The sequence below is a fragment of the Bos indicus genome, chromosome 11 (genome assembly GCF_029378745.1).
Source record: "Bos indicus isolate NIAB-ARS_2022 breed Sahiwal x Tharparkar chromosome 11, NIAB-ARS_B.indTharparkar_mat_pri_1.0, whole genome shotgun sequence".
Taxonomy (NCBI): Eukaryota; Metazoa; Chordata; class Mammalia; order Artiodactyla; family Bovidae; genus Bos; species Bos indicus.
In genome coordinates, this window is record NC_091770.1 from 29,513,903 (window position 1) to 29,620,687 (window position 106,785).

A 106,785-nucleotide genomic window follows, 5' to 3' on the forward strand; every position below is an offset into this window, starting at 1 on the left:
CCCGTCTCTTTCAGAATTTTCCACAGTTTATTGTGACCCACACAGTCAAAGGCTTTGGCATAGTCAATAAAGCAGAAATAGATGCTTTTCTGGAACTCTCTTGCTTTTTCCATGATCCAGCGGATGTTGGCAATTTGATCTCTGGTTCTTCTGCCTTTTCTAAAACCAGCTTGAAAACAGGAAGTTCACGGTTCACATATTGCTGAAGCCTGGCTTGGAGAATTTTGAGCATTACTTTACTAGCATGTGAGATGAGTATAAAGGCTTTTAAAAAAAACATAAAATATTTACAAAGCTATTTCATTTAATCCTGACATCACCCTTGGTGTTATTATTATCGTGTTGCCTTCCTCTGCACTCACTATTTATAATGTGTATGGGGAAAGGGGAGAGATGGATGGCACTTAGGCTAAGGTTATCAAAAAGGAGTGGTTGTTGTGATACACAGTTCATTCATTTACAGACATTTCCTGTGTTCCTCATATGTGCCAGGCTCTCTGGCACACAGATAGTTAAACTTACAGAATCTGGAGCCTGAACTCTAGTTCAATCACTTACTATTAGTTCTGGATTTTGGGGTAAGCTACCTCACATTTCCTAGTTTCAGTTTCCTCATTGTAAAATAAGAATAACAATAGTTCTTAATGCTTAGAGTTGCAAAAATTAAAACGTAAAAATAAAAGTTAATAAAATGCTGATAACATTGGCCTTTATCATTAAATAAATATAATACTCACCTGTGTTCTTTCCAAGTGTTTGGTAAGAGAAACAGATATTTCTAAAACAATGTAGCAAATATAATATGGGTATGAATATGAGTAAGGGAAAGATTGAAGGCAGGAGGAGAGGGGACGACAGATGAGATGGTTGGATGGCATCACCAACTGGATGGACATGAGTTTGAGCAACCTCTGGGAGTTGGTGATGGACAGGGAAGCCTGGTGTGCTGCAGTCCATTGGGTCGCAGAGTCAGACACGACTGAGGGACTGAACTGAACTGATGAATAAGATGGTACTTCAGAAGATAACTCAACTAATTACACCTGGAGGGAATGGGCTTCTTTCAGGTCTGGGCACTGAAGAATGACCAGTAGTTTGCTACACAAAGGGCAGGGAAGGACCATTCCAGAGCAGAGGGACAAGTTTGTGTTAGGTATTGAAAGGTAAGGGGAAATTTATTACTGCAGCTGGAAGAGCTGGTGTGAAAGGAGGGAACACTAGTAGGAGATGTAGTCAGCAGTCTGATAGCTCAAACTTTCTCTACTTCTGAAACTATTTGAATTTTAACATTTAGGTCAGTGGTTTCTAAACCGAGCTGACTCAAGAATTTCCAGGGAGCTTTCTTAAAAGAGCCCAATAACCCACCTTCAGAAATTCCAACCCATTAGGTGGGGGTGGGGCCCAGGAACAACTTCGAAAAGCCCCTGGGGGTAATTATGCACCTTTGAAACAGGGTTTGGGACAGATTTCATGGGGGGAAGGGTGATCAAACAGGAGAGTGCAATACCTTGTGTTAGGCAGGTAACTGTGCAGGATGTATCCTGACCTCCTTCCTTCAAGTCTTTGCTCAATAGTAAAAAAAAAAAAAAAAAAAATTCCAACCCTCCCCACCCTGTCCTTTATACCTAAACACTTACTTCTAACAGTTTATTTACTATAAGTTTGCTGCTGTTTTAGTTGCTAAATCGTGTGCAACTCTTTTACGACCCCATGGATCCTCTGTCACTGGATTTCCCAAGCAAGAATATCGGAGTGGGTTTCCATTTCCTTGTCCAAGAGATCTTCCCCACCCACGGATCGAACCAACGTCTCCTACATCACCAGGCGGATTCTTTTACCACTGGGCAGCCAGGGAAACCCTACTATGTTTACTTAGTATATTATCTGAATACATTCATTAGAATATAAGCTCAACAAAGACTGTGATTTTTCTCTTATCTTTACTAATCCTCAGATCCTATGTCTGGAGCATAGCAAGTTTTCTGTTTTTGAATGAATCAATCAATCAGGGAGTGAAGTCTTGGCTAGGATGGAGTTTGCTTAAAAAAGAAAACGGAGGCAGCTGGAAGGAGAGGGGCATAGGTTAAAAAAAATACTGTGATAGGAAGGCTAGTTTTTCCTTGCCTTCAAGTTTCTTTTTGATTTCACTCTTGTGCTTACGGGTACATAATAAACTCAAAACCAGCCGGAACCTCCCATCTGACCTCTTAATCTAGCTATTCCTCCACCTGGTGCCCACGCCTGTGCAGCCCAGAAAACCCGGAGACCTAACCCTTTCAACGATGGGCGTCTGCCAGGGTCGGCGCGCGACCTAGGCTCACGCATGCGCATTATACAGAGTCGCCAGCGTGCGCGGGAAGCTGGGCCGCGTCCGATTATGATTGGCTGTCGGGGCGCACTCCCACCCACAGAGTCGCAGTGCTGGATGTTGATTGGGTATCTCCGCAGAGGCCGGACGCGCTTGGGGGGCGAGGGAGGGGAGGCGGGAAACATCTTGGTGGGTGCGGGGTCGTGCAGTTCTCTCGGGCGGCTGGTGAAGAGGTTTCGAAATGGCGGTGCAGCCGAAGGACACCCTGCAGCTGGATAGCGCGGCCGAGGTCGGCTTTGTGCGCTTCTTCCAAGGCATGCCGGAGAAGCCGACCACCACAGTGCGCCTTTTTGACCGGGGTGACTTCTACACCGCGCACCGGGAGGACGCACTGCTGGCCGCCCGCGAAGTGTTCAAGACCCAGGGGGTGGTCAAGTATATGGGGCCGGCAGGTGAGGGCTGGGATGGCGCGGGCTCGGGTCGGGGGGAACCCCGCAGAGTGGCTCCTCTCAGGAAGTGGTAGGGTGTCGGGCCGAGAGGCCCGGGGGCGGGGACGCTGGTGTTTCGTGGGGGCACTGCGCGTGCTCCGGTCCCTGCCTGGCCCAGAGGGGCGCCACCCGCCCCCTGCCCTGCCTCCGCCCTAAGTCTGCCCCTCGGCAGTTGCCCCGGATCAGAACTAATAGCGATCGCTGTGTGCCTGGCTTCATGCGAGGCGTTTGAACACATTGTTCTATTTTTTTTTTTTTTTTGCAGTCTGCGTGGGTGTCTGCTTCTCAGCCCCCGCCTTGGCGCTGTGGATCTCATCACAAACGCTGCCAATCCTCGTTATCACAAATGCCAGTCCAGGATTGAAATTTAGAATAGAAAGGATTTAGGGAGACCGTTTTATGTCACCAACGTGTTTTTACCTGTTGGCCGAACGTGATTTATATCGCTGTTCAGCGCAGGGACTTATAGTGTCTACAGTTGCTAGGCAGTATTGGTGGTCGGGACCTTGAACTCTGGAGCCAGATTGCCTGGATTCAAGTCTTAGCCCCTCCTTTTACCAGCTGTGTGTCCTTGAGTTAGTCTTGGATGTCTGTGACTCCGCTCGGAATTCAGCGCCCTCAGTAACCCACCCCCATTTCTCTAGCATTAGCTCTCCCTGGAAAGCTACTACAAACTTCTCACCCCCTTGTGAGTTAGATGTTCTAAACATCTTGTTTTATTTTAATCTTTTATCCCTGACTCTTTTGTGAATGAACATTCTAGGAGGAGTAAGGAGTTGCAGGCTTTAGACCTGCCTTTGCCATATGCAGATGGGATGTTACTGACGAAAGATGTTTAATTCAGCAGATAGACATTTATTGAATGCTACCTTGTCAGGCAGGGTTCTGGACACTGGGAGTACATAGATCAAGAGGCAGTATCTCCACCTTCACAGAGCTCCCTCTAGTGGATGTTTGTGTGCTTAGTCTCTGGATGTGCTAGGCTTTGTCGCTCAGTCCTGTTGAGGACTCTGCGACCCCATGGACTGAAGCCCGCCAATCTCCTCTGTCCATGGGGATTGTCCAGGCAAGAGTACTGGAGTGGGTTGCCATGCCCTCCCAGGGGATCTTCCCAATCCAGAGATCGAACCCGGGTCTTCCACATTGCAGGCGGATTCCTCTGAGCTCCCAGGGAAGCCCCCTTTAGTGGAGAGCAAGGCAGAAATCTCATTCCAGTTGAAGACCTGTAGAAGATGCTGCAGAACACGTTACAGACGAGGCGGAGACAGGGTTGCCAAAGACTGTACCCGGCAGAAGAGGCATTACAAGAGAGGCTAAATTTCACTTGAGTCTTGAGAAACCCTGTACCTGTCAGCAGGAACTTTCCCTCTCCCCACAGTCCTCCGAAACACTGGCAGCCACAAATCTGCTTTCTCTCTCTCTAGAAACACTGGTATTGAGTGACTTCTCTCACTTAACATTTTCAAGTTTCATCTGTGTTATCAATCCTTCATTACTTTTTATTGCCAAATATTCCAGTTGTATGGATGTACCATACTTCATTTAATCCATTTGTTGATCCATATTTGGATTATTTTTTGAACCTATATTTTTAATGTCATCTGTATCCATTCTCTCCTTCCCTGTTGTGCCAGTGAAGAGAGGAGCCTTTTGCTGTGGTCTGGATCGCATCTCCTCTTCTCACAGATGGCATTCTGTTGATCATTTCTTCTCTTTGGTTCATTCTATTGGCATTTAGTCTTCATATCCTTTTGGCTCCTTTTCTCTGACTCTAAAACAATTAGTGATACATTATTATAATAAAGACCTGCTAGTTGGGTTAGTACCTAGTTTCAATTTATTGATGAGAAATCTGAGTCCTTAGAAAACAAAGTTCCTTATCCTTTGTCTCTTTTGCTGTCAGAACTCAGCTTAGAAGGCATCTCCTCCTGGAAACCTTTCTTGACTCCCATCTTAAGGCTGCCTGGTTAGCTGCCCCTCTTAGGTGTTCCCTGCCTTAGGACCAGTCTCCTTACCAGTCCCTGCCTCTGAATCCCAGTCCCTGGTACAGTGCCCACACGTGAGTGAAAGTTGCTTAGTCATGTCCGACTCTTTGCGACCCCATGGACTGTATAGTCCATGGAATTCTCCAAGCCAGAATACTGGATTGGGTAGCCTTTCCCTTCTCCAGGGGATCTTCCCAACCCAGGGATTGAACCCAGGTCTCCCGCATTGCAGGCCGTAGCAGACACGTCATCAGCTGAATGAAGATGGGGCTTCCAAGTTATTCTTGAGGCAGAGAATCTTGTACCAAGCTGAGGTTTTTCTTCTGTCCCAGATGGAGGCTGGGTAGCTTTCTCTTCCAGCTCCCCTTCAGTTTTTCTTCCTGGTTTTCAGACTTAAAGCATACAGCCAAACTCTTCACCAGAAACATAGAGTAACCATACATCTGGTGCTTATCTGTAAATAAGACTTAAAATGCATTGCCACATCAGTGTGTCACTTGTTTGAGAGAAGTAGTATCTTTGGAGGATAACAGTATCTTTGGAGATGGTTTGACAACCTATCTGGAGATTAGTAGTGGAGGAAGTGTGAGAGGCCTTGGGGGGAGGGGAATCACCTCATTTGCCTCTTGACCCACCACTTTTAAGAAATCTCTGGGGACTTTCCTGGTGGTCCAGTGGTTAGAACTCTGTGCTTCCACTGCAGAGGACACAGGTTTGACCCCTGGTCAGGGAACTAAGATCCCTCATGCTGCTTGATAGACAGCCAAAATAAGGCAGTGCTGTTGTGAATGTGTTTTCCTGTTGAGTGTGTCTATAGAAAGACAGGATTGCTCTGCCTCTGCCCTTGGCCAGGCAGATAACTTTGATGTGCAAATAGATGTAATAATAGAGAGTGTTGGGGCTTGTGGATCTGAGAGTGCTTGTTCATGTGTGCTAAGCATTCAAATTCCGAATCAGTGCTGGCCAGACAAGCGTGCTGGCACATCCTACTAGGCTGATTTAAAAATTGTTTCGGAATTATGTGCCAGACCAGTGTTTTTTTCCCTCTCTCCCCAGAATTGTTTTTGCTGAGTTGGACTTTATGTTTTGCCTTCTAAATTAAAGGATGATATAACATTGTTTTGAAGCTCATTGCTCTATTTATTGAAAGTTGTTGACCGATAATTACAGTGGCGTTTATAAACATCTCTGGGAGAAATTCCTTTCTAATTTTGTATTGACTGTGGTTCAGTGCTTTCCAAGAGCAAATTTTATGATAATATTTCATCATATGAATAATATTCAGTGTAGTGTTAGTTGCTCAGTCATATCCCACTCTTTGCCACCCATGGACTGTAACCCACCAGGCTCCTCTGTCCATGGAATTCTTCAGGCAGGAATACTGGAGTGGTTACCCATTCCCTTCTCCAGGGGAATCTTCCTGACCCAGGCATCAAACCCATGTGTCCGGCTTTGCAGGCAGATTCTTTATCATCTGAGCCACCAGGGAAGTCCATAAATAATGTTTCTTATGTATTCAACTGGATGAGCCAATAGGTTGTCCAATAGTTCTGGTTTGCATTGGGACTAAGAGGGCTCCTGGGGTGCTGGGCTTTCAGTGCTGAAAGTTGGAGAGTCTTGGGCAAAGTGGGATGGGTGGGATAGGTGACTACCTAGTCACCCTATGTGCTAGGCAAAAACAGGAAATAGTTTAAATGGGGCCTACCATTCCACTGAAGTTCTGGTCCTGAGTGAGTCTTAATTGGGAGAAGTGAGACTTGCAGCCTGGGTAGACCTTATATCTCTCATATGCCTCTTGAGAATGTGAGTATAGGCTTTGCTGAAGGAGTAACATTCAGAGTAGATGTAATTTTCATGCAGCTTGCTTTCTACATGCAAGGTAAAGAAAGGTAGTCTATTCAAGTCTGTAAAAATGTGGCTGTGTTTTACTTGCTGAGTCGAAAACTGGCAACCTAAATAATGTTTTCTTAAAAGTTTGAATTAATTGCCTATATTGTAGAAATTGGGTGGTTTCATGAAAACATTCAGATTTTGAGCTTCTTTTGAAAATTCTGTGTAGTTGGAAACTGGGCAGGTTAGCAGTGGCTTGAGTCCAGTGGCTGCTCCCTCTGACCTAGTGAGTCCAGCTTTTCCTTTTACCTTGTGCTTTCCTCATTTTGTCACAGTTCCCACATTTGAAGTCATTTGTCATCTGTCCGTTGTGTTCTTCCTTTGGCTTTCTCTGCTCATTTGGTAGCCACCTGGTCCCTGTACCTGGTCCTGGATGAGATCATAAGAAATGTTCTAGGGAATAACTTTAGAGAAGCAAGATTTGAGCCCGTTTTCAGGGTGTCTGTGACAGCGGGGGTGCTTGTCCACTGCTTATGTAACTAGTAAAATGATATTGAAAGTATCAGCTGTGTCCTGCTGTACAAAATAATTGTATTCTGTCATTTAATTAATTTGTATTTGTATTTAATATTTGTGCTTGATACAATGTATTGTTAAATTTAGATTAAGTCTCTCATAAGATCCAGACTTGTCAGAATAATCTGCATGTATATTCTGTAGTTTTATTTTTGAAATTTATTTGACTGCACTGGGTTTTAATGGTGATTTTTATTGTAGCATGTGGGATCTAATCACCTGACCAGGGAGTGAACCTGGGCCCCCTGCATTGGAAACATGGAGTTTTAGCCACTGGACCACCAGGGAAGTCCCTACAAGTATATTCTGAATTACCTTTAAGTGAATAATTGGTATTAACTGTTTTATTTGAAAATTGAGTTATAATTCCATTTGATAGTGCGGGTGATTTTATTTATTTTGTAAAGACATTGTTATTTATGAATCAAAACTAAAATGAGACCCTGTAGTCTAAGACTATACATCTAAGACTATTAGGTAATATGTGGCTCAGCTGGTAAAGAATCCTCCGGCAATGTGGGAGACCTGGGTTCGATCCCTGGGTTGGCAGTATCCCCTGGAGAAGGGAACGGCTATCCACTCCAGTATTCTGGCCTGGAGAATTCCATGGACATACAGTCCACGGGGTCGCAAAGAGTCAGATAGGACTGAGCGATTTGCACTTTCACTTCACTTTGGCACTGTTGATATTTTTGACCAAAGAGTTAATCTGTTGCTGTGAGGGGCTAGCCTGTGCATGGTTAACAGCATCCCCTCCTCTCCCTACTAGATTCCATTATTACTCCCTTGTCCCAGTTGTGACAACTTAGATGCCCCCAGACAGAGATAGTGTCCACTAGGGGAGCAAGATCTTCCCCAGTTGAGAACGGGTGATGTGAGATGAAGACCAGTAAGTTTTAAAACTCTGTTGACTGGATAGTGAAAATAAATGGCATTAATACTTTACAGATGGTGGCGTTAATTGGTACAGCCAACCAAGGGGGATAGTCTGGCAATATTTATAAAAATCGCACATATCATCCTTTGAAAAAAATCCAGTTTTAGGACTTTATCTCACAGTTACACTCTAATGTTTAGAGAATGAAACACATGCAAGATTATTCATGTAACCTGTTGTAATAACAAAAATTGGGAAAACCTATATGTCCATCACTAAGAGATTAATTATAGAACTTCCTGAGGGTCACTGAAACGTTGCAGCTGTAACAGAAAGAATCTGATTATGTACTGGTGGAACAATCTTTTAGACTACCATATCAAAGTTAAAAAAAAAGAGAACAGTATGTATAGTGTGGAGTTATAGAAAAGAAAAAAAAGCAGTGCTTTATATTTGCCTGTGTGTGCGTGCGTTTGGAAATACATTCTATGAACTGGTAACACTGGGGTGGTAAACGGAATGTGTAGGGGACAGTGGTGAATTGATGTACCTTTTGAACCTTCAATTTTTGAACTACGTTACCAGAACATTTTATCATAATTAGTAATTTATTTTATGGACCTTCTGAAAAAATTATATAAATACTATTGTATTATTATTATATATATAACTATTGTAATAGTTGTTATATAAGACTTTTATCCAAACTTGTTAAAAACAGATGATGAAAAAAGTAGCATCAGCTGTATATATATTTATTCATTTTTTTAATCTTAATTTCTTATTTTGATATGTTAGTTAGTTCAGTCGCTCAGTCGTGTCTGACTCTGCGACCCCATGAATCTCAGCATGCCAGGCATCCCTGTCCATCACCAACTCCCGGAGTTCACTCAGACTCACGTGCATCGAGTCAGTGATGCCATCCAGCCATCTGGCTGTATTTATCCACTGTATTATACCGTTCATCTACTAGAATCCCTGGGACATGAAATAGGTTTATTGAGTGAATGAATTACTGGGAAAACAACATAGCTTGGAGGGAGGCATTGTGTTAGGTCTTGAACGCTTATGACTTTAAATCGTGAAATCTGTAACCTGTATTTTTAATATTTTTCTTTAGGAGCAAAGACTCTGGAGAGTGTTGTGCTTAGTAAAATGAATTTTGAGTCTTTTGTAAAAGATCTTCTTCTAGTTCGTCAGTACAGAGTTGAAGTTTATAAGAACAGAGCTGGAAATAAGGCCTCCAAGGAGAATGATTGGTATTTGGCATTTAAGGTAATTATCTTCCTTTTAAATTTAGTTGTGTTTTTAAGAATAGAAAAAAATTAAATTGAATTCTCTGTTGCTTTAATATTTTAGCCAGGTTGTGATAGTAAAATCCTTTGAGAGACTTTAATATTCTTTAGCATGTGGTTTTTAAAATCACAGTTTAATAGCAATTCAGAAATTCAGTAAATCTTTATGAGTATGAGTACTCTGAGCTTTGTCACTGTCACTGAAACCCAAGTAATTAATAGCTTTTACGTAAAGTTGAATGCCAGCATTAAAGGAAATTTGATTTTTACTGTTTTTGAAGTAATATCACACAATTAGCATGTTCTGGGAAACTCATTTATATACATTTGTAATGTATTTGCTCTTTGTGTATTCCTTTCTCTTTCATTTGACTGTAATTTTTAAAAGTCTGGACCTTTGTTTAATGCTGATCACATTCCTAGGTGTGTCTAGAAGGGCTTGTTGATGTGCTTCTAATGCCTTCATGGAGATGATTGTGCTAGCTTGTTTTACTTGAAGACTGTATTTTTAGTCTGTAAAGTCATGTTTTTGTTCACACACAGTACATTCTCTTGTAGCTCAGTCAGTAAAGGATCTGCCTGCAATGCAGGAGACCCTGGTTCAGTTCCTGGGTCAGGAAGATCCCTGAAGAAGGAAATGGCAACCCACTCCAGTATTCTTGCCTGGAGAATTCCATGGACAGAGGAGGCGTTCGGGCTACAGTCCATGAGGTTGCAAGAGTAGGACACAACTTAGTGACTAAACCAATACATGCACATAAATACGGGATAAAGGTTAAAATGTTGGGGAGTTGAGATTTATCCTTGCAAAGGAATAAACGTGGTAAGCGAGGGACAATGCTCTGGGCTTGTAGTTGGTGCATCTCATTTCTTTTCTCCTCTGGGTGATCTTGGCAGATTTCCCAGCCTTCTCCAGTATCTGTTTCTTTATAAACATAAAATGAGAAGGTTTTCAAGATGTTTTCTGACCTGAAAGGCCTATGAAAGTTTTTGTGTGTGCAATATTTAAACATGTGATGTTGGTGCTGCCCCAAGAATAATACTCTTCAATATCCCTTCCATGTTGCCTCCCACCACCACACCCCCCCACCTTTGAAAATGTAGACATTTCCTGAAGATTACATCTGAGAGAATTTAGCATCCTGTGTTACGGAGTTTCCTCAGAATTTTCAGTGATACTTTACTGAGAAAAGTGGAACTGAGAGTATTATCCTCAATGGCTCAGCAGTAAAGAATCTGCTGCCAATGCGGGAGAATCGGGTTTGATCCCTGGGTCAGGAAGGTCCCCTGGAGGAGGAAATTGCAACCTAGTCCAGTATTCTTGCCTGGAAAATCCCATGGATGAGGAGCCTGGTGGGCTAGAGTCCATAGTGTCACCAAGAGTTGAGCATGACTGAGCATGGGTGTGCACACACACACATGTTATGATGGAGTTTCCTTAGAATTTTCATTGCTGCTTTACTGAGAAAAGTGGGACTTAAAAGTATTATCCTACATCTTGAAAGATTTTAATAGAAAATTGAGGGTACCAAAACATGATGTTTTTCTATCTCACTCTACACAGAGCTCAGTTAGTAACAACACCAAAATGTGGAATCATGAATTTAGGTGATTAACTGTTTTATCAGCTCCTCACACCTCACTCCTTTGTGTCATCAGAATCCTTTTAGATGAATTGTTTTAACTCCTAGCTTTTAGATCGGGGGGGAAAAACATTAAGTGTGTATCTTGATCAGGTTAAAATGTAGTATCTTCATTCTGACATTTTAAGAAGTTCAGATTTACAAGCTGCTAAAGTTGATATATCTTAATTTTTAGCTTACTGATTCTGTTGTAAAGTATTAGTGATATTTAGGGTAGTTGACTTCTATGACTTTTTTTTTTTTTTTGACTTTTGGACACACCAAGTGGCATGTGGGACCTTATTTCCCTGCCTAGGGATCAGACCGGTGTCATCCACAGTGGAAGCTTGGAGTCTTAACCACTGGATCATCAGGGAAGTTCCTGTGAATGACTTTTTTTCCCGTGTCCTCAGTAGTATGTTCAGAGCAGGAAGGGACCTTAGTACCATCTAGTTCAGGGATTACCAGTCTTACCATTTTCAAGGACTGTCAAAAACTCAACTTTATTAGCTATTGATTCACTTTTGAAGGTTTTTTTAAAGATATGCATCATAACCTGTGTGTAAATCTGAAGTATGTATGTGAAAATATGGTGTTTACGATTGTGCTTTTAAACGTAAATCAGTGCTTTTTAATTTGAGTATCAGATAACAGTTTTCCATAACATTTTCTTTTTGGGGGCTGAGCTGTGAGACATTCCCCACTCCAGTATTCTTGCCTGGAAAACCCCATGGATGGAGGAGCCTGGCAGGCTGCAGTCCATGGGGTCCCTAAGAGTCGGACACAACCGAGCAACTTCACTTTCACTTTTTCACTTTCATGCATTGGAGAGGGAAATGGCAACCCACTCCAGTGTTCTTGCTTGGAGAATCCCAGGGATGGTGGAGCCTGGTGGGCTGACGTCTATGGGGTCACACAGAGTCGGATACGACTGAAGTGACTTAGCAGCAGCAGTAGCAGTGAGACATTCAGGATCCCTAGCTAGGGATTGAACCCAAGCCCTCTGTGGTGGAAGCTCAGAGTCTTAACCACTGGACTACTGGGGAAGTCCCTCCATTTCATTTTTGATCCAGATTTTAATCGATTCATACAGAGTTACAGTATATTCAGAACCATATTGTGAAAAGATACTGTTATGATGCTAAAGACATCCAAGAACTATTGATGCCTATGGGTTGCCTAAGTTTGGCTGTCACTGCTCATTTGTACTATTTCTAACTATGTCAGTTTTCATACTGTGGTCCGTCAGTTGCCCCAGAAATGCCTCATGTTAACAGGCAGCTGTCAGCTTCTGATCATGTTGAACTGCTGTAACCCACCGAATTGACACAAGTAGAGCCAAAAGCAAAGAAAAAAGCCCTTTAGTTGCCTTGTATATTCTTAAAGAGATTTCTCATCTTTTTGAAATATTGAAAATAGGTCAAAGACCCTTTATTTGGAAATCATTGATCTAGAACAATATGCGTTTTACAAATATATTGATATAGAGACATGAGTATCCAAGGTTAATATTTAAGCTAATAATGCGATATGTGATATAACTACTCAGTGAAAATTCTAATACGTGTAACCAATAGGTAGTTTGGCAGACTGTAGAAATGTAAGCATACCATTGAGAGGGTTATCCCTTTGGGTTCCTTGATGAATGAGTGAGTGTAAACCTAGCTGCCACATTTCAAACTGAAAAGCACTTTTTTTGTTTTTGAAAATCACTTTTGATACTGCTGTTTTGAGATTTGCCCAAGTGTTCTTATGGAAAATTAGGGGGGATACTTTATAGAAAGTATGGTAATATTAATTGGAATACATGGTTATAAGTATTTTTTTGTTTGGTAAGAAAATGTTAATAAAATTCATCTAGGTTGGGTAATTTTTGTTTGCTGCTGCTGCTAAATCACTTCAGTCATGTCCGACTCTGTGCGACCCCATAGACGACAGCCCACCAGGCTCCCCCGTCCCTGGGATTCTCCAGGCAAAAACACTGGAGTGGGTTGCCATTTTCCTTCTCCAGTGCATGAAAGTGAAAGTGAAGTTGCTCAGTCGTGTCCGACTCTTAGCGACCCCATGGACTGCAGCCCACCAGGCTCCTCCATCCATGGGATTTTACAGGCAAGAGTACTGGAGTGGGGAGCTAGTGAAATATTAAAGTACATTGAACAGTTTCTTAAAATTTCTCTTTATTTTTGCTTAGGCCTCTCCAGGTAATCTTTCTCAGTTTGAAGATATTCTCTTTGGTAACAACGATATGTCTGCTTCCATTGGTGTTGTGGGTGTTAAAATGTCTACAGTCGATGGTCAAAGACAGGTCGGAGTTGGGTATGTTGACTCCACACAGAGGAAGCTGGGACTGTGTGAGTTCCCTGATAATGATCAGTTCTCCAATCTGGAGGCTCTCCTGATTCAGATTGGACCAAAGGAGTGTGTTATGCCAGGAGGGGAGACTGCTGGAGACATGGGAAAACTGAGGCAGGTAAGGGAATGGAGTCTATGATAGAGAATCCAAGGCTGGGAATGCCTCTAAAGTAACATGATACTGTTTTATTTAAGAAAAATTTAAAAGTCAGAACCCTTTCAACATATTTTGACAGAAACTTTGTATCTTATTAGGACTTTCCAGCTTTTCCTTAAGACTTGTTCTCCCTCAGATCATTTCCCCCTCCCCCCTTCCTCTCTTTCCTTCTGAACTGAATGTCATCTTAAAGGGATCACAGTTAATAAAAGAAGTGCTTTCACAGTTGAGGGATGCAGGGTCGGGAAGAGGTGATGTAGGGCCTTTAAAAATAAAAAACTATGCCCATATTTAGCATGGATGTAACAAATAAGATCCAGTTCTTCAGGATTATTTATTTCTTAATAGTTTGAGTAGAACTTTAGCCTCTTTTATTTTTCTGATTCTTCTATTTTAGCAAAGTTCTGATTTTGTTGTTTGTATACGTATCTGGTTTATTATTTTAGATTTTTAAGGATTCTTTTCTTCTTGTGAGCCTCAAATACGATAAGAACTACTTGAGAGTTAGCAAATCTGTGATGGGCATTTTTAGCATAAATAGTATCTAGGCAACTTTCCCCGAGTATCATTCTGTTGATAGTTTTTACTACTGAGACTATTTTTTGAAAGCTTCATGTAAGCCTAATTTTGGATTTCCACGAACATTTTATTTATATATTTTTAAAATACATGTTACCAACATTTTCTTCATGTATTGTTGTGTAACAATATAATGTGGGTTAATAAGCTGTTTGTTAAACTGTTGTTACTTTATATTTGTCAGTGGCACAACTTTCTGTATTGCTGTTCTCCTAGTAATTTAAAATATTTCCTGTAAAACAGGTTATTCAGAGAGGAGGAATTTTGATCACAGAAAGAAAAAGAGCTGACTTTTCCACAAAAGATATTTATCAAGACCTCAACCGGTTGCTGAAAGGCAAGAAGGGAGAACAGGTGAATAGTGCTGTGTTGCCAGAAATGGAGAACCAGGTACGTGGGTTACAAATGTGAATTTACCCCTGAATAGTGATGTTTACAAGGCTGCTTCTGTCATCTATATTTCAAAGACTAAAATGGATCACTGATTTTTAAGCTTAGTTTAATCTGTGGTGAAGTTTGTGAAAATGACTAGAAAAATTCAAACATAATCTTAAATATAACTTCATTATATTTACACAACATATATCCTTGGGGTGAGGAAGAGATTATTGTTTTACTGGTTTCACCAGAAAGAGCCTGATTACTGTCAGCTAAGCAGGTGAGATAGTCACGTAGGTAGGTTGGTGAGATAGTTGGTACTATTAAAGTTTTATAATATAGGATCTGTGAGGTTTTTAATAAATTACTTCAGCTTCATTATGTCTTAAAGGATTGTTGCGGAGATTAGAAAGTAATAAGGATGGAAATATTCACAGTGCATAGTAATTGCAAAATAAATGTTACATTTAAACAGTTTGGCTCAAAAATTGGCACTGCTTGTGTTCAGTGTTAGATATGAACATGCACACAATGGTTGAAGTTTATTTTCAATTTTTCAAATCTTTGAAGAAAGTATGGTTTGGGAGTTATATTTTTATGTAAAATATTAGAAACCTTTTTGAATGGTTATTTCAAATGGTTATGTCAGTGGATCACTGACAAGTAAAATAGAAATTTGTATATTTAAATAAGAGCAAGTTATAGCTGCTTATAATTTTCAAAATTGACTTCAAACCAGAATAAACTGAGACTATTATTATATCATGATTTTACAGTGATTACTTATCACATAATAGTTTGATCCTTATAAACTAAGTTTATCTGTTTTACTTTCTTTGTGTGACAGAATGAAAAGCCATTGTGTATGAGTAATAATCCCAGTACAGACATTCCCTGACTTATGGTTCAACTGTCGATTTTTTTTTTTAACTTTACAATGCTGCAAAAGTTATATTTATTCAGTAGAAACCATAGTTTGAATTTAGGCTTTTTCCTGGGCTAGCAATATTTGGTGCAGCTTTCTTGTGTTGGTGGGCAGAGAGCAGCAGCTCTGTCAGCTGTGGGATTACAGGGTTTAATAGCTGATACACTTACAACCATGCTGTACCCATAGAACCATTCTATTTTTTGCTTTCAGTACAGTGTTCAATAAATTTTGAGTTATTAAACTATATTATAAAGTAGGCTTTGTGTTAGGTGATTTTGCCCAACTATAGGCTAATGTCGGAGAAGGCAATGGCACCCCACTCCAGTACTCTTGCTTGGAAAATCCCATGGACGGAGGAGCCTGGTAGGCTGCAGTCCATGGGGTCGCTAAGAGTCGGACACGACTGAGCGACTTCACTTTCACTTTTCACTTTCATGCATTGGAGAAGGAAATGGCAACCCACTCCAGTGTTCTTGCTTGGAGAATCCCAAGGACGGGGGAGCCTGGTGGGCTGCTGTCTATGGGGTTGCACAGAGTCAGACACGACTGAAGTGACTTAGCATAGGCTAATGTGTTCTGAGCACATTTAAGGCAGATGAGGCTAAGCTATGATGTTCGGTAGGTTAACGATATTAAATGCATTTTCTATTTATGATAGGCTTATTGGCATGTAACCTCGTAAGTCAAGGAAAAGCTGTATTAGAGAAAATTACTGTAGTGTTGAAAATTGGAAGATGCTACTGAGGGCTTCCCAGGTGGCTCACTGGTAAAGAATCCACTTGCTAATGCAGGAGACTCAGGTTTGATCCCTGGGTGGGAAGAGCCCCTGGAGGAGGACTCGGGCAACCCACTCCAGTATTCTTGCCAGGATATTTCCATGGCCAGAGGAGCCTGGTGGGCTACAGTCTGTGGGGTTGCAAAGAGTCAGACATGACTAAGCAACTGACCATGCACACAAGCATCTTAGAGCTACTAAAAATTGTTACCATCTGTCCCTGACGGTGACGTAACAGGAGATTCTTATATATTTGGCAGAGGCAGATAGATGACTGTGTTATCAATTATGAAACATACGCACCTTCACAATGAATTTGGTACCAAATATAAGTAGAATTTTCATTGGGCTATCAGTTTAATGTCCTTAGCTTCTTTATGTTATTATGTTATAGTAGCAATATAGACAGTTATTTCTTATTTAAATATATATACAAGGAAGTATATGTATCATAAGTGTATAACTAAATTTTTATGAATTATAAATACCCACATAACCAGCACCCATGAAACAGAATAGTACCGGGATCATAAGACCCTCTTTATGTTTTCTTCCGCTTGTTAACCTCCATTAGTACCTCTGACAGTATGAATTAGTTTGGTCTATTTTTGTAGTTAATATGAATGGACTCATAAAGATCGTGTCTTGTGATTTCCTTTATTCAGTGCCATGTTTGTGAGGTAATCTGTACTGTGACCTGTTGTAGTGGATTGTTTGTGCTTATATCTATTGTTGGATGTCGTTGTTGTTGTAGTATTCCGCAGTGTGAACATGCCAGGCTTTACCCTTTTTTCTCTTGGACAATAGCATAATTTCTCCTTTTGGCTATTATAAATAGTGTTGCTATTACAGTAAGTTTTCACTTCCTGAAAATCGTTTTCTAGTCTAAGGTTTATTTAAACTTTGTCTGATTTTCTTGGTTTGAATTGGGAAAAAAATACCAGGAAAAATGATGTTTGAAATTTATTTTCATATTACCATTTGTTTTTTTAAAAAAATCTCTAGAATTCTAGTGATAGCCATCTTTTCTTTTAAATTCTTAATCTTAGGTTGCAGTTTCTTCCTTGTCTGCAGTAATCAAATTTTTAGAACTCTTATCAGATGACTCAAACTTTGGACAGTTTGAACTGACTACTTTTGACTTCAGCCAGTACATGAAATTGGATATTGCAGCAGTGAGAGCCCTTAACCTTTTCCAGGTAAAAAAAAAATACATCAGTTAAAAATATTTGCTTTTGTATATAGAATATAAGACTTTTATTCTTTATTTTATTTTATTTTTTTTGAATATAAGACTTTTAATAAGGAGCTTAAATATTTTGAAATATTATACTTAAGTAGTTTTGAATTACTGTATTTTTCTAATTGCAAACTATATAAATATAATTTGTCCTGACTTTATCAGTAAATTGTGTATTAACAGCAGTTTTTAAAAATTATATTTTAAGAAGTTTTATGTCTAAAACTGCAGTAATTATAAAGTGTTGTTGTTTTGGGGAAAAATATACAGCAAAAAATCAGATTAAAATTAAAAAATCAGATTATGTTAAAAGTCTGATTTTCAGATAAGGAGCTTCTGTGTACATTTCAGTTTAATATTTGAAGAACGTTAAGTTTTGTGTTGTTGTAACAAGTTTGGGGAGTGAAGGGTTTTTTTTTTTTTTTCCCATGAGGCTTGTGGGATTTTAATTCCCCAAGCAAGGATTGAACCCAGGCCTTTGGCACTGAGAGCTTAGACTCGTAATCACTGGACTACCAGGGAGTACCCAATGTTAAGTGTTCTTGTTCTAAAATTAAGTAATCCTTTTTCATGGCATAGTAAGGTCACTAATGAGCCTGCCACTTTCCTATTTTATTTTTGTTTACTAGGGTTCTGTTGAAGATACTTCTGGTTCTCAGTCTCTGGCTGCATTGCTCAATAAATGCAAAACTCCTCAAGGACAAAGACTGGTTAACCAGTGGATTAAGCAGCCTCTTATGGACAAGAACAGAATAGAAGAGAGGTATATTAAAAAAAAAAAAAGTGTACACTTTTGTAAACTAACTTCCAGTCACCCCATATGCTTATACCACTTATTACAACATGCAATTTTGTACCCATATTTTAGCATCTAACTGCACAGAAAGTTAATAAAGTAGTAGAGTAGTGGTGATTTAGATTGATTAACTTATTTTCTTGATTATGTTTTTACCCTTCACTATGAAAAGGTAAACTTCTATTAGAGAGGTGGTGTAGGTATAATGTCCCAGAGCACTGGAGCTTTGGAGCCAGTTTACCTTGGTTCGTACTGAGCTCTTCCACTTAGATGCTGTGTTATACTGGGTATTATTGAACCTCAGGGTGGCAGTTTCTTCCCTTTTAAAATGACGGTGATAACACACCTCCTCCTTAGGGTTGCTATGAGGATTAGATGATTTCATGTATTTAAAGTACTTTGAACAAGGTCTGGCACAAAGGAAGCACTTACTCTTTATTATTCTAGAAAAAATTTAAGGCAGCCTAAACATATTTCAGAAAATCTTTAAAATTGAGGGAATAAAAAACGATATAATACTCCTGCATATAATGTGAGTAGCATTGGAGTATGTTTTATTTTTATCTTTTGTTTTAGATACAAGTTTTAACACTTAAATGAAGTGTAATACACATAAAAGCGCAAATCCTAAAGGTGCAATTTGATGGGTTTTCACAAAGTGAATACCTTGGTAACAACACATAAGTCAGGAAACAACATAACTGGTATCCCCAAAACCCTTCTCAGTTATCCTTACAGTTACTGCCTCTCCTCACTTCAAGGGTAATAACTGTCTTTCTAGCCTCATAGATTAATTAGTTGTACCTGTTTTTGAACTGCATATAAGTAAAATAATTTTATATAGTTCACTCTTAATGTTTGATAGTTTTTAAAAACACAGTTGTAATCCTAATATAGTTTTGTGTCCTAGTTTTTTTCCCACTTGCGCTTCTATTACATAAGCATTTTTTAGTGTTGCTGTTTTATGTTCATATTCAGCATTTTTTATAAATTCATAATATTTTATTGATTGGATATACTTTACCTTTTTCAATAATTAGGTTATTTCAATGACCTTATTGTAGACCTAACATTTTCAGTTTGGTAAATTAGATATATTGTCGGAATAGATAAAAGAGAGTCAGTAATTTTATAGATTTGATGTTGTCAGATTGTTCAAGAATTTGTTGTCTACCTACTGAATTCTGATGGTATCCAAAAAGTGTGATGATCCCTTGACTATTTGGGACTATATATATATATGCCAGGCAAACATAAAATAGTTGATCAGTATCATAAGACACTCTGCAGATAATTACCAAGCTAAGCATTGATCCTGTGGATTCTAAAGGGTCTTACAATAAAAATAACTCATGAAGTCAGCAAATTGTGGGTATGTTGATATATCATTGAAAATATGGAAGTTTAGAAATGCTAAGATAACTTCCTGAAGCCAGGCTTGCTGGAGAAGAAGAGTGGGATTTAGTAACAAAATAAGAAATAGGAAGGATTGGATATTTGCAAGTAATTAAGGCAGTTTACAGGTTTTTATTTTAATTATTTGTGACTAACTACGTTTACATAAGTCAAATGTCGAACGGAACAGAAGGATATACAGTGCTGAGTTTCTTGCTCCTATCTCCCGGTTTCCTAGGACTCCCTTCCTCAGGGCCTCTGCACAGCAGCAGGGACACATTTCTTACTGTACTCTGTGTGAATTGCCAACACTTGCCCTGGGAGCAACTGGTCTTAATCAGATTCTTGAGTATCCTTCCATGGAAAGTCTGTGCCTGCACAAGTAGAAGTTTATATCCATTCTCCCTCATCTTTTTGTTGTTTCTGAAGTGATAGGTAGTTTAAGTCCCATGCTCTGGGTCATTGGTTGCATTTTAACTTTGGGCTTGTAGGGACAGAGCGCGTGTCAGTGGTCTTCTTCTGGTTTAACAGCTAGAGTGTGCTTGTATTTGGACCCTTCAAAAACCTGAGACATCACTTACTGTTACGAGAGTAACAAGCTATTTAGAAGGCAAGATACCCAAATTAATTTTTTGGCTATAATTAAAGGTTATTTTCATAGGACATAGCAATAATTTCCAAAATCTGATACCCTTACAAGACTGACTAATTAGGAATACGATTTGCGAGAATGGCTTTCTGACTCAGATCATGATCTGCTTTTCTGCACCTGTAGGATGAGGAAATACTTTCTCCTTTTTACCTTGGGGAGATTCTTTTTTTTTTTTTACCAGCAATTAGGAAGGTCTGTGGTTTTCAAGGCCCAATGCTGAAATTCCACAGAGCAGGAAGACAAAGTTATACTCCTTAAGGCAGACTTCTGTTGGGACAGTCTCCTTTTTGTTAAATAGCCTTTCTCAGTTCCACCTGCTGTGATACCTCATGCTTCTAGTTTATGCCTTGCTGGGGTTCTCATTGCCTCCCTCTGTAAGCATTTAAGATTAAGATGGGTTTTTCTTCAGAGCTGCATATCAAATCAAGCTTTTGTTCTTACTGTCACTGTTTTGCAGTGATTTTCTAGCAGAGAGGTGGTGGAAATCTCTACTCCACCCTTTTAAAACTAAGTGAGGAGTTAAAGTGTGTGGCTGTGCAGGGAATTCTGTTAAGGAAAGCAAAGATTTCTGTTTTCTATTTTTACTAGAGCAGACAGAGGAACAGTCGTGACTAGATCTTTGAGTTTGATGGATACATCTATTCCAGAGCTGTAGCCCAGTGATAGGTTCAGAAATAACAATGAAAATAGGATTGCTTTTAAGTCGTTGTCAGGCTCTTAGGAGGAAGAGAAGACTGGTTGCCTGGCACTTTGCTAAGTATCTCACGTTCATTAGCTGAGAGGTGGTGGAGACTGGCTCCTGTCTGGCCTGACTCCAGAGCCCAAGCCTTTCATCGCTGTACTGTATTTCTTGCTTCTATCAATTGTGTTTAATTTGATCCAAGTTGAATTTTAACATCAGAAATGAAATGTACTATTTTGGCTTTTAAGTTAAACCTGTGGAATCGTTTTATGTGTGGTAATGCTCATTTTTCCATTCATTAAAACCTATTTGCACTGGCAATACTTTATAGCTAGCTAATGGCTTAAGTCGGAGAAGGCAATGGCACCCCACTCCAGTACTTTTGCCTAGAAAATCCCGTGGACGGAGGAGCCTGGTGGGCTGCAGTCCATGGGGTCACTAGGAGTCAGACACGACTGAGCGACTTCCCTTTCACTTTTCACTTTCATGCATTGGAGAAGGAAATGGCAACCCACTCCAGTGTTCTTGCCTGGAGAATCCCAGGGACGGGAGAGCCTGGTGGGCTGCCATCTATGGGGTCGCACAGAGTCGGACACGACTGAAGCGACTTAGCAGCAGCAGCAGCAGCAATGGCTTAAGTACTTTAATCTCCAGTGAGAATTGGTATGTTACTACCTTTAAGAAGTGAGTTTCTGGGTATTTCTTCCTAATAGTCAAATTAGGAATTATAGCAAGAATACTGTCTGTGTTACTATTAAGAGTCCTCAGGTTTTCACGTGGCACTAGGACTGTTACCATTAGTTTTAATTTTTTAGGACTTTTTTTGCTTTTTGCCTTTCCATAGATTTATGTGAAGCCTTAATGAGTTATCCTTTTTTTTTTGTTGTTGTTAGACTTCTTTAAAGAACATCGAATATATGTTAGCATATGACATAGTTCACTCATGAAGTTGCTGATGATACCACTTGCACATGTTGAATCTGGTATTCTTATTGCCTTCTAGCTTAATATTATTTTTATATGACATTTAATAGCAGTTTTATTTGAAATATGTCTCCAAGTAAAAGTAGTTCCTGTAAATGTAGAAATGGTGGTGGTGCTTATGTGATAGTATATCTTGCTTCTTGAGGCAGTGTACTTCCGGGGTTGTATTCAGACTTAGACCTACATTTCTTTCCAGGTTATGTTAAGTATCCTTTTGTGCAAGGATGTCTTCAGTTAGTAGTGAGTGTTGTGTGGAAACAGGTCTGGAGGTCATACGGTGAGTGCAGTTTCTTTGAAGCAGCAGAGCTTTGCTCTGGCCTCAGGACAAACAGGAGGGCTGTCACTCCACTGCCTTCCCACCACTGTTTTCTCTGCTTCCAGATCAGGTTTAGTGAAACCCCTTATTCTGGTTTTTCTGGACTGATCTGCTAGTCCCTTTGAATTTTATTTGCCTTCCTATCCAGCCTGTACCACAAAGGCAACCCTTTTTCCAGTGCTTTCATGGGGGACATAGAATTCTTGCCCCATTGGCCCTTTGTCACACTGGCCCCTCTTTCTCTATTAAAAGCTGCTGGAGAGGTCACACAATGCAAATTGAATCCACTGTCCTTTTCAAGCTATCTAGCTTTCACTGCTACCTGGTGTCACTTTTGTTACATGACTTATTACAGTGACCAGCGCAGCATTTTGTATTCTCCTACACTTAAACAGATGATCTCCTCCCTGATTCTTACAGTCTCAAAATGTATCTATATTTTCAGTTTTCTATTCCCTGGTTCTGTCTCACAAGAGGAAATAGTACTCTTTCCTTTCCAAAGGCAACATTTTCATTTTGCTTCTGGTTACAGTTTGTTTTTTTTTTTTTTTCTATTCTCTCCTTCAGTTTTCTTCTATTGTGTCCTGTATTCTTCTCCCACCAAGTCTCTGCTGTTGCTGCTCCACCATTCCTTCCCAAGTATTTTCCTCAAAATCCTATCTCTTTAAATCCTGACTCTTCAGAATATTGGAAAAGACCCTGATGCTGGGAAAGATTTAAGGCAAAAGGAGAAGGGGGCGGCAGAGGATGAGATAAGACAGCTTCACTACCTCAATGGACATGAATTTGAGCAACTCTGGGAGATAGTGGAGATCAAAATGTGGTTCCCAAGCTCCAATGGGAGTTCTCTGCTTTCTTGTATCACATTTTGTTGCATTTTACATCTCATTTGTTATTCAGCACTAACTGTAAGAACAGACATGTCCTTCTTCACTAGATTCAATGTTCTTTGAAAGCATATTCCTCTCTTATATGTTTGGCCTTTTTTTTTTCTTTTTTAATTTTCTCAACCCTACGTCGCAGATTGAGTGGTGCTGTCTGTATTAAACCATGTAAAGAACAGATAAAGAAGAGACACAATCTTGTAGTTCTTTAGGTACCAAATTTATTCTCAGCTATATAAATATACTGTTGTGAAATTCCAGCCAATTATTCTTACAGTGAGATCAGAAATGGTGGTTTTAAAGGATGGAAAGAATGGTGAATTTAAAATATCAAAAATTTCACGACTAATTTTATAATTCTTTTGAAATTTTAGAGATGAACTGACCCCCAAAATGATCTTATATTCTAGTCAGTTTGAAAATTAATGTATCAGATTGTGACAGCTAAGTAATTTTGAGTAGGATTGACAAGTATACCTTGTTTTGCCAACAGTAACTTTGGTACTTCTGAAATTGTGATTTGAAAATGGCATTGTCATGGAAACAGTAGAGCAGTCTTTTTTAAAAAAACCTGTTAGCCAGAACATAAACTAATACTATAATTATTTCTGAAATGGCTTATTGAATAGACTTGTGAAACTAGCAATTTATTAGACTTTTAATGAGACCCAGACCAAAGACTGAGGGGACTGTGTATCTTGCCTTGTCCTATGTGTTGTAGAAGCTTTTTCATTCTCTCGCTGTTTTACTTCTTAATACTCTTACTGGAACTTTATGTTCCTTTTTTTTTATTGCAGTTGATTTATGATGTGTTCATTTCTACTGTACAGCAAGGTGATTCAGTTTTATATTTCTTTATATTCTTTTCCATTATGGTTTATTATCAGATAGGGAATACAGTTCCCTTTGCTATACAGTAGGACCTTGTTTTATATGTAATAGCTTACATCTGCTAACACCTCTTCCCCTTGGCCACCACAAGTCAGTTCTCTATGTCCATGAGTCTGTTTATGTTTGGTAGATAGGTTCGTTTGTGTCATATTTTAGACTCTACATGTAAGTGATATCATATGGTATTTGTCTTTCTCTTTCTGACTGACTTAGTATGTTAATTTCTGGTTGCATCCATGTTGCTGCACATGGCATTATTTTGTTCTTTTTTAATGCCTGAGTAGTATTCCATTGTGTGTGTGTGTGTGTGTGTGTGTGTGTGTGTGTGTGTGTGTGTACATACACACGTACGTACACGCCACCTCTTTATCCATTCATCTGTGGATGGACCTTTAGGTCCATGTCTTGGCTATTGAGAACAGTGCTGCTGTGCACATAAGGGTGCGTGGGGCCTTTTGAATTATTTAATTCTGTCTGGGTATATGCCCAGGAATGCGATTGCTGAATCATATGGTAATTCTATTTTTTGTTTTCTGGGGAACCTCCATACTGTTTTCCAAGTGGCTGCACCAACTTGTATCCCCACCAATGGTGTAGAAGGTTCCCTTTTCTCTCCAGCATTTGTTTGTAGACTTTTTAGTGATGCACATTCTGACCAGTGTGTGAGGTAGTACCTCACTGTAGTTTTGATTTGCATTTCTCTAATAATTGGTGATGTTGAGCATCTTTTCATGTCCCTGTTGGCCATCTGTCTGTATGTCTTCTTTAGAGGAATGTCTACTTAGGTCTTCTGCTCATTTTTCGATTGGGTTGTTTGGTTTTTTGTTATTTAGTTGTATATGAGCTGTTTGTAAATTTTGAAAAATAAGCACTTGTTGGTCACATTGTTTGCAAAGTTTTTACCCAGTCTGTCTGTGGTTGTCTTTTCATTTTGTTTATGGTTTCCTTTGCCACGCAAAAGGTTATAAGATTGATTAGGTTCCATTTGTTAATTTTTATTTTTGCTGCCTTGGGAGACTGACCTAAGAAACATTGGTAGGATTTATGTTAGAGAATGTTATTGTTTACAGTCTCCTGGAGGAGTTTAATGGTTCATGTCATATATTTGAGTCTTTAAGCTATTTTGAGTTTATTTCTGTGTGTGATGTGACCGTGTGTTCTAGTTTCATTGATTTACATGCAGCTGTCCAACTTGCCCAGCACCACTTGCTTAGGAGACTTTCTTTTTCCCATTGTGTATTCTTGCTTCTTTGTTGAAGATTAATTGACCGCAGGTGTGTGGGTTTATTTCTGGGCTCTCTGTTCTATGGGGTTTTATGCTCTTGAGCAGTGTTGGTTACTGAAGATTCTGTGATCAGGTTTAGAGGAAACAGTGATAAGATATTTCATAGAACAGTAAAGAATCATAGGGAGAGTCTTGATCAGAAATATCTTCTCTATATAGGACTTCCCTGGTAATCTAGGGGTTAAAACTCCATGCTTCCACTTCAGGGGGTGTGGATTGGGGACCCCTGGTTGGGGAAGTAAGATCCCACATGCTGTGTGGTGTGGCAAAAAAAGTTAAATAAAAAAAAAAAAAAAGAAAGGAAATATCTTCTCCAAGAGTATTCTTACCATTTACGGAGAGTAGCCTAAGGATACACGAGTTTTAGAAAGAGAAGAAAAAAAGAAACATGAGGTAGGTCATCCAGCATCAGGTTACTTTCATCCTTTTCCTGACCCCCTTAAACTTCTCTTCCTGCTTTATCATGAGAACTCAGAAATTTCTTGTGACATTTAGGACTCAGACTTTTTTTCAAACAGTTGCCTGCAGAAGAATCACCTGAGAAACTCATTCATTGCAGTGTCACAGGTGGGTCCCACCTTGGACCCACCTCCAAGTGATTTTGATGTGTGTGATCTTGGACCAAACTCAGAGAAGCCCAGCTAGAGCCAGAGAACTAGCTGCGAAGGCCCAAGTTTGCCTTATTGGACCGTGTGATCTGGTTGCATCCCTTAACTCAGTTTTATTTGTTAAAATCTAGAGTACAAACAAGCCAGAGAAGTCTTTTCTGGAGCAGTAAGTGCCCGAATTATTCTGTTTGTACATACAGGCTGTGACTGGTTCACAATACAAGTTTGGCAGCAATCATGTTCCCACTAATTTGGCATTTGCCACAGTGAATATATCTACTACCAACTCCCTCGCAACTATCTTGACATTCTATAGAGTTTGTTGTTTTTCTCTTTATTTTCATCTTTTAAAAGCTGATTTTTTATTTTTTTTACTTCAAAATCTTTTAATCCTGTGACTCTTAGCTAGGGGCTATCCCCCTCCCCCGCCCTGCCTCCTCTGGGACATTTAGCAGTGTCTGGAGACGTCTTTGAATTGCTAGTCTGGGAAGAGGGTAGTGGGTAAAATTCAGGGATGCTGTTAAACTGCACAGAATAACAATACCTCGCAACAGAGGGGTTCAGTTCAGTTTAGTTCAGTCGCTCAGTCATGTCCGACTCTTTGCGACCCCATGAATTGCAGCACGCCAGGCCTCCCTATCCATCACCAACTCCTGGAGTTTACTCAAACCCACTGTTCATCGAGTACAGAGGGGTTATCCAGCTTAAATGTCAACATCACCAAGGTTGTGAAGTCTTGCTTTAATATCCTTTGTCATTATATGGCTACTCCAGAAGCAGTGTATTTTTTCCTTTATATGACATGCTAGATGAACATGATGATGATGCAGGAATTGTAAATGTTGATGGAGAGATCAGAAAAAAAGAAATTTAGAAAACTCATTTGATTCCTTTCCCTGTTTCTTTGTAATTTGAGGATTAAAGGAAAATGGTTATTCATCTGATAGTGTTCTAAACCTAGGATCATTGGCTGTGCCCACGGCCTACCTTTTGAAGTTTACCTTTCAGCTGTTATTAATACTTCAATACTATCTACAATATAGTTTTTCAAACTGCATATTGTGAGCCACTGGTAGGTTGTGAAATTAGTGTAGCCAGGTGATAAACAGCATTTTTGAAAAGTTAAATACAAAATAAAAGAGTGCACCACATCTAGTAAGAGTTTTGTCTTGTGAAACCTATTTTAATTATATGTTGTCAGGGAGGAAAATTCCTTTTTCCTAATTCTTCCTAAATAATTATTCTCTTTCCTAATTTCCTACTCTCCTAATTCTTCAGCTGTGACCCTATGAATTAGACTGACAAAAGACAGATTAATAAGAAAACAAACAGAAGTTTATGCTTGGGAGCACTCCAGGATGAGTAACTCTAGGGTTAGCTAGAACTTGGGCTTATATAGCACCTTAGCAAAGGAACAATACATTTTCAAAGAAGTGACAAGGCAAAGGAGAAGGACTTTGGGTTTCTAGGCTACATACTGGGAAGGTAAATGTATGGGAGGCTAACGGTCGATAAAAGATAGTTGGTAGGGTTACATAGGTTCCTCTGGTGCCATCGCCAGGGTGACAAGGGTCTAAATTTGAGTTTAATTGTTGTCCTTCCTGGTAAAGAAGAAGTGTGGGGGAGGGGCACCTGTGTAAATCCATGTCCTGCTTTTGGTTGTATAAGGACAGGCAAAGAGCTTTCTTTGTTTTTGCTTCCTTTCAGTTGTTCTTAACTTAAAATAGTCCTTACGGACCAAAGTAGTCCTTACAGACACTAGCATGGCATGTTTTGAGGTAGCGTGTTTTGCCCACTACAGCATCTGTGCATGGGTGTTCTGGGTCATGGTGTAAAAGTATATTTCTTGCAGTGGATTACAGGGAAAAAAATGGAAAGCCACTAACTCCAATTAATTATAAAAGCAATATTAGCTGCATGTTTTATAGTTCTGGAAACTAAGATTTAATTTATTGATTTTGGGAAGCAGTAAACTTAGTTCAGTTTTTAATTAGAAAATTTTGGCTTTGTACTGTCATATGGTAATTTTAGACTGCATTTTGAATTTATAAGATTTTCTGATAAATACTGGGTTTGGCAGCATTCTTGAATTGTAATTTTGTTTCATTAAAGATCATTGTTTACATGTGCAGTAATGTGTCAATATCAATGGAGTCCCAATAATGAGATTTGGATATTAACTGATTAGATACTGCTTATATCACAGTGTTATGGAACTTTTCCATTGTCTACAAAAAGCTAACATTTCAAAATAAATTCAAACTTCTTACATAGAGTTTTTGAGTTGAGACACGCACCTAGTTGACAAATTTTAATTTCATATTAAAGATTAATCCTGAAGGTTAAAATATTAAAGATTAATTCAAATGTAATTTATTAGAATTAAATAAAATGTTAAAGATTAAGTAATATACAACTAAACCAAAATATTAAAAGATTAATTCTAATATTTATTTTAGATTAAATTTGGTAGAAGCTTTTGTAGAAGATGCAGAATTGAGGCAGAATTTACAAGAAGATTTACTTCGTCGATTTCCAGATCTTAACCGACTTGCCAAGAAATTTCAAAGACAAGCGGCAAATTTACAAGATTGTTACCGACTCTATCAGGGTATAAATCAACTCCCTAATGTTATTCAGGCTTTGGAAAAATATGAAGGTAAAAAATTATTTTGTTTTTGTTTTCCTTCACTCCAGATATACTTAGCAAATGTGCTGTCCTTTTTAAAGTTGGTTCTGGTAACTCATCTTTAAGTTTTCCTAATAATAGGTTGGTATTGCCCTCTGGCTACATTGCAGAAGCCAAAAGTTGTGAGACAGTTTAGAATTTTTGTTTTTTAGAAATGAATATTAGGATTACGAGGTTTATTAATAGGTCTCTTGCACTAACAGGGATGGCTAATCAGGATTTGATTGATGAAGAAGATTAACAAGACCCAAAATGATAGTGCTTATGAATGTTTGGTTTGTTACAGGGAAAGGATGCAGTCTGGCAGCCACACTAGAGTAATGATAATGTGTCAGAGCCAAAAGCTGTCAGAGCAGTGGGGCCAGGGAGCTTAGGTTCTGGTACCTATGGAAAGGTCCTTGATGAGGTGCACCTTCTCAGATCAGGGACCACTAATGTAAGGAGAACACCCTGGAACCAGGGAGCTTTAAACAGTTTTGTTGGACTTTTTAATATTTTGCTGGTCTTGTGGAAGGTTTCCTGTTCTGATTCCACAGCAGAGCCCTCTTGGGGCCTCACTAAGACCAGGTACAAATCATCAATCACAATGCTACTAAGCTGAATGAACCACCTTGAATCTCCTTGGACTGCTGCTGCTGCTGCTGCTAAGTCGATTCAGTCGTGTCCGACTCTGTGCGACCCCATATACGGCAGCCCACCAGGCTCCCCCGTCCCTGGGGTTCTCCAGGCAAGAACATTGGAGTGGGTTGCCATTTCCTTCTCCAATGCATGAAAGTGAAAAGTCAAAGTGAAGTTGCTCAGTCGTGTCCGACTCTTCATGACCCCATGGACTGCAGACTCCTCCGTCCATGGGACTTTCCAGGCAAGAGTACTGGAGTGGCCATGTCTTGGCTGCTGTAAATAATGCTGCAGTGCACGTGGGAGTGCAGATATTTCTTAAAGATAATGATTTAGTTTTCTTTAAATATATACCTAGAACTGAAATTGCTGAATCCTTCTATTTTTTGCCTTCCCCTTAAGTGTAACCACCCCTGAACCCAGTTCTATTTTTGACCCTCTTTTCACTCAGTACCTGAAACTTTAAAGCTGGGATTCTTGAATGCATTCTTGAAAGTATCCTGATATTTCATGCGAAACTTTGTGTATATGTATTTTGAGGGGGAGTATCTGTAATTTTCATCAAATATTCAAAAGCATATGTAACCCCCCCCTCAAAAAAATGTCAGAACTACTGATTTGCACATTATTTGGGGACTCTTTCTCGTTCCTTGGTATGTGCACAGAAGTTAGAAATTTGACTTGAAAGTGGCACTCTTTAACAGCCTTCCTGCATATGTGTAGCTTAATGCGACTGAACAACAATAAAATGTACTTGAGGGTTTTCAACAAGTCAGTTATGAGATCATAACATTATGAAAATTTAATGCTTCATATTGTCAGTTTGTTAACTGATGTCCAGTTAAAATATTTGAAATCACCCAGCATAGAAAGTATTAGAGGAGGAAGACGGTTCCAAGTTTTGTGATGCTAAGAGCTATGCTTTTCTCTTTCTATAATATGGATTGTTGGAGAATTAAGGCGTATCCTAGTCACTGAGAGACTAACTGACCTATCTGGAGTTTATTTTAATTGAAGTATAGTTGATTGACAATATTATGTTAGTTTCAGATGTACAACATAGTGATTCAATATTTTTATAGATTATACTCCATTTAAGTTTATTGTAGAATATTGGCTATATTCCTCTGCTGTACAAATTATCCTTATAGCTTACTTATTTTACCCATTGTAGTTTGTGCCTCTTAATTTCCTATCCTTCAGTTGCCTCTCCTCATTCTCCCTGCTGGTTGAGCGACTGAACAACAGCATATAGAGAACAGTGTTCTCTGTATCTGAGTCTGTTTCTGTTTTGTTATATTCGTTCTATTTTTTAGATTCTACATATGAGTAATAACATTTAGTAGTTGGCTTTCTCTGACTTCTGTTTTTTTGTTGTTAAATATGTTTATTTGGCTGCATCAGGTCTTGGTTGGCAGCATACGGGATCTTTGTTGTGTCAAGAGGATCTTTTGATGCTCAGTGGCATGTGGGTTTAGTTCTCTGATCATAGTATTTTTCACAGTGGCTATACCAGTTTACATTCCCACAGTACAAGGGTTCCCTTTTCTCTACAGCCTTGCCAACATTTTCTGATTTGTGGTCTTTTTGATGATAGCCATTCTGACAGGTGTGAGGTGATGTCTCATTGTGGTTTTGATTTGCATTTTTCTGATGATTAGCAGTGTTGAGCATCCTTTCATGTGCCTCTCTTGAGTTTTTTAAAAAACACAGTAGAATGGCTTTTTGCATAGATAGCTTGTTAGCCTACTGATTTCATGGAGAAAGCCAAAACAGGGTAATTTATGAGGAAAAATCAAATGTGCTGTCTTTAAAAGTAAAATCATTAAAAGTTTTAAAAAGATATATTTGTATCTTACTAGATATTGAGTATGTTCTGCCATCGTGTGATGTTTTAGTTTTGACTAACTCTAGGTTTAATGTTATTTTAATGTTATTCCTGGAAAAAATGAAAATAAACTCAGAGACAGCAGAGGGCAGCAACAGTTTAGAAAGTAGATTTGCATTGAGTGATGAAAGCTCTACTCTAAATTATCTTTCTCCTCTTTAAAAAAGAAAAGGCTATTTTAAAAGTATACTTGGCCTCCGTTATTCCTCGTATCTTTTAAAATTAAAAAGTTGAGGCACACATTTACGACATAGATGGATCCAGAGATTATCATACTAAATAAAGTCAGAAGAGAAAGACAAATACCTTATGATATGATTTATATATGGCATCTAAAGTATGACACAAATGATCATAGCTGGGAAACAGAAGCAGGCTCATAGACAACAGACCTGGGGTTGCCAGGAGGGGGAGGGGGAGGGAAGGATCGGGCATTTGGGGATAGCAGATGCAAAGTGTATATGGAACAGATAAGAAACAAGATCCTACTGTACAGTACAGGGAAGTATATTCAGTATCTTGTGGTAAACCAGAATGCAAAGGAATGTGAAAAAATATGTATAACTGAGCCATTTGGTTGTACAACAGAAATTAGCACAATACTCTAAATCAACTAAACTTGAATAAAATGTTTTTTTAAAGCTGAGGCACAACCTAAAACAATGGTATTCTGCATTTGGAGCAAATTTCTGACAGTGCTTAAAACAACTGTAAGTATCAGGAGTACTTTGTTGATGAACTTTATTGTAACAGCTATCATACTGAGGTATGTAACCCTTTCCCCCTGTCCATGTCCAAATTAAAAACCTTACATGTGCTATTTTCCTTCCCCTGGTCTGTACGTCCTCCTCAGTGAACCCGTAGTAATCTTTTCTTAGCCTGTCTGATCATGTCATTTCTTCCCTTTTGGTTCTGGACACGTTACTTTGCTCCCTGTAGCCTTCCAGAAGCAGCCCCATGCCTGCGCCTGACCTGGCTGCTGTTGCTCAGTCAGGCTCCCTCATTCTCCCTGACATCACCACTCTGCTCAGTGGATTGTTTCTCCAGACTGCTCTGGTGATACATGCTTTTCTGCACGTTTTTACTTTGTCTTTATTGCACTTTACTACCTTGTCTATGTGATGGACGCCACTGATATTTAAGATTGAGCTCAAGCCTCACTGTTTCTATGAAGCCTCCTCTGCCCTCCTCATTTTTCTGGTTTCCATTGCACCTTCTGCTTATCTCCATTGCTTTTTAACCCTAAATGACATAGTTCAGTTCAGTTGTTCATTTGTGTCCGATTCTAGGCGACCCCATGGACTGCAGCACGCCAGGCCTCCCTGTCCATCACCAACTCCCGGAGTTTACTCAAACTCATGTCCATTGAGTCAGTGATGCCACCCAACCATCTCATCCTCTGTCATCCCCTTCTCCCGCCTTCAATCTTTCCCAGCATCAGTTCTTCGCATCAGGTGGCCAAAGTATTGAAATTTCAGCTTCAGCATCAGTCCTTCCAATGAATATTCAGGACTGATCTCTTTGCTGTCCACGGAACTCTCAAGAATCTTCTCCAACACCACAGCTCAAAAGCATTAATTCTTCATGCTCAGCTTTCTTTATAGTCCAACTCTCACATCCATACATGACTACTGGACAAACCATAACTTTGACTAGATGGACCTTTGTTGGCAAAGTACTGTCTCTGCTTTTTAATATGCTGTCTAGGTTGGTCATGGCTTTTCTTCCAAGGAGCAAGTGTCTTTAATTTCATGGCTGTAGTTACCATCGGCAGTGATTTTGGAGCCCAAGAAAATAAAGTCTCACTGTTTCTATTTTTTCCCCATCTATTTGTGATGAAGTGATGGGACCAGATTCCATGATCTTAGTTTTCTGAATGTTGAGTTTTAAGCCAGCTTTTTCACTTTCCTCTTTCACCTTCATCAAGAGGCTCTTTAGTTCCTCCTCACTTTCTGGCACAAAGGTGGTGTCATCTGTGTATCTGAGGTTATTGATATTTCTCCCAGAAATCTTGATTCCAGCTTATGGTTCATCCAGCCCAGCATTCCTCATGGTGTACTCTGCATATAAGTTAAATAAGCAGGGTGACGATACACAGCCTTGACATAATCCTTTCCCAGTTTGGAACCAGTCTATTGTTCCATGTCCAGTTCGAACTGTTGTTTCTTGACCTGCATACAGATTTCTCAGGAGGCATATTAAGTTAGTTTAATAATAATCCCTCCTTTTAACCTGATTGCTTAGCTTCCTTCTAAATGGGAGATAAGAATATGAAAGGAATTTATTTGGCATTTCTGAAAAGGAATCTGGTTTACTAATGTAGCACTTTTTAAACCTTAGGCTTATATAAAGCTATAGTTTAAAATCTGGCTGGTTTTTGTGTTTTGGAGATATTTTCTTTAAATTTGGTTTTTATCAGTTTTTAAAAGCAAGGTAAACTCTGTAGTAATGATTCTACCATCCAGAGGTAAAAATTATTAATATTTTGGTATATGTTGTTTCATTTTTTAAACAAAATTATAGAAGGTTAGTTCTGTTTAACACGTGCTTTGATAGTGAAGACTTGTTCTAATGTAGTTCATGTATTAGGGAATAATGGAGCATAATGTCAGTTTTATGTTGCTTATATACATTTTTGTCTATGGGAAACACTAGGTGAATGCAAAAAATTGCACCCAGCTGAACTGAGCAGTGTAGGAATACACAGAACGTACACTCAAACATACTTGCACCCTCAGATGTCTGTGACCTCAGTTCCCCGCGTGTGTCGTAGCCGCACTTGCTCGTGTCTGGTGTTACAACTGGTGCTCCAGTTTAGATGCCTCACCATTCACAGAACTCATGAGCTGCAGCCTTTTGGAGTCCATCTCAAGAAGCAGACTTTGTCTTCTGTGAGGTGAAATGCATTATTTATTGTAGTATTTATATAGTTCCTATCAAAACTGTACAATTGTTCCTATCATTAAGAAAAAAATTTTTTTATGAATTTTTTCTTTATTTCTTTATGGAAGTATAGTTGACTTACCCAGTTAGTGTCAGAGAAAATCACTTGGTATGGTGGGAACCTCCACACAGTTGGTGACCAGAGATGAACTAGTGTGTGTAAAGGAGACAGAGGAGGAAGACTCACAGATGGGAAGGAAAACGGGGAAAACTGAGTTTTCCTTTACAGTCGTAACCCCTTAAGATTATTTTTTCCTTCCTCTCACACATTGATTTCTATAGCAATTTTCTCATCTCATCTTTTATTAGAGGATAATTTAAATGTCTTCTTTCTTGTCTTCCCATTGCTGCTTAGATCACTACCTTGACTATCTTCAGTCTTATCTTCAATGATAAAAGCTTTCACATTCTTGAGTCAATATTCATATTATCTCTGCATTTCTATTCTTTCAATCACCAAAATACACTACCTGATCACCATAATTAAAAGCAAACAACGTTGGTGAGGATGCAGAGAAATTTTCTTGTAGAACTTGTGACTAAAACTATAAATCAGTAAAGCCTTCCTGGAAAAATAACTTGTCAAGGTATAATTACTTGCCATTCAAATGCAGACAAGAGGGCAAAAGTCTAGAGGGATAAAAATAATTAACAGAGGTTTTTCTTCTAGAGTTAGATTGGAAGTTGACATTTTTACATTATTACTTTTATTATTAAAAAAAAATGCAGAGCCTAGTGCAAAAATAGTTTCAGGAATTTACTAATAGAAAAACAAAACACCAGAGGTGGGGTGGGGGGAGTACCAGAGAGGTACTCAAACCTTTAAGTTTATGCATAATAATTTCCTAGAACTTTAAAATAATAGTAGATGTTAGCTAAATATAATTTATACATTATAAAGATTTTAAAATAATAAAAATTAACTTTTAATATTTAAAATATAATATCAAACCGTAGAGGTTAACTTATAGCAACTGACAGTTGGTACTATTTTTACTATTGTAAAATTGGTACTATTTTTTTAATTAGGTGTACAGTTAGTACATTTTTATCCCACCAATATATTGTTATAATTTTTCATATAGCCAGTTTTGTTATAATGTGACATATGCATCCCTATGCAAAACTTTAATTAAAACCAGTTTACAGGATAAAAGAGGTCAAGATGCAACACTCAGAAACTTCATTAGTGACACTCTGGTCACCAAATGTGTGGAGGTTCCCCCCCCCCCCCAACCCCCTAACACCAAGTAACTTCTGTGACACTGATTGACTACAATTAACTACGATTTAACTCAATCTGACACGATCCCCTAGAGATAGCATCAGATCCCACAGGTTAAGGGCTCACTCCCACAAGACAGCCTCCAACCTTTCCACCCAGTCTAAAACCCAGGTATCACCTGTGCTTCTGACCAACTGGTCCCAGTGACCACCCCTCCCTTGGGGGTTAATTTGCTTGAGCAGCTCACAGAACTCAGGGAAACACTTGGTTATATTTACTGATAAAGGATGCAGATGAACAGCCAAATGAAGAGATATGACAAGTCTGGGAGGTTCCTAAACATAGGCGCTTGTCCTTTGAGGTGGGAGCGTGTCATTCTGATATAGATGTGTTTGCCCACCTGAAAGTTCTCTGACCCCTTCCCCCCACTATTGGGATTTGGGAGGCCTCCTCATGTAGCCACGATCAATTATTAACTCCATTTCCAGCTGCTCTCCCCTCCTTGGATGACAGGAGTTGGGGTTAGAGCTAAACATTCCAGACTCCTAATCATGGCTTGGTCCTTCTGGTGAGCAGCCCACCTCAGGTCACCTTATTAGAATATAAGATGCTCCTATTGCTCTTCTCACTAGGAAATTACAGGGGTTTTAGGAACTCTACCAGGAACCAGGGGCAGAGTCCAGCATATATTTTCTGTTACAGAGACTAGCACAGTGTAAAATGATACTCATAATTAATCAGTGAAATCAGAAGAGAAAGTCCGCATAGGAAAGAAAATTACTATTTTGTCAAAATGACAGTAGTAATAAAGGGAAACAAGGTATGTTGTCAGAGAAAGTATTACTTGCAAATAAAGGAATGGGGACAGGTGGCTGTGATTAGCAAAGGGGATGACATGACCAGAGGATCTGAAAAATAAGAGAGGGCAAGGGTGATGAGGGAGGAAAAGAGGTCAAAAATGTCTTGTGATAAACCATAATGGGAAAGAATATGAGGAAAAGTATATATATGTATGACTGAGTCACTTTGTTGTTTAGCAGAAATTAAACAAAAACTAATAGGGTGACGGTTGGCAGTGAAGGAATAACAGAGATGCCCTTGTGTTGAAGGCTGTTTCTCACAGTGATTGAATTATTTTGTTTACTGTGATTCACTGCACTTCAGCTCTTGGTTTCTTTACTAATTTGGTAATATTTTGACTCCAACCTCATATTTGTGTGAATACTGTAAACTTTAATTAGCATCTTGCCAACCTTTTTTCCACTTACATGAATTTTTAAATCCATTTCATAAATATATTTAAGGGTGAGATAAAGTTTAATTGTACTTAATAAAACTTCTAGCCTGGAATTAAAAACACGAGAAAATTATGTAAAATTAGTCATGGGAAGGTGGGCATAGAATAAATTTTTAAATCTTTGTTAGTTGAAACTCATGTCTTTTTATTCCCATATACCAAAATATTTACTGGAACAAGAATGCTAAACTAACTTTATTATTATTTTTCTTAATTTATTTAATTGTCTTTTTGGCTGATCTTCGTTTCTGTCACATGGGCTTTCTCTAGTTGCTGCGAGTGGGGGCTACTCTTCATTGCCGTGCATGGGCTTCCCGTTCAGTGGCTTCCCTTGTTGCTGAGCACAGGCTCTAGGTGTGTAGGTGTCAGTGCTTGTAGCACGTGGGCTCAGTAGTTACGGCACACGGACCTAGTCGCTCCACAGCACGTGAGATCTTCCAGGAACAGGGATTGAACCCATGTTCCCTGTGTTGGCAGGTAGATTCGTATCCACTGGACTGCCAGGGAAGTCCCTAATACTAACTTTATAATTAATTTAGACTTTAGGTTGGTTTTTCTGGTCTTAAACTATTTTGGAAAGTCTGACTGAGCAGATCTATGACCAGTGGCAGGCCTTGGACCTGAGTTAGTGTCAGGAGGACACGTGTAAAGAAGCACCTCATATGTTATTCAGAACTTCCCTATAGTTCATTTTGATTTTAGTGTTACTTACTCATTTAACTTGATTAGAACATCTTAGTGTCTTTTTCTTAATCATTTTGCCAGCCATTTCCACTTATTTCTTAGTTACATTAAATAAGATGTAAATGATTTGAGAAAGATGTTTACCAATAATTTTGGTGCAACTGCAGCCAATTTACCTAGCAGCCTCAACTTTGCCACACACTGATCTAGGAAGGTCTTCTTGTGGTGGGAAGCTGGGGGCCAGTGGTGTGGTTGGCATCTGCCTGTAGTGGATAAGACCAGGCAGGTGACAGATAAATAGTGCGGAATGGTGGGCTGATCAGCTGATGAGCTGGGGAAGTCATGGTCTGACTAAAGTGGACCACTGCTAGTCAGACCACTGATTATCACTGAATGGGAACTCTGACTGAGGATTTCCCATAAAGGCCCATGTTTCAATGTCTACTGTGAATTCTCCTCTCTAAACTCTTCTTTGGTGTTTTCTCTGTAAAATGGCCCCAGTCATCTGCCCAGTAGCCTAAGCCTTGGGAATCAGCCTTGCCTCGTGCCCCTGTCTCGTTGCATTCACTTAGTTACCAGGTCCTGTTGGTATCGCATCATATATGTTCTTCACCTCAGACACCTTTCCATCCCACTGCCAGCTGCCTAGCCCAGGCTATAATCCTTTCTTACCTGAACTACTGTCAGCCTCCTAATGCTTTTGCTGTCTTTTGCCTTAGCACTCTCTAATCCATTATCTGCTTCAGCCAGCTGTCTTTCTTAATATGTAAATATATTTATATGTAAAAATATAAATGTCATTAGCCCTTCAGGGGTTTTTCACTGCCTTTAGGATTAGAGTATGAGCTGGTTTGAAAAGCCCCTCATAGATAGGCTCTGCCTATCTCTGTCTTTCCTTTCTCTGCTAGTACTCATTGCCAGTGTTTCTTACACTTTTTGACTATGACTCAAAGTAAGATTGGAGAAGGAAATGGCAACCCACTCCAGTATTCTTGCTTGGGAAATCCCATGGACAGAGGAGCCTGGTGGGCTATAGTCCATAGGGTTGCAAAGAGTTGGACACAACTGAGCAACTAACACTTCCACTTTTCACAGTAAGATATACGTTTTCATTTGACTCAGTGCACTCCCGTGGGTGTGTCTATGCACTGTTAAGAAACAAAATTCAACTGAGTAAATTTTAAAGATCTTACTGGCTTTATTCAACAATTCAGAAACGGGGCAGGAGATAGAAAAGACCTGTATCTGACAAATTGAAAGACTTTCATAGGCAGAAGGGAGCAGAAACAAGTTAATTTTGACAAAACAGCTAGCTGGTTATGGTAAGGTCTCTTTCCTTTAGGGAGATTGTAGGGGCCTATCAATCAAGCACATTATCTAACTGGTGCTGATCAGGTGATTCCCAATTGACTGGCTTAAAATTCCGTTTCTGGGAGAGACAAAACTATAATTAAGGTAAGCCTTGATTTGATGACCTGGGACTTAGTATAAGCAACTCCATTTGGGGCCCATTGTCTTGTTTTTAACAATACATAGATACTGTATTCAGTGTCTATAAAAACAAATTATTATGTTATAAATAGTATTAACTGAAATAATATATAAAACTTGAAACAAATACAATGTACTTTGACTTTTTTTTTTCCTGTCAAAAATGCTAAGATTTTTAAATTTTATGTTGGAGAAAGGTCTGCAGTTTGAAAACACAAATTGCATTTGTTTTTTGTCTATTCATGTGAACTTGAACATCCTCTGGACCTCATATATACTGCACAATCATCAGCCTTTGTATGAGCTATTCCTTTAGATTCAGACATTTTCCCCTTCCCGTCTCACTTGGCTTTGTTCTCTTCATCTTTTTTTTTTTTTAATGTACTTTAAACCTTTTTTTAAAATATAAGTTTTTTGCTTTTGGCTGTGCTAGGTCTTTGTTGCTGTGGTGGCGTCTTTTCTCTAGTTGTGGCGATGGGGCCTACTCTTCATTTTGGTGCATGGCTTCTCTTATTGTGGAGAACGGCCTCTAGAACGAGAGGGCTTCAGTAGTTTCTGCTCCCTGGGCTCTAGAGCACAGGCTCAGTCGTTGCGGCACACAGGCTTAGTTGCTCCCTGTCATGTGGGCTCCTCCCAGATCAGGGATCGAACCTGTGTATCTCCTGCATTGGCAGGTGGATTCTTTTATCACTGAACCGCCAGGGAAGCCCTGTTCTCTTCATCTTAGATTTTCACCTTTACAGTCATTTCTTTGGCTAAGCCGACCTTGTTCCTACCTTTGGGTACACTCCTGTCCTGGTTTTATTTCCAAAACCTTCCTGTATTTCCCTGTTGTTATCCTTGCTTGTCTTCCTTTGTAATGAGTTTATCAGAAAAGTACCAACATTTTATTTTGGGGCAATGCACATGTCAAAGTAGTTTTCATTAGTGTTTTTGCCAGTAGAAAATTAACTTTTTTTTGTTTTGGCCATGCCATCTGACTTATGAGATCCTTGATCCTGGACAGGGATTGACCCAGGCCCTGGGTTCAATGAAAGCCCTGAGTCTAACCACTGAAGCCCCAGGGAAGTCCCCTGAAAATTAACTTCTCTAAAGGATTGTCTCCTTAGTATTTCTCTCAATCAGTGGCGTGAACACAGGCGAGATGGAGAAAAGTCCCAGAACTGGTGTTAATACACCAGTTAAGGTTTAGATTTAGAAGCTGGCTTGGGTGTGATTCCAGAATACATCTTAATGAACCAGTTTCTCTTCATAAACTTAGGAGCTTTCAGTCTATCCTGAAATTTGTTCTAATTTTTATCATAGTAAATGATAAAATGTTTGATAGAGATTAGATTATGCTTTGTTTGGGTTGTTACAGAAATGTAAGTATTTAGGCTTATTTAATGACCTAAACATTGCAGCAGTTTCTGAGGCACACAACCACACTCTTCTAAAATTTTTCCTTGTGATGAGAACTCTTAGGATTTCAGTTCAGTTCAGTCGCTCAAGTCATGTCTGACTCTTTGCGACCCCATGAATCGCAGCACGCCAGGCCTCCCTGTCCATCACCAACTCCCGGAGTTCACTCAGACTCACGTCCATCGAGTCAGTGATGCCATCCAGCCATCTCATCCTCTGTCGTCCCCTTCTCCTCCTGCCCCCAATCCCTCCCAGCATCAGAGTCTTTTCCAATGAGTCAACTCTTCACATGAGGTGGCCAAAGTACTGCTTAATAGTTTTCATATACATCATATAGCAGTGTTAACTGTAGTCATCATGCTGTACATTATATCCGTACTGTTTAATTATCTTGTATCTAGGAGTTTGTGCCTTTGGACCTCCTTCCTCCAGCTCTCCTCTCCTCCCAGCCACAAATCTGATCCCTTTATCTCTGCATTATTTTTATTGTTGTTGTTTTAAGATTTCACAGATAAGTGAGATCACCGTTTGTCTTTTTCTGACTCATTTCACTTAGCATAATGCCCTCAAGGTCCATTCATGTCACACATGGCAGTCTTCCTTGTTTTGTTTTTTAATGGTAGAATAGTAGTCTGTGTGTGTATCTGTATGTGTGTGTATGTAATCACATTTTCTCTAACCCTTTATCCATTGGCAGACACTTAGGTTGTTTCCATATTTTGTCTATTGTGAATAATGCTGCTACAAACATGGAGGTGCACATATCTTTTCCAATCAGTGTTTTTGTTTGCTTTGGTTGTATTCCCAGGAGTGAAATTGCTAGATCATATGGTAGTTCTTTTTTTTTTTTTGGCTGCACTGTGTCTTATTTGAGACATGTGGGATCTTATTCCCTGACCAAGGATCAAACCCAGGCCCCACTGCATTAGGAGCTCGGAGTCTTAGCCACTGGGCCATGAGGGAAGTCCCATGGTAGTTCTGTTTTTAATTTTTGAGGCTCCTCCATACTGTTTTACATAGTGGCTGCACCAGTTTACAATCTCCCCAAGAGTGCTCATGTTTCCTTTTCTCTCATCCTTACCTTTGTTCTTTGTTATCTCTTGTCTTTTTGATTATGGCCATTTTAATGAGCCTGAAGTGTTACTGTGGTTTTAATTTTCATTTCCCTAATTTTGAGCTTCTCTTCATGTATCTATTGGCCATTCATATATCTACTTTAGTGAAATGTCTATTCATGGCTTTTGCCCATTTTAAAATCGGATTAATTGGGTTTTCTTTTTGCTATTGAGTTCTGTTAGTTCTTTATCTACTTTGGATATTAACACCTTATCAGATAAATGGTTTGCAGATATTTTCTCTCCTTCCATAGGTTGCCTTTTCATTTGTTGATTGTTTCTTTTATTATGCAGAAGCTTTTTGGTTTGATGTAGTCCCTTTAGTTTATTTTTAATTTTATTACTTGTGCTTTGGGTGTTCTATCCAAAAAAATCATTGCCAAGACCCATGTCAAGGAGGTTCCCCCCCATGATTTCTTTTAGAAGTTTCATGTTTTCAGGTCTTATCCTGTTTAAGTATTTAATCCATTTTGAGTTAACTTTTGTGAGTGGAGCACTTAAGGGTCTAGTTTCATTCTTTTACGTGTGAATATCCAGTCTCCCCAGGATTGTTTACTGAAGGCTGTCTTTTCTCCATTGAATATGTAGCTGCATTCTTGAAAATGAAATCTTCAGGGAGTCATAAATGAATTTTTAGGGGCTGACAATGAATCTGGAGTTCTTAGAGATATTATTGAATTTGATTACTTAAGACATTCCACATTTTGACAAATTAAGAAGCTAGCAATTATTTCCCTGTGTGATCTTTGTTATCCTTGCTAGATGAGTATTGCGTGTATCAGAACTAATGACCAGTGACTGACTGCTTCTTTACTCCTTTGCTCCCTTCATAAAGTCATTCATTGAGGAGATGGTTGTCAGTTGCCTGCTTTGTGCTGGGCATTGTTCTGGGAAGTACAGTGGCAGATATGACAGATAAAGTCTGTCTTTATGGAGGTTCTGTAATTGTGGAAGAGTAAAGACAGACAAATAAATGAGCAAGAACTTCAAATAGTACAACAAAGAAAGCATAATATTTTCATGTGATAGAATAACTTGGCTAGGCCAGGAAGACACTAGTTATGGTGGTTGAAGATGGCCTCTCCATGGAATTGCTGTTTCAGGTAAATCTCAATGATGACAGAGAGCCGACTGTTAAGATATAGGGGAGGCTAGTGGGAGTAGCTAGAATAAGTGCCTACAGCTTAACTTGTTGAAGGAGTGAAGAGAAGCTAGGGTTGTCAACCATAGAGATGGAGAATAAGGGCACTGTTAGGAGGTGAGGTCTTTTGAGGTTTTTAACATTTTTATGCTTGGACCCTTTTGACTTCCAATAAAGCCTGTGAACCACTTCTCAGAATAATGTTTTTAAATGCATAAAATAAAACACATAGAGTTAAATAGGAAGCCATTTATATTGAAACACACTTATCAAAATATAAAATATTCTTGAGAAATATGTGCTTTTTATTAATGCATTAAAAAACGTGGTTTGGGTGAAGTTCTACTTTAACTTTGAACTAATGAGTTTAAATGTTAAAGTTATCTAGTTATCTCCAAAAACTGTGATATGAAAACGTTTGGAATTTTAGTTGATTCAGTTCAGTTGCTCAGTCGTGTCCGACTCTTTGCGACCCCATGAATTGCAGCACACCAGGCCTCCCTGTCTATCCCCAACTCCCGGAGTTCACTCAAACTCACGTCCATCAAGTCAGAGATGCCATCCAGCCATCTCATCCTCTGTTGTCCCCTTTTCCCCTTGCCCCCAATCCCTTCCAGCATCAGAGTCTTTTCCAATGAGTCAACTCTTCACATGAGGTGGCCAAAGTACTGGAGTTTGAGCTTTAGCATCATTCCTTCCAAAGAACACCCAGGGCTGATCTCCTTCAGAATGGACTGGCTGGATTTCCTTGCAGTCCAAGGGACTCTCAAGAGTCTTCTCCAACACCACAGTTCAAAAGCATCAATTCTTCAGTGCTCAGCTTTCTTCACGGTCCAACTCTCACATCCATACATGACCACTGGAAAAACCATAGCCTTGACTAGATGAACCTTTGTTGGCAAAGTAACGTCTCTGCTTTTGAATATGCTATCTAGGTTGGTCATAACTTTCCTTCCAAGGAGTAAGTGTCTTTTAATTTCATGGCTGCAGTCACCATCTGCAGTGATTTTGGAGCCCCCCAAAAATAAAGTTGATTACAAATAAAATAATACTGTGTGATTTACTACTTATATTAACATTGGAAGGTACTGATAATACTACTGTGATTTATTACTTACATTAACAGTGGAAGAAAATGCTTGGTTCCAGTTAGAGGTTACAGAAAATGAAGATGAGATTAATTTCTCTTTGTTTATGTACTACCTTGAATTCAAGGATCTGTGTACCTTTAAGACCCTAGGATAGATCATGTAGAGCTTTTCAGATTGTGGTAGCTAGTTGAAAATGGAGTATATGGAAAAACTCAACGGTGCCCATCAGTTGGTGAATGAATAAATAAAATGTGGCATATCCATACAATGGAATATTGTTCCTCAGTCAAAAGGAATGAAGTACTGATGCATGATACAACATGGATGAACCTTGAAAGCATTATGCTAAGTGAAAAAATGCAGTCACAGTGTAATATCCTTTTATATGAAAAGACCAGAAGAAGCAAATCCATAGAGTGGAGGAGTAGTGGTTGCCTAGGCTTGAAGGGGTGGCAGGGGGTTGGAGGAAAATTGTAAGTTATTGCTAATGGGTGTAGGGTTCCTTGTTTCTTTTGAGAGCAGTGACAGTTTGAAAATTGATTGTGGTTGTTATTGCCTAGATCTGTGAATATACTGAAAACCATTGAATTGTATACTTTAAAATGAAGAATTGTTTGGTATATGAATCATATCTCAATAGAGCTGTTATTTTTTAATTAAAACCATAACCAGTTGGAGGGGGGAACCAGCTGAAATTGGCACCTAGGGCTCAGTACAACTTACGAATAGGGAAAGGAATTCAAGATGCTGGGGAATTCCTTGGCAGTCCCGTGGTTAGGACTCTGAGCTTTTTACTGCTGAGGGCCCAGGTTTGATCACTGGTCAGGGAACTAATGTCTCCCTAGCCACGTGGTGCAGCCAATAGATAGAAAAACCAATAGAGAAGAAGATGTGGTACTTAGACACGGTAGAGTATTACTCAGCCGTGAAAAGGAATAAAATAATTCCATTTGCAGTGATATAGAGGGACCTAGAGATTGTCATATAGAGTGAAGTAAGTCAGAAAGAAAAGAAGAATATTGTATAATATCACTTGTATGTGAAATCTAGAGAAGTGGTACTGATGAACTTCCTTGCAGAAGTAGAGCCACAAATGCAGAAAGCAAACCAGTGGCTATCAAGGAGGAGCAGGGCAGGGCGGGACGAGTTGGTAGACTGGGACTGACATATATACACAACTATATTCAAAGTAGATAACTAACGAGAATCTATTGTATAGCACGGGGAACTCTACTTAGTGCTCTGGGATGAACTAAATGGGGAGGAAATCCAAAAAAGAGGGGATATATACGTGTGTGTAACTGATTCATTTTGCTGTACAACAGAAACTAACTTAACACTGTAAAGCAATTATACTCTGATATCAATTAATTTATTTAAAAAGATGCTAGATAAGGCTTGCAGGATAGGGAGCAAGTGAGCAGAGAAGGGACATTAACTGAGAACAGCTCCAGCAAGTGGGCCTGTGTGTGAGGGACTAGAGGAAATATTCTGAACTTTGTACAGGTGTTGCTACAGTGATACTGCTTGTGTTTTTTCAGGAAACCTTAACCTTCTTCAAAGTCATGTGGTAGAAGAGAACTTAACAGAAAAAATAGTGATAAGGTAGACCTCAAAATATATGAAAAATTTTAAATGATTGCTAACAAAAGCGTTAACAAACTTTAATGAAGCCTACTGTAAAACAACTATACTCCAATAAAAATTAATTAAAACAAAAATAGTAGCCTACATAAATCTCCATTGGATTTGTACCCAATATCAGCATCAAGTGACTTGAAGCTTTTAAGTTTGGGACTCTTTTTTTTCCCTCCTTTGAGGTGCCCTTCAGGGGCATTTACTTCAAATAAAGGTCAGTTTCAACCAAGTTAAAAATCTGTACCAGGGAATATACAGTTCAGTTAGAAAAAAAAATTTTTTTAAACACTGGCAGATGTTTTTGTACTCTTCATCTATATTCAGCCTTTCTACATATCTTATAAGAATGTAGATATACATGTCCACTTTTCATAGTGGAAAGTATAATGGTTAAGCCAGCTACCGTGAGGTCAAGTAGCTGTTGCCAAGCTTACTCTTTAATTGTGGGAAAGCTTGGCCTTGATCTCTTCAAAACTTTAGTGGTCTGGAGGAGAAATCATTTGTGAATCTGTGCTAGCACCCTGTTTTGCTGCCACCGTTCCCCTCTTAACCGATCGCATGTGAGCTAATTCAGACTAAAGAACCAGACATTGTAGCACAACAGACATTATGTGGGCAAAGTGTTGTTTACGGACTGTCCAAATAATGTTTCACACATATGTACTGTTTTCTCAATATGTGTAGAGACTGTTGTGATTAATAATAATAAATGAATTCTCATAATTGTTTGACTGCCATCGTAGCTTTTTCATCATCTTCCCAAGAGCTTCCCCTACTTCTGTAAAGGCTGGTAACTGCTGCTTTGGAGTAAAATGCAGTTTGCTAGAGATTGCTTTGGAGAAGGCAATGGCAACCCACTCCAGTACTCTTGCCTGGAGAATCCCAGGGACAGGGGAGCCTGGTGGGCTGTCGTCTATGGGGTCGCATAGAGTCGGACATGACTGAAGCGACTTAGCAGCAGCAGCAGCAGAGATCACTTGCAGAGTTCTTCTAAAGGAATTTACTGGATATTAGAAAAAAAAATTCTGTGTTACAACCAATAATAATACATGATAACCATTGCTGAGCTTCTATTAAGTCTCAAGTACTATATATACTAAGTGTTGTGTATGGTGGTCTACTCTTTCATCTTCTGGGTAGCTGTTGTTACTACTTCCATTACAATAGACAAGGAAAAGGCGGCTTCAGATCACAGAGCCAGTAAGTATGAGAGCAGGGATTGGTTCCCAGCTCTCTACTCAGGCCTTTCAAGCTGTAGATTCTGTTGCTTCACTTACTCCTCCTCACATGATTTCCCAGCATGTGCTTTTAAACAACATCAAGCAAAGTTCCAGTGTAAATACGTGACTTGATTTAGCCTCTGTTAATTGGAACACTGTATTACTAATGGAAATTAGGGGTTTATAAAGTAAGTTAGAGATACTTTATTTTAATAACGTTGACTTGGGATTGTTAAATCTGCAAGGAAACACAGTTCATTTGGTTGTAATTAATGTCACGTTTCTGTATGTAGCACTGCTTATGAAGGAGATTACAGGCTTGTGGGGGCTTCCCTTGTGGCTCAGTTGATAAAGAATCCACACCAATGCAGGAGACCTGGGTTCGATCCCTGGGTTGGGAAGATTTCCCGGAGAAGGGAAAGGCTATCCACTCTAGTATTCTGGCCTAGAGAATCCCATGGACTATATAGTCCATGGGGTCGCAAAGAGTCGAACACGACTGAGCGACTTTGACTCACTCTTTCACAGACTTGTGGGGGAGGCACTGTTTTATTAGTAGGGGGTTTTGAATGCCAGACCATTTCCCTTTGCATATAAGTCCTAAACACGTTTGAATTAAGATATCCTACTAAGTAACTGCAGAGATCTGCTGCACAGTTTGTACTTTTTGGGATCAAATGCTGCTCATTATAATTAGATTTTTATGATTTGTAGTTTTGTATTCTTAAAAATAGGACCTACTTATTTACTTTTCTTTTTCTTTCTTTTAGGAAAACATCAGGCATTGTTTCTGGCAGTTTTTGTGACTCCTCTTATTGATCTTCGTTCTGACTTCTCCAAGTTTCAGGAAATGATAGAAACAACTTTAGATATGGATCAGGTATGCAATATACTCTTTAAAACAGGCACAAAAATAATTTTGAAAAGCAAAGGCACATCAGAAAACTCCAGATTTCTCTTATTAGTGTTGAATTGTAGCACTTGTAGGGCCCTTTTGAGACAGTGTATGTAAGAATGAGTGATGAGAAAAGGTTTTTAAATTTTATTTTTTTAATAAAAATCATTTCAGTGGATAAAAATTAAGAAGGGTTAACAGAGGAAGTGAATATTGGGGATAAGTGCCCTGTTTAAAGAAAATTTCATAAATAAAAGATTTCACATTTGCAAGCTGAGTTTTAATTCTAAGAAAGAACCAAAGTTATAGTCATTGAAAAGGGACAGGGTATAGAGGTAAATATGGAAAATAAGAGATGTCAGCTTCTCTTGTTTATTTCCACGTAGGGAAGGTCTTTGGGGGAGGAGGTGAGAGTGAGTGTATCTCTAGTAGTCATTATATACTGAAAAGTTAACCATGACTCTGCATACTAATACTGTGAAATTTTTCTACACTGCATTTTCTGTTAAACGTGATCATGCAAGGAATACGTGCTTCAGTTCAGTTCAGTCGCTCAGTCGTGTCCGATTCCTTGGAACCCCATGGACGGCAGCATGCCAGGCTTCCCTTTCCATCACCAACTCCCGGAGCTTACTCAAGCTCATGTCCATCGAGTTGGTGATCGTCCCCTTCTCTTCCCGCCTTCAGTCTTTCCCAGCATCAGTGTCTTTTCAGATGAGTCAGTTCTTCTAATCAGGTGGCCAAAGTATTGGAGCTTCAGCATCAGTCCTTCCAATGAATATTCAGGCCTGATTTCCTTTAGGATTAACTGGTTCGATATCCTTGCAATCCAAGGAACTGCAAGAAGCTTGAAGAGCTCAGTTGGTAAAGAATATGTGTTTACATTATTCTTATTAAATGATAGTTAGATTCTTTGCATTCTTCTTAATAACTAGATTAATTGGAGTTAACGCATGACATATGTGATGCTGATTTAATTTTTTGTTGGATAATTAACTGAGATTCAAAATACTAAACCACATTTACTCTATGCTTTTTAGGTTTTAGAAGTGAAAGAGAAGGAGTGTGTGTTTGTATAGGTATAAATGCTTCTTTTCTGGTATTATTTTGTCAGTAATAGGGCAGTCTTTTCCATTTACTTGTAGGTTAAGCAGTTAGGAAACTTGCATCATTTTCACCCGTTGTTTAGGAAGACTTGTGTTTTAGTTCTTGTTTCCTCTGTAATATCACTTTTAGTGGAATGATTTTAGGTACATAATTTTTAGATCATTGGGAGCCTAGCAGTCTATTTTATGTTTTAACAAGCCCTCCAGGTGATTCTGATACATGCTTAAGTTTGAGACCCACATATTTTTAATGCATGGAGATAGTGGCTTCAGTTCAGTTCGGTTCAATCACTCAGTCCTGTCCGACTCTTTGTGACCCCATGAATCGCAGCACGCCAGGCCTCCCTGTCCATCACCAACTCCCGGAGTTCACGCAAACTCACGTCCATCAAGTCGGTGATGCCATCCAGTCATCTCATCCTCTGTCGTCCCCTTCTCCTCCTGCCCCCAATCCCTCCCAGCATCAGAGTCTTTTCCAATGAGTCAACTCTTTGCATGAGGTAGCCAAAGTACTGGAGTTTCAGCTTTAGCATCATTCCTTCCGAAAAACACCCAGAGCTGATCTCCTTTAGAATGGACTGGTTGGATCTCCTTGCAGTCCAAGGGACTCTCAAGAGTCTTCTCCAACACCACAGTTCAAAAGCATCAATTCTTCGGCACTCAGCTTTCTTCACAGTCCAACTTAAGGTGGCCATAAAGGGCAGAATCAATTGTAGTATTTCAGCAGAGCTTTGCCTAACCTCTGGGTTTTTTCAAATGTGGAAACATCTATAATGACATGGAAAAGCTCAATTCTTGCTTTTCCATCTCTCTGTTTTAGTCAGAGTGTTGTTGATCATCAAGATCTACACATTTATTTTCTTTCATTTTAAGGAATATTTACAAATATCCAACTCTCCCCAGTCACAGGTGAGGCCACATCCTTAGCTGTGGGGGAAAAAGGGGCATCAGTATCCAGATGTCTACAATCTTTGGATTTTAGGAGCATGTGAGTGTGTGAGACTGTGTGTGTTTGTATATGTGTCTGTGTAGGCATAAATGCTTCTTTTCTGGAATGATTTCTTAGTGACAGGGGAATCTTTTCCATTTATATGGGGGTTAGTGTTCTTGAGGATAGTTTTCCAGAAAGATATTTAAAGTACCAGGATACAAATTTGTAAAGTGCTTTTCTTTATTTGATGTTTTTCTCCTTATAAATGGAACACGTAATACTAGAACAAGAGAAACAAAATGATACAGGGAAATACAAAGGCAAAAATTACTATCTTTGATCTTTCTCCTTCCCTCTTTTCAGATGAACAGTGTAATAGCTGGTGTTCTTTCTTCGCTTCCATTATATTTTCCTTATTGTGGATTAAGGATTTTTACTTTGATCTGAAATACTTGACACATACCTGTTAAACTTGAATTTGCTGTGACTGTAAAATAGTAGTCAGTGTCAGTTCTTGAATGATGCTGCCAGAAGAGCATTTAAAGATTTTATAAATGTCTGGAAGGAGTGAGTCAGAAAGGAAAACAGTGCAATAATTGGATATAGACTGGAAAAAGAGAGGTCATTTTTCCTAATTTCATTGCTATCACTTTAGATATGACAAGTCCCAGTTTTTAGATCTGAAGATGGAATATTAAGTAGTTAACTTTGTAGGGGAAGAAAGACTTGTCTTCTTGCAGGTTCACTGTTTGTTGTTGTCATTCAGTCTCTCCGTCTTGTCTGACTCTTTGCAACAACATGGACTGCAGCATGCCAGGCTTTCCTGTCCATCACCAACTCCCGGAGCTTGCTCAAATTCATGTCCATCGAGTCGGTGATGCCATCCAGCCATCTTGTCCTCTATCTTCCCTTCTCCTCCTGCCTTTACTCTTTCCCAGCATCAGGGTGTTTTCCAATGAGTCGGCTCTTCACATCAGGTGGCTAAAGTATTGGAACTTCAGCCTCAGCATCAGTCCTTCCAATGAATATTCAGGATTGATTTCCTTTAGGATTGACTGGTTGAATCTCCTTGCAGTCCAAGGGACTAACTCCAGCACCACAGTTCAGAAATTCAAAAGCATCAATTCTTTAGCGCTCAGCCTTCTTTATGTTCCAACTCTCACATCCGTACATGACTACTGGTAAAACCATCAGATCAGATCAGATCAGTCACTCAGTCGTGTCCGACTCTTTGCGACCCCATGAATCGCAGCACGCTAGGCCTCCCTGTCCATCACCAATTCCCGGAGTTCACTCAGACTCACGTCCATCGAGTCAGAGATGCCATCCAGCCATCTCATCCTCTGTCATCCCCTTCTCCTCCTGCCCCCAATCCCTCCCAGCATCAGAGTCTTTTCCAATGACTCAACTCTTCGCATGAGGTGGCCAAAGTACTGGAGTTTCAGCTTTAGCATCATTCCTTCCAAAGAAAACCCAGGGCTGATCTCCTTCAGAATGGACTGGTTGGATCTCCTTGCAGTCCAAGGGACTCTCAAGAGTCTTCTCCAACACCACAGTTCAAAAGCATCAATTCTTCGGGGCTCAGCCTTCTTCACAGTCCAACTCTCACATCTATACATGACCACAGGAAAAACCATAGCCTCGACTAGACGAACCTTTATTGGCAAAGTAATGTCTCTGCTTTTGAATATGCTGTCTAGGTTGGTCATAACTTTCCTTCCAAGGAGTAAGTGTCTTTTAATTTCATGGTTGTAGTCGCCATCTGTAGTGATTTTGGAGCCCCCAAAATAAAGTCTGACACTGTTTCCACTGTTTCCCCATCTATTTCCCATTAAGTGATGGGACCGGATGCCATGATCTTCGTTTTCTGAATGTTGAGCTTTAAGCCAACTTTTTCACTCTCCACTTTCACTTTCATCAAGAGGCTTTTGAGTTCCTCTTCACTTTCTGCCATAAGGGGGGTGTCATCTGCATATCTGAGGTGATTGATATTTCTCCCGGCAATCTTGATTCCAGCTTGTGCTTCTTCCAGTCCAGCGTTTCTCATGATGTACTCTGCATAGAAGTTAAAGAAACAGGGTGACAATATACAGCCTTGACATACTCCTTTTCCTATTTGGAACCAGTCTGTTGTTCCATGTCCAGTTCTAACTGTTCCTTCCTGACCTGCATACAGATTTCTCAAGAGGCAGGTCAGGTGGTCTGGTATTCCCATCTCTTGAAGAATTTTCCACAGTTTATTTTGACCCACACAGTCAAAGGCTTTGGCATAGTCAATAAAGCAGAAATAGATGCTTTTCTGGAACTCTCTTGCTTTTTCTATGATCCAGCAGATGTTGGCAATTTGATCTCTGGTTCCTCTGCCTTTTCTAAAACCAGGTTGAACATCAGGAAGTTCACGGTTCACATATTGCTGAAGCCTGGCTTGGAGAATTTTGAGCATTACTTTACTAGCGTGTGAGATGAGTGCAATTGTGTGGTAGTTTGAGCATTCTTTGGCATTGCCTTTCTTTGGGATTGGAATGAAAACTGACCTTTCCAGTCCTGTGGCCACTGCTGAGTTTTCCAAATTTGCTGGCATATTGAGTGCAGCACTTTCACGGCATCATCTTTCAGGATTTGGAATAGCTCATAGCTTTGACTTTAATAGGACCTTGGCAAAATATTGTCTTTGCTTTAATACATTGTCTTGGTTTGTCATAGCTTTTCTTCCAAGGAGCGAGTGTCTTAATTTCATTGCTGCAGTCACCATCTGCAGTCATTTTGGAGCCCCTCAAAATAAAGTCTGTCCTTTTCCAGTCCTGTGGCCACTGCTGAGTTTTCCAAATTTTTGGCATATTGAATGAAGCACTGTAACAGTGTCATCTTTTATAATATAAATTATAACTTTATAATTATATAAATAGCTGGGATTTCATCACCTCCACTAGCTTTGTTTGTAGTGATGCTTCTTTCTAAGGCCCATCTGACTTCGTATTCTAGGATGTCTGGCTCGAGTGAGTGAGCGCACCATCGTGGTTATCTGGGTCATTCAGATCTTTTTTGTATGGTTCTGTGTATCTTGCCACCTCTTCTTAATATCTTCTGCTTCTAAGTCCATACCGTTTCTTTCCTTAATTGTGCCCATCTCTGCATGAAATGTTCCCTTGGTATCTCTAGTTTTCTTGAAGCGATCTCTAGTCTTTCCCATTCTATTGTTTTCCTCTATTTCTTTGCATTGATCGCTGAGGAAGGCTTTCTTAACTCTTCTTGCTATTCTTTGGAACTCTGCATTCAGATGCTTATATCTTTCCTTTTCTCCTTTGCTTTTCGCTTCTCTTCTTTTCACAGCTATTTGTAAGGCCTCCCCAGACAGCCATTTTGCTTTTTTGCATTTCTTTTTCTTTGGGATGGTTTTGATAACCATCTCCTGTACAGTATTACGAACCTCTGTCCATAATTCTTCAGGCACTCTGTCTATCGGATCTAGTCCCTTGAATCTATTTGTCATTTCCACTGTATAATCAATTGTAAAGGATGAGATTTAGGTAATACCTGAATGGTCTGGTGGTTTTCCCTACTTTCTTCAATTTAAGTCTGAATTTTGCAATAAGGAGTTCATGATCTGAGCCACAGTCAGCTCCTGGTCTTGTTTTTCCTGACTGTATGCTGCTTCTGCTGCTAAGTCGCTTCAGTCGTGTCCGACTCTGTGCGACACCATAGACGGCAGCCCACCAGGCTCCGCCATTCCTGGGATTCTCCAGGCAAGAACACTGGAGTGGGTTGCCATTGCCTTCTCCCCTGACTATATAGAGCTTCTCCATCTTTGGCTGCAAAGAATCAATCTGATTTCGGTATTGACCATTTGGTCATGTCCATGTGTAGAGTCGACTCTTGTATTGTTGGAAGAGGGTGTTCGCTATGACCAGTGTGTTCTCTTCGCAAAGCTCTGTTATCCCATGCCCTACTTCATTTTGTACTCCAAGGCCAAACTTGTCTGTTATTCCAGGTATTTCTTGACTTCCTACTTTTGCATTTCAGTCCCCTGTGATGAAAAGGACATCATTTTTTGGTATTACTTCTAGAAGGTCTTGTAGGTCTTCATAGAACTGTTCAACTTCAGCTTCTTCAGCATTAGTGGTTGGGGCATAGACTTGGATTACTGTGATATTGAATGGTGTGCCTTGGAAGCGAACCAAGATCATTCTGTCGGTTTTGAGTTTGCACCCAAAGACTGCAAAACCAGATGAGAAAGAGCACAGATTTTGAGTTCACAGAAAAATATTAATCAAGGAAGCTGTTAGAATTTGGGATGTGTATTGTATCTTAGTAGGGAAGGGGGAGAGGGAGAAAGGGCACTTACTGGAAAGCAAATGGCTTTTAAGGCAGATGAGTGAGCTCTTTGGAGAGCAGATGGAAGATATGATAGTTTTGACTTCCCTGGTTGTGAAACTCTCTGAGAGGACTTAACAATTGAGTTCTTTGGGGGTGCTCTGCTGTTACGGAAATAACGGGGCTCAGAAACAAAGTCTACTCTCATACTTTTGTCTCAGTATAATTTTTATGCCACAGTGATATATTGTGGACCCCCTTCGACATTAAGTTCTTTGCCAGTAAGATGTGAGTTGTGGATTTCCTTTTTTTTTTTTTTTTCTGAGTAGATTATTGAGGTTAAACTTAGTATCAGTTAGGACTTGTATTTTTTTGCAGGTAATCTAAACTCAGTACATCTTGGCTCAAAGGGTTGCTTTATTCAGAAGCTCTGTGAGCCCATCAGAGAACTTCATTTCTTGATCTTTTCTACTTTTTTATGATTTAAATTTTAACCTAAGGCTGGTTTCTCTTTTGGCTCTAAGATAGTTACCTACCAGTAGAAGTTCATGCCATATTCCAAGAACGATTTCTGCAGTTTGCCTTGATGGGACTATTTAAGCAGTGAGTGTGGCCAGAGAAATAGAATGTGGTTATGGGCCTAAGATAACCAAGGGTACATTACTTCTCTAGCTGGAGGCCACAAAGTAAGAGCACTACTGGGAGGGGGGAAGGAGAGGAGTCACTGTTGTGACCACCAGGAGTGTCTGCTAGGATTCTGCCCTGTAACTGTAGACTTTCATGTTTTATAGTATGATATTGTCTTTTAAATAAATCAGATTCCTAGTTAAAACCTGTCTAGAGTCTCTAGGGAGGTGACTTACTATAATATCTTTATTCTCAGTTACAAACTTTTAAACTTAGCTTGGGTTATAAGGTGATTCCAACCCTTCACTGTCATTGTGGATATTTGTGATGAGTTTAGGCATTTCAATTACATGACTCAGAACCACTTTGAGAAAACCTCAAGAGAATATCAGTCGTTTTATGTATGATTTCATATTTTCTAGCTGTGCACTTAGGAATTCATGTGATGAGGGGAGCAGTCATTTATGTGAATGGTTGGGTTACTTTTTATCTTTTCCTAGAGGCTTAGCTTTTTATATAAATGCATCGCTTGTTTTTGTGGCTGCTTTCCATAAATTTTATGGAATGATTTTCTGTTTTTGAAGTGAATGTAGAGCAGAACTACCATAAAGCAGGGTTCAAAAATAACAATGATTTTTCACAAAAAGTAAACAGTTTTAGTTTATTGGGTGATTCAGTGGGATGTATGGAATTTTTAAACCTTTCTGTACGTATTTGGACCATTTTATCTTTGAATCTTAGTTTTCACATATACTCCTTACTGATATTTCATCTTGGAAAAGTACTGACTTTAGATAAATTTTTATTGAAAATCCTGGGACAGAAAATTGAAATTGTTTTTAATAAGCCACAGTTGAATAGTTCTGATACAACTATATCATTGTAGATATATAGAAGTTTTAAAGATGCTGCATTTATATGCAGTATACTTTAAAGTTTTTATACTTGGAAATGAAAAAGAAATACAAAAAAGCAAAGTATTCCTATTCTCCCACCTAGAATTAACTGTCAGAACCTACTGGCATTTTTTCTTATAGTTCTGCTTTAAAAAACACAGGACTAGGGGTTGTCCCTCTTGGTCCAGTGGTTAAGACTCCCTGTTTCCAATGCTGGGGGCGCAGGTTTGATTCCTGGTCAGGGAACTAACATCCCTCATGCTTCATGGCCAAAAAATAAAAATAAAACACTGTTTATGTAAAACTGATACCTATATAAAGCATTCACACAATGCAGAAAGGAAGAGAGATGGAAGTTAAAATATCCCCCACATCTATCACCCAGAGATAACTGTTACTAAAATTAGTCTGTTCTCAAGTATGAGCAGGATTGAAGGTTTAGAGAAGAGACGTTGAAATTTTGCATTTTAGTCCCTTACAATAAAGTACTGTCCTATTCAATCTCCTAGTAGTGCCCCCATTGAGACATAGCTAATGGTCTTTTTATGGTTATATGCAGACAGATGCATAGATAAATTAGAGCAGGAAACTCATACTGTAGATGTAACTTTTAATTTTAAAAGGGTCTAACCTAATGGTTTTCAGTGTAATAACAACAAAAAAATTACTGGAGGGAATTGTTTAACTTCAGTTGAATGATTTTTCGCCATAAGAGAGGGAAAATAATCTAAAACATAGGTTAAAGAAACTTAAATTAGAAAAGATTGAAGTTTCTTTGACAAACGTGTTTCAGTTTTGGAGTATTAATTACCTGCTCTGAAAGTTGAGCAGTTAACTACTCACTCAAATGTGCTTCTACATAACTCCCTTTGTAACTCTTGGTTTTTAATAGTTCTGTTTTTTGCACTGGCCAGGCCTAAAATGCGCATATGTCTGTAGCCTTAATTCCAATTTCCAGACTGTTTAACGCTCATTTTTATTTGTAAATGAATTCAGTGCTCATCATGTTCTTTTACCGTGGCTTCTTCATTCCTGGGTTTTAAAATGCTTAATTCGACTTTTATTTGGCCGGATTTGTCTTTCAGGTTTTTTTTTTTAAGGTTGATGAATATTATTATAGGACTTGAATTACTTCATGCTTGATAAACATATCTGTCTTTTAGCTTTATTCTCAAACAAATATTTATTATAATTAGTGCTTTCTTAAAACTTCCAGTGTGCATCACTATCTTCTGACATTCAGTACTAATGAAATGTCTGTTACCACTTTGATTTACAACTGCCCCTTCCTCCCCACCCACTTCTCCATCCCCGCGTTTCAGGTGATCTGCTCTTCCTGCCTAGATGTCTGAAAAATTCCTCATTGCTCTTCTCTTTTCTTCACCCCTTAACTTTCCCTGCTTCCACCTTCCCCCTTTCCTTTGTCTGGCCTCCCGTGCCTCGACCCCCCCTGTTTCCTTTCTTTTCTCTTCCAACCCCTGTCCTTCCTTCCCCCTCTTTCTGTCCACATCCTTTCTCCTGTTAATTTTTCCATTCACTTTCCTCCTTTTTTTTTTTTTTTCACTTTCCTCCTTTTTGAGGTGTTTAAAAATCTTAACATTTAATTAGGAAATACTTGTCATACTAATAGTATGCTCACTACAAAGTCCTGTTTTATACATCCCTCCACAGAATTACCTGCTATCCTGGAACTGGTGTTTATTGTTATAGTTTTCATGCATTTCATTACTATAATAGGTACTATTGGTTATTTATAAACTTTATAAATAATATTGTCTTATCAATATTTTGATTGAAATTGCATTTTATTTAGTGATTAACTTAAGGGAGAATCAACATCATTACAACATTGAGTCTTTCTATCCATGAATATTATATTTTTTCCTTTTTTTTCTTTCCAATGATTACATTTTTGGAGAGTAATTTACATAAAATTTTTAAAAGCATATTATTCATTGGTATTTACTACATTTTCATTGTTGTGCAGCCACTACCACTTAGTTCTAAAATATTTTCCATTACTACAAAAAGAAAACCCAAACCCATTAGCAGCTACTCTCTTTCCCAGTTTCCTCAGTTGCTGGCAGCCACTAACCTACTTTTATCTCTACTGTCTTGCTAATTCTAGACATTTTAAATGGAATCATACAATATGTAGCCTTTGTGACTGGCTTGTCTTATGATCAGAAAGGTGCCATTGTATGGGTATACCATGCTTTGTTTTATATAGTCACTTGTAGATGGACATGTAGGTTGTTTCCACTTTTTGGCTAGCGTGAATAGTACGCCTTTGAACAGTCATGTACAACTCTTGTTCTGTTCTTTTAGATATATAGCTAGGAGTGAAATTGCTGAGTCATATGGTAATTTTATGTTTAACTTTTTGAGGAATCACTGCGCGTTCTCCCTGGTCCCTTTACCACTTAAAATTCCTACCAACAATATATGAGGATTCCAGTTTCTGCACATTCTTGCTAATACTTGTGGGTTTTTTGTTTTTTCTTCATTGTTGTAATAGCCATCCTAGTTAGTATGAAGTTACATTTCATTGTGGTTTTGATTTGCATTTCCCTAGTTTCTGAAGGTAAACATCTTTTCATATATTTGTTGACCATTTTGTATCTTTGGAGAAATGTCTATTCAGATATTTTGTTCATTTTTAAATTGGCTTATTTGTCTTTCTGTTGTTGAATTATGGATGGGACATGTTCGCTCAGTTGTGTCCAACTCTTTGCGATGCCATGGACTGTAGCCTGCCAGGCTCCTCCGTCCATGGAATTTTCCAGGCAAGAATACTGGAGTGGGTTGCCATTTCCTGCTCCACGGGATCTTCCCAACCCAGGGATTGAACCCGCGTCTCCCGCACTCTTTACCATCTGAGCCACCAGGGAAGCTCATTGAGTTATGAATTCTATTTATATTCTGAATACTGAACCCTTTTTCTAGGAAATACATGTTTCTGAGTTTTCCAGTTGCCAAAATTTGTTCATAGTGATTGCTTATTATTTTTAAAAGCACTATTGTATTTGCAGGCAGAGTTCCTGTTTATTTTTAATATAATATGTGCCTCTGATATTCCATCCTTTGCATAGCCTATTTATTTTAGAGGAGCAACTTTTGACTTTTAAATCCTCCTTGTAGCTTTGGGTTGCTTTGTTTTTCATTAATGTCCAGTCTTATGTATATATTACATCTATTTTTTATGTCTTTCAGCCTCTCTTTTTCCAGCCTTTTTTAGTAAGCAATTAAGGTTATACTTTTCTATGTGTTGTTTTAGCTGAATGCATCCCATATGTTTTGAGAGGTATTATTTCTTACTCAGTTTTGAGTCATTTATTCCCATCATCACTTGTTCTTTGATCTGTCATTTGTTTAGAAAGTTTTTAAATTTATAAGCTTCAGTTCAGTTCAGTTCAGTTCAGTCGCTCAGTTGTGTCCAACTCTTTGCGACCCCATGAATCGCAGCACACCAGGCCTCCCTGTCCATCACCAACTCCCAGAGTTCACTCAAACTCATGTCCATCAAGTCGATGATGCCATCCAGCCATCTCATCCTCTGTCGTCCCCTTCTCCTCCTGCCCCCAGTCCCTCCCAGCATCAGAGTCTTTTCCAATGAGTCAACTCTTCACATGAGGTGGCCAAAATTTATAAGCTTGGTATGTGTCAGTTTTATAAAATTGTCCATGTATTTATGGATTATAAGTGCTCCCTAATTTTGGTTGCAGAGTTCTCTATATGTCCATTAAATAAAACTTTAGTTGTTTTGTTCACATTATCTGGATACTTGCTAACTTTTAATCTGCTGAGTTACTAAGAGAAATGTGAAGAAATTTTGCTTCTTATGTTTTCAAGGCACAGGGCTGTTATTTTTTTCTGCAGTGAGTTGAATCTTTAGGGACACTTTCATAATAGTCATCCTATTATTATGTAGTGTTTTTTGCCTTAGATATATTTTGTCTGATAATAAGAAAGCAATGCCAGTCCTTATTTTTTGTTTTTTTACATAGTATATCTTTTTCAGTCCTTTGTGAGTTTTTTTGTTTTAGGTAAAGCTTATAGATGCATTTTATTTATTTCAAAGTTTAATTTGATAATCTCTTTTTTTTTAAGGGGCAGTTTGGATTTATTTCTACCAAATTATTTTGTGATTCCTATTCTTCCTGGTTCTCCTTACCCACTCTTTCTTTCTTTTATATTGATTGGATTTTAAAAATCCCCATTTGTCTCCCCTCATGCTCCTCCTCCATCCTATCAAACACGCACTGGTTTGAAGTTAGTTACAAACTTTTTTTTTTTTAATGTGTATACGTAACTCATCAAAGTGAAAAACCTGTCAACATGTTCTTACATCTCCCCTCAAATATCAGGACCTTAGAATACCTTAGATCAGATAACATTTCTTCATTATTGGCTGATCCTTTATTTCTATCTTTATGCCCCTTAGATTTCCACTGTTTATAGTCAGTGTTCAGTTTAGATTTACCTGTATGCTTATCATTTTCGTTGCTATTCATTCCTTCTTCCTGGATATTCTTTAGGTGTTCCTTTATTGGGGGGTGCTGTCAGTCAGATTTTGTTTGTTGGAACCCACTTTTGGACACAGAGTAGTGAAAGGAGCCAGTATCTGGAAACAAGGTGGGTAAACAGCGAAAAGTGCAAGCCAAAGCACAGTGCAGGAACAGGGTGAAACACAGGGCTGGGTTGTTTTAACACAGGGCTAGTAAGCTTTAACTGCGTGTACAGTTTCACACTGACGCTGCTTCTCTTCAGTGCCTGTGAAATTGTGTCTCATGGCCCTTTGGCTTGCACTATTTTGTTGTTTACCCATCTTGTTTCCAGATGTTGGCTCCTTTTACTACTCTGTGTCCAAAAGTGGGTTTCTTTTCTTTTTTCCTATTTGGATTTACTGCATTTTCTTAATCAGAAAATTATTGTCTTTTATCGGTTCTGAAAAGTTATTAGTCATTATCTCCTCAAACACTGTATTTCTTCCTTGTCTTTTTCTAATGCTAGGATTAGACATGTGTTGGCCTCTTACATTCTTTTTCTGCATGTGTCTGTGCTGCTTTCTTTGTGATTACTTCAGATAGTCTAATTTGTCAACTCTGATGTGTAGTTTAACAACCGATTTTTAAAAAATTAATCATTGTATTTTTCATTTATAAAAGTTGTTGGGTTCACTTCTAAGTCTGTCTACTCTTTTTTAAGTAATATCTTGTTCTTTGCTCACATGTTCTATTCTCATTCTTTAAATGTTGTAAATATATTTAATATTCCATCTTTAAAGTTTCTTGGATTTAAATCTGCTCATTGTCTTCTTTCTGCTGTCTTTTGTTGGTATTGTTTTGAGTCTCTTACTCATGGTGTCTTGTTTCCTGTCTGTTATGTATGTTTAGATAATACTCATTTATCTGTGTTCCTCCTGTGCAAGCTATACAGGCAAATCATATATCCCCTCAGATAAAATTTGCTTTTGCTTTATACCCTACAAATGTAATTAACCCAGGAACACTTTTAAGTTAATTTCTCAGTCTGGCGCTTTCTACATTTGTTTGGGCAAAGATTAGGCTGCTGGCAAAGACTTAGCTGGTGAAAAAGAAACCGCAAATAAATAACAATGGCTTAAATAGGATAGGTGTTTAATTTTCTATCATGACTGTATGGGCATAGCAACACAGGGTTGGCAGGGCAGGCTCACTATCTCTGTAGCCCGTCTTCTCCTTTACTTCTCCTTCAAGATCCAGGATAGCTTACTTCCTTATCTTTATTCCAGCCAATGGCAAAGGACAAAGAGGGAAGAGGAGGTCACATTCTGGAAATGGTACCCATCATTTCTGCTCCCAGTCTTTTGATCAGAATTTAATTGTATGTTCACACCAGCTGCAAGGGAAGCTGGAAAATGTAGTGTTTGTTCTTAGTAGTTAACATGTCTTCTGAAAAATTGTCAGTTCTATCACTGTAAGACGGGATAATAGAAATGGCCAAAACCAACAGCCTTTTGCATTGCTAAGATAAGTAGCAGACATTTGAAATCCCAATCCAAGTGAAGGCGTTTATTTATTTGGTTATTTTAAATTAGTTTGTATTGGAGTATAGTTGATTAACAGTGTTGTGTTAGTTTCTGCTGTGCAGCAAAGTGAATTAGTTCTACATATACTTGTATCTGGGCTTCCCTGATAGCTCAGTTGGTAAAGAATCTGCCTGCAATGCAGGAGACCCTGGTTCAATTCCTGGGTCGGAAAGATCCCCCAGAGAAAGGGATGGGCTACCCACTCCAGTATTCTTGGGCTTCCCTTGAGGCTTAGCTGATAAAGGATCCGCCTGTAGTGCGGGAGACGCAGTTCGATCCCTGGTTTGGGAAGATCCCCTGGAGAAGGGAAAGGCTACCCACTCCAGTATTTTGGCCTGGAGAATTCCATGAACTGTATGTATAGTCCATGGGTTCACAAAGAGTCAGACACCACTGAGCAACTTTCACTTCACTTCATACATGTATCCAGTCTTCGTTAGATTCTTTTCCCACGTAGGTCATTACAGAGCATTGAGTAGAGTTCCCTGTGCTGGATACACTAGATTCTTACTATTAATAGTTATTCTGAAGGAGATCAGCCCTGGGATTTCTTTGGAAGGAATGATGCTGAAGCTGAAACTCCAGTACTTTGGCCACCTCATGTGAAGAGTTGACTCATTGGAAAAGACTCTGATGCTGGGAGGGATTGGGGGCAGGAGGAGAAGGGTCCGACAGAGGATGAGATGGCTGGATGGCATCACTGACTTGATGGATGTGGGTCTGGGTGAACTCTGGGAGTTGGTGATGGACAGGGAGGCCTGGCGTGCTGCAATTTATGGGGTTGCAAAGAGTCGGAGATGACTGAGCGACTGAACTGATTGCCTGGAAAATCCCATGGATGGAAGACCTGGTAGGCTACAGTCCATGGGGTCGCAATGAGTAGGACATGACTGAGCGACTTCACTTCACTTATTCTATATATAGTAAAGGCAGGCTTTTGGTCACACGTTGTCAGAGAGGAGATTCTGCCCCCACTTTCCCTTTCCCGGGGCCCAAGCTGCTGGAGGTAGGTTTCTCTAATTGTTACCATTTCTCATGAGGTAAGATTTTTAAAATGGCCCTGTGGCCTGCTTTATGCTGGGCACTGACTCCACTTTGTAGGAGCTCAGGTATCTAGTTTTCTCTTAACTATAAACATATTTGAAAAAAATGCTTGTAATATTTTATCTAGTATTTCTAGGATAGTGGAGTTTTTGCTTTTGTTTTTGAAGATTTCTAGTATCTTCCTTATATTTTTCTTCTCCTCTCTAATTACTTTAATCTCTGTCTTGTGAAATGTCTCTGATTATATCAAGTCTTTTCTTCTATGTCAGTACAGGTAATTCTATTCAACAGTATCTCTTCGCTGTTGTATTGTATTTATTTGTTGTTAAGTCCCTAAGTCATGTCCAACTCTTTACAACTCCATGGACTGCAGCACGCCAGGCTACCATGTCCATCACTATCTCCCAGAATTTGTTCAGACTCAGGTCCATTGAGTCAGTGGTGCCATCCAACTATCTAATTCTCTGTTGCCCTCTTCTCCTGTTGCTCTCAATCTCTAGTATCAGGGTCTTTCCACTGAGTCAGCTCCTTGCATCAGGTGGCCAAAGTACTGGAACTTCAGCTTCAGCATCAGTCCTTCCTGTGAATATTCAGGGTTCATTTCCTTTAGGATTGACTGGTTTGACCTCCTTGCTATCCAAGGGATTCTCAAGAATCTTCTCCAGCACCACAATTCAAAAGCATCAATTCTTTGGCGCTCAGCCTTCTTTATGGTCCAACTCTCACATCCATACATGACTACTGGAGAAACCATAGCTTTGACTCTATGGACCTTTGTCAGCAAAGTGTTGCTTTTTAATATGCTGTCTGGGTTTGTCATAGCTTTTCTTCCAAGGAGCAAGCGTCTTTTAATTTCATGGCTGCAGTCACCATCTATAGTGATTTTGGAGCCCAAGAAAATAAAATCTGCCACTGTTTCCACTTTTTTCTCCCTTCTACTTGCCATGAAGTGATGGGACCTCATGCCGTGATCTTCATTTTTTGAATGTTGAGTTTTAAGCCAGGTTTTAAATTTTATTTGTATATTTATTTTTGTATTATTTGTATTTATTTTTACTTCAGTGATACTGCTAGGATCTGATTTTCCTTTCTTTTTTTTTAAATCTTTTTTCTTGATTTTATTATACCACTTTGCAGTTCTAAGCCTAGGTTTATTTTGTTCTATTAATATTTCCTGTTGTGTAGTCTAGGGTAGTAGCTGTGTGTGTTTATGGTGCTAAGTGGCTGATGATACGAAAACAACTCATAGAAGTCATTGTGTCATGTTTGTTGGAGTACTTCAGTTCTAAGTTAGAACACTTAGTTGGGTGGTATATTTTCTTATCCATTGTTTGGGAGGAGTACAGCATTACCAAAGGGCACTCCATTTGGGGTGTGGCCTAAGACTGTTTAGTGAGTTAGAGGTCAGTCATTACTTTCCCTTGCTTCATTTGGGTCTTCTCTCCAGATTGGGATTATTAAGTGAGCTTTTTCGGGTTTTTTTTTTTTACTCACCCGTGGATTACTGGAAGGTGGGAATGAGGATAGGAATTTAGCTTGGCTCAGCATCACTTCCCTAAGTTTGTTGGAAGAAGGCAGTTCTGTAACACTGTCAGTCCACCACTGTAGCATTGATTTTTCCCTTGGAGTCATCATAAGTCTTAGTCCTTGTTTCTAGGTCATCTTCATTGTCTATTTAAATAGCTGTATAATATTCTATTGATGTACCATTGTGCAAATATGCACAAGAAAATGCACTGGTCATAGCAAACACCCTCTTCCAACAACACAAGAGAAGACTCTACGCATGGACATCACCAGATGGTCAACACCGAAATCAGATTGATTATATTCTTTGCAGCCAAAGATGGAGAAGCTCTATACAGTCAACAGAAACAAGACCGGGAGCTGACTGTGGCTCAGATCATGAACTCCTTATTACCAAATTCAGACTTAAATTGAAGAAAGTAGGGAAAACCACTAGACCATTCAGGTATGACCTAAATCAAATCCCTTATGATTATACAGTGGAAGTGAGAAATAGATTTAAGGGCCTAGATCTGATAGATAGAGTGCCTGATGAACTATGGAATGAGGTTCATGACCTTGTACAAGAGACAGGGATCAAGACCATCCCCATGGAAAAGAAATGCAAAAAAGCAAAATGGCTGTCTGGGGAGGCCTTACAAATAGCTGTGAAAAGAAGAGAAGCAAAAAGCAAAGGAGAAAAGGAAAGATACAAGCATCTGAATGCAGAGTTCCAAAGAATAACAAGAAGAGATAAGAAAGCCTTCCTCAGCGATCAATGCAAAGAAATAGAGGAAAACAACAGAATGGGATAGACTAGAGATCTCTTCAAGAAAATTAGAGATACCAAGGGAACATTTCATGCAAAGATGGGCTCAATAAAGGACAAAAAGGGTATAGACCTAACAGAAGCAGAAGATATTAAGAAGAGGTGGCAAGAATACACAGAAGAACTGTACAAAAAAGACCTTCACGACCCAGATAATCATGATGGTGTGATCACTCATCTACAGCCAGACATCCTGGAATGTGAAGTCCAGTGGGCCTTAGAAGGCATCACTACAAACAAAGCTAGTGGAGGTGATGGGATTCCAGTTGAGCTATTCCAAATCCTGAAAGATGATGCTGTGAAAGTGCTACACTCAATATGCCAGCAAATTTGGAAAACTCAGCAGTGGCCACAGGACTGGAAAAGGTCAGTTTTCATTCCAATCCCAAAGAAAGGCAATGCCAAAGAATGCTCAAACTACCACACAATTGCACTCATCTCACACACTAGTAAAGTAATGCTCAAAATTCTCCAAGCCAGGCTGCAGCAATATGTGAACCGTGAACTTCCTGATGTTCAAGCTGGTTTTAGAAAAGGCAGAGGAACCAGAGATCAAATTGCCAACATCTGCTGGATCACTGAAAAAGGAAGAGAGTTCCAGAAAAACATCTATTTCTGCTTTATTGACTATGCCAAAGCCTTTGACTGTGTGGATCACAATAAACTGTGGAAAATTCTGAAAGAGATGGGAATACCAGACCACCTGACCTGCCTCTTGAGAAATCTGTATGCAGGTCAGGAAGCAACAGTTAGAACTGGACATGGAACAACAGACTGGTTCCAAATAGGAAAAGGAGTACGTCAAGGCTGTATATTGTCACCCTGCTCATTTAACTTAAATGCAGAGTACATCATGAGAACGCTGGGCTAGAAGAAACACAAGCTGGAATCAAGATTGCCGGGAGAAATATCAATAACCTCAGATATGCAGATGACACCCCCCTTATGGCAGAAACTGAAGAGGAACTCAAAAGCCTCTTGATGAAAGTGAAAGTGGAGAGTGAAAAAGTTGGCTTCAAGCTCAACATTCAGAAAACGAAGATCATGGCATCTGGTCCCATCACTTAATGGGAAATAGATGGCGAAACAGTGGAAACAGTGTCAGACTTTATTTTTCTGGGCTCCAAAATCACTGCAGATGGCGACTGCAGCCATGAAATTAAAAGACGCTTATTCCGTGGAAGGAAAGTTATGACCAACCTAGATAGCATATTCAAAAGCAGAGACATTTCTTTGCCAACAAAGGTCCGTCTAGTCAAGGCTGGGGTTTTTCCAGTAGTCATGTATGGATGTGAGAGTTGGACTGTGAAGAAGGCTGAGCCCTGAAGAATTGATGCTTTTGAACTGTGGTGTTGGAGAAGACTCTTGAGAGTCCCTTGGACTGCAAGGAGATCCAACCAGTCCATTCTGAAGGAGATCAGCCCTGGGATTTTTTTGGAAAGAATGATGCTAAAGCTGAAACTCCAGAACTTTGGCCACCTCATGCGAAGAGTTGACTCATTGGAAAAGACCCTGATGCTGGGAGGGATTGGGAGCAGCAGGAGAAGGGGATGACACAGGATGACATGGCTGGATGGCATCACTGACTCGATGGACGTGAGTCTGAGTGAACTCCAGGAGTTGGTGATGGACAGGGAGGCCTGGCGTGCTGCGACTCATCGGGTCGCAAAGAGTTAGACACAACTGAGTGACTGAACTGAACTGAACTGAACTGTGCAAATATTGTGATGTTCTATTATTTCCAGGCCTTATAACAGATAAATCTGAGAGATCTTATTCATCCATGTGTTGTTTGCTTCTGTTGCATTATTTCCTTAGATTGAATTTCTAGGAGTAGAATTGCTATGTCAGAGTATAACAAATATCTCTGAGTCTTGTCGCATATTGCTTTTTTTTTGTTTTTTTAAGGTTATAGCAATTTAGATTCTCACCAGAAGTGAATGAATATACTAATTTCACTGTAGCCTCATTAGTATTGGGGAATAGGTTTCTTTTTCTTTAAAAAAAAAAAAAAAAAGCTGTAGAATAATACCTTAAGGGTGCTTAAATATTCATGCCTTTTATTATTATGGAGCTTTAGCACTTTTCTGTGACTTTAGTTTACTACTTATTTTCTCATCTGTGAGTTGTATATTTTTATACTTGCCCAGTTAATGACTTGATGTTTTTCTCATACATGCAAACGAGTGCCTTTTTAAAAAAGAAAATGTCAACTTTTACATTTTTATATTTTACAAAGCTATTTTTACAAATCTTTTGCCTTTAAAAAAAGTTTTGTTTGAAATTTAAAATTTTAGTATATGATAAAATCTTTTGTTGGTTTAAATTGAGAAAGTTATTTGATAAATGTTTTATTCTCTTTTTTGATAGTTTTCTGTAATATTTTATTTCCTCATTCTTGTGTTCAATTTTGGTATGTGGAGAAGGTATGCTGTGATTAAATGGATAGTAATTAGGAATTTATATCAGTCTCACATACTGATTTTTTTTAAAAATTTCCTCATTTTAGAAAACTGACTCATTTTTGTATGAAATAAGGTCTTTTTAATATGTGTGGATAGACTTCATTCTTTTTTTTAAAAAATAAGTCTTTCAGAATTTTGTCTGTTCAAGTTTTAGTCATTTTGTTTTCTTTCAAAAAAGGATTTCAAGAGCTAACTTTCTGAAATTCCTAAGGTAGATCCTTGGTTTGGGCAAAAACCATTCTGTTACAGTCTTTAAACATTGTTTAGGGAAAAAATATAAATAAAAATAACGTATACTGTTAGTGTTAAAAGCATCATTAGCACTCAGCTGTTTGACATGAATAATTTTTGTGTATCTAGAGGTCTCAGCTCCTAATAAATAGAACTCTTTACATCTGTTAATCAGTAAAAACTCCTTTACAGTTGTGACTGAATAACTTACAGATAGTGAATCATTTAACTCAAAACATTAGTGAATTTTAAATAAGCAAAGAATTACATGACTTCCATCTTTATCCATCACTGATAAAATTTGGCTACTCTTTGTTCTGTTTATAGGTGGAAAACCATGAATTCCTTGTAAAACCTTCATTTGATCCTAACTTGAGTGAATTAAGAGAAATAATGGATGACTTAGAAAAGAAGATGCAGTCAACATTAGTAAGTGCAGCTAGAGATCTAGGTAAGAATGGGTCCTTGAAGGTTTGAATAATTCTTTTGTCTATATAGTATCCACACTGGAGCTAGAAGACACAGTTGATCATGCCACCTCCTTGTTTAAAGTGCCCGTTTTCTACTGTATAAAATTACAGTCACATAAAGTTTACATACAGGATTCTTTACATCTGGGGCCCGGCCTCCCCTTCAGATTCATCTCTTAACCAATTTCTCTAATCCCAGCATGACCACACATTCCTGCCAAACAAGTCACCCCATATTGCCCTTGCAACATCTTTTAAGTAAGACCTGTCTTAAATGACACTCTTTCTGTAAGCCTAATTCTATTAGGAATAGTTCATTGATTTGGCTTTGGGGTTCCCAAGCACTTCATTAATATCAACTTTAAAAATCACTTGTTTTAAATTCCCTAGCTTATTCCCTATTTTGTCTCAGACTGTTTTGTTCTGTCTCGCTCTGAATTTATAAACCTCTTTGTAATGAGCATGTTTGACTTCTATGTTAAATGAGTAAATCTGAGCATATTAGAAGGTCCCGCAGAGCAGTATCACTAGTATATGCCCATATGTGCTCAGTCATGTCTGACTCTCTGCGACCCCGTGGACTATAGTCCACCAGGCTCCTTAGTCCATGGAATTTTCCAGGCAGAAATAATGGAGGGGGTTGCCATTTCCTTCTCCAGAGGATCTTCCTGACCCAGGGATCAAACCTGCATCTCTTGAGTCTCCTGCGTTGGCAGGCAGATTCTTTACCACTGCGCCACCTGGGAAGCCCCCTGTTGTATATGCCCATACCAACATATATAAAATTAAAAAAAAAAATAGTTTCCATGGAGAGTTCATATATGAAGTTGATCCTAGATTTAATCTTTGACTTGAAGGATATTGAAATCCACCCTCCTCATCTTATAGATCTCTGCGTGTTCTCTTTATGTGTCTCCTCCCTGGTCAGGTGAGATCGGTCTTCAGTTGTTTGCTGTTTCTAGTACTCCATAGTCATGCTTTAGCAAATACATTTATTTATCTTAAGTTTTAAGGTACTATCTCTCCCTTCTGATTTGGGGTCTAAAGATCACATTGATGAATGAATGAGGAGAGGACAAGGGTAAAAATTAAAAAATCTTAGGTGCATAGTCTAGCTGATTCATCATTGCCTTTTTTGTGATGCTCCCTACACTTAACAGAGTACACGGACTAGTGTTTTCTAGAGCTTCGTTGTCAATCTCAGAGTCTCACATTTTTCTTCGGAAAGTATATTTGTTTTCTTTAATTATATTCTATATTAGTTCCAGGGAAAGGCTTTGGTTAACTAAAGAACCTTCAGCAGAACTCTTCAAGGGTAACAACCATACCTTACCTATCCTCGTGCCCATAGCATCTGAAACACTGAGCTACCCCACTGCTGGTGCCCTGGGACCTTGGATGGGTTTACCCAGCACGGGCTCCACATCACAGGCTAACATTAAAAGGGGGGTTTAAATATTTTGTAGATATCCTTAATTCATGTAGTTTTTTGAGTTAAGTGGGATGTGCATCTTTCCCAGTCGGATAGTATAAATAATTTCCAGTATGCTGTCATGTAAATAATAAAAGTATATTTTTCACTATTTAGATTTAAGTATTCTGAACACTTACATTTAAAAAGGCTGTACATGTCTATGACATACTCTTTCTTTTTTTTCCTGATCATGAAGGCTTAGATCCTGGCAAACAGATTAAACTGGATTCCAGCACACAGTTTGGCTATTATTTCCGAGTAACATGCAAGGAAGAAAAAGTCCTTCGTAATAATAAAAATTTCAGTACAGTAGATATCCAGAAGAATGGTGTTAAATTTACAAACAGGTTTGTAAGCCTATGTTAAGTTAAATCTTTACTAGTTCCATAAACTATTCTCTGATGAAATGTGAATGTTGCATAATAAGGAAGTTTTATTTTATTTCTTGATATAAGGCATAAAATAAGATTGAAGCTTTTTTTTTTCCTTATGAGAGGAAGGTATCCTAACGCTACTTGTTGAATAATTCAGCTTTTCCTCATTCACTGAAGTGGCACTTTGGGTTTAAGATTATTCTTTCACATATCTCTCTTATCTTTTTATCAATATGAAATAGATTATATTACATTTTTTTTGTATTTGCATATCTGTTAGAGTTAGTTCCCTTCATATCTCTAGTAGTTATTTTCATGTTTATTTTTTCTAAGAAAGTTTTGTTATTCTTCTGGTATATCAGTTGATGTGTCATTTGGTTTAGGGAGATGCTACCAACTTTAATGAGGCCGTTCATTTAGACTATAAGTTTTTTTTTTTAAATAATGTTGGAAAAAATCTTAGTAGTTTTTTACGTGTTTTCTCTTGCTTATGTTAGGAAGCTCCTGAGGCAAATTACTTATTAGTGAAAAAGAATTATTTAAAAATAAAGTAACTGGGAGAGTAAGGGCATGATCCTTTCTCTTCTGTATTATTTTAGAACTTACGGCCAGCCTTACTCCCGCCCTTCTTGGGTATTCTTTGTATTTCCAGTTAGCTTTTGTATATACGCCCCTCTTTTATCCATTTATTTAGTGTTTTTGAGTGTCTGTTACATGCAGACATTATTCTAGGTGTTCAGACAACCTAGTTATGAAAAACGGTGTGTCTGTTTAGTTTGTTTCTCATACAGCCCTCTGAGATAAACAGCACAGGTCATAGTTCTCACCTTTAGACGGAGAAACTGAAACTCCAGTTCCCCAGGACTGGACAACTAGTAATAGAGGATATCAGACCTAGATCTTCTGTTACTAGATTTATTAGTTGCTATTTCTTGATCACACTATATCCCTGATTCAAGAAATTTATACGTTATAACTGACCAGTAAGTGATTTGAAGATGATATAACCCCCCAAAAGTTCTGTCTTACCTAAGCCAAAATAGAACTACAAGAAGTTGAACTGAATGACAACAGTGGTTCCAAAAGTTGTGAAAAGTTCATTTGTTTATTCGTTCATTGATTTGTGTCAGCAAATTGAATGCTTGCCATGGGTCTGACTTTGTGATCATATAATTGTCCTTAAAAACCTCTGATGTCTGTCATCAGGAAAAATATAAAATCTGTACCATAACCTATACAGTCTGATCCCTGCCCACACCTTTCTCTCTGGCAGCTCTTCATTTCACACAGCAATCTCTCACTTTTTAGTATCTTTGCTTCTCTCTTTTTTCCTTTAATTCTTTCCACTTGCCTGTTTCACAGTAGTCTTTTAGTGCTCCTCTACTGCTCTTGAGCTGTATATGTGTGTTATGCCATTGGCCGACAGCATCATGTTCACAGTTACTGCCTTGATTGACTAATATTTTCCTCCTTCTTGTAAGTACTTCACCTCTTTCTTGAATCTGCTGTAAGCCCCTCACCTTGTTTTTTTGTGTTTTAACTTAATTCCCTTCCTTTGATATCAGTGAATATTTTTTCTCTATTCTCATTTTTCTTCTTCATTTTTTGTTTTAACCTATAATTTTTATTTTCCCTTTAAACCACTCAGTAGAATTGTTTTCAAAACATTTTCCTTACTTTGACAACTTTGAGTATGAAAAGACAGTTTCCTACGGTAATAAGAGAAACTGTGGAGTGTGTGTGTGTGTTGTTGTTTAATTGGGGTAGTTGATTATTTGTCTTTCTCTGACTTATTTCTCTAAGCATAATATTCTTTAGATCCATTCACATTTCTGCAAGTGGTTCATTATTTTTAATGGCTGAGTAATATACACACACACCACACCTTTATCCATTCATATGTTGATGGGCAGTTGATTTGCTTCCATATCTTGGGTGTTGTAAATAGTGCTGCTTGTGTGTGTATTTTAAAAGTGAAGATGGCCTCTGTCCTAATAGGGATGAAGACTACATTTAAATATTTTAGAAAAGATTACAGATCAGAATTTTACTCAAGGGAATAATTTTTATAGCAAGAATTGTGCCAGTGGGCCATTACAAACAGCATAAATGTTAATACACTGAATTCCAGTCACATCCACCCCTAATGAGTTGCCCATTTTCTACTGATGTTTCCATTTTAATTATTGTTTTGATGCTTTATAGGATAATACTCCAGATATATTTCAGAGGTAGTGCACATTACCTCCAGTGGATGTTTTAATACTTCTAATACCATTATCTTGATTTGCAGTAAACTGACTTCTCTCAATGAAGAGTACACCAAAAATAAAACTGAATATGAGGAAGCCCAGAATGCCATTGTTAAAGAAATTGTCAATATTTCTTCAGGTAAATTTAATAGCACCAATACATTAGATGTTTGGAAAATGACCTGGATTTTGGTAACAGTAGTAATATTGGGCTGTTTGAAGAGTGGGTTTTTTGTTTTTGTTTTTTAAAGCTGCTGCACACTGTGACTGTTGTGTTAAGAAGCTTCCTCTGAAGGAATGCATGCTGTGTTGCATTAGGAAAATTAACTGGAAGCTGCTCTCGTACCTAGAAAGATGAGCTAGTGCAGGCTAAGGAATGGGAATATTCTGCAATATTCTGTAAAACAAAGACAGACAGAAAAGCACAAAACTTGTAGTTGTAACAAGGAAAAGAAACACTAGGGACTATAAGGCACTAATACCTTAGATGTAGGAGCTCATGCTCTAGGTTATGGAAATAAAGCAAATAGAAATTATATAGGCAGCAAGCTTTTTTGAGTTCTGCGTGCCATTTCATAGATTTTCAGTCTGTTCTTGAGGACACCTGTTAGAAACGATTGTCTTTTTTTTTTTTTTTTTCCGGCCATGTGGTATGGCTTGTGGCATCTTAATTCCCTGAACAGGGATTGAACCAAGGCCACAGCAGTTAGAAGTACTGAATCCCATCCACTGGACTGCCAGGGAGCTCCCAAGATGATTGTCATATAATTGAAAGGACAGCCTGACTTGGCTCTATGATATTGCCCTTAGCATGGAATGAATGTATATAGCACAGGGTAGGTGGTGATGTGTTAAGCTGGAAGTCTTTGCCTATCATCATGTGTGTGTATTGAGCATAACCTTTATTGTGCCTTAAAAAAAAACACACCAAAGAATTAACCTTAGCCAAGTGATCAAGGTTGACATTGCCAATGACAAATGACATTATGTGTTTCTTGATGTGATGTCAAGGAAAAGATATGATATCACCCGTGTACAGGCATACCTCATTGTACTCACAGGTAATGTCTTATTTTGTCTTGTCTTACAAATTGAGGGTTTATGGCAACTCTGCCTTGTCAGATGATGGTTAGCATTCTTTAGCAATGTATAGTGTAAATATAACTTCTATATGCACTGTGAAACCAAAACATTTGTGTGACTCGCTTTATTGTGATATTCCTTTTATTGCAGTGGTCTGGAACTGAACCTGCAATATCTCCAGGATAGGCCTGTAGTGTTCCTGACCAAAAAAAAGTTTAACCTGAATAGTAACAAGAAGAAAAATGTTGGATAAATTTAGATCGTGGGACAAACTTTTTAAGGCCTGCACTCTTTAAAAATTTCAGTGTCAGGACTTGCCAGTGATTAAGGCTCCAAGCTTCCAGTGCAGGAGGGCAAGGTTTCTATCCCTGGTCAGGGAACTAAGTTCTCATGTGCCATGCAGCTTGGCCAAAACATAACAGACAAAAAGCATGTCGGGTTCATGGAAGCAAAGAAGAAATTGGCAGATTGTGTTCCAGATTAAAGGAGACTTAAAGTGACAGGATAGTCAAAGACATGAGGATGATCCTTGATTGAATCTGGGACTAGGGGTTGGACCTGGAGACTAGCTATAAAGGACACCATTAAGACAAATTGGCAAAGTTTAATATAAGATAATAAGGTATTGGTGTCATACTTCTTGGGTTGTATTGTGATTAAGTAGGAGGATGTCCTCCTACTTGTTCTCAGGATATGGGTACTGAATTATTTAGGACTACTAAGTCATTTAAAAAGTATAAGCCTGTATAGTTTTGTAAATTGTTTTACTGTTATGAATTTTTATAGTAAATCAGAAAGAAACCTAACACTTTTAAAGGGTTTTATTATACCTTATATTTGTGTTGAGATGAATGAGATCTGTAATTACATTTTTGTTTGGTGTTAATCAGATCACTGTAGTATGGTGATCTTCTTCTAGCTGAATTATGTTCCTTCCTAGATGACACTTGTAAGGACCCTAAAAATACACTGCGTAAATTCAAACTGGAAGTCTTCCCCCAAAATAATATTAACTAATATTCGTTAAGCACCTAGTAGGTTAAAGCTGTTAGATTTTAACATTTGAAAAGAAGGTTTTGTATTGGGAGTCACCTTGAATTGAAATGAAATCTCTTCTTGGTCTAATATACACATTGTAAACTATCTTTATTAAAAATATAATAGATCATTTTTCTAATTTTCTCTCTTATTCTTAAACCAGAAAAGGTGATACTGTTAAGAACCAGTTGATGTGAGATACCAAATACAGACTCTTGTTGATTGAGAGGCTTGTTTTCTTTTATTATAAACCTATTCATGTTAGTATGTTAGAAGTTTTGTGAGAATTATATAAGTACTCCACTGATATTTAAGTAATTCTCAAAGGTTCCTATTGCTGTATGGTAGGGTAATGAGAACTCTCCCCTTCCCCCCTGTTTTATATGTTAGATAAAACAGGAATAAATTTTAAAGTGAAACATTAAGAATTATTTGTATCTGGCCATTTATACATGAATTTTTATATTCTCACTTTTATGGGGGATAAGGCAGTCAAAGATGAATCGGATTTCCTGTATTTGATTAAGCTCATAATGTTGTATTTTCTAAAATGAGATGGTGTTCTCTGGAATGGCTCTTAAGGCTCTGGACACGTTGATACCCACGTGATAGTTCCACGTGACCCAGGGGCCTGTTACACCAACCCCTCCAACCTATTAAAATTTTAGAATCTGTTCTAAAAATTTGGCCCATTTTTATTGGCTAATCATGCTTTCTCTAGCATGTGTGAGGGACTGTTTAATGTATGTAATAACTTTTAGTTTTACTGCTGTAGCAGAGTAGAATCTTGTTGAAAGTGTTTTAAGTGACAATTATGGATCTAAGTTTATGCTAAAACTTAATTGCAAGGCAGGAAAAAACCTCAAGTAACAATCTTGACAGCCCCATTATATCTTATTACCTGGTGTTTGCAGGTTTCTTAGGATAATTGTGAAATGCCATCCTGGTTTCAGGCTCTTAAAATTTAGAACTGTGCCTCGCCCTGCTTTTCTTACTTGCAATATATCATGAAAGTGCTCCCATGAAAACTTTTTCTTATTTTTTTTTTTTAAACCTCTGCCTCAATTCTTTATATAAGCAGCCATGTGCTTTTGTATTTTAATGGATTTTGGTAAGGGGTTTTTGAAATCTGTTGATAGTAGGGAGAAGAATGTGACAAGACATTTTAACCTCTTGTTGAATTTTAGGTGTTCCTTTCACGTTTAGTTATAGCAGAAACCTCTGTTAATTTTTTTTAAGTATATAAATTAGGAAGTGGATTTTGAATTCACAAATGGAATCAGGTTGAATTTATTCTTAAAGCTGCTTCTCTGCATTTTTTCTTATTCCGTCTTCCTGTGTACTCTGTTTTTTCATAGGCTACGTAGAACCGATGCAGACACTCAACGATGTGTTAGCTCAGCTGGATGCTGTTGTCAGCTTTGCTCACGTGTCCGATGCAGCACCTGTTCCATATGTACGGCCGGTCATTTTGGAAAAAGGACGAGGCAGAATTACACTGAAAGCTTCCAGACATGCTTGTGTGGAAGTTCAAGATGAAGTCGCATTTATTCCTAATGATGTTCACTTTGAAAAAGATAAACAGATGTTCCACATCATTACTGGTAGAAATCTTGTTTATGGGCTTTTGGGGAATAGTGTTTCCCTTTGTTTATGTTGGAGCAGATGGTTATTTTAGGTTGATGCAGAAAATCCTAGTCTTTGATGGTAGAAAAAGAATGTTTTTTCATACTAGTTAGTAATATATTAATAACATGTGAGTGAATGAATATATGAATGAATAAGAATGAAACTGCTATTCCAGAGGTTCGGTGCATTTCAAAATAAACATCTCTTCATCCTCAAAGTGCACCTTTGGGCCAGACCTTTTCAGTAGTGAAGTCATTGAAGGTCAAGCAGAATTAGCTGCTGGAATGACTTCAGCTCAGGATAGCAGTTCTTTTAAAGACACAATACTATATTCATGTGAAACTAAAAAAAGTAGATTTGTGTGTAGACCAATGTAGCAGGTCTCAGACTAAAGCATTTTGAGAGATCTTAACCGGATTCTAGAAAACAGAAGTGTTAGAGTGCGGGGGTGGTAGGAGTCTTTGGGTAAATGTGTTTGGGAAACAGTCAGTGATTATATTTTATTCCCCTAATTCAATTTTTGAGTTGTTCATATAACTTAACCCATCATCTCCAGCCTTTTTGGCACCAGGGACCAGTTTCATGGAAGACAATTTTCCCATGGACCAGGGTGGGGGAAGGGATGGTTTGGGGGCGATTCAAGCCCAGTACCGTTATGGTATGCTTTATTTCTGTTGTTACATCGGCTCCACCTCAGATTATCAGGCATTAGTTTCCGGAGGTTGGGGACCTATGGTCTAACCCATTAATTGGTAAATTTCACATTTTCCAAAAGTAGGTCATGTCCTTGGGTTTTAGTGTGGAGTTTACGCGATTTGAAGGATTTGATCACACTGATTCATTCTCTCCTAGATCCATTATTAATGAATTAATAGTGTTTAGTTAATTAATCAGTTAGGCCAGTACTGCTTTCCTGAATGTCATAAAGTTATCCTACAGGCAGCTGTGTGAGCTGTGGGGCAGTACCTATATGGTCTTCCTAGACCATAGTCAGATTACAGATGAGATATATTTTTCATGGGTTCTTTTGAAGAAGGGCACGGCATAGGTTTGTCTGAACAGAAAATGGCATTGTTGCAGGGACTAGTGTAAGGCAGGGACTTTGTTCATGCCTTTGGGCAGCCTGTGGTCTGCTTTTCGTATGTTATATCACAAGAGAGTCATCAACGTGCAACTTGGGACTAATAGTCAATTATTATTAGCAAAAATAAGTTAATAATCTTGCTTATTGATATAATTTGTTTTATAGGTCCCAATATGGGAGGGAAATCAACATATATTCGCCAGACTGGGGTGGTAGTTCTCATGGCCCAGATCGGGTGTTTTGTGCCATGTGAGTGGGCAGAAGTGTCCATTGTGGACTGCATCTTGGCCCGGGTAGGGGCTGGTGACAGTCAGTTGAAAGGAGTCTCCACATTTATGGCTGAAATGTTAGAAACTGCTTCTATTCTCAGGTGAGTACAGTTCCCAGTCTCCTGAAAGTGGAAGTGGATGTCTCTGTCCTTTGATACATTTGCAATCTTTTATTTAGTTTAATAGTTTTCCTGTGAGCTTTATGTACTTTATGTTATCATTTTTTTTTTAACTCTTTGTTTATTTATTTTTCTGTGTTGGGTCTTAGTTGCCATGAGGAATCTTCCCATATGAGGGATCAAACCTGCGTCCCCTGTATTGCAAGGTGGATTCCTTACTGCTGGGCAACCAGGGAAGTCCCACTTTATATTATAAAAGGGTGATGGTTATGGAAAGCTTCTTTTATTATTTTTTGGCTATACCATGTGGCATGAGGAATCTTCCCATATGAGGGATCAAACCTGCGTCCCCTGCATTGCAAGGTGGATTCCTTACTGCTGGGCAACCAGGGAAGTCCCACTTTATATTATAAAAGGGTGATGGTTGTGGAAAGCTTCTTTTATTATTTTTTGGCTATACCATGTGGCATGCGGGATCTTTGTTCCCCAGCCCAGGATTGAACCCGTGCCCCCTGCAGTAGAAGCACAGTCTTAACCTCTAGACCACCCGGGAAGGCCCATCTTTGATTCTTCGAGTTGTCTTCTTAAGGTTTCTAGTGGTTGTTCACCTTATGAGTCTCTCCACTGTCATGCTTTTGCTTACACTGTTCACACTGCCTGAACACACTTCCTTCCTTGCTGTTTACCAAGTCCTTTTCTAATCTTTACATGCCTTTAACAGAAATTCTACTTCTTTGATGACTTTCTTTGTCTCATGTGCCTAAGGTCACAAGTGTTTCTTCAGACTCCATGACATGCCTGTAATTTATTAGCTTTTTATTTTAGAGGTTATGAAATCTCTTGTCTTTATTTTATTTTTAGGTGCTTCCTTGTAGACAGGGAGGCTATGCCTTCTGTTTCTTGGAGTCTTCTGAAGCACTCTGCATATAGTAGATCCTTAATAAATTATGTATTGATTATTCTTTGTGGGGAATTATAAAAGCAGTACAGGCTTCTGTATAGTAATTGGTAAAGTTCTCCTTCTTACATTTGGTTAAAGAGAAAAGAAAATGCTAGTATGTGGTGTTGGCAGGGCTGTAGCAGGCACACAGAGATGTATGTGACCGTCAGCCGTGTATGTGAGGGTATCACCACACCCTTGTCCCATGTTCTTTGGTTGTTGTTTTTTTAAATCTTGACTGATTTGATTGCCAAGAAATGCTTTATCTGGAAATTCTTAGATGAGCTAGTGGGATTGGTAATTTAAAAAATACTTATTCACCATTTGTTTCCTTTTATAATCTGTTAATGTTTGTGGCACACTTTCTCATTGTATTGCCTAATTTTTTTTTTCTCGTGTTACCACATGCTGCGTCATGGGAAATTTTCATGTAATCATGTGTTTCAGGTCTGCAACCAAAGATTCCTTAATAATCATAGATGAGTTGGGAAGAGGAACCTCTACCTATGATGGGTTTGGATTAGCGTGGGCTATATCAGAGTACATTGCAACAAAGATCGGGGCTTTTTGCATGTTTGCAACCCATTTTCATGAACTTACAGCCTTGGCCAATCAGATACCAACTGTTAATAATCTACATGTCACAGCACTGACTACTGAAGAGACTTTAACTATGCTTTATCAGGTGAAGAAAGGTGAGCACATTCCACTGGTGTAGTGTAAATTCAGCGTTCCTACCCTTGGAATCATTGGTAATTGCCTTATTCTACAGTAGGGTGAATTGTTGATGTTTGATCTGTAAAACGTTTACCTCTTTACGGTGTAGGGACAGGGACATGGGTACATTATTTACATTTCTATGTCTCATGATAGAACCATTCATTTTAAACAGTCACCAAAAGCATGATCTATACTCTGAACATCATCAGGAATTTTATACTACCTCTCAGGTCACCATGTTTTCTTGTCAAATTAGCTGTGGTGGTGGTTTAATCACTAAGTTGTGTCCAATTTTTACAGCCCCATGGCCTGTAGCCTGCCAGGCTCCTCTCTCCATGGGATTTCCCAGGCAAGAATGCTGGAGTGGGTTGCCATTTCCTACTCCTTTTTATATAAACAGCTTAAAGTTGGGGCTTCCAGAGATCTTGAAATTGTTGGTAGTTACAACTTAAATTGTTGGTATTTCAACCTTTCAGAAAAGTTTGTTGTTAGTGGGTCTGGCAGCTAATCAGGTGACTGCATTGATAAGATTAACATACTATAAAGTTTTTATTGCTCTAACATTTCATTAGACATCAGAATAGCTTTTTTAGATGGCTTTTTTATTTTCCACAAACATGTTTTTTCTGTTATCTGTTGGTTGCATATAAATAAGGTACTATTTTTAATTCTTTTTTGCTTATGTTTGTAGGAATCCTTTTGAGTTACTATTTGCATCATTATTGTTGATAGAGAATATAGATACTCTTGGTTAGACCTGGCATATAGCATGAAGTTGAGGTTTGGGTTTTAAAAAGTGTTTGTGTGATAAAGAAATGGGTTCAAAATATTGAAAAAGATCAGGTGAAGATAGGAACAGGTTTGTCCTTCACTGTGGATGTTTATCAAACACTTGCTTCCATTTTATTTTTGTTTCTCTAAGTTGTGTAAAATATCCAGCTCCAGAATGCTTGGGATGTCTACTAGGCCAAAAGAAAATTTACAGTTGAGGCAAAAATGGGAGCTCCATGATAACACTGTGAGCATCGTTGATACTAAACATTTGGAAGGAATATCTTAAGTCAGTTTATTTTCTACCCACAGGGGTGAAGATAACATGCCTAGTCGGTAAACTTACTGGTCTACATTTGGGTCCAAAGTTTCATTGTCATATGAAGTATATTTTGAATTAAATGTTGCTCCTAATTAGAGACACTTTATATTTATCTGTCTTTTTTTCCATAGTACTTTAGTTCCTCCCTTTTGAAATAAGAAAACCTCAGAGATATTGTGTTGATTAATCTTCAGATTCAGTTATTTGTCTAGACCTTTGAGGATTATCTATCAAGCCTTTTTTCTCTGTTTTTATAATTTTTCCTACTACGTTTGTCAAGGATAAAATATAGTGCTGTACTGCCAAGTCATAATCACTTTTCATTGGAGGCTTAATTAAAATTTCTTTAAGTTACTCTGAAACATTTGGCTAATGCATTTGAAAAATGCAAGATTAAGTTTCCTGATGACACAGTGAGAAAAATAAATTCCATTTACATACATTGCCCTCTCTTCCTACTCCCCAAATTTCTTGTAGGTGTCTGTGATCAAAGTTTTGGGATTCATGTTGCTGAGCTTGCTAATTTTCCCAGGCATGTAATAGAGTGTGCTAAACAGAAAGCCCTGGAGTTGGAGGAGTTTCAGAATATTGGGAAACCACAGGAATGTGATGAAATGGAACCAGCAGCAAAGAGATGCTATCTGGAAAGAGAGGTTTGTCAGATTGTTCTTGTAGTTATTTTTTCCCCTGTATGATTCTGTTTAATTATTGATCATTCATTATTGGTTTCTACTAACATTTCTTTGCATGGCAACGAATCCATCTCTATCATTTTGGTTTCACCACTACACACATCTGCACAATCAAAAGATATCATTTCAAGTACCAGATTTCAAAAGTAGGAGGATAGGAATATTAGTGTAGGTTTAAAATACGTAATTCAGAGGAGTTATAAAAGTCCACACACATCTTTGATTACCTATAAACAAATAGATCAAGTCCAGTTAAATTACATATTTACTCAAATGCTTACTAGTTAAGATGATAAATAAACAGCTCCTGCCCTCCAGTTGTTTAGAAACTAGTTGGGGACGTAGTAATAGTGACCATGTCATAGAGAATGTGACAGGTGTTTACTCAGGAAAGCTGTCTTGGGCAGGCTTTTCAGTTCTTGTGGGAGAAGTGGATCTTAAGTTGGACCTTCTGAGTGGTGGGTGAAATTGAGGTGTTCACGCAGAAAGGTGTAAGCATTTATTTGCCCAGTGTATTTTTAAAAAATTAAAGGACTATTATTCATAGTTTTCCATAATAACAAAAGAATCTTAATTTACTTCTGGCAGCATTTACTGTGATAATGCATTGTGACAACTTCTTGGCACATTGTTAGCTTTTACTCAGTGAAATTTTTGTTCTTATTTGGATAGATGTTACAATAACAGATGATGTGTATGGTTTTTGAAGATTTTATCTGTTGTGTCTGTACAAGCAGGAGAAATGTATTATAACTTGTTAATAGTTTTACCTAGGGAAGATTGCCATTCTGGATGTGAAATGGTCTTAGTATCAGCACCACAGCTATCCACGATCCAGGATTAGGTAGACTCCTTTATGTAATTGGTTCCAATTAGAACAGAAATCATGTACTTTTGATAATGTTACTTAAAATGAACTTTTTAAAAATTCTTAAGGGAGACATATAACATAGAATTATCAATGTTACTCAGTCTAGATTTTACTCTATTGGGGGGAAAGGCACTTGTTATTTAACAGAGATGTAGTTCTTTATCTTCTCATTTGGGTTATCTACCTTTCACCTTAAGGTATACATGGCCAACTGGCTCACTGGTAGCGGACTTTAGTTCCGTTTCAAACGTAGTGATAAACATTATACCTTTTGCCAGGCACTGTTCTTAGCACTGTGCACATCCTAACTCTAATTCTCACAGCAGCCCTGTGTTGCTCATAATATTATTGTCCCTATTTTATGGATGAGGAATATGTGTTAAGGAATTTCCCCATGGTTCACACAGCAAGTAACAACCATGTTCTTTAGAACGGCAATAACTAGGCAGTAAAATAAAGAAGAAACATCCCATGTGTGTGTGTGTGTATGATTACTAAATTTTCAGTGAATGTTTATGCCTCACCGTATTTGTAAACCTTGAGTTCTTTTTTTCCCCAGTAGGCTAAGTTATGTATCAATTACAAAACCTGAGGGGTTTGGAAACTACTAAAATATTCAGCCCCTTTGTCATTAGCAGCTGAAAATACCCTTTTAATAACTTGCTATGAAGAAATACAGTCAACTGAGGGCTTTGCTATAAATTCTAAATGGTGTGCACTTTAAAGAATGTTTAAATATTGGGTGGTATGTTTAGATTGAAATTGTAATGAAACAAGTCATTACTATTTAATGTGACTTTTAGAAAAGTCATTTTTAAAAGACTAATAAAATGTTCACACGTTTTTTTTCAGCAAGGTGAAAAAATTATTCAAGAGTTTCTATCCAAGGTAAAGCAAGTGCCCTTTACTGAAATGTCAGAAGAAAGCATCACAAGAAAGTTAAAACAGCTAAAAGCTGAGGTGATCGCAAAGAATAATAGTTTTGTAAATGAAATCATTTCCCGAATAAAGGTAACTGCGTGAGTAAATTCTGCTAATGGAATGAAGATAATATTGATAAGCTGTTGTTTGTAACGCTTTTGTATTGTTTTATATTAACCCCTTTTCCATACTGTTGGTAATTGATGCCCATGGGGTATCAAATTAGTAAAATATTTAGTATACTTTGCGCTCCCTGAGTATATTTTCAAAAATCTTTATTTTGAAAAATGAAAGCTGTAACAGGAATACCTAAATGGACATGGGCAATAGTAGGCGATATGTTGAATATTATAAATAAAATCATGTATTAGTTTTTAGAATTTGATATGTGTTGTATTTCTTTGTAATAAGACTTTTACACATTTTTCCATATTCTTGAATGGTAAGAAACAAGTAGCCTAGAGACGTGTAAGAAAGTAAGGGATCCTAAAGCTGGAAGGAACTCATGGGACTCATTTCCAGGGGTTCTGCAGTGTCCATCTGTTGGTAGGAGCCACGTTGGCTGCTTGCACATTAGCTAAGGAACTTAGAAATCCAGAGTCCTGGTGTGATCCTCCATCCCATCTGGCATTCTCCCACCCCCAGTCTGTGATGAGACTTAAAAACCTGGATTTAAAAACTCTTTCAGATTGAACCCTGATTTGATGGAGAGGTTAATAAGAGTCTAATGGCTGGTCCTGCTGAATGCAGGAAGGACAGCCTTTTTAATAAAAGGTGATAGGATGATAGGGTAATTCATACAGGAACAAAATGAAATTGGATTTGTATTCCATATCATATATAAAAATCAACTCCAGTGAATTTTTTCTACCTAAATGTATATAGCAGCACTACCAAGTTTTTTATGTTGTAATTCTATTGAAAATGATACAGGGAAATATTTTATGACTATTTGGGAAATATGAAAATGGCTTTGGAAAGGATTTCTTAAGTCAAATACCGTCTTAAGTTTGACACACTTAGCTATATTGAAATTGGGAAATTATTTTCATTAAAAGGTACCACAAAGTGAAAAGACTAAGGTGAGTATTGAACAACGTGAGGGTTAGGGACAGTGACCGCCCGCCCCATGCAGTTGAAAATCCACATAAGACTTTACAGTCCCTCCATATCCACAGTTGTGCCTCCATAGATTCAGCCAACTGTGTATCATATGGTATTGCAGTACGTATTGAAAAAAATCCAAGTATAAACAGACCCACACAGTTCAAATCAGTGTTGTTCAAGGGTCAGCTGTAGATCCATAATGGAGAACATATTGGTACCACATAAAATATCAAAGAATCTGTATCCAGAGTATATAAAGAACTATAAAAATCACTAAACAGATATGACTCAATACCTCCCATTAACAAAAAGACAGCCCAGCTAAAAGGCAAAGATCTGAATAGATAATTTTCCAAGGAAGATATGCAATGGCCAATAAGCACATGAAAAGATGCAAAATGTTATCAGGGAAGTACACACTAAAACCACAGTGAGCTACCACTGCTGCTGCTAAGTCACTTCAGTCGTGTCCAACTCTGTGTGACCCCATAGACGGCAGCCCACCAGGCTCCCCTGTCCCTGGGATTCTCCAGGCAAGAACACTGGAGTGGGTTGCCAATTCTTTCTCCAATGCATGAAAGTGAAAAGTGAAAGGGAAGTCTCTCAGTCGTGCTACCACTAGGATAGCTAAAATCAGGCCAGATAAACAGTGTTGATGAGGATGTGGGGAGATTGGAACTCTCCTGCACTGCTGTGAAAGGGTAAAATGGTGTAGTCACTTTTGGAAAACAGTTTTTCCTCTAACAGTTAAAAGTTACCAGATGACCCAGGATTTCCATTTCTAGGTATATATCTAAGAAAAACATGTCTGCACAAAAACTTGTACACAAATGCTAATAGCAGAGTTATTTATAATAGCTAAAAAGTAGAAAGTACGCAAGTGTCCATCAATGGATTAATGAATGGCTATACAAAATGTAGGATATCCATACAATAGACTATTAATTGACTATAGAAGGAATGAAGGACTGATACATGCTAAAGCTAAGATGAGCCTTGGAAACATTAGTGAAGAAGCCAGTCTCAAGAGCCTACATAATAAGTGATTCAGTTCATGTGAAAGTCTGGAATAGGGAAAGCTATAGAAACAAAAGTATTAATATAGATTAGCATAGAACTCGGAGAAGGCAATGGCACCCCACTCCAGCACTCTTGCCTGGAAAATCCCAGGGACGGGGAGCCTGGTAGGCTGCAGTCCATGAGGTCGCTAAGAGTCGGACACGACTGAGCAACTTCACTTTCACTTTTCACTTTCATGCATTGGAGAAGGAAATGGCAACCCACTCCAGTGTTCTTGCCTGGAGAATCCCAGGGACCGGGGAGCCTGGTGGGAGGCTATCTATGGGGTTGCACAGAGTCGGACACGACTGAAGTGACGCAGCAGCAGCAGCATAGAACTGGTGGAGAAGGAAATGGCAACCCACTCCAGTATTCTTGCCTAGAGAATCCCAGGGACAGAGGAGCCTGGTGGGCTGCCATCTATGGGTTCTCACAAAGTCGGACACGACTGAAGCGACTTAGCATGCATGCATGCATTGCAGAAGGAAATGGCAACCCACTCCAGTATTCTTGCCTGGAGAATCCCAGGGACAGAGGAGCCTGGTGGGCTTCCGTCTACGGGGTCGCAAAGAGTCAGAGACGACTGATGCGACTTAGCAGCAGCAGCAGCAGCAGCATAGAACTGGGGGGCTGGGAATGGATGGCTAGGGAGGTGACAGCTTAAAGATAAGAGGTTTCTTTTTGAGATGAAAATGTTCTAAGTGGTGATGTTGCATATATCTGTGAATATGTCTAAAAACCATTGAATCATATGCTTTAAATGGGTGCATTGTATGATGTCAATTATATCTCAATAAAACCTTTTTTAAGTTTAAAATTTTGCATTGAAGTATAGTTGATTTACAGTGTTGTGTTTGTTCCTAGAGTACAGCATAGTGATTCATTATACATATATGTGGGTTCTGCTTCATAGTCTTTTCCATTATGACTTATTACAGGGTATTTCATTTACTTCCCTGTTACATACAGTAGGATCTTATTTGTCAATTTTACATATAGCAGCTTGTAATTTTCACTCCCTCGTCCCCTTTCTCCTTTGATAACCATGTTTGTTTTCTGTGTCTGTGAGTCTGTTTCTGTTTTATACAAAGTTTATTATATTTTAGATTTTACATACAAATGATATTATGGTATTTACCTTTGACTTCACTTAGTATGATAATCTCTAGGTCCATCCATGTTGCTGCAAAGGGCATTATTTCGTTTTTTATGGCTGAGTAATATTCCATTGTATATATATGTACCACATTTTCTTTATTCATTCGTCTGTTGCTGGATGCACGTTGCTTCCATGTCTTGGTTATTGTAAATAGTGCTTCAGTGAACATTTGGGTGCATCTAAGTTTTCAAATTATAGTTTTCTCTGGATACGTGCCCAGGAGTGGGATTGCTGGATCATATGGCAAATCTATTTTTAGTTTTTTAAGGAACATCCATACTGTTTTCCATAATGGGTGCACCAGTTTACATTCCCACCAACCCTTTTCTCCAGTAACACTCATTTTAAAAGAAGTTCTGGCACTTTACCCAAGAGGAAATCTAAATGATCCATATACATGAAAAAATCTTCAATCACTAGTCAGAAAAATGAAGATGAAAACTATTCCAGGTTACACCCTCCCAACTCCATTCTCCTCACCAGACTGATAATCCTTTAAAATGTGACAGTACCAATTATTGATAAGGATGTGGCACAACACTGCTAGTGAGAATAATTATCTAGTTAAGTAGAAAATTTGCATGTGACCCAGCAGTTCTGTTCCTCGGTGCATACTCTACAAGAGATGCTTGTACATATTGTGCAGTGATAGGTATATTGTGATAGACCCAAACTGGAAATAAGCCAGCTGTGAAAACAAACTACAGCTACACAAAATAAATGGAATCTTTAAAACAGTAAGCAAAAGAAATGACAGATAACAAGTAATACAGTTTTTCTCCCAATCATACGAAGTTGAAAACTATTAATAGATAGAATACCGTTTAATGGTGCACTTAAGGGGGTGAGACCGAAGAAGAGCAAGGATGTGACTGTGTAAGTCTGGAGAGTGGTTGGGGATGCTGATGGGAAGGGGCTTCTAGAGGACTTCTGAGGTGCTATCGTGTTCTGTTTTTTGACCTGTTTTTTGTTCTGTTTTTTGACCTGTTTTTTGAGTGGTGGTTATGCAGGCACTTGGTTTATGATTATTGCCAAGCTATGCAATTATGTGTTAAGCACTTTATGTTTGATATGAGAACACATGAAAATTTAATACCAATAAGCCCTTTAAAATGTTCATCTTAATTTACCATGCTGTTACTCATCATCATTGATAATTTGAAGTGAGTGACATCAGTTTTTCTTTTATGGCTATCAAATGCTTGGAGAGAAGGCAGACTTACAGAGAAAAGCTTTAGATGTGTACATTTTTATTGGTCTACAAAATGTTGTGGCTACTTACAAGTGGAGGACTTTTTGATACAATTCAAAAGGCAGTTTTTAAATTCCAGTGAAACATTTCATCCCTTGGTTAGCTGTGATCAGGTGTTCTTAGGTTGCTGCACAGAAGAGCGTGTATAAAATGGAAATCAGCCTATGGTTTTAGTTGTGAGGGCTACAGGAAATGGGGTGAGGGGTGAGGTGTTGATTCTAAGAAAACATGTGGTCTCTCAAGCTCTGATAAATCAGGGTGCTTTCATTTTTCTAAAAGAGACTTAATGTTTTAGTTCTAAGATGTTTTTGAAAAATGAAGCAGCTCATAATAGACCTGTAGTTTAAGATGTTTCAGACTTAAGCTGTGCTTATTACATGAATATGCTAATGAAGCAGCCAGTCTCCTTCCTTTTGGAATGGTAGATGTAAAGCAAAAGATAAACTAATTTCTGACCTGAGAAAAGACAGTTGGCATTTGAAAATTCTAATTGCAGTGTGGTTTGGTTTTCTTTCTCCACTCGAATGTGAACTTGGATAATGCCAGAATAAAGCTGAATCTATAAATATTACCCAAGATTTAGGACTCAGCCATACTGTTACCATGAAATCTGTTGGCCACATCACCACATTTCTGAGAAAATACATGGCTTTTTTACATTTTAAAAAAGTTAGCACTAAGAATCCATCCAAGATGCAATTGTTTTTGTAATTAGATTTTTTCCCTTAAAATACTCTTTTGAGGGCAAAAACTGTAACAGAACAGAAGAAAGATGTTTTAGGATATATTTAAAGACTAACTTTTTCCCTGTAAAATCTCAGTGTTCCACATACTAAGCACATCCTGTTAGACTTCATGAGTATTAAATATATATTCTATCCTTGGTCTTTCTGCATTTAGCTTTTTTGGGAAGTATGTTTTTACCCACAACATATGGTATGAGCTGCTGATTCAGTACTGAGTGGCTCTTTAAGCTTGGTATATTCTGTTGATTAAGATGGTGTGCAGAATAGTCAGAAGGAAAACCAGTGCCTGGTCTGAAATAAATTAATGTTAATCAGCTTATGGGGAAGAACAAATGAGTAAAGAGAATTTTCATATACAAAGAAAATTTCTATTATCACTTTCCTAGGGTCATTGTGTTTGGGATAAGGGAATAGGGTGTGGCCAGGGAAGGTGGGTGAAAGCACCCAGAATACTGCACATATTTCTTCAGCTGCACCTGGTCTTAGTTGCAGCACGTGGGATCTTTAATTGCAACATGCAAGATCTAGTTCCCTAACCAGGGTCTTCCACATTGTGTGCAGAGTCTTAGCCACTGGACCACCAGGGATGTCCCTAAAACGGTAGTTTTCTGCCTGACGTGTTCATTCCCCACTCCCCTTTCCCTTGATAGAGCTGCTGGTTTCTCTTATATTCTGCTCTGGAATTTACCTATTTGGCCAGCGTTCAGGTATCTGTGAGCATTGTGGTAGAGAGCCAGGGTATCCACAGGAAATAGTCCCTAGCAGAGCACCTCATTGTAGGTAACAATGCCTCCTGTTCTTTGAGGAGGAAAGTGGGGAGCCCTTGTCTTGCCTTTGACACAGCAGTTTCCCCGCTGTCCTGGAAGCAGCAGTGTGTCACGTGACAGACAACATTCAGAACATGATCCAGATTCAAAGTGTGTTAGCATATTTTTGCTTCAGCGTGTGGTTTGCCCAAATAGAAGTGCCCACGCACATCTTTGATCCAGCTTTGTGGGCAACTCAGCAGTGGCATGAACGCTACAAGGTGTTAGGCGGCTCTCACTGGACCATCACAATCCTACTTCTAGACGGGAAATAGAGGGCCAGGCTGCTGCTGCCTTGCTTTGCTTCAAAGAGGTAAAGAGAAATGATAAACTCCCTAAAAGTTAAATTTAGAAAGAAGGATAATTCTGTCTGGACAATGTTTTATTCTAACAAAAGAACAATGGCAGTGAATTTTTCAGTGTTTAAAATCAACCAGTAAATGAAACCGACTATAGGGATTAACATCTGTGTTATCATACTATTACTATTGCATTTATTTCCTAGAATTTTGTTGACACTTACCTGTTATAATTAGCAGTCCGTTTAATTTTATGAATAATCTTGAATGGAGATAGTTTAAAACCAAACAAAGTTTAGTTAAATCTAAGACAATGAACTACTTTCAGGTCAGCCACTGATCTGAAATTTTACGGTGCACTGCCCATCTAGCAAGATGTGGTTTATCAATTTTTTCTTCACATAATGATCAGGACTTTATTATCAATTCTAATGTGATGTTTTATTGCTAAACATGATCTGACTCGGCTAAATCCCCCATGAAAATGAGTTTCACATTGAATCCTTAATATTACAAAATAGGTGAATGATTGATGTTGTGTAGTCGCTAAGTCGTGTCAGACTCTTTGCAACCCCATGAACTGTGACCTGCCAGGCTCCTCTGTCCTTGGGATTTCGCGGCAAGAATACTGGAGTGGGTTGCCACTTCCTGCTACAGGGATCTTCCCAACCCAGGGATCGAACCTTAGTTTTCTGCATTGCAGGCAGATTCTTTACCACTGAGCCACCAGGGCTTTCCATCGATGAATGATTGGGCAACATTAAATACTTTGTGGCTATCTGAAGAAGGCAAAGGATGGTGCTGGGTACCTCAGAAGACTCATCCTTTTCAGCAGTACTGAAAGATGGGTACTTCTGTTACCTGCTCTTCACAGGTGAGAACACTGAGGCTCACAGGTTCAGTGACTGGCCCCAGCCACACAGTCAGTGGCAGTACTGGGATCTGAACCCTAAGAGCATGTCTCCAAAATCTGTACTGTTTTTCTTCCCTTTAAAGGCTTAAAATAGTGTTAGGAATCTGAGATGTGCACATGTGATAAATTTAACAATGGACTGCTTCCAAATAGGAAAAGGAATATGTCAAGGCTGTATATTGTCACCTTGCTTATTTAACTTATATGCAGAATACAGCTTGCGAAATGCCAGGCTGGATGAAGCACAAGCTGGAATCAAGATTTCCGGGAGGAATACTGATAACCTCAGATATGCAGATGACACCACCCTTATGGCAGAAAGTGAAGAGGAACTAAAGAGTCTCTTGATGAAAGTGAAAGAGGAGAGTGAAAAAGCTGGCTTAAAACTCAACATTCAAAATTCAAAAAATGAAGATCATGGCATCCAATCCCATCACTTCATGGAGAAAAAATAGAAATAGTGACAGACTTTATTTTCGTGGGCTCCAGAATCACTGCAGATGGTGACTGCAGCCATGAAATTCAAAGACACTTACTCCTTGGAAAGAAAGCTATGACCAACCTAGACAGCATATTAAAAAGCAGAGACATCACAGACAAAGGTCTGACTAGTCAAAGCTATGGTTTTTCCACTAGTCATGTATGGATGTGAGAGTTGGATCATAAAGAAAATTGAGCGCCAAAGAAGTGATGCTTTTGAACTGTAGTGTTGGAGAAGACTCTTGAGAGTCCCTTGGGCTGCAAGAAGATCAAACCAGACAATTGTAAAGGAAATCGACCCTGAATATTCATTGGAAGGACTGATGCTGAAGCTGAAGCTCCAATACTTTGGCCATCTGATGTGAAGAACCGACTCATTGGAAAAGATCCTGATGCTGGGAAAGATCGAAGGCAGGAGGAGAAGGGGACAACAGAGGATGAGATGGTTGGATGGCATCACTGACTCGATGGACATGAGTTTGAGCAAGTTGGTGCTCTGCAAGTTGGTAATGGACAGGGAAGCCTGGACTGAGCAATTGAATTGAACTGAAAATATTATTTATTGTCAGAATGATTGATGTAGGCAGCATAGCAGGAGTTAAGGAAAATAGGAGATGTGGTATAGATGTTAGGAAGTACTATTTCTAGTTTTCTTGTGGAAGCTGGTTCTCCTACAGAAGGCTTCTCTCTCTCGGTGATGTGGATACAGCAAGAGGCATCCACCAGCGTACTGCTGTCTATCTGGCTCATGGCAAATTACTGGGCTGCTCTCTGGGCTTCATCACCCAAAGGAAACAGCAGTTCAGCAACTGCATTCTTTCACAAGTTCACCAGTCACCAAATGCCGACATCCAGCCAAGGGGTTGCATTGAACCCTGTTTGGACACAGGATTAGGTTTAAATGAGAAGAGAGACAGTCAGCCAGAAGCTTGCAAAATGAGGAGATGGAGTTAAATGTCAGCAGGTTTGGAGCAGGACACCAATCTGGTGCACTCAGATATTTTGATCACTTGACTTGGAGGTTGTATATATTGTGTTGAGCCAGGAGTGTTTTATCCAGCTTGTGGGGAATAACCCTGAAAGTTTGCTCTATTGCTATGCTCTGAATTAATGCTTAGTGGGTGAAGGGTTGGTAAGTGGGTGAAGGGCTGACCTTCACAGGTAAGGATGTGGGTGAGTTAAACTGAGCAGCAGGGGATGCATCAGAAAGCTTGCTTGTGCTGGATTAGCCCCTGATTTGCCACTGAGCTGTGTGACTAGAAACTGCCCCTCTATGGATTTCCCCTCTTCAGTAATTTAATGGGGTTCGGTTGTTACAGGTCTCAAAGGCCATACCTTCAGGGCCAGACAGATGCAAAATATAGAGACTAGGAGGGTTAAGGTGAATGCCCCAACCTAGAAACATTGAGAAGTTTAAAACCCTATAGGCCGTGAAAATATGTGTGCAGGCCTGATTTGGTCCTAGGGCTGCCAGTTGGTGCACTCAGGGTGGCCACTAATGTTTCCTGATTACATGAATAGTTTGTTTCATAGGTGCTGTAAAAGAGTATAAGCCTTGGTTGCACTTGGTCTAAGCCAGCATCCAGAGAGCCACCCCGAGGTGGTACCTGCCCTCCTTTCTCCTCAGAGGGCCATGTCAGTAATCTAGCTCATTCTCTAATCAGCAACAGAGCGCTTTTCTGCTTTATTTTGTATTATTAGCTGTGATCTTAGCACCCAAGTTTGTTGAGGCTTGGAAATATTCATTGATAATGCTTTTCCCTGAACCTTCTTGGTGGTCCTTTAACTCGAATTGGACATGGAGAGAAAAGGCCCAATGAATTGCAAGCAGAGAGAGTGGGGTGAGGATGTCAGGTTATCTGAGAAGGGAAAGGCAAGGTGGTCAGGCCAAAGTGGCACTTCCAAGCCTCTTTGAGCTCCGTGAGCTTACGTCTAGGTTTTACGGAGAGTGGGGCTAAGGAGATAAAGCAGGCTGTTTCCTTCAGGATTCACTATGACTGAAGTAACTTTCAGGATTGAAGCAAACCCAGACAGCAACCAGATCAAGGACAGGAATCCCCAGAAGGATGGATGCAAGGAAGAAATGGACCTGTCGTGTTTGAGTGCAGTGAAGGGAGTGTGGGGGTGAATTAATAATAGCTAATATTAATGATAGGAAAACAATTGAGAAGAAAGGGGGTGGGAATATTAACTCCAGAAATATCAAAACTATCATGATAGTACACTGCCTCTCTTAACTGTGAATTTACCTCATTTAGTTATAATAAGTTAAACACCAATAAGTGATTTAAGGAAAAATAGTTTTAAAAACCTATGTTTGGAATGAAGAGTGTTAAGAGAATAAATCTACCACTCTTTCTGTAAGATAATGTCTAAAATTGGAAAATAAAGAAATAGCAGAATAAGCATGTTAAAAAACGGAGATAAATGCTGGAGGATTCTAAGAGCTAAAAGTGACCAGGGCAGCATTGAGGGGAGGGACTATCATTTTTTATTACAAACCTCCTGATGTTACAGTTTGATGTTTTAAAAACTGTATTTACTGCTTCAGTGAGAAAATCAATATTAAATTGAAAATGAACACAGAAAAAGAAAACTGCCTAAGAGTATATTTAAATTACAATATTATTCAATTCGTCTGTTGACTTCTTAATAAAAACCCAGGAAACACAGTCTCATACTTTTGCCCTAAGTAAATTGCTTTATAATGTAAGGTTGACAGGGAAATCTGTCTTATCTTACATCAAGGACTATCTAATATTATAGAATATCTTCAAGCACTCTTAAAATTGTGACTAAAGAGAGTTTACTATTGGGAAAAAAAACATATCTAGGGCCTGGGAGGCAGAGGGGAAAATGGGCAGTGACTGATTATGGGTACAACGTTTCTTTGGGGGATGATAAAAATGTTCTAAGATGAGATCATGGTGATAATAAAAACACTATAAATATGCTGAGTTGTATACTTTAGGCAAACTATGTAGTATGTATGTTTTTTTCTCAAAGCTGTTAAAAAATAATAGCTTGCGTAAGATGTAATAATGGCTGTGTGTCTGGCTTACTCATTTTACTCTGTTTACAGTTTACTCTCCACAAAGTATTAGGTAAATACTATTATTCCATTTTAGAGACAAGGAAGCTGGGGTGTAGGGAAGACAAGTGGCTTGCCAAAGATCATCAAACATGAGTAGATTAGGATACAAATTTTTCTTTCATGTAAAGGAAGTCTGGAGGGAGGAAGACTAGGTAAGTTGGCTCCACAAGGATCAGGGACCCCGATTCGTCAAGTTTGTCTCTCCACTGTGCTCAGATTCTCTTCCCAAGACCCCCTCATGGCCCAAGGTGACTGCTGGGGCTCCAGCCAATGCACCCACATTTCAGTCAGCAGGAAGGAGGACTGTATAAGGATGCTGTTCCTTGCTTTAAGGAATCCTGGATTGTTATACAGATTGCTTCCACTTACATCTTCTTGGCTAGATTGAGTCATGTGTCCACACTGAGAAAGCCAGGAAATGGAGTCTTTTGGCTGTCCTCCCTACCTCATAAGGGCACTTGGACCAAACTCATTTTGAAAAGTGTGTTTTGGGAATGGCAAGGGATTTTTAATTTGGTGGTTTGGGATGATGATATTTCCTTTGCCCGCCATCTTCAAAGCCCCACCTTGTCTAAATGTTAATTTTACTACTGGGCTTCCCAGGTGGTATTAGTGGTAAAGAACCCGCCTGCCAATGCAAGAGATGCAAGAGACACAAGTTTGATCCCTGGGTCTGGAAGATCCTCTGTAGGAGGGCATGGCAACCCACTCCTGTTATTATTTGATTTATTTCTTCTCAAGGCATATCTTGGCTTCTGTTCTTTCTCTTTCCTGAGTAATAGCTTCTTTGGACTCCACTCTGTTCTGTAATCCTGTTTCCACTTGAATCCAACTAAGCTAAAAACTCAGGACCTCGTCTGTCTTGCCCACAGTTCTCAGCACAGCAGGCATAGCATCTTAGGAAAGACTTGTGCACAGACTGTGATCTCCCTGGAGACATGGGTCACTGACCCATGGAGCAGGGACTGTAATGGGGCCCAGTGTGGTTGCTTCTCTCTGTGTCATTGTGAAGGCCAGGGGAGCACTTGAACATTGGCACGGGTGGAACAAGATGATCCTCCACGGGAGGCGGGAGGCACTGACCTCGTGGCTGGTTGGTGGCAGAGTTGGCCTGGAGGGTGAGCCTCCTGACTGTCCGGCACCTCTGACATAGAGCTTCTCAATCAGACGTTTTCAGACAGCCACTTTGCACAGGGTCAGTAAGTACAATGGAAATGGATGATAAATTTTTTTGTATTCAGAGATTTTTTCTCTCCTCCCCTCCTCTTGGGATTGACTGACTCATTGGAAATAATGAACCTGATTTTTGAGCACCAGATCTAAGTGTAATTACTGTACTTGTACCTCGTTCACAGAGACTGTAATACTTACTAAGATAATCCTTTTCTCTCCTCTCTCCCGGTTTTTCCTTTGGTATAAAGAACTGACAAGCCAGAAAAGTGAGCTGGAGAAAAAGATAGTTTCATTTTTCTAGGAGTTGTGTCCTCTTTCTGAAGTGCTGGAAATGCCATCTTCTTCCCTTTGGGGAAGCGATCGTGCTTGAAGGAGAGTCACTGGCGGACAGGTTCCAGGGGCAATGAGGCCAGTTCAGGACCTGCAGTCATGGGCCAGACCCTTTCCTTCCAGCAGTCTTGCTGACAGAGGCCCCAGGGCCACCTCAGGGTGTTCTGAGGCCATTTCTGCTTTCTTCGGACTTCCCACAGTAGATTTTGAAGCTCTCTTAATGACATTGTCTTTCAGATCACTTGAAATCAATCCACAGATATCTCTTGTTTCCTCCAAATGAATCAACTCATTTGTTTTTAGCTTGCTTCACAGCGTTTAATGGAGACCCTTTTTCCTAGTCTCAGGGGTTGGCAAGCAATTCTATCTACCTAGTGAGGGACATGAAGGCCTCATAATCTCCCCTGGAGCTAGTCCCAGGGTGACTCCGGCTTAGATTCTGTGGTCACCAGAGGTCGCAGGTGACAGCTCAGAGAGGGAGGGTACCATCCCCTAGGAGACCTGGGGACTCTTACTAGGTTGAAGATGTTCTCTTGTGTTGATACATCCCACCTGGGCCCGGGCAGCACAGCAGCCAAGAAAAGGCCCCACCTCCTCGGCCTGCAACTGAGTTGCTTCTTCTACACATGGAGCTCTGTCACCCTCTCTGGTTCCTTTCTGGAGCTTCCAGATCCCTGCCATCCTGGCCTCATGTTCTCCCCCATAGTCCAGGAAGACTAAGGGCCAAGTTCCTGGAGCACCTTCACCACTCTCAACAATCTGATGGCAATTCTTCCTTACCACAAGCATCTTGATCTTTTAAGATTGTGAAGCTCTGCTGTTTCCTGATCTGGCTTCCCAAGGGCTGGCCTCCTCCTGTCCTTGACCCTTTCCCTGCCTTTGGCCACCCCCCGCTTCAGCTACTTCACCAACTCCTGCACAGGTGGAGGCTTAGGCTGTGGGAAGGGTCCCTTTGCCAAGAGAAATTTCATTTCATATAGCTGGGACTGTCCTTGGATAATCAGGACTGCGAGGATCTTTAGACAGCTCTGTCAAGTTCAAGCACCTGAGAAAATTAAGGCCACACGGGCGGTATGGAGTGGAATTGCCAGGAATGGGCATGTTAATAAGCCACCTGTGTGTCTCCATCCCCGGGTGCTGGAGGAGGCTAGACTGGATGTCCTCCAGTGAGCCTTTTGCAAACTCTAACCCACTTCAGTGGTGAGATGATGCCTGATACGTGTTCACCGTCCCCTCCGCATCTTTCTTGGCAAAGCCCCTCCATGCAGTTCTGAAGGGGCTGCAGGTCACAGGGCCCACTGTCCTGGCCAGAGCGGTGGGTGAATGAGCCAAGCTTCCCACAGATGAGCAGCTCTCCCTCTTTCAAGATTTTACATTGGGGTGGTGCTCACCTGGAACTGTTTACAGGCATGTCCCTCCCCTCCCTTCATCTTCCGTTGCCCACCCAGCCATCATCACATGGAGCCCAGCAGTAGCAGGAAAATTTGAGTCAACAGAGCTGTTAGAGAGTGGTGGGGAAAAGGTGCAAAACCAGGCTGACCATGTTGTTAGAGTCCCTGGCCTCCCTCCTTCCTGGAGGCCAGCTTCACCCCTGGGCTGTGCATCACCAAGCCAACCAATTCCCTTTGGCTAAGGTACTTTGAGTGCAGTTTCTGTTGCTTGTAACCAAAGGGTCCCTGGATGATTCATGTACAGATTTTGTTCTGAGCCAAAATGAAAACCCGTGACAACCAACTCCTAATGGGCCTCAGAAGAGACATAGGAGACTCGTGCTTCTGTTAATTATTCAGGCATCCACTATTTAAGGCAACTCTGACGTGTGATGTTGTGCAGCATCCTGAAGACCATAAATATGGCGTTGCATGTGTGGATTTGAGTAAAGTGGGGTTAGACCAGTAACACATGACTGCACCTCTTTCCCAGGCTGTAATTTGTGAGAGAGCAGTCGTTTCCCCACTGTTGTATTTGCACAGTATCCAGCGCATGGCAGCACTGGGCACTCATTTAGAATGAAATATATCCATGCAAACATTTTTGCCTCTGGACCTCAGAATCTTAACCTCACCTTCCACATCATCTGTAAATTGAGGATCATAATAAGAGAGTTTAGCTAATGTACCTATCTATCTACTAATAATCAGAACCTTTTTGCTTTCAGATAAGAGAAAGTCGACCTATACCAGCTTATACAAAAAGAGTCATCTGAGGTTGGAGCTGCTGGAAGCTGGAGCAGTGTCGGCTGGCCACCCTCCCTCCCTCCCTCCTCCCTGCCTGTTTGGGTGTTGATCGTGTCCTCAGGTTCCTTCATGTGACAGGAGGACCCTGCCACCAACAAATAGTAACAGGGTCATCTCCTTGCATCTCTCAGTCCAGAGAAACGTCTCTCTCTTTCGGGTCCCCATGTAAAGTCCCAGGAAGGATTCCACTCACTTTGATTGAGGCAAAGTCTACCAGGGCAGCCCCCAGAACCATGTGGCATGGAGGAGGGGGTTTCTAGAGGAAATGAGGGGCAGTACCCTGATGCGAGGAAATGAGGAAGGGATGTTGGGCTGAGGAAAGTGGCATGTGTCCACATCTTTACGGAGACTTGTGTGATCAAAAGAGGCATGGCTCGGGAGACTGTCATACAGAGTGAAGTAAATCAGAAAGAGAAAAATATATTAACTCGTATATGGAATCTGAAAAAATTGGTATAGACAATCTTATTTACAAAGCAGAAATGGGCACAGAGAACCAGTGTATGGATACCAAGGGGAAAAGGCGGGGGGAGTGAACTGGGAGATTGGGATTGACATATATGCACTACTGGTACTAAGTATATAATAGATAACTAGAGAGAACAGACTATAGCTAAGGGAACTAGACTCAACGCTCTGGGGACTTAAATAGGAAAGAAATCCAAAAAATGGGGAGGAAAATATGTACACACAACTGATTCACTTTGCTATACAGTAGAAGCTAACACAACTATATTCCAATTTAAAAAGAGAGAGACATGGCACAGCCTCTGGCTCCTAGCAAGCCCTCAATAAGAGTCAGCTGCTGCTATAATGTCCGCAGAGTTGGGAGGGAGGGAGAGGAGGAGAAAGTGGAAGAAACGAGCAGCGAGGTGGCGACTGTGCGAATTGCACGCGGGCGGGGCGGGGGGGCCAGCCTGTGGCTGAAGGGGCAACATTGCAGCCTTCACCAGTCACCCTGGTCTGGCCTTTTATCTGCTCAGAGAGGTGCCTGGTACCCTGAGCCCCGTGAGTGAGCCTTGGCCTCTGAGGAGGAGGGGATCTGTGTGCTGAGACAGAACTGAAATCCCTGAACTCAGGATGGCCAGAGTTGGGAAAAATAATTCTCAAGTCTGGTAAATGATGCTGCATGGAGCGTGAAAGGAGGAAATGTTTCAGAAAATCATTTTCGAGGACCAAGAAGCCACTGAGCCTGGCTTGGTTTCCAAGTGGAAGTCAGCCTAAGAGAAGACACTAAACAGTACTCTGTTGACCTCAACTTGGGTGTCTGGGGGGCCCTGTGCCTCCTGTGCTAGGCTGCAGGGATGAGGGTCGGGGGAGGGCCAGTGAGCACCTGGCGTGCGCCACGCACTCTGCACACGTCATCTCATTTAACTTACAGCAAATGTGTAACCTACACGGACACAGAAGTGGAGGCTTGGGGAAGGGACGTTGGTTGTCCCAGCCTCTGAGCTCACAAGTGATGGTTGTCACCATGCCTCCTCCCCCGTGAGCCGGCTCATGGAGAGGACCGCACCACCACCAGCAAGCTGGCCGACAGAGGTTGGTGAGGCCCGTGCTCTCCCGACTTACCTGCTAGTAAATACAGATTCGGAGAGTTGGAGGGCCTTGCTCAAACTCGCAGGACTGGTAAGTGGCAGAGCTGGGTCTTCTGTCTTTAAATCTGCAACACCAAACAACCCCACTGGCTGCATCGGCAGCATTCACTCAGCAATGTCTTTGCAGGAATTTAAAAAAAGCTTTATGTATTTATTTATTTGGCTGCGTTGGATCCTCTTTGTGGCCCTCGGGATCCTCCATCTTCCTTTCAGCATTCAGACTCTAAGTTGCTGCGTGTGGGAATCTAGTTCCCTGACCAGGGAACAAACCCAGGCCCCCTGCCTTGGGAGCAAGGAGTCTTAACCACTGGACCACCAGAGAAGTCCCCTTTGCAGGAATTTTCCAGTCAAACTCCTGGTGGGTAGTGGCCTGCAGAGATTATGGGGTGTTGCATTCATCACGTTGACGGGTCCTTGTGTCTCACTGCGGCAACAAAATTTGTAAGATTTTCCTCTTTTCATCAGCTGAGAAATACAGCCCCACACTGTTTATCTGGCACTTTCATAGGGAGATACTTTCCCCCTAATTCTTCCAGGGGTTGACTTAAGTCTGGACAGAACTCAGGTGGTGGGGAGAGGTTTTTAAGGAGGTGGAGGCTGGCTGCTGATGCTGCAAAGCCCTCACTTAATGGACTCTCGGGCAGACTGCTGTGTAGGGAATGCCTGGCCCGAGGCAGCTGTCTTTAATGTATCCATCATCTCCTCATTTAGCCTATTTTGTTGGTTTCAAAATCCCTCATGGACAGTCCAATTAAAAACTTGGAAGGAATTTGGACTCTGTACACTGTCCTCAGTGGAGCAACTGAGAGCTGAACACAGTAAAATGAAAGCTGAGACAAAGCCAGAGCCAAGTTAGGATAATGAGAACCTGAGGCGTCTTCTTTGTGCAGGAGGAAAAAGTCCTGGTCGTCTCCAATCGTTAGAGAAAGAGAAATGTTTTATCAAATTAGGCGTAATCCTGGCAATTGCCTTCTATGGGAGCGTGAAAAGAGGTCTGGGAGTGTTTAATCTCCCAACACTTTCTCTGTCCTTCCCTGAAGACAGTTTTCACTTTCTGCCAAGTTATTTATATCTTGGTCGTAATATTTAATTTTTGCTTCTAGATTGTATATTACTGTATCGACTTCAGTGGACAACTCACAGTGGCTTGTACTTAGAAGGTGTTCAAAAAATGATGTTCTATAGATTCGTGGATGGGTAGATGATGGGTGCGTGGATGAGCAGATGAATAGTTGGGTGGGTAGATGGATAGGTAGATGGGTGGAGCAGTGGATGGCTGCATCAATGGATAAGCGGTTGGATGGATGGCCTCTTACAGTTACAGGTTGAAATAGGAAAAGTAGGATTTGTGGATTGATAAAGGGTGGTAAGGGAACTGAGTAGCTGTGCTAAATACTGTGATTGACACTTTATAGTATCATTTCACACCAATGCAGTAAGGTAGGTTTGTTTTTCTATTTCAAGATGTTGAAACTGATGCTAAGAGAGGTTAAGGAATTCACTTAATGGGAACCTCATCTAGGTTGGTCTGAACAGAAAATGACACCACACTCGAAAGTCAACTCAGCACCAAGTAGACACCAAAAGCTGACTTTTGTGATGTTGTTTACTTAGAGCATTGACTCAGAAAGCAGGAGGATGTGGCTTAAAGTGGAGTAGGCCCAGGCTTGACTGAGGGTCTGCAGTAGGGGTTGAGGGAAGAGCTGCCCCTTCCCACCCAAAGGCCTGGGTGTCATATTGCATCAGCCTCAGAAGACTGTGTCCCTCCTTGGTTTGAGAGGAGCCTGAAAGGTGTGGCCTTGACAGGCATGTCCTGGAATGCTGTTTGCTGAAAAAGGGGTGCCTGGGCCACCTGACCCTGCCTAGCTTGTTCCTTCCCTCCCATGTCCTCCAGCCCTGCCTTCCCCCAGGCAGCAGACCACCCCCTTCTCAGTATTTATCCCACGTGTAAAAGCAGAGAGCAGGTGTTGAGTGAATGGACAAGCGTCAGAGGAGGAGCGAGAAGAGGCAGGAGCTGAGGGCTTCCTGGGAACAGCCCCAGGCCAGGGCTCGCTGGTGTCAGAGGAGCAGAGCTCAGAGGAGATGAGCCAGCAGGGAGCAAGTGGGCAGAGGGATTTGGGAGCCCAGACTGGATTTGGTTCTGGAGACTGATCGGTGGTGACAGCCCAGCATGATTGTGGTTTGGCTCAGAAGCCTACTTCACCTTGGTTGTGGGCCTGTCCTCCCAGAAGCCTGGTTGGCCACCAAAGAGAACACATCAATCCCCTTGGGTCCTTGTTAGAGGAAGAGAGGGTCTGTGGGGCTGGGATCTGAGGCTGATTCTCCTGGGAGGGGGCCTGAAGCCAGGCCCAGCTGTGTTCCGTGCACTTCTGTTTTATTTATTTAGTATTTTACTTTTGGCTGTGCTGGGTCTTCGTTGCTGCACAGGTTTTTCTCTAGTTGTGGTGAGCAGGGCTACTCGTCTAGGGCTCATGGGCCTCCATAGTTGCAGCTCCTGGGCCCTGAGGACAGGCTCAGTAGTTGAGGCACACAGGCTTAATTGCTCTGTGGCTTGTGGGATCTTCCATCAGGATTGGAATCTGTTTCCCCTGCATTGGCAGGTGGATTCTTTACCACTGAGCCAGCAGAGAAGCCCTCCCAAGCTCCCCTTTCCCTTTTGGCCACTCGCCTCTGCTGGAATGACCCAGGCAGGAGAGGCTGCTTTCCAGTGAAGAGTGGGGCCGGGTGCAGGTGTGTGCAGTGAAGGGTGGGCTCAGCAGGCTGGGGTGCTCACACCTGCACTTTCCAAAGGCTTGGCCCTTGAGCTGCTCCTGGGAGAAAACCTCTGAGCCCTGGGAAGATCCTGCTGGATAGCAGTGTCTTTGTTCACCTGGGAGCTTGAGCCATGCTGCATAGTTTAACCTAATAATGTGGTTCAAAGTGATGGCCTGGGCCCTGAGCAGTGCGGTGTTGGTTTGCTCTCTGAGGAGACTGACGACTGAGTAGCTAAGGTCCATCTGTGGGTGCTCCCTGCCTGCATGACTGACCCCTATGAAAACCCTGGACACCAAAGCTGGAGTGAGTTGCCCTTATTGGCAATACATTACATGTTGTCACATGTTGTTACTGGGAGAATTAAGTGCTGTTTCTGTGGTTCTGCTGGGAAAGGATGCCTGGGTGCTTGTGTGTGATTTTTCCTGGACTCTGTTCTATGTGCTTTTGTCCTTTACTGATTTATTTATTTATTTGGCTGCCCTGGGTCTTAGTTGCAGCACGTGGGATCTTTAGTTGCGGTGTGTGGGATCTAGTTCCCTGACCAGTGATCAAACTGGAGTCCCTTGCATTGGGAGCACAGAGTCTTAGTACTTTGCTGATTGTAATCTGTATTCTTTTACTGTACTAACCCACAACTGTGAGTATAGTAGCTTGTTTGAGTTCTCTGCGTTCTTCTAGTAAGTCATTGATCCTAAGGGTGGTTCTGGGGGACCCCTGACAAAAGGTGCCTGGGCCTGAGCCTCATGTTTGTTTCAAAGATCCTACAGCAGATGCTCTTGCCAACTTTCAGCATCAGGAAGCTGGGAGTGGGGGGAAGTATTGTTTTTTCTTCAAGTGGCACCATTGGTGAAACTGGAGAAGAGATGCCTGATATCTCAACCCAGAGGCAGCTGCTGATTTGCCTGGGGGGTGCAGGTTTTCTTGAATGTCTCAGGTGGGGTGCTGGTCACTTCATTCTCTGGGAGCAGTAGGTAAGCACTGGTGGGGCTGGGCCCTGATGTGGCCGCTGGGGCAGATGTGGGTGGGGATTGATGATGGAGATGTGGGGAGTAAAGAGATTTTATACTTAACAGTTGTGCTGTTTCCAAGCTTTGTGTCTTTTTTATTCTTGCAAAAACCATATGGGATATGGGCTAACAATTTATTGATTGATTGACTGGTTTCTGACTGTGCTGGGTAGGTCTTTGTTGCTGCACAGGCTTTTCTGTCGCGGTGAGCAGGGGCTACTCTTTAGTTGTGGTGCACAGGCTTCTCCTCGCAGTGACTTCTCTTGTTGCAGAGCGTGGGCTCCAGCACGTGTGGGCTACAGTAACTGCAGCACATGGGCTCCGTAGTTGTGGCTCCTGGTTTCGAGAGCTCAGGCTCAGTAGTGGCGGTATACAGGCTTAGCTGCTCTGCGGCATGTGGGATCTTCCCAGACCAGGGATCAAACTCGTGTCTGCTGCATTGGCAGATGGATTCTTTACCACTGAGCCACCAGGGAAGCCCTATTTTGATTCTTTGACCAATGAAAAGGGAAATTCCTTGTTAGGGAGAATGGGGTGAGGCTAGAGGGGCTGGGGAGGGGCAGACCTTCCAAGTTTCTGGAACAGAGATGCTCTCTGGCTCTCTAGCCAGGAGAAATCTCCCTCTCACCACCCTCTTGCCCTAAGCTCTGGATGCTCAGGAAAGAATCTGGGGAAGTTGGAACATGGAAGAGGGAGACAGATTGAGAGACTCCTGTGAATGTTGGGGTGTTTGGTTAATAGAATTAGAAGCCGGGCTGGCAGAGACCCTGTCACATAAACATTCAGTCAACACAGGAGACTGAGCATTTGTTAGAAATAAAACAAGGGATGGCTGGAAATTTGTTTTTAAAGAGAAGGAGTATTAGGGCTTCTATTCAGCTTCTGTTCTCTGCAGCTTGAGTCAACAAGGCAGATCCCTGATGCCCTCCAATGGCCTTTCTGTGGCCTTTGTCTGTTTGGTAGAGCTTGCATCGCCTTCTACCAGGAGCCAAGGCTTTCCCTTCCCTCTGCTCCATCAGAATCTGGTCTCCGAGACAGGCTCCACTATCAGTCATTACGCTTTACTGTGAAAGGTTACTGTACTCACTCTCCCAGAGATGTATGCAAAGACTGAACTTTGCTATGAAAGTGGCCATTGCTGTAAAAGACCCCCTCGAGGAGCAAGGAAGGATTTAATTTGAGGTAAAATGACTGTTAGTGTTAGTCGTTCAGTCATGTCTGACTCTTTGCAACCCTGTGGACTGTAGCCCGCAAGGCTCCTCTGTCCGTGGGATGTCCCAGGCAAGAATACTGGAGGGGGTTGCCATTTCCTTCTGCAGAGGATCTTCCCGACCCAGGGATGGAACCCAGGTCTCCGACATTGCAGGCAGATTTTTACTGCTTGAGCCACCAGGGAAGGTTTTTTCAGTTGCAGGGTAAGGTAACCTAACTTCAGCCCACAGGCAAAGGCAGAATGATGGGCTCACAGTGGTGAAGAAAGATCTGGAGGAAGACCCGTAGGCACCAGGCCTCGGGGGGCACAGCAGGCTCAGGTGGGCACCTCGGTCTGCCTCTGCTTCCTCTGCACGGTGGCCTCCCTCCCCTCCTGTAGGCAGACCCTCCACATGGCTGAGGAAGGGCGTGATCATTGGCTGACAGGCCCTTGCATCTAACCCACCCACCTTGTAGCAGGCTGTCCTTACTGCAGAGGCTAGAAGGCTGAAAACAGCACATCCCGGACTCTCGGGCAGCTACCAGTCTGGATAATGCATGTTAGGTGCACGTGCACAGATTTGAGAGGCAGATTGGAGGCGGAGCCCATGCTTCTGCTGTTTTCTGCCTGCAAGTGCGTGTGGTTAATGCAGCTGCAGAGCTGAAGTTTTCATTCCATTTAATTTAAATTCACTTACAATTAAAGAGGTGTGTGTGGCTGGTGGCTACTGCATTGGACATCACAGCTGTAAAGAAGAGGACAGACCAACAGGATGACCCGGAGCTCATGGAGGTTCTCACAGGGTTAGGGGTGTGTTGAGCCTGCAGCTTTCAGCAGGAAGCAGGCCCAACCTCAGTGGGGCACAGTTCCTTCTTTCCTGCATCCAGATGGCTGGTCCCACTCAGCCCAGTCAGTGGACAAAGAAGAACTGGGACAAACTGTCCAAGCTGGGTCGGGGAAACAGCTGAGGTTTGCTAAGGATGGTTCTTGATAGGAATCCCTGTGGCACTTTGACATTTCTCCTCCAGATCCTCGGAGTTGCAGGCTAAAAGCCAGCCCCTCATTTTGCTGACAATTGACCGTAGGAAGGCTGGGAGGTCTGTTCACCACAGGCCAGAGAGACAGAAACCGGAGAGGCAGAAGTGAGCTCTCACACCAGGCATTCGTTGCCTTATGGTTACACCTTTCTTTAGTGATTCCACCAACATCTCTTCTGTGAACATTTCTCTTAAAGTGGAATCGGAAAGAGCCACAAATGTACTTTTCTTTGCCCAGACTCCACTTCTTACAATCAAGAAAGCTCTGTGCCAGCTCTAGGCCCAGGGGACTGCACACAGGTCCCTTCTCTTCCTACACACGGTTCCTTCTGCCTGGGACACCTCTACCCCTCAGCAGCCAGCTCATTAGGCCCCTCTTGCACTCAGCTTGGACAGCCTGCCTCTGGGAGGCTCCCCCAACTGCCTGGTGGGCTGGCTGCCTCTCCATGGGCGCTCCCGGCAGCCCAGACGGCCCACGGATGTGGAATGCTCATCCTGCAGAGCTGCCAGGCCCTCTCTGCTATCGGCCTCCCACAAGCCTGGAGTAAGGGCTGTGATGTCTTTCTCAGCCTGTGTCTCCAGACCCTAGCATGGCAAGAGGTTGCTGGCCCCAAACTAAACAAATGACCTATCCCCTCCAATCTGGGACCTAAACGGGAAAAGTACCAAACTCCCAGGGTTAGTAGGAGATTGAGATAAACACACAAATCCCTTGTCCAAGAGCCTGGCTTGGCAAATATGTTATTTTCTTATCTTCTCATCAGGCTTACCTTGTAGCTCAGCTGATAAAGAATCTGCTTGCAATGTGGGAGATCTGGGTTTGATCCCTGGGTTGGGAAGATCCCCTAGAGAGGGGAACAGCTACCCACTCCAGTATTCTGGCCTGGAGAATTCCATGGACTGTATAGTCCGTGGGGTCGCAAAGAGTCTGACATGATTGAGCACCTCTCACTTTTCATCAGGAAAACAGAAAGGTAACTGACCATAGAAGGGAAGTGTTGGCAATCCATCTGGGATGGCTGGGTGGAGATCTATTGATCAAACGTCATAGGGATCTTAGGCCTTAGAGCTTGAAAGGAAGGTAAGGACCACTTCATGCAGCTGAAACACCCACCTGAGCTGATTATACAGCTGGGGAAAGAGGCCCAAAGACAGAGGAAGGCTGATGGGTGACCATGGGGCAGGCTCCTCCACTGCAACAGCTAGCTGGTAGGTCTCCGCTGGAAGCAGGGGAATGGGAAGGCCTCTTTCCAGAAACACCACAGGCTACAGTTTTGCAAAGTTGGGTATGATTCCTAGGCAGATCAGGAAATCAATTTAATAGCATTAAAACAAAACAAACCGGAATGGAAAATAGTACACTGTGTATCATTGCAGTTATAAGTAACTTTGGGGTTTGGGGGAGCCAGGGAGTGATTTTGTAGATTGAGGCGGGCAGGGCCTGTACTTGAGTGACCTATCAATTACTTCTCATCTCTAGAGCAAACTGAAGGATAAAGATAACCTGGGGAGGAGGCTGAGGAGGAGAGAGGAAGCCTCAGTGGAATTGGAGATGGTGATTAAAGAAGGGTAAAAAAGGAGAGGTTTGCAAAGGCATCATGGGCAGAAGAAATCATTTGGTTGCAGCCTTCACTCCAGTATTCTTGCCTGGAGAATCCCAAGGATGGAGGAACCTGGCGGGCTGCACTCCACGGGGTTGCAAAAAGTTGGATGTGACTGAGTGACTAATGCACTTTCTTTCCTAGCTGGCACCACAGAGGGCCTGCTGCAGAAGCCGTAGGAGCTCCCTGGTCTCTTATCATGAAATGCTTCTATAACGGTGATATTGTATATGTGGAGCATTTACACTTCAATGTTCCAAGCCTCCTAGGAGGTGTGGGGAGGGGTGAGATCATTATCTCATTTTGCAGGTGGGGAGACTGAGGATCTGAGAAAGCTGCCAGATGCAGAATGAGAATCCAGTCTTCCTAGCTTCTGAATGGGTGGCCTTTCCACCACACCACAATGCAAGCACTGTGTTTAGACAAGGTTTAAGGTTTAAGACGGTTGCCCTTCAGAATCACCCAGGCAGCTGCCAAAAAATTCCAAGGCCTGCCTGCTTCCCTCCTGCAACCATTGAAATCAGAATCGGGGCATGGGGCTGGGCTATCAGTATCTTTCAAAGCTCCCTTTGGAAAGCCTAGTGCACAGCTAGAACTGGAAACCTTGGGCGCAGTTGGGACTGTGTCCCCAGTGCTGGGTCCTCCTCACCCCTACCTTCTTTCCGGGCCTGGCTATC

At 40.1% G+C, this 106,785-nt stretch overlaps 1 protein-coding gene across 1 annotated transcript; it reads left to right on the forward strand.

Moving 5' to 3' along the window:
- The first annotated feature begins 2,470 nt into the window (after nt 1-2,470).
- Nucleotides 2,471-82,649, forward strand: MSH2 (mutS homolog 2). Its single transcript, XM_070798611.1, has 16 exons — nt 2,471-2,760; nt 9,185-9,339; nt 13,173-13,451; nt 14,313-14,459; nt 17,200-17,349; nt 18,020-18,153; nt 28,343-28,542; nt 47,095-47,204; nt 67,563-67,686; nt 69,376-69,526; nt 71,847-71,944; nt 75,285-75,530; nt 76,805-77,009; nt 78,415-78,662; nt 80,258-80,433; nt 82,196-82,649. The coding sequence occupies exons 1-16, from the start codon at nt 2,550-2,552 to the stop codon at nt 82,364-82,366; spliced, it is 2,805 nt and encodes a 934-aa protein (XP_070654712.1). The 5' UTR covers nt 2,471-2,549; the 3' UTR covers nt 82,367-82,649.
- Nucleotides 82,650-106,785: the final 24,136 nt, after the last annotated feature.

Bases quoted from the DNA above. Each gene is read 5' to 3' on its own strand.
- MSH2 (XM_070798611.1), top strand. From the start codon at position 2,550: ATGGCGGTGCAGCCGAAGGACACCCTGCAGCTGGATAGCGCGGCCGAG. The intron at 13,452-14,312 runs GTAAGGGAATGG...CCTGTAAAACAG, and splicing joins ACATGGGAAAACTGAGGCAG to GTTATTCAGAGAGGAGGAAT. The intron at 17,350-18,019 runs GTAAAAAAAAAA...TTTGTTTACTAG, and splicing joins GAGCCCTTAACCTTTTCCAG to GGTTCTGTTGAAGATACTTC.